The sequence below is a fragment of the Neolamprologus brichardi genome, chromosome 15 (assembly GCF_056152115.1).
Source record: "Neolamprologus brichardi isolate AB-2024 chromosome 15, ASM5615211v1, whole genome shotgun sequence".
Lineage (NCBI taxonomy): Eukaryota > Metazoa > Chordata > Actinopteri > Cichliformes > Cichlidae > Neolamprologus > Neolamprologus brichardi.
In genome coordinates, this window is record NC_142118.1 from 36065001 (window position 1) to 36209179 (window position 144179).

A 144179-nucleotide genomic window follows, 5' to 3' on the forward strand; every position below is an offset into this window, starting at 1 on the left:
TTCAAATGAACGGGAGATTCTCCTCATGAATTTACAGCAACTGTGTGATGCTATCATGTCAACATCGATCAAAACCTGAGAGGGATGTTTCCAGCACCTTGTCAAATCTCTGCCATGACGAATTACAGCAGCTCAGAAACAGAAGCAGGTCCAAACCAGGACTAGTGAGGGAACTATAAAGTGATTGAAGATGTCCTTAAAAGGTTTAAACAGACAAATGCAATAAATAACAACAATACTTCAAGCCCAAAGGATTTTTCTTCTTTCACAGGGACTCTTAAAGACACTCAGAGCACGACAGAGACGCTCCTCTCGGCTGCTGTACGCTCGTTATCGTGACACTGTCTTTGCTTTGGCCTATTATACTTTGCTTCCTGTAAAGAGGATAATCTGTGATTGAGACAGCTTGATTACAAGATAATGAAGGGGGTCTAGAACTGATTTTGGAGAGCTGAGGCCCTGATGCTTTGACTCGTTTGTCTTCTGATGTATAATTTCAGCTTATTTGCAGCTGCTTTTGTACTTCACACTGAATGCGGGTGCCAGTCAATGACAAAAATAACCACACATGCTAATTTTCTGATTTTCAAATGCTGGATTTCGGTTATTTTTTTTATTTATTTATTTTTTTACAAAAAACAAGTGTCAAAGAAACAAGAATTTCAAAAGACGACGAATATGTTGAAAACGACAAAAATCCTAAAAAAATTTCTCTGTTTATGACACAGCTTGTTAATAAACATCTGTCGATGTTGCTTTGATGGTGAGAGACGCAGCTATCGTGATTTCTCTTCTCTCTTCAGTCTCTTAACTGAAAAACCGAGTTGATTTGGTTTTCCCTGGAAAAATCAAAATAAAGGGTCTAATGTGTCTGTCCAGCAGAGGGAGGGCTGCTCTGGGTGTTTACTCCGAGGTTAAACACTTGACCTGAAAAAGCAGCTCAGATGGTCTTTGTGCAGGTCTGAGTTTCTTCGTTTATTAACTTTATTAATTTGCACCAGATTTGAAGGCTTTAATCCTCACACGAGTCTCAGTGTGTTTGGTTACTTTATCACCTAAATTCAGAGCGCATAAAGACTGTTCATGCTGTCAGTTGCCTCTTCAGTGAAGCCATGAATCCATCCGGGTGCCAATCTCAACACAAGTCCATTACCGTGCGCCTCGGTCTCGGTCCACCTTTAATAATTGCAGCACGTTTATTTCTGCAGCTGCTTTAAATGAAAGGCGTGCAGGCCAGTCATGCCCACCACTTCAGATGATTTATAGGCGTACCCATGTGTGTGTGTGAGATAGGCCAACCTATGTGTTTAGTCTGCTGCAAACTAATGTTCCTGCTTCTTCAGTAGTGTCTGCACCACCATCATTTAACTCCATTGTACCAGACACTCTTCGGTTAAACATCTCTGAGGAACAAAGTGCACGAGTCTCTTTCAATATTGCCGCTGACCCAGGATCACCTCGTTTCAGCTGTCCTGCCTCTTCTAAAGCATCGGCCTGCTGTGCAGAGAAACTCCTACACCTTTTATAACGCAGGGTGAAACGGTGGCCAATGATAGAAATATGCTGTTCGGCTGCGGAGTAGGAGGAGACTGCAGCAGACTTTATTTGTGAATCGTATTCCCAAAGTGGGCATTGTGAACCTTGCAGTTAATTTTCAGAAAGGAGTAGAAGCCTCACAAAACTCTTATTCCTACCTGGAAGTCATGCTAGACTAAGTGGATGTGGATAGTGGCTGTAACTCTGTGCTACAGGTGACATTTCTGTTGTTTCCAAGTTGTAAATTTTTTTTTATTTTTATGCAGCTTCTTCAGGATTAAAATCTTCCACTGCACAGCTGTAGCATAGGTGCACTCAGTAAAGACAAGTATTTACAGCAAAGATTCAGTAGGGTGCATTAACATGATGGCATCACACAGTGGCTGCAGATTTCTTGGCTCCACATCCATGATGTGAATCTGCCACATTTTAAAGGGGCTCTACTGGTCTGAGATCTGGTGACTGTGGAGGCCATTAGAGTACAAACTCACTGTGTTGTTCAAGAAAGCAGTTTGTGATTAATGAGATGACATGGCACGTTATCCTGCTGGAAGCAGCCATCAATAGATTTGATTCAATTACATTTGATTCAACTGATATAAAGCCAAATCACAACAACAGTCATCTCAGCTTTATATTGTAAAGTAGAGACCCTACAATAATACAGAGAAAACCCAACAATCAGACGAGCCCCTGGGAGAACACTCTTGGTGGCAGGGGAAAGGAAAAACTCCCTTTTAACAGGAAGAAACCTCTGGAAGAACCAGGCTCAGGGAGGGGCGGGGCCATCTGCTGTGATCGGTTTGGGATGAGGGCGGGAAGTTGGGACATAAAAGGATGGAGATGGTCAGCTTGTAGCCTGGTACCCCGTAATCACTGACCAGACCCTTTTGCATCTTACCTCTTATTAGCACCCCTCCCACTCATCTCCTGTATAGATAACATTCTTTTAGGTGGCTCTGAATTGGTTTACCTACCCACACCCACTCTCTGTCTTTGTAAACCCACTCCTGGTATAAACACACCACCACAGCAAACTAAAGGAAAATAGGACTTATTTGAGTCAGCTCAAAGCAGACCCTCCTTTGGCCTGTGGCGCCAGCGATGCATTTTCACCCAGAGAACTGCTGCTTGGTTAGATGATAAACCCCAGAGATGGTAGTGTGGGAAAATCCCAGTTGATAGCTTCCTGTATATTTATAAATCCCTGCTCCATGTCATTAAACTCTATCTTCTCTCTCATACTCTGGGTTTTGTCTCTATCTTATCTTTTTTCACCCTCTTCTCTTTCCCTTCAACCCCCAGCAGCTGCTCCTCCCTGAGCCTGGTTGTGCTGGAGGTTTTTTCCTCTGGAGAGGGAGTTTTTCTTTCCAGCTGAGAGTGCTCATAGGGCAGTGGTTCCCAAACCTATTATTCTTTGTTTTACAAGAAAAATACCCCCCCTTGCACACGCACGCACACATCCTCCAACCACACACACCCATATTTTGCTCCATTGCGGTTTATTTCACACCTCAAACATTTAGTAAACAATTAAGAAAATGCAAGTAATCTGCAATAAATTACAGGTTGTAAGAAAATAAACTACTAACTCTTTTACGCTACGTCCACACCTACACGGGTGATTTTGAAAATGCAGCTGTTTTGTCCACGTAAACGGCGTTTCGAATCACCGAAAACGGAGAATTTTAAAAACCCCTTTTATGGGTTTATGTGTGGACGAGGAATACAGAGTTCCTTTTTTCACGTCACGCTGTGCGCCACGTTATTGTTTACATGAGATGAATTGCAAATAGTCAGATTAAAAGTATTTTGTCTCTGTCTGCTGTGTTTACATGCTTACATTTACACACGCAGTTACTGTCCCTCTATTTACAAAGGCAGAGGCATCACATGTGATTATTTTACGTGTAGTTGTTTTGTTCCTGTGTAATAATATTCAACATTGCTATCAATACATTTTTCAAAAATGTCTCTCTGTGCAAAATGTGTTCAAAAACATAAACAGCTGTGGGATCCTGTTTGTCCGTGATTTGAACCGAGGGAACAAATCGTGGCAGGATCAGCCTGATGTTATCCCTCTGTAACTTTACTGTATAAAGAGCAAACATCTCCAAAATGTCAGGAGTAGTTTGTGATCTAAAAATCAAGAATGTGGGATCCTGTTTGTCCGTGATTTGAAGAGCCCAGCGCTGCTCCCTACACAGGGAAAACCAATCCTGCAGGGAGACCTACCTCAGCACTTGTGCAGGTGAAGCCAAAGGGAAGATTTGCTTCACCATATTTTCTAGTCTTTGGCTTAGAATGAAGTTGGTTTGGAAACATATTCAGCGATGCTTCATCTCCTGCTTTGCGTTTGTGTGGGAGCCCCGTGCTGGCTACTACTACTTTTTTCCCCCCTTTTCATGCCGCGCCCCCCTGCAATGGCTCTGCGCCCCCCTAGGGGGCGGGCCCCACACTTTGGGAAGGTCTGTCATAGGGGATCATAGGGCCTTACTTTTAATATACAAGCTCACAGCTATGTGGATGGTGATTTTAGCATTGTGTGTTTTCCCGTTAAGCCGTCAAGAGATGCTTAATCCATCTACTTGTTGCAGTTAACAAACATGACTTGATTTTAAAGGTCACCTAATGCCTGCCTATGTGCAAAGCTCACTGGCGCTTGATCTGCAAACGTGCCACTGAGCCTTTTCCAGGAAGTCTGCGGTCTGCTCGCCTGTGGGGAAATGAAGAGCCGCCGCTGGAGACGTTACCCTCTATAAAAACACCATGTGAACAAACGCTAAGAAGGCCAAGAGCCATCAACGCTGCCAGGGACTGAACCTGTGAAGATATTCATGTTAACAAGTCACCAGGTCCAGTGGTGACTGAAGACTTATTTTGTTCAAACAAGTGGAAAACGCCAGAAGAGTGAGTCATTCAGCTCCAATGCAAAAAAACCAAAGTGCTGAATTAAGCAATAGGCTGTGATTGCTTCTCTTCTGTCTGACACTTTAATGAAAATAACAACTGACTATTGAGGCTCCTTCTTTGAGCTGTTTTTCCTTTCCATCACATCACTTTTGAGCTTTTGCTGTGGAACAAGAGGACGATGAACAGGAAAGAAGCAGCAGCATCATCAGGGTGCTCAAATGGTAGCAACACGGTGCATTTAGGCATGGTTAAGATGAGCTCCTGAAGTTTAAACTGAGCATCCGAATGGGAATTGCTCGTCTGATGGGATTTTTTCACGCAACCATCTCCAGGGTTTACAGAGCACAGTCTGAAAAAGAGAAAACATCCTGTTCTCTGAGTGAGAATGCCTTGTTGATACCAGAGGTCTGAGAATGACCAGATTGCTTCAAGCTGACAGGAAAACAACTGTAACGTATCCACTCAAAACAGCTGAGGTCTGCAGAAGAGCATCTCCAAATGCACAGAAATGGTCTACAGCAGCAGAAGACCACGCCTGGTGGTACTCCTGTTAGCTAAGGATGGGAATCTGTGGCTAAAATTTACACAGACTAACCAAAGTAGAATGTTAGAAGATTTCTGCTGTGATATTTTGATGGTAGTTTCAGAACGTGGTGCAAACAACATTAAAGTACAGTGTGGATCTATCTTGCCTTGTATCAAAGGCTTCTGGTGCATGATCGGGAATCTGCAGCGACTGTGTGATGCTATGGAGCAAAATCTCTGAGAAATGTCTGCAGCACCTTGTTGAATCTATGCTACAAATACACAGCATCCAGGTGTACCTGATAAAGTATCCAATGTACAACAGACAGATCTGGGATCAAGTCTTCAGATGTTTAATGTCTTGTTGCGCTCTTAAATTATGTCCCAGTGGAAACAATGCACACAAAGAAATTGTTCTACTTAAGTTTTTCTAGTGACTTGATTTCAGTCTGCGGTGACTGTTGCTACACTTCGGCTCCACCTCTGGTTTATAAAATCTCTGGGAAGCAGACCAGAAAAATAAGAAGCATGAGGCTGAAAAAGTCACGTAGATCGCATTTATTCTTTTGTGTTTCCGAGCAGTGAAGCTGCCTGCAAGGATAAAATGTTTGAGAGATGCGTCTCGGCAGCCTCTGAGAAAAGAAAGCTTCTCAAACCGAAGTAGGCTGAAGAAAAGCCGTCGTTCCGCCAGAAATACTTCAGTGCTGCACAGAACAATTGTGGTCTCCAAATCCTCAGGCATGAGCACTAAATGTTTACTCCACCCGTGCTCACACTGAACAGACGGGGGGTTCAGGTTTCATATTTTGGAGCGGCCTTGTGCTGAGAATCCAAACAGTCCTGCCTGTATTCCCTAAATGCTGATGATGAATGGGCAGACGGCATGAATAGGCTCAGTGTTATAAGCACATGGTCATACCGCGAAATCCTCCACCGCCTCTGAATGACCAAAGGGGGGCAGGGGGTGGATGGGTGAGGTGTGAGACAATGTGCAGTGATGTGCTGTACCATGCACCACCCTCACCGGCCTGCAGGTCTGCGCTCCACTCTCCAGAGCTTGTGCTTGTTTAGGTTATGTCTCCACAGCCTGCGTTCCCAGAGCGAGCTGACCCGGCTGCCTCCGCTCGATTTTTTTCCTTCCTATTATGTTCAGTTCAGTTTTCTTTTTTATCCTGAGTGAAGCTTCCCCAGAGACGGCACAGTGAGCAGTCGGGCTTTCCAGCAGCTGGGGAATACGAGCCGCCAGCTGCTGCCAGCGCAGCACCACCATCACCATCAGGTCTGGTATACAGCTGTTCTGACACCCAGAGGACAGATGCAGGGAACTCGGTGCAAGAGTGCTCAGCCTGTGAGTGTTTAGGCAGTGGGAGGAAAGAGGCCAGATACTCAGTGAATTCCCAAAAGCAGCTGGGAGCAAAGTAACCAAGCTCTTCCCAGTAAACAGGTACTGGTGCGAATATTTAAACAAGATTCACTGCAAGAAAAATCCAAAATCAGGACCTCAATGAATCCATGCTTCTTGTACTGTCTTTGCAGTAAATCCTGAGCCATTGGAGAGCAACATCACAGTACATTTCTTGTTTAATCCATTAGATTAAAAACCAAACACATAAATCACACTGTGATGTGTCTCCTTCCCTGATGTCAGAGTATTTGTTGGGAGGAAAGCCCGTGTTACGAGTGGGGGGAACCCCACCTCAGCAGATCAGGATCCGGAGCTTCATGCAGTTCTCATCAGCTGTGGAAAGTGTGCTCGGAGAGGGTGATTAATCAGTGAAGTGTTGCTCAGGGACGAAATGCAGAGCCGAGATTTGCTACTTGTCCTGCCCAGCTGTTGCTGACGGTTTCCAGCCATGTTGGAGAGCATCGTAGAACTCTTGAAACTGTTTGGACATGAGTCACCTATTGGCAGTGTTGGGGAGTAACGGAATACATGTACCGCCGTTACGTATTTAAATAAAAAATATGAGTAACTGTATTCCGTTACAGTTACCGTTTAAAAAGGTGGTATTTAGAATACAGTTACTTTGTTGAAATAAATGGATTACACGGCGGTACTTCCCTGTTTCATATTGTGGCGGGTCAGGACTGTTTGGGTTTTGTTTGACAGCTACGTTCTGTTGTTCCAGGTGGCAGCGTTACGGTTGCCATGGTTACAGGGTGACGCTCTCTCTCTGCGTGTTTCCTGGGTGAGAGAGGCCTTTTTGTTGTTGTTGTGCTAAGCTAATAGGCAGAATGCTACAGGTATAGCTCTAAAGAATGTAGCATCATGGGCAGTGTAGTCCGTGCTGCAGGGAGAATGGACTGCCATACACGTTATGTGTCTGTGAGCGAGGGAGGGAGAAAAAGGAAAAGTACGAGCTGTCATCGAGCAAAAACGGGAGCTGGAAGCATGTAAATATAATAATAACCACTGCAGCCAAGAAGAGTGCCTGACGAGCCCAGTTGTAAGTAAGCTATTAAGACTCGACTGTACACCGTGTTCGTGTTTTCCTCCAAAAACAATAAGTTCCGTTGGAGCAGCCTTTCAACGCCTCTCTCTGTCTCTCGCTAGCAAAGTTGACCCAGACAACAAAGTAAAGCTAGTTTTCGGCTACGAGCCCGACACAGAACCCACCGTATTAGTCAGAGGTCCCTTTACTACGGTTCGGAGCCGCGGACCTTCAGTAACAGTAATAAATCACAGCAATAGCACATTCATGTAGTTGTAAACAGCATGATAATATATTAAGTAATCCAAAGTATTCAGAATACGTAACGGAATACGTTACAGAATACATTTTGGGGCATGTATTCTGTAATGGAATACATTTTAAAAGTAACCTTCCCAACACTGCCTATTGGGGTCCAGCAGGGCCAAACGAGTATCAACACGGTAAACTTTAGTGGATCGGGCATGGCACGTGACAACGAGACCCAGAACTTGCTGTACCCACACGGGTGCAGTAACCTGTTAATTTGCTCAGTCGGTGTGTCTGCGCTGAGACGTGCTTCATGCTGCACTTCTCACACAAGATTTCTTGTAAACTCCAGCACTCTAGCACTTAGGTGAGCTTTTATCAAGCACGGCCTGTTTCTGTAGCTGACACTGAAAAATGATGCAATTTTGTGAAATTGCTCAACTCCACATGTGGTGCTATGAAAGCCTTTCATAATTTCTTAGATTTTTTGCATATTTGTCACACATCCATGCTTCACATTATCAAACAGGGTTTAATATTACACAAAGATAATCTGATTAAATACAAATGTACTGAGTAAAAATGATGATGTCAGTTATTAAAGAGGAATGAACCATTCGGAGGGGGACTTGCGGGTGTGTTTTGGATCACAGTCCTGCTGCAGTGTGCTTGAGCTTCAGGGATCAAATTCATGGTTACCTCAGTTATGGCACGTCGTCCTAAAGCAGCAAAGCAGCACGACACCATCACGCTACTACATCCATGTGTCTTTTCTGAAATGCTGTGTTAGTTTTATGCTGGATATGATGGGACTCAGACCTTCCAAAACACCAACTTTTGTCTCATCAGTCCACAGAATATTTCTCCCAAAGTCTCGGGAGATCATCGAGGTATTTTTTTGGCAAATATGAAACGAACCTTTGTCCTTTTTTTTTGGTCAGCAGTGGTTTTCTCCTTGGATTTCCTCTGTGAAAAGTTTGGGTGTCATCCTCGACAGTGCTCTATCTTTCAATTCACACATTAATAATATTACTCGGTCTGCATATTTTCAATTACGCAACATTAATCGTCTCCGTCCTTTTCTCTCCCCACATGCCACTGCCATTCTTGTCCACAGCCTTGTTACTTCCCGGATTGATTATTGTAATTCACTTCTTTTTGGTCTTACTCAAAAATCCACCCACAAGCTCCAACGCGTCCAGAACTCTGCTGCCCGTATCATCACCAGGACCTCTTCTGTCCACCACATCACTCCTGTCCTGCAGCAGCTTCATTGGCTCCCGGTCAAATATCGCATCAATTTCAAAATACTCTTGTACACATTTAAGGCTATTCATCATCTCTCCTCCATATCTCTCTGACCTGGTTAAGATCACCGCCCCATCTCGTTGTCTCAGATCTTCTTCTTCCCTTTCACTCTCCGTCCCTTCCCTCCGTCTTGCAACCATGGGGAGCCGGGCTTTCAGCTGCTCTGCTCCACGACTCTGGAATTCCCGACCTCCTGATTTAAGAAACATCTCTTCCTTCTCTCTCTTTAAGTCCAAACTCAAAACCCACTTGTTCAAAATAGCTTATCCCACATAACCTTTCCACTCTCCTATTTTATTTGCTTATGTCTTACGCTTTTATGGTTCTTGCTTTTATGTTGCTTTTAAGTGTACAGTGACCTTGAGTGTTTTGAAAGGCGCTTTCAAATAAAATGTATTATTATTATTATTATTATTATTATTATTATTATTATTATTATTATTATTATTATTATTATTATTATTATTATTATTATTATTATTATTTCTCCCACGGACGCCATTTTTGCCCATTTTCTCTTTTGTAGTTGAATAATGAACTCTGACCTTAACAGAGGAGGGATGAAACAAAGTACAAATACTTTGTTACCGGTGAACATCCAGGGAGTGGACAGTGAGATAGTGGACTCTTATAGGTATCTGGGTGTTCACCTGAATAATAAACTGGACTGGAGCCACAACACTGATGCTCTTTACAGGAAGGGTCAGAGCAGACTCTACCTGCTGAGGCGACTGAGGTCATTTGGAGTCCAGGGAGCGTTTCTAAAGACCTTCTATGACTCTGTGGTGGCATCTGTCATTTTTTACAGTGTTGTATGTTGGAGCAGCGGTTTATTGGCAGCTGAGAGGAAGAGGTTGGATAAACTCATCAGGAAGGACAGCTCTGTTCTGGGATGCACCCTGGACCCAGTGCAGGTGGTGGGAGACAGAAGGACTCTGGACAAAATAACATCTCTGATGGACAGAGTCTCCTACTCCATGCATGTAGATGTTGCTGAACTGCAGAGCTCCTTCAGTGAGACTGCTGCATCCTCGATGCATGAAGGAGCGTTTCTGCAGGTCCTTCCTCCCTGCAGCTGTCAGACTGTACAATCAGAACTGCTCCCAACAAACATAGATGTTTACATCTGCGCTGCAACTTGCACTAATCAACCGAACAACTACTACTATTATAACTTGCACACTACTTTTCTCAGTTTATATATGCTAACCTATTAGAAGTTACACGTTTACTTTTTAATGCACAGGTACAAACACAATCTGTACTTTTCTGATTATTCTAAATGTTCTTAACTATTTAAACATTTTTCAGTGTCCTGCTCTGTTTGCACTCTACACCCTGGGTTTACCACTTATCTGTGCTTTCATTTTAATAACTGTACAGTACTCTGATTTGGTAACTAATGTCCATGATGTAAATATGTAAAAATTGTGTGTGTTTCTGTCCTGTTCTGTTTGTATATGTGTTTTTTGCTGCTGTTAGAACCAAATTTCCCCTAGATTATCCCTATAATAATCCCTATAGATTATTAGATTATTCTATTCTATTCTATTCTATTTGTTACTCTACTTAAGTACAATTTTCAGGTATCTGTACTTTACTTGAGTATTTATTTTTGTGACTCACTACATTTTTAAATAAATATCTGAACTTTCTAGTAGTTACATTTTCAGAAAACTGATACTTTTGCTTTAACACATTTTTCGGGCGCTCATCATTTGTTACTGCCGGCCTTACAAACGTCAAACCGATTTGAGCTCTAACAGTGACAAATGAAAGGCAGTCCTGTTCGTGTACATGTCCTATTTTTAAAAGTCAGATATTTGTCGGTTGTCATTTGCCCAGCTTTGTTACCTCAACTGCAACTCCCTTTACCCGGGCTTCCAATCTGCCCTTCATAAACCTTTTATCTGGTACTAGAAGGTTTGATTCCACTACCCCGATCCTTGCTGACTGGCTGCCCATCAAATATCGGATTGATTTTAAGATTTTATTGCTTACATTTAAAATCGTAAATAATGTTGCGCCGTGCTATTTAACTGAACTTCTCAGCCTGTAACTCCCAGGAGAGCACTTCGACCATCGAGTCAAATGCTCTTGGTCCCGGCTGAAAACCGGAGGTGGTCGTGCCTTTGCTGCACCGAACCTCTGGAACAGTCTTCCAGCTGATATTCGCTCATCAGAATCTATTCAGTCTTTTAAAACACGATTGAAAACGTATTTAATTGATCTTGCATTTTAGATTAGTTTGTGATTTATCGCATGTACACGTTGTACTTTTATTGCATTTGTATGTAATTTTAAAGCTACTGGGTTTTCCAGTTGATATTTCTGCGTTGATTTTACCTCACCTTTACACTAGGTGTGAAATATTTCTTTTAACACAGTACTCACGGGTTAATTAGTGCTTTGTTTCATCTGGAAATGTATTTGTACTCTGTGTATCTGCACCCATATTTAATTTTATTTCATATTTTATTATTGAGAAGCCCTTTGGAGTACCTCTGGTCTTTTAAATGTGCTATATAAATAAAGTATTGATTGATTGATATTATCTGCACATGATGTGAAGTCATTTTTTTTATTCATGTGCTGCAAAACAAACTGAGGTATGCTAACGTTGTGTTATTACTTAGAGTAGATTTCAGAACGTGTACTTTTTCACTTTTACTTGAGTAAAGAAGGGGAATCAGTACTTCACCTGTTACTGGAGTATTTTTAACACTAGTATCTGTACTTTTACTTTAGTACATAAGGTCTGTGCTTGAGATTAAGACCTGCAGTTCTTTAGGATTTGTTCTGGGTTATTTTGTGATGCACTCTTGGAGTAATTTAGGCTGGACACTCCCGGGAAGGTTCACCACTATTCCAAGTTTTTCCATTTGTAGATAATATCTGTCATTGTGGTTTGCTGGAGTCCTAAAGCATCAGAAATGGCTTTGTGGCTTTGTTTCTTTAGATTGTGGCATGATGTGTTACTTTTTCATGTGTTGTAGTTTTTTCCCCTTAATAAATAAAATGATCATTTAAATTTTTTAAAGATGTTTTATAAGTAAATATGATAAATACGGGAAAAAAATCAGGAAGGGGGCAAATACTGTATTTACTGTTCAAAAATGTATTTAATTTAAAGCCAAAAAATGTAATTAATGAATTAAATGTAATCATCAAAGTCAAACAAAAGTAGTAATCTGAAGAATGAATCATAAACAAAGTATTTGGTTGAAATAAGGAGGAACAAAGTAGAAATATTGCAATATTTAAAACCAGCCACAATCATTAACAGAGACACAAACAACACATCAATATGGACAACACGGCTGAACCGAACAACAACCAGGTGTTTTGTAAAAGGACATCAAACCTAAAGAAGAAAGAAAACCCTGATTTAATTTATCAGAAACGATAACGACCGAGGTGGAGAACGCTGCTCATGTCATTGCAATGCAGTTGTGTTTTTCCATTCATGTGCTGTCAGTTTAACACATACTGTTACTTTATACGGTTTATGTTTACAATTTTACAATTTGCAGATCAGTGCATGCTTCAGACGCAGTTATTTAATGTCCAAAGTTAAATCCTTTGCAAAAATATCCCGTTCACTGATGATTTTTGTTTTAAAAAAGAATTACACGATCAGTTACGTGACAGAATTTAATTTCCTCGTTGATTAATTGATGACTGGCTGCTTCTGGCTTCATTTTTAAACCCTAGCATTGATTTACGGTTTTCCCTTTTCTCTTCAAACCGACATTAGGCAATGGAATAAATAAGCAGGCACAACACAGTTACACTGTTTATGAAAGCCAGCTGCGATTATCATTGTTGGAGGTCTCTCGCTTGCACCATCAGAGATCGAAGGACATTTATGAGCTGCAGGCCGCTGAGGCCAAAATCCACAACATCCCAGGTTTGTCCAGTGTGAACATCCGGAACGCCATCATGGACCACCGGCACATCACTCGCTGGCCATTTAGTCCAGCCAAGAACTGTGTGGTACCTCGGTCCCGTCCGCTCACAGACCAGACCGACGAGCTCTCTCCGGTGGGTCTGCTTGTTTGCTTTAACAGCTTGCTAACCCTGCATCCTTTCATCAGCAGTCACCATCGCTGCATCCACAGACGGTGACTTCATGCTCCGTCTGCTCACTCTTCTCCTCTTCCTCAGCAGCTGGTTTACCAGTTCGCTGACAGACATTAACTTGGACTGCATGAATGGGGATCACTTTTTCCTTGTATGGTTCTTTGTAGTTGTACTAGAGTGTGGACTTTATTCCACACTTTCCCAAAGGTCAGAGGAAAATTGTGTTGTTGTTGTTGTTTTGTAAGCACAAAGCCAAAGGTTTGAGCCTCACAATGACTGGTTTTAGTTTCAAGTAAAAGAAATATAATGATAAGTACAGCCCAGATCAAAGGTATAGCAATAGGTAATAGCAAAACAACTCATATTTTGCATGGTTGGATCTTAACAAGGTTCCAAGTCGAGCTTCAACAAGAAATGGGAGTGAGACAAAACATTTTTTGAGCATGCAATTTATTGAAAATGTTCCCTTTTTAAATGTAGTTGTTGAACTGCACGCCATCGCTGCTGAGGTAGGATGCAGGAAGAGAGTCACTTGGAATTTCTTAAATGATCTTAAAGGGTTATGGAACAAAAGCGTCAAGACCCAAAAAAATTTCCCCAGCACTGAGCCGTCAAGACACTGGACGATCCTTGACCCAAATTAAGGCCGTTACTGGTGCTGACTGCAGCCCCGTAACCATCAGACGGCATCAGAGACTGAAGGGCTTCGAAAACAAAACACGTCTTCAAAGGCCTCGTCTCCTTGAACGCCACAGAACCGACCGTTTGGACAGCGCCAAACATGTGACATTGAAAGGTGGAAGAAAGTTTTATTCTCTGATGAGAAAAAATGTAACCTTGATGGTCCTGATGGTTTCCAACGTTACTGACAGGACAAGCAGATCCCACCTGAGATGTTTTCTATGCTCCACAGTGGAGGGGGCACCATGGTGGTCTGGGGTCCTTTTTCCTTCAGTGGAACAATGGAGCTTCAGGAGGTGCAGGGCCGTCAAACAGCTGCTGGCTGTGTCCAGATGTTGCAGAGAGCATCCTCGTGACTGAGGGCGCTCGTCTGTGTGGCAGTGACTGGGTTTTTCACCAGGACAGCACTACAGTACACAAAGCCTGCAGGACAAAGGAGAATAACATCACTCTTTTGGACCATCCCGCATGTTCCCCTGATCTAAATCTGATCTGATCTACAATAACGGAGGAGCTGTTCATTACTGAGTTCATGTTTGGAACTTTGATTTCTGTTTTGGGGGCTTTACAGGGTCTTTTTGGAGGTGTGGTCCTGAACTTTTGATCAGCTGTCAAACAGCTTGTTTCAGTTTAAGCTTGTTTTCAATAAATTGCATAATCAATTTTTTATGTCTCACTCCCATTTCTTCTTGTTGCATGTTGAAGCTCTACTTGGAATCTTGTTAAGATCCAAACATGCAAAATATGTTTGTTTTTTTGTGCCATTTTTCAAGTCGACCTAAACTTTTGATCAGGACTTAGAAGCATTTTACAATACAGCCTGCATTTGAGATTTTCCAACATTTATGCTGTTACTTTTCCAACTTTAGGTCTAATTTACCAGTTCTAAGTAATACCTGAACTACACATAGAAGAAATAAATCATACTGTATTCTTGAGTAATAAAAATTATTATATAGCATTTTAAAGGAAATCAGATATAAATTATGCTTTTAATATTTTTTATGTAACAACATGTAATGACTTGTAATCCACTTATTTAAGTGGAGAGAACAAACAATGTTCTCCTTCTCACGCTGTAGTTACACAGCAGTGTTAGAGGTGAAGGCTGTATTATAGAGTGTATAACGGGGTGATTGTGGCTCAAGAGTTGGGAGTTCGCCTTGTAATCGGAAGGTTACAAGGCGAACTCCCAATTGGACAGTCTCGGTCATTGTGTCCTTGGGCAAGACACTTCACCTACCGCCTACTGGTGTTGGGCCGATGGCGCGATATGGCAGCCTCGCTTCTGTCAGTCAGCCCCAGAGCATCTGTAGCTACAACTGTAGCTGCCTCCACCAGTGTGTGAATGTGAGAGTGAATGGGTGGATGACTGGGTATGTAAAGCACTTTGGGGTCCCTGGGCGGGACTAGTAAAAGCGCTGTACAAATACAGGCCATTTACCATTTTACCATAACCTCCCATTCTTAGCTTGCAGTTTTTGAATATCTTGTATATATTTTTTCAATTATTAAGTATTACACCTGTACACCTGCTAATATCTCATAAACATTCGAGTTAATAGTAAATGAATCTATCTCTATCTCTATTTCGACACTTGTTTTTATACGTCTGCTGCATGCTGCTATGACAAATCAATTTCCCCTCTGGGATTAATAACATTTCTCTGATCTGATGTGAATACAATGTAAGACGGGAGGTTTGAATACAGCCTGCACCTCCTAATCATAATGTGGGAAGAAGAAAATGATTTGCCTTTTTTCAAAATCCCTCAGAGGCCTTCATAAACTAAAACTAAAATCATGATATAATATTTCTAACTTTCCTTAAAACAGCCATTTGTTACATCCTTATTCTTCTGCACCCACTCTTAAGTAGATTCTGAACATTACTGAATTTGTGGGAAATGTTGGGAAACTATGGAATGATTGTGAAGTGTCACATAAACATCTTTGTTTTGCCTTCGTTTTTATTAAATAAATGATGGCATGTTTTGTAGTTCTTCTGAGGCTGCCCTTACCTTGTTTGAAGATCTGCTAATGTCCTGATGAGAGCTTTGTGTCCCCCACAGTGGGCACGTTTTCATGCTTTTTACTGACTTCCAGCACTTTGAAAACTCAGGAATATTTCCATCAGGAAGAGCTAACGATGACGGGAAGCTTCAGAGTATTCCCGTGTAGGTGAGAAAATGATTTGAATCAGCTGTTAGATTTTAAGGGAAAGAACTTGAGGAATGAGGAGGAAGTGCCTGCATCAAAGAAAAAGTATGAGAAGAATGAAGTGTGGCGTTGAAGAGGGGCACATGTTCCATGCACAAACTGACATAAATCTCATCCCACCTGTGCTTCACCAGGACATACGGGAAGTGAACGCAGCAGCAGACCTCATCTCGTCTTTGCTGGAAAAAAAAAAAGAGGTTGGGGCTGGAAAAGTGGGGGAAGGGTGTGCAGTGTGACTAATCGTTCTCTCCTTGTACCGCATCTTCAGGAACGCCATCCTCTAATAGAAAGCTGTGGATGTGATGGAGCAGGTCGAGCTCTGCTGAGCGACGGCGATGATGGATTTGGTGGTTAAGGTCAAAGTTAGACCTCAGTGCGAGGAAAGATTGGGAAACCGTGTGGAAACTTGTTAAACAGCCTCCTGTGACAAAGTATCTGGGAATGTGAGAGGAGGAACTGATTAGACTAAATGTCTCGCCAGAATGTACATAGGCTCTGATGGGAGTGGACAAGCAGCAAATCATATCTGGATATATTTTTTCCCTCCACCAGTCTTACACACTCCGAGTCAAAAGAGAGGATTTCCAAGAGACTCCATGCAGAAAACAACTGCCTGCGCTATCATTTCCCAGAGGATTCCCAAACCACTTTCCACACAAAGCTTCATTTACCAAACACAATCACACTGGTGAAACTGGACAGTTAAAGATCACAAACTTGATCTGTGTTAGAGAACAAAAGGAACCTTAAAATGAAATATAAACTCTTCAGATCCTGCCTCACAGACTCAACATGGAGCTGCACATCCCAAAGGTGCTCGATTGCATTGATATCTGGTGACTGTGGAGGCCATTAGTGTAAAAGATACACTGTGACAAAAAAGGGGTGGGCATTATCAGCCACAGGTCTCAGGTGGGTTGTGGCATTTAGTTGCTACCACTGGGCCAAAACGTGTCATCTGAATTTTGCAGTCCTCAGATCAGTTCCCGGTCTTCTGTTGTCCCATTTTGGTGAACCTGTGTGAACTGCAGCCTCAGTTTTCTGTTCTTAGCTGACAGGACAGTGGCACGTGGCATGGTCTTCTGCTGCTGTAGACTCAGAGATGCCCTTCTGCATATTTTGGTTGTAATGAGTCGTTATTTGAGTTACTCTTGCCTTCCCAGCTGATCTCTGGCATCAACAAGGCAGAGAACCACCGCTCACTGGATGTTTTCTCTTTTTCAGATGGTTCTCTGTAAACACTAGAGATGGCTGTGTGGGAAAATCCCAGTAGATTCAGACCAGCCATGTTTACAATCATTTAAATCACATTTCTTCCCCACTGTGATGCTCAGTTTGAGCTTCAGCAGGTCATCTTGACCATGTCTACATTCCTAAACTGCAGTACTGCCACATGATTGGCTGATTAGATATATGGATCAACAATCAGCTGCACATTTGTACCTAATAGTGTTTTCTCTAGTTTTGAGTCTGCCTTGGAAGACAGCTGCACAAATTGGAAGTTTTTTATTTGATGGTTTTTGGTGACGTATTCAATATGAAGAAAAATAAGTGTTTGATGAAAAAGGAATGAAATGCGATGACTTGTCACTGAGTGAGCGCTGCTGTCTGTTGTTTCCGGGGTTCCCAAAAAACAATAATAACTTGTGATGTTTAGTTAAGAGAAAATGGCTCGCTAAACTCTGACAGTTTAAAAAAAACTAAACAAAATATGTGGTCACCTCAGACACAAAGCTCCACCCACCTGCTGCTCAAACCTTCTGTTTGTGAGGGGCAGCCAATAAGAAAAATGTTTGCTTAAAGGGAGAGGAGCTAACACAGCTTGTTTCAGCGGCTGCACTGAGGCCGAGTATAAATAATGATTATTCTGAACTGTGAATCGTGTAAAGCTACTTTAGCAGAGTCCAAGAATAAACACGTGAGGCTGAAAATGTCTAACAGATGTTTGTTCTACATTTCTATTTCAGCCATCTGAATGAGATTTCCTGAGGGAATATAATTAAATGAGTCTGTACTTGATTGATGGTGCATGTTGTCTTTCTCTTTTCATTAACCTGAAAACATCACCGACTGTCTCCAAGTCTCTGGGCTGTGGAAAGGAACGGATTTTCAACACACGAATCTGATATCCTGCTGTTCCTGTGTCAACTGAGGTTAGCAGCTGATCCGCGGATCGGTGCGATTGTTACGGATGTTTAGGGACACACAAAATTTCAGGTTTGTCAAACAATCAAGCAGTTACACTGATTTAATTTAAAACAAACAAAAAAATAAACCCAACAAAAAAGTGTTATTAGGGGACATAAACCAGTGGGGCAACACTATATTACGGCGCATGACTAAGGGCATTACTAGCCAAGACTTCAATGTATTTTATTTGAAAGTACAATGTAGAAATATGTGAAAGTATTACATTAGAATACTATAAGTAATTCTAAGTACTGCGTGACATCCTGGTAATTTCTTACATTGTAAGTACGCTGTACTTCTTGGGTGTGGGCTATATTATGGAGTGTCCTAATCTTGCCTAATTTCCAGGTATTCTACAGGAAAGGTGACAAATTATAATTATAATTGTAAGTTACTGTAAGTATGTATGGCGTAACACATTTTAAGTAGTGCATAATTACCTGGTGATTTTGTGGAAGAACAATATTTCTCCATTCTACCTTGTAAGTATGCTGTATGTTTTGGGGCGGGGCTATATTATGAAGTGACTTGACCATGATTTTTTACATCGTTATTTAATAGTTGGTGATGTGCATGGTGGATTTGCTTTTATTCAGTTGTCCTTTCTTACTTACACTGTACTTAAATATTTCCCTGAAAATACCCAGAGGTTAGACAGGGTCCAGTCACTCCATAACAGCCCACACCTTAAAGGTACAGCACGCTAAAAAGATGAGATGAAGTATTGTTGGTTTTTCTGCTAAATTGCCAGGAAACTATGCAGTACTTAAATTTAATGACAATTTCCTGTAAGAACCTGACTTGTTACCTCCTTATTCTCATGTACAACCTTTAAATATTTGTATCTAAATAGAATTATCTCACAATTTCAAATAAAATAAATTGAAATTCAATATAATAACAGGGGAATTACACCCTTAGTCGCAGCCGTATTATAAAGTTTTACCCAAATATGTTTAATACATCAACAGATTGAGCTAAAATTCTCTTTTCAATGCCGCTGCAAAACTGATTGTTGCAGGTTTTGAAAGCTTTGTGGACTGAATGTCACTGACTCATAACTGGACTGCTGCATGTTTTGTACTCACATTAAGCACAGCAGTCCTACACACACACACACTTTTAAAAAGATCCAAATGAGGTTCATAAATTTATGCACTTAATTATGGACATTTTTTGAGGCAGCGGCGACCTCCTCTCACATCACGTGTCCTGCAGATTTATCAATTACTCATAGCGATTTTCACCGAGGCAATAAAGTTAAGGCCTGCGGCACAAATGCTCAACATGCTCAACAATGCATGAAGCCGTGTTTGTTTGAGTGTAGAGCGAGTCTGACGAGGTCACTGATCACTCAAACTTTTCTGTGCTTGTAACTGATCCTGTGACAAACAGTCTGACTTACAGTTTTGCCTTCCCTGCTAAACACTATCATACAAAATAAGGCAGCAGCTAATTTTTTCCTGAAAGCACACTTCCTCACCCTCAGCTCGCGTTTAACATTTGCACAGCAGACAGACTGTAGCAGCAGCTGCTGAGTGCACAAAATGTAAACCAGTTTTAATGTATGGGATTAGCAAGACCCAAGCCCCGAGTGAAATACAGGCTCAAATAAACACACGCGCTCCAGCATTTGATATATATGTTATTTTTATTGTAAGGACTGAAAATTATACAATACGAGAATGTAAAACATTCCTCGGGTGGCAAATGAGGAGCTAGAACAGGAAAGGAACGTGTCGAAGAAGCAGTCGAGCGGAGAGGTGGATGGATACATGGATGTGGAGGGGAGACGCTGAACCAACATGCTGGGATCTCTCTTCTTCTGATGCCTGAGGAGGAAGGAAAAAAAAGCCATTACCAATACGTCACAATAATGCCCCGCCCCCCGTCCTTTGATTAATAAAACAACGTTAGACAATCAAAGACAATTCAGGGCTTTATTAATTGAGCTGAAGTCATTTAATCCATAGAAGCAGTAAGAAATGACACCACTGCCCCGCGCTCTCCCCGTGGAGCTGCAATCATATCACACGCAGGCTGAAAAGATTCTCGTGTTTACAACATGTGAATGTTCACATCACTGAACAGCTCCGGTGCTTGTCGTGACGGATAAATACACAATAAGCAGCGTATCCTTTACATTTGGGTTCAGAACAACTGTATTCAGTGTGGAGAGTTGATGAGATTGATGATAAATAATATGTGGTGGGCTCAACACACTGTCAGCAACAATAGTATATGATATAAAACATCTGTGAGACAGATGTGTGTAGGACCGGACCCAATCGGATCGTGCCTATTCAAATGAGGAATTTCAGAATGACGACAAACACGTGGAAGCAAACGTTCCTGAAAGCTACACTTGAGATGGCCTTTAGGTGTACGACATTCGAGGACCTCCCTGTACTCTTAAAGACGAGTTTCGACGCCTCAGCTTTTATCCAAGATGTGGTTTGACCACCATTAGAACCGTTTCTGGGTTTTCCTGCAAACCTCTGATTCAAACTCAGTCATTTTGTTCTTTAAGCACGTCTGAAATATGACAGAAACCACTCAGTTTAGAATAGAGCTTCAAGGCTTACTCCTAGTAGGCTTTCAATTTATTTATATAACGCCAATTTATTTATATAACGCCAAATCACAACAGCAGCTGCCCCAAGATGCTTTATGTTGTAAAATAAAACCCCTACAATCAGATGCCCCGTATGAGCAAGCACTAGGCGACCGAGGGAAGGAAAAACCCCCTTTTAATAGGAGGAAACTGGACTTTAAGCAAGTCACCAAACAGGCACCTGTGTTTGCCTCGCCCTCACACGCTGGTGTCCATGGATGTAGCCCTTCGCTCCATACCAGAACTCCACCGTCAGGACCACATCACTGAGTCAACCAGCAACTTTGCCTTAGCTTTGATAGGTCATGTCATCGGCATTGGGAAGAAAGAAATGCTACACAGATTAGGCCAAGACCAATCTCCACATACTTCTGGAGAAGTATGCTAGTGACGTACCACACTGGTGAGCCAGTCGAACATCGATCACACAGTTCTGGGAGAAATGGTGACCAAAGCTCACTGCAGGCAGCAGGGGGAAAAAGCCCCAGTGCAGCACCAGCAACATCACAACACCTACTTCCAGTTAAAGTAGACATTGACTTTGCACGTATCAACGAGGACGGCCTGACAAGGATCTCTGCAGCGTTTAACCTTTCACAGCTCTCAGACCTCATACGGGACATGACATAATACGCACAGAGGCCCTAATTTGGTCAGTGACACCTCATCGGTCTCATCGCACTAAATGGCGCACACTCCTGCAGTCAATCCAACACTAACACAACAAGCAGCAAGTGATCATTAGGCGTCCAGGTTCACTGGGTAGTGCAGCGAGGGGGTTTGCCCTCTGAGGAAGGAGGCGGTGATGTTTACATTCCTCGGGCAGCGATGGGTGAAACTCTGTGATACTTTGACAGAAATGCAGACCTACGTTGTGTGTTATTATCACACGACGTTACTTCCTACGAAAACACTCAGACAGCTATGTGGGAGTGTGCCAAAGCCAGAAAGTTGTCTAGAGAGCAGTGACAAAATTAACTGTAGTTTTAACTTCATGCAGCTGCCTTTCAGTTCAGCGGTTTGATTTGCTAGCTGTTAAACTAATGCTGTTGTGATCTCTGCGTCTGCTTATGCCAAAAAGAAACATGACCCATTGGAGGGTTTGGGGCTGGTTTATGTCAGCTGTTAGCTCACTGCATGGACAGGCGTTGCCTCTTAAAATCATTTAAAACCACCTTTGTCAGTCATTCTTTAACACTCGAAAAGTTCCAAAGTTCAGAAATGATCAGCATACCGTCACTTCGGGAGCGTTTCTACTCGTCAATGTACTCGAAAGGCTCGGGCGGCTCAGGCTCCTGCTCTTCCTCTTCAATTTTTGGGCCGTGAGCTGAGACGGGCTCCACCAGCTCCTCCTCCTCCTCGCTGGTGTCCTTCATGATGATGATCCCGCCTGTATGGAGCTGGTGACACACGGAGGGAAATTAGCACAAGTGTGGAGTAACAGGTTTAAGGTTTGTATACACTTTATGGACAAAAACATCACAGCTCTTAATAAAGATTAAAAAATGGATCAAGCTCAGTGAATTCAAACTCAAATAGGTGGCTACCATGGCAACGAGCAGAGCCACCGAATACATGCAGAGCTCCAAATCTCAGCTAGCATTTGGAGTAAGGTTGGTGGTTTGATTCCCGGCCGCTCAAAAACTGTGTGCTGGGAGCTTCATGGCATCGGCTTCCAGGACCATACATGTGACCCAGTACTTTTGTCCATGTGGTGTATTATATGTACTTAATACACTTTTAAATATGTTTTTGTCTTTAAACTCAGGAGCCCAGTACATGACAGAGTCCCACAGTTATGTATGCAAGTCCATATTACAGATGTGCATCCAGTTTCAAACAGACGGTCAGACACAGAAATATATTTTAAATTCTCTTCAAGATACATTTAATAAAATATTTACTTTCAGTGTAACAGTACATCTATTAGGGCTGCCACAAACGATTATTTTGATAGTCGACTAGTCAGATCATCATCCATTGGACATAAAACTACAGCTTATTGCACCAGCATGCATCTGCTCTTATATACAGTGGGGCAAAAAAGTATTTAGTCAGCCACCGATTGTGCAAGTTCCCCCACTTAAAATGATGACAGAGGTCAGTAATTTGCACCAGAGGTAGACTTCAACTGTGAGAGACAGAATGTGAAAAAAAAATCCATGAATTCACATGGTAGGATTTGTAAAGAATTTATTCGTAAATCAGGGTGGAAAATAAGTATTTGGTCACCTCAAACAAGGAAAATCCCTGGCTCTCACAGACCTGTAACGTCTTCTGTAAGAAGCTTTTCTGTCCCCCACTCGTTACCTGTATGAATGGCACCTGTTTGACCTCATCATCTGTATAAAAGACACCTGTCCACAGCCTCAACCAGTCAGACTCCAAACTCCGCCATGGCCAAGACCAAAGAGCTTTCGAAGGACACCAGGAAAAGAATTGTAGACCTGCACCAGACTGGGAAGAGTGAATCTACAATAGGCAAGCAGCTTGGTGTGAAAAAATCAACTGTGGGAGCAATCATCAGAAAATGGAAGACATACAAGACCACTGATAATCTCCCTCGATCTGGGGCTCCACGCAAGATCTCATCCCGTGGGGTCAAAATGATCATGAGAACGGTGAGCAAAGATCCCAGAACCACACGGGGGGACCTGGTGAATGACCTGCAGAGAGCTGGGACCAAAGTAACAAAGGTCACCATCAGTAACACACTACAACGGCAGGGAATCAAATCCCGCAGTGCCAGACGTGTTCCGCTGCTGAAGCCAGTGCATGTCCAGGCCCGTCTGAAGTTTGCCAGAGAGCACATGGATGATACAGCAGAGGATTGGGAGAATGTCATGTGGTCAGATGAAACCAAAGTAGAACTTTTTGGTATAAACTCAACTCGTCGTGTTTGGAGGAAGAAGAATACTGAGTTGCATCCCAAGAACACCATACCTACTGTGAAGCATGGGGGTGGAAACATCATGCTATGGGGCTGTTTTTCTGCCAAGGGGACAGGACGACTGATCCGTGTTAAGGACAGAATGAATGGGGCCAAGTATCGTGAGATTTTGAGCCAAAACCTCCTTCCATCAGTGAGAACTTTGAAGATGAAACGAGGCTGGGTCTTCCAACATGACAATGATCCAAAACACACCGCCCGGGCAACAAAGGAGTGGCTCCGTAAGAAGCATTTGAAAGTCCTGGAGTGGCCTAGCCAGTCTCCAGACCTCAACCCCATAGAAAATCTGTGGCGGGAGTTGAAAGTCCGTGTTGCTCGGCGACAGCCCCAAAACATCACTGCTCTTGAGAAGATCTGCATGGAGGAATGGGCCAATACCAGCTACTGTGTGTGCAAACCTGGTAAAGACCTATAGTAAACGTTTGACCTCTGTTATTGCCAACAAAGGTTATGTTACAAAATATTGAGTTGTATTTTTGTTATTGACCAAATACTTCTTTTCCACCCTGATTTACGAATAAATTCTTTACAAATCCTACCATGTGAATTCATGGATTTTTTTTTCACATTCTGTCTCTCACAGTTGAAGTCTACCTCTGGTGCAAATTACTGACCTCTGTCATCATTTTAAGTGGGGGAACTTGCACAATCGGTGGCTGACTAAATACTTTTTTGCCCCACTGTAACTATCATTAGCTTACAGCTTTAAGTGTTTAAGGTATGTGCTAACTAAAAATAAAGACAAGATGATAGTTTATTAATTTTTAATGAAATCTCCAGGTTGTTTCAGTGGAGTTTAATAAACTCAGCTGTCTGCTCCTTGCTATCTAAAATATAACAGGACACCGGAGCATATTCTCAAGCATCTCACACTTCTGATAATCAGTTGTCTGCTTGACGTAAAAACTATAACTTTAATCTCAGCCAAACCGATTTACTCAGAAACAAATAAAATTTAAAAAAAAAAAAGCCAAACAATAACATTTTTAAGTTATCTAAGTGACTTATATTACATATTTAACCTGAGTAGCGAAAGACGGCGGTGGGTTTGAAAACGATTTGCCGGGAGTCCGGTGCTCTCACGGGCTCTAGTGAGCCTTGCCCCTGGCTAGCTATCGAGCTAGTGGGTAACAGACGTCTCCGAAAACGTCGGAGCGCTTTTGAAAATATGTGGTGTCTTGATAAACTGAGCAGATATTTGAGGTTTACACAGCTACATTCTCGCCTGAAAATATGTTAAACGTTTATTTTGTGACCCAGAAAGAATAATAAGAGTAATATTAAAACTAACTAGCTGCCGCTAGTTGACAACTACGCTAGGCCGCTATGAATTCTGGGACACAGCTTCTTCTTCTTCAGGGTTTAACAGCAGCTGGTATCCTTGTACATGCAGTGCTGCCATCTTCTGTTTCAGTCCGTTATTACACTCTTAAATCCATCCATCCATCTTCATCCGCTTTATCCGAGGCCGGGTCGCGGGGGCAGCAGCCTAAGCAAAGAGGCCCAGACCTCCCTCTCTCCAGCCACCTCCTCCAGCTTATCCGGGGGAACACCAAGGCGTTCCCAGGCCAGCCGAGAGATATAATCTCTCCAGCGTGTCCTGGGTCTGCCCCGGGGCCTCCTCCCGGTGGGACATGCCTGGAACACCTCACCCAGGAGGCGCCCAGGAGGCATCCTCGTCAGATGCCTGAACCACCTCAGCTGGCTCCTTTCGATGTGGAGCAGCAGCGGCTCTACTCTGAGCCCCTCCCGGATGGCCGAACTTCTCACCCTATCTCTAAGGGAGAGGCCAGCCACCCTTCGGAGGAAGCTCATTTCCGCCGCTTGTATCTGCGATCTCGTTCTTTCGGTCACTACCCACAGCTCGTGGCCATAGGTGAGGGTAGGGACGTAGATCGACCGGTAAATTGAGAGCTTCGCTTTTACACTCAGCTCCCTCTTCACCACGACGGACCGGTGCAGCGTCCGTGTCACTGCAGCTGCAGCATCAATCCATCTGTCGATCTCCGGCTCCCTTCTCCCATCACTCGCGAACAAGACCCCGAGATACTTGAACTCCTCCACTTGGGGCAGGAACTCATCCCCGACCCGGAGTGGGCACTCCACCCTTTTCCGGCTGAGAACCATGGCCTCAGATTTGGAGGTGCTGATCCTCATTCCCGCTGCTTCACACTCGGCTGCGAACCGCTCCAGTGCGAGCTGGAGGCCCTCACCCGATGAAGCCAACAGAACCACATCATCCGCAAAAATCAGAGATGAGATTCTGAGGCCACCAAAGCGAAAGCCCTCCGCCACTTGGCTGCGCCTAGAAATCCTGTCCATAAAAATTATGAACAGAACCGGTGACAAAGGGCAGCCCTGGCGGAGCCCATCACCCACCGGGAACGAGTCCGACTTATTGCCGGCAATGCGAACCAAGCTCTTGCAACGGTTGTATAGGGATCGAATGGCCCGTAGCAATGGGCCAGACACCCCATACTCCCGCAACACCTCCCACAGGACACCCCGAGGGACACGGTCGAATGCCTTCTCCAAGTCCACAAAACACATGTAGACTGGTTGGGCAAACTGCCATGCACCCTCAAGTATCCTCGAGAGGATGAAGAGCTGGTCCAGTGTTCCACGACCAGGACGAAAACCGCATTGTTCCTCCTGTATCTGAGGTTCGACTAGCGGACGAACTCTCCTTTCCAGCACCCTGGCATAGACTTTCCCGGGGAGGCTGAGGAGTGTGATCCCCCTGTAGTTGGAACACACCCTCCGGTCCCCCTTCTTAAAGATGGGGACCACCACCCCGGTCTGCCAGTCCACAGGTACTGCCCCTGATCTCCACGCAACATTGCAGAGGCGTGTCAACCAGGACAGCCCTACAACGTCCAGAGCCTTCAGGAACTCGGGGCGGACCTCATCAACACCAGGGGCTCTGCCACCAAGGAGTTGTTTAACTGCCTCAGTGACCTCGCCCCCAGAAATTGGCGGGTCATTCCCCTCATCCCCAGACTCTGCTTCCTCCTCGGAAGACGCGTCAGTGGGATTAAGGAGGTCCTCGAAGTATTCCTTCCACCGCCTGACAATTTTCTCAGTCGACGTCAGCAGCGCTCCGCCAGCACTGTACACAGTGCAGGTAGAGCACCGCTTTCCCCTCCTGAGACGCCTGACAGAATCTCTTCGAGGCAGTCCGAAAGTCTTTTTCCATGGCCTCTCCGAACTCCTCCCACACCCGAGTTTTTGCTTCAGCCACTGCCCGAGCCGCATTCCGCTTGGCCTGTCGATACCTGTCGGCTGCCTCCGGAGTCCCACAGGCTAACCAAGCCCGATAGGACTCCTTCTTCAGCCTGGTGGCTCCCTTCACCTCTGGTGTCCACCATTTGGTTCGGGGATTACCACCACGGCAGGCACCAACCACCTTGCGTCTTTTGTGATCTTACAAAGCTTCAAACGACGCGTCGACTATTAAATCAGTCATCGACGATTTTGATAGTTGATGTAATCGTGACTAGTGGACTAATCGTGGCAGCCCTAACATCTATAACAGAAGTGTAGGTATATTAGAAGTATTTCTAAATAAGCAATACTTTTGAGGATTTGCATAATTCAAATTAAAGGTTTACATATGCGCCCAAAAAAGTAAAAGATTACACACAAGCCAAACAGAGACCCAAAGACAGGAAGTCTTGTATTAATTTCCATATAATAGGCCTCTTAACACTGAGCAGATTTCAAGATAAGTCCTGTAAACCTCCCCTCACTTCCTAAACCTGCTTTTGGAACCTAAAACAAACCCTTAAAAGGAAAGCAGCATTACCAAAACCTTAAACAAGCAGGGACACATGTACAGTGTAGTACACTAAGCTTTGCTCGCTGGACAGAAAAATCAAACAGTACTTCCTCTTTACAGGACTGGGGTGAGTGCACGCTGTCCTGCCGTTTACTGTGGAAAACTGTCAGCGTTTACAGGAGAACCGCAGAGCTCGGGTTTATGGGCCTGGACGGGGGAGATTCTGCACTTTTTAATCGAACGAGGCCAAAATCAACCCGCGGCCTGGATCTTAATTTGAAAGATTTATATTAGAGGAAAATAATCAGAGATACTGTTACACTGTTAAATTCTGCTCTCTGATGCTTAGCACTCATTTAGAAATATCACGTGTAAACGCTGTAACTCAGAGGACATCTGAGACGTCACAGAAGCACCGATGCTATAAACAATAAAAAATAAGCAGAATGATTACATTCAACAATCTATTTGAGTGCTGTGTTGTGGTGGAGACCTCATGTTGTTATACTGGATTAAATTTTGGTGTAATCTGTACATGAAAATAATGACTTTGCTGACTTTCTCAGTAAAAGAAACTATGAGAAAATATAAAAATGTTCATATCTTCTGAGAGGGGCCTAAAACCAAATGACTCAGATATTAACAGGAGTGATGGACCGAAGGGGCTTTGACCTTAACTCGATTTGTTTTGTTTGTTTTCTGAAGCATGTCATGTAAAATCTGAACAATCAAGTTCATAAAAAACAGAAAATGTGGATCTCGTTGATTTTGAGTTACCGGTTTGAAGGGCTGGTAGCGGCAGGTCTCTGGCATCGTGAGGACTTTGAGCTGAGCTGGCATCACTCTGGCTGGGTTCTCCAGGAGCTGGAAATTTGGCTCCACCTCCTTTTTCTTCTCTTCATCCTTCTTCTCTTTCTCACCTTCTTGGACCTCCTGCGAAGGAAGAATGAGGATCAGGGCCACTAGAAGTACTTACAGTATATTGATTTACTGCTTTGTCTGAACAGATCTAGTCCCTGACTTGGAATAATTTGTTTCTACTGTGAATTGGACATTATTGAGGTGTCATGGGTAATAAATCCCCTTCCCATCTTTCCATTTCTGTGAATCAGCCTGCTCTTCTTGCTCTGGCACCGCTGATGGCAAATGAATTGTCGGGCTGCTCAGCAAATGCTGGAAAACTACGAATGAGGCACAACGAGTACTGATGGATTATGAATAAGCAAATGAACCATCTGACCCCAGTTTTAGTGGGTACCTTTCCTTCAATCGCCATCTTCGAGTTAAGCCAAATAAAATCAAAAGCCTGAGATGTGAGGGCGTAGGACGTTTCCAGGCTCGTCTCTCAGCACCAGAGCTGAGATGTAGCGTGGCAGAGAGGATCAAACACACGGCCTACACTCAGAGAAAATCCCAATGAAAGTTATACTGGCTCTTTACTGACAGGGGTGTCTGAACGCTGGCTGTGGATGAGTGAAAAGCTCGAGAGACTTTAAGAAAAGAAACAACTGGGTGTATGCTGCGCTACCCTATTCATTTTTCATACAGCTGTCATTTGATTTGACTAACAGGGAAGTTTTCATTTGTTTGATGACAACAAAAGCTACAGGAGAAAAAAAAGCACAAATACTCTAAGTGCGAAAAACACACTAGTAGAAAAGATGGACTGCTGCGTGGTGACTGAAGCCAAAGGCGAAAAGCAAAGACAGACACTATATTATACGCTCACTGGCCACTTTAGTAGGTACACCTGACAAGGACCAGGCTGTTCCTTCACAGCTGCCTAATTCTTGGTGGCAAAGATTCAACAAGGTGCTTGGTTTTTCATAGAGTTTTGTTCATGCTGACATCATAGCACCGCATAGATGCTGCAGTCCAGTTGTGTACAGTGGGCTCAGCGTTATGTCTAAGAAACCAGTTTGAGATGACTGGATCTTTCTGAGCATTATCCTGCTGGAACCAGATGGTCATAAAACAATAGACATGGTTAGCAAGAACATTCAGGTATGGTGTTTAAATGATGCTCAGTTGGTAGTAAGGGGCCTGAAGTGTGACATAAAATATCCCCTACACCCTTACATCACCAGCACCAACCTGAACTGTTGGCATAACTGAGTGCTCAAGTAGAACAGTGCTTCACACATGCCTCAATCACCCCGTCATTATAAGCACTTTTTCCTGCACCTAAATGCTTTCTAACAGTCGCACTCTGATGAAAATATTGGAGAGCAACTTAGAGTTCAGTATCTTGGCTATGCTTTCATGTTGTTTACAACTAATTCTGACCCTACCATTTGAATGTGGCAGCAGAAATTGAGACTCAGTCCAGGCCATATTTTTAAACTTTAAACTTGACCAGCCCCAGTAGCCTCAGTTTGCTGCTCCTAGCTGACAGGAGTGGGACCTGGTGCGGTCTTCTGCTGCAGCCTATCTGCTTCAAGGGTCAATGTGTGGTGTGTTGAGAGATGCTCTTCTGCATGCCTCAGCTGTAATGAGTTTATTGCCTTCCTGTCAGCTCCACTCTGGCCTTTCTCCTCCAACATAAACAAGGCATTTTCACCCATTTTCACTTTTTCCAGAATCATCTATAAAACCTAAAGATGGTTGAGTAGAAAAATCCAAGTAGATTCTGTAAATAAGCTTCAGACCAGCCTGCCTGGCACAACAACTACGCCACATTCAAAGTCACTTAAATCATTTTCTTCCTCATTCTGATGGTTGGTTTGAACTTCAGCATTTTAATCTTAACCATGTCTACAAGCCATCTGATTGGCTGATTAGCTTTTTAACAAGCAGCTAAACAGGTGGACAGCGGGTGCAGCGCATCTCGCTACAGCTGAAGGGTTTCACGATTATAAAATATAATAAATGCTTTAACTTCAACTGCAGAAATGAAGGACCTGAGTACCAACAACCATCCTTCTGTTTTCATTTAAGAAAAGCAACCTCAGCGTGGTTACGGTTCGATTTTGTTGGATTTTTCTGTTCCTGGAGGTAAAGCTGCTTTCTCCAAAAGGGCTGGGAAAATCATCAAAGACCCCAGTCACCCATCACATGGACTCTTCACCCTCCTGCCCTCTGGGAGGCGCTACAGGAGCCTCCGGACTAAGACCACCAGGTACCGGAACAGCTTCTTCCCCACAGCTGTCAGACTCCTGAACTCTGCCTCCTGACATCTGACCCACGTTAAACTCATGGACTGGACATACACACACCCACAACCACCTACACACACACACACAATGGACAACCGTACCCTCAAACACACAATAATAACATGGACTGAACCACCACTCACAACCACCAGCACTTTATAGCCTCTTAACTGCACTACCGTATAGTTCTGTGTAAATAATCATTCTGTACATACGATCATTTTTAATCCTACAACTGTTTATAACTTGCATAGTTCACATTTCTGTATAACTGTATATCTCAGATTTCTGTATAGTTTTTTATTTCATATTTATATCCTGTTCATAGCCTGTACATACTTATAGTTATAGAATATTCATAACATACTTCATACCGTGTACATTATAACATACCATAATAGACCTATTTCTGTAATATACTTACATATCTATATTATTGCTAATATATATTGTAATATATCTATATCATGGCTAAAGCACTTCTGGATGGATGCAAACTGCATTTCGTTGCCCTGTACCCGTGACATGTGCAATGACAATAAAGTTGAATTCTATTCTAATAATCAAAACAACTACAAAAAATAATAATATCTTTAAAAATTTATATTGAACAGAAAAAAACCCACAATATGATTATTAGCAATGAATCAGGAAAGTTGGGTTGTTTTCCCCACTCACCACTTCCATCTTCTCCTCCTCCTTCTCTTTCTTTTCCTTCTCCTTCTTCTTGGCTTTGGCTGTGATGGAGAGAACAGCGGTGGATACCTGGCATGAGAGAGAGGGAGAGAAAGAGAGAGAGAGAGAGAGAGAGAGAGAGAGAGAGAGAGAGAGAGAGAGAGAGAGAGAGAAAGAGTGAGAGAGAGAGAGAGAGAGAGAGAGAGAGAGAGAGAGAGCACAGACATTTCCACGACGTCAGACGTTACCACAGACATTAAGAGCTTCTACAAACATGGCTTAAAACGTACAAAACTAGTGAACCACAAAATAAATGTCTTTCATTACATTCTCAGGGCAGGATCGGATTGTGAAATGAGCAACTGAGAAAAAAAAAAAAGGCCAGAGATTCTACAATAATAAACACGACGGGCAGGAAAATGATGAGTCTTTACAGGGAGGGTTCGAAATTATTTGCAAATCAATACGGAGCGGGATCAGCTTTCCTGAACTAATAATTTCAGAAAAAGGGAAAGCAAAACAAGCTGATGTGCTGCGGCGCCTCAGTGCTCACCTTCTCCTTCTCCTTCTCTTTGGGAACCTCCAGAGCTGGTGGGTAGGCGAAGGTGGAGGGCTTACAGTTGGAGCGGTACTGCACCTTAGGCATCTGAAAAAGAGAGAGGAGAATAAAAACACTTTGTAAACATGTTGCATATGTTCACAGTGTAACTTAAAATGAGCTGACTGACGTTCTACAGTACAGAGCACCTGTTTGAAGCACCCTCTAAGAGACAGACACTTAGCGTCATCTACTACAGGCTGTATTTTATAATCCTTCCTGAATGATGTTCAAGGACTTGGCACTTCCTATTCCTTCAGTTATTTCAAAACAGACACCTTTAAACAAGGGAATCCTCTGTTACCTGAAAAAAAAATGCTTGCAGAGAGGTTGAAGCTGGAGAAAGCCTGGCTTATATTAGCTCGGTCTGAACCCATTTGAATACTTGACAAGTTACACAAGAGGGGGTTGCTTGTGACAATGCTTTCCTCCTAATAGCTGCAGACTGAAACTTAAGTGAAAATGAAGAACTGCTCTGTCAGATTTACCTAGACAAACATTAAAGAGGATCTCCAGCGACAGCACCACCAGGTCCCTTCTGTTCAATGTAAGCCTTCACATTATAACAGCTCGCTGAATCTAAATGATTTAAACTGTCTCGATGGTCCAACAGAGCACCCCTTCAGCCTTTAAAAAACACAGGGCAAGTGACAAAGATGTTCTTTTCACCGATGGTAAGGCTCAACGTCTGTGAAGGCCTGTGCTGTGCAGCAGAACTCGACCTGACAAACCTTTCCGGGGTGCGGCGAGTCTGTTAAACCCCGCTGTCCCCGGCCCTGGTTATCCAGGGATTTACACCGAGTATATTCTCTAGTGCTTTGTAACGTTGGGAATTCACAAAACCTCAAAAGGGTGTCAGTGTCCCAGGTGTCAGGTGCTGCTGATTCGGGTAGGACAGAAGAGCTTAAGCTCATCTAATACCAGTTTAACACCACAATATGTCACGCTGATCCTTTGGCACCAGAGTGCGAGTGGCAGGCGGCCAGAACAGGCAAAAAGTCAGGAGAGCCTTGTTAAGAGTCGGCTGCTGGTTACAGTTGTTCCCAAGACGAGAGGCTAAATATTTCCTGCACGACATGCAGCAATAAATACAAGCTCAGCAGCCATATTTTAGACCTCATGTTGCTGTTTCCTACATACAAAACAAGGCTCACCTATAAACACATAATAAACACATAGGCGGGACTAATCTACCAGACACCATAGCCCACTTTAAACATGTTGTTGTTGAGGTTTGTAAATAATAAAATGCTTCGGTACCTTGAGGTCTTTGTTGAGGCCGATTATAGCGGTTGGTGTGAAGGCCAAGGACAGGAAGTGGGAAAGAGGGAACCAGAACCAGAACTGAGTGAAGACCAGCAGGCCGACCACTGACGGCATGTGAGTGTGACCCGTCCTGGACTGCAGGAAGATGGACACGTTGCGTCCACCTGGACGACAGAAAGCACAAAGGTTAGAGCATTTCAGTAAAATGAGACAAGAAAGGCTTAAAGACCATGATGGCAGGTTCTCAAATTTTCTGTCACCTTTGACCCCCTAAGGAAGAACCCCTGATTATGTTAACACTGGTTTAGCTGGTTTGGACTCCGATGTTTCTTTATGTTAGAGTTAATACGTTTTTAAGCTGCTGGTTCCTTTTTGATCTTCAGACGGACCCACGTGTTTACAATCATCTCTAATGTTTCTTATGGGCCAAAGATAACATGGTCCGCAGCACTGGATATGATTTGCTACCATCATAGCCTAGTGCTAATTCCAAAATTATCAGTCGTACATTTCCAAAAAGACCCCGTTTGTCTGGACACACTCATTTATTATTGAACCTACTTCTGCTTTATGTGCTAACCACTGATGAGAGGGAGCTCTTGTCTAAATTACAGGCTCTTCCATAATATCTGAAGGTCTGAAAACAAGGAGAGCGCTGAAAAGCAGCAAACCTCAAGCGAGCCGCAACGATACAAATGAAATGCTGAGCGCCGCTGGCCGTCAACACCTAACATAAACAGACTGAAACCCAGGTCACAGGCTAAGTCGAGGGGAAAACGGAAAAGAAAAGGAAACTGTGCTTTGAACAATAACCAGAATGCTGATGGCGAAAACAGCTTTTTTCTTTCATGTGACACAGTTACAGTTGATAGTGAAACACATTATTTGAGACTTGGCAGAGTAATCAGATGATGAGGGAGTAAGAGGTTAACAGCGGTACAGACCAGGATGTTCACCACCCAAAGGAGCTTTGTCCTTCTGGCTTCATTCTGTGTGATCCGTTGATCTCAGGGCAGAATATAAAATATGAGGACGTGCATGGCAAGACAATTACATCCAGGAATGCATTGTCTAAAGCATCCTGCATGACAGGCCTCATTCATTATCATCAGATTTGAGCTGGACAGGGAATTAATAAGTGATCTACATCCAAAGAGGCGTGTCTGCCATGCTGAAAAGATCCCAAATGCCTTTTCCATCTACATCTGTGCAGTTACAGTTTATACACAGCTCAGTTTGATGTTCACCAAATAATAAAAGCAAAGAGTTAAGAGCCTTCCCCTGAGTAATTACTACAATGATTATTATCTCATGCAGCAAGTAGCTTCTCGTTTGTTAAACAGCCATGTTGGAAGACATCGCCCAAGGAGGTGGAAAAGATGCGATGTGTTCTAGCAGGGTCACGTAAAATGCAAAGACTAAACAGCAGCATTGTGTGGTGAAAAACAAGGTCACCTGACTGTTACACAACAATTACGGTGTTACGATGAAAGTGTCGTAGATACTAACAGTTGGTAAAGACGCAAAGGTCCTGGGAGACGCTGGGGTCCTTCTGATGTTGTTTTCCCCGGAGCCGACTTCAAAAGCAAAAATGTTCTTTGACCTGTGACCTTTGACCTGAGCTGAACCAGCTCCATCATGGACTCTGTTCATTAATTATGATGTTGTTCTCAGAATGTAGAACTGCATACCTAAAGTCAATGTCCAGCAAGATACTCTTTATTGGCTCAAGCTTTTGCTCCAGATTTTGCAGCTTGATCAGCTCCTGCAGTCTGGGTGTGCCCACACACAGTATTTTCCTGTATCCCAGACCTGCTAAAGTATCCAAGAGAAAGTATGCACTGCGGTCCGTGAAAAGGTACTGTGCGTTGGTCTTCTTGTTGTTCAGGGGTTGCCTTCGTTGTTACCTTCGTTGTTACCTTCGTTGTTACCTTCTTGGTTCTCGCAGCAGGTTTCTTCTTGGTAGACAGGGTCCGCTCTCGGATCAGGTCTTCTCTCCCGATGTCCACCATGTGGAGCCAAGGTGTGAAACTGGGTGTGGGTCCCAATCAGCCAGGGTTTCGGGTGAGCTCATTGTGAAACCTGGCCCCACCTTATCATGCAAATTCCTGAGGTCAGATGGCCCAGGATGTGAGTGGGCGTTAAGGCGTCTGGGGAGGGAACTCAAAACTGGATTATTAATTAATAATCCAGTTTTGAGTTGGGTCAGGCGATTAGAGGATCATCAGGGGGTCCTTTTGTCCCTCTTTGGGGGGATACTCCCACTAGGTTTAAATCTGGGACTCCCCACCACTTGACCTTAGAACGTTTCACCTTCTCGGATGAGAGGTGAAACGTCTTCAAGCAACTTAAAGAAGTCCAGACGCTTTTCTTAACCCCACGGAGAATCTTTTGCATTGTTCTGGAGGACATTTCAGAGGTGCTACTCTCCCATCAATAACACAAGAACTTGGCAACAAAAAATAAAGAAACACTGAAAAGAAATATTATATAATTTTTAAAAAAAAAATTTCTTTGTCCAGGCAGTGTATCTCAGCTTGAAGGTTCAAAAATATCAAGATGTTCTGCTGACTACAACAAAAAGACATCTATTTATATCGTATTTTATTTTTATCTATGAAGATGGCTAGAAGGGTGATTAACAGGGGTCAAGGGTGTAACTTGAAAGAGCAAAAGAACAACAGCCCACCCAAGCAATTCTTGGATAAACAGAAGGGAGGGATGGCAGAAGACAGAAAGAGGAGGAAGAGGAAGCGCAACCAGGATGAATTCATCATTTCTATAGAGATAAAGAGAAAACCACCTCTTTTTTTATTTAATGACAAGGTTACTAGGGAGTAGCCCTTCCAACTAAAAGTAATATCAGTCTAAACAATAGCACTTAAATCATCTGCTGCCTTCTTCTCCTGCAGCGACTCTAACCTGAGGTCACTCGGATGATTTAATTACGGGGCCTTATCTTCAAATCTGAGCCGGTGTACGAGACATTCCAGTCCCACGGGCTCAACGTTGGCCAGAATGAGTAACGAGGCTAGCTCAACGCACCACGAGCGTGTGCTTGAGAGTCTCTTAAATACTTAGAAGAGGTTGAGTGCACTTCAGTAACAGGTTCTCCCCCACCCGCTGTTTTTGCCAACTCTCACTTTGGTGGGCCAATTTTCATTCCAAGGAGTTGGTGAGGGAGGTGCGCAGATCCACTGCGATCCCTCAAAAAGGTGTAACGTGACTACATCAACAGCCAGCCTGCGTGGTTGGGTGTGAAGAAACAGCTCCATCGAATAAAAACAACAAGACGTGGCGCGATTTGGTTTTTCTTCTTGTTTTTTCTTTTTTTAAATAAAAATGCGAAAGCTAATTACACTTGATTCACAGACTGCATCAAATACTGGGAGAAAGTCTGAAAATACAGGCGGGAGGAAAAGACGTGGACGCAAAGTGAGAGAAGAAAAGCAGGAGACTGACGGCTTTCAGGGTAATGAGCACCAGTTATCATGAAACTGAGCTCTAATCGCTTCCGCCAGTCAAATTAAATACAATTACCTCTGCACCTCAAACACTCCCAAGGCCCTGGAAGGACGAGAATACTTAAACATTCGTACCGCGTGAGCCTGAGCATGTCTGACATTCAAACGGGAGTAGTGTATATTCTGCGCTGAAAACAGGGCTAAGCAGCTTGTGCAGGAAAGAGAGAGCGGGAAGAATCAGGGGTTTTGGTCTCACGCAGGGACATCCTGGCCTGAATTTATTGCGCCTGATTTGAAGCATGATGGAAATCCTGTCGGTCATCAACATGGATAATCTACCCAGAACAAAATGACCGTTAATCAGAGAGCAAGAGGGGCCGAGTTAACAGCGAGCCAATGATGTGCTTAATGAAGAAAAGAAAAGAAAAGTGTCATATGAAGGTGCTCGGGTTCACTTTGTGAAGAATGCAACACCTGAGAGTGCATTTCAGTGTGTTTCCCTGCTATTAAAACACACATGCTTGTATTTAGATGAAACCCTTACACTGGGGTTTTCTTTTTGCATACATATGAGTGTATGTATGGCTCTCCATGCTGCTTTGTAGGGCCTCACACACACACACACACAAGCTGCTTGCTTGTGTCCACAAACAGCCGCACAGACACACAAACACAGAGACTATCAGACAAACAATAATTACCGCAGGGAGACCGACGGGCCATATGGCTGCGAGCAGAGCGGAGCTGAGGTACGGGCTGCCAGGCGCTAATGCACCTTTAGCATGATCTGTTCCAGAAACGCAATGCACGGGTGGTCAGCCAAAGGAGGGGGATACTGTTTGCTCGAGTGCAAAGGAACTCCAATTAAGGCGCACACAAAACCACAAACCCACCTAACATTTAGAGCCGTTCACTTGTTTTACCGTGTAATTAAGAATTACACATCTTTTGGTACTCCACTAAGTGGTGAAGGCATGTAAGGCAGGCGGGACCGCATACCCATTCATTCTCTCACTCAGTGACTGACATGGATAAACCCACAGCAGCTCTGTTTGGAGACCGACCTGCATCGAGGATTCCCTGGGCCAGGATGGCGCCGAACTTGGCCATGACGTCATCGTGCTTGTCGTTGATCACCTTTGCGTAAAGTTGCCTGAACTGGTTCACCTGGAGTCAAGATGAAATTAGGAAAATTAATAAAAAAAAATACACTGCAATAAAGCAGGAGGTGCTCAACATATAAAGGAAAGAGCAAAGTCGTCGCAGGCTTTAACGCATTTATGAGATTCACTCAGTATCTGCAGAATATTTACAGCACGTCAGCTTCGTGACACCTGTGGTGATGATGATGATGTATCTGTCAGAGTTCCAACATCAACAACATAAAGTTTTGTTTTTGCAAATAAGCTAAGTCAATGCTCTGCTGGGTTGCTTTCAACATGTTTGGCCTAATTTTACCACCCGCAAACTATTGGCCTGTCTACAACTCTACAGCAGAACTGGAAACTACAATGGTAGGAGGTTGTGTTGGGGGGTGGGGTCATAGATATTCAGCTGCTAAAAAAAAATAAACAACTACCTCTTGCAAAATCCTGCATACTGCCTCGAGGCTTATAGACCTTTGCTGTGCAGATGAAGACTCTTTGAAAATGCATCTGGTATTTCTTAACTGTCTATGACAAAGTATGCGGTGATTCAAGGGTGAGTGCGTGCAGTTATGCTGGGACTAGTCACTCTTCCATGACACAGACCTTTTTCCTTCTGCGTTCACAATACTAATACTTTCTGTTTTCAGTCAAGTCTTCCCACCTTTCTTCCTTCTCACGGTTTATTCAACAAAACCTCTGTCTCATTGGTATCGTATTATGAATCAGCCAAGACCGACGTGCAATAACAGAGCAGCTTTGTTTTTCTACTCGTGTACATTTTACATCCAAAAGGAAGTTCCTCTGTTTTATAGTTATACTGAAGAGTGCAGACAGTCTCACTGAATGCTGGTCCTGCCTATTACGCCTGCTCACTTACCTTGGGACAGGTGACTTCAGTCTGTTGGATCATGATGAGGGCAGAGGCGATGAGGGCGCCTTGTCTCACGTAATTTACAGGGTCGTTGGTCATGGGCTCCAACAGATTGATGGCCTCCTGTCACAAGAAACACAGAAGAGTAGGAAACATTGGTTTAAATATACAACATTTTCACTTTTTTCAAACTGCAGGCCTGGAAATTATTCCTTCATATTTAACTCAAATTCATGATTTAAATGATAAAATGTTCTTAGAGGAGCTTTAAGCATTTCTCAAAGATTGGTACTGAAGATTAGACTGTTAAGACAGATGTGACGGTTTTGCTTCTATAAAATAATAAGGCAATTTTCAAAAATCAATGGACCGAGCCTTCATAATCTTGAAGGTCTTTTATGATTCAGTCTCTTGCACAGAATGATCTGTAGAACCTCACAGTAAGTTTTAGGTCATCAGGCTGAAAATGCCTCATTTATCTGTTAAAGCCCAAACAATCAGCATATTTTTATGCCGTAAGCTTGAAGTACATCATTTTTCACAAAGAGGAGTAAATACAGTGATTTTGTTAACAAGCTAGTAGATGACATCAAATATTTACAAGGAAAAAAATGAGCCATGTTTCCTAAAACAATTTAGAGAACTTCTGTGACATTATTTATGCAGTATGTCTTTCTTTTCCAGAAAAAAACCCAACAACAATAAAATCACCTCTCGGATTTCTTTTGGAAAAAAATGCACGCAACTTTTTATTTTAAACTTTAAATGTATTTTATTATGAACAAGGGAAAAAATCCCAACAGGAAAGATCAGTGCAACAGGGATATTTCTGTTTGGCAATTATCAACAGAGGCAACCAGACCTCACAAATTAATGACATTAGTGTCATTCATATCTGGTTGTCCTTGACAACTGTCCAACAATCAGTCTCCTCCCATGATTACTGTGAATGAATGAGTGAGGCAGGACTACCTCGCTGCCTCCTCCTTTCTGCTCTCCCCTGTGTTTTTCAGACAGTCTATCATTTTTACTTTTATTTCTCCTGAACAGAAATGACTGTAACCTACACCAGCAGGCTCAGAAGGAGGCGTCAGCTCCACCGAGGAAAGAGAAACAAACTAGGATGATGACAGTGGAGGTAAAATAAACCATGTTTCATGAATGTCTTCAGCTCAGCTGGGTGAGACACTCGTGCACCAGGATGATATGTTAAGAGTGGAAAGCCAACACTAGTCCACCACATCCTGCCCGTGATATGTTCTTGGAAGGACGTAGTGGTGCGGTGGAGGCGGGGTAATTAAAAGTATTTACTGTCAGATCCAATCAAGTGCAGCGGACTGGTTACTTAAGATCACGTTAATCCATATCCAGGGTTTTCTTCATGTTTGAGCTCCAGTGTGGCTCAGTCTTTAAATTAGATTCATTTGAGCTCTGCTAATAACTGTCTGCAGGCTCGTGCAAATAAATAGAGCAACGCAGCGCACGGTCTAACGCCACGTAACTTCTAGTTTATTACACACTTATAAAACAGTATCACATGACAGGTCTCGTTAGTCTGCTTGGTGTTAAGATTACATTTCCACACTTTTTTTTGGTGAACGGTGTTTCCATCAGGTCCACCAAACAACGTGAACTTTATTTTATTTTATTTTTTTTAAGAAAATCACAAACAGCCTCGGTTAAAACATTCCTCAACTTTCCAGTTCACATCTCCCCCTTCAAGTATATAAACAGATCAGGAGCAGCAGCCCAGTAAATATGATCAAACCCCAAGCTGTAAATGACAGCAAAGAAATGTGCGTCCTCTAAATAGGTGACCCAGTTCTTTGGTGACCCAGAGCCGATCACGCCTGCAGCACGCCTCTGGGCTGACTTGGTCCAAAATATTTTCCTTAACGCTCGAGTCTCAGTGAGGAAGAGGGTGCAAAGAGGATGCTATCATCCTGCTGTGGCTGCGTCACCCAAGACTGAGCAGCCAACATCTCAGGGAGCGACAGCACTCCTGCCGTCTGTCCTCTTCCCTCCCTCGTTTTGGAGAAGCCAAACAAAATGCATGCTAACTCATCTGCAATTAACCCTTTTCCCTCTGTGCTGAATAGGAGTATCTACAAAGCAGTGTAAGGAAATTGTGGCAGGACATTACTGCACTCTTGAAACAGACGAAGTTCAAATGCAGCCTTCTCCCATGATCTTGGTGTAATTCGTTTTTTGACAATGCCATAAATTTAAGCATTTCTTCTTATGCCATCATTCTGTGTGACATAAGAAAGCAGACAACCTCTCGTAGATGCTCCTGCAGAGGTTACAGACGTCAGTCTGTACTCGCTCACCCCAGCCCCACAGGGAAGCTATCAATTTAAAGAGAAACTGTTAATTCAGCATAGATAATCTTTGCATCGCTGATGCACATTACGCCAAGAGGAGAAAGAAGCCGCATGGGACAAATGAAGTCAGCAGGTGTAATGCTGCGTTTGTGGTAAAGGAAATGTTATGTAAGCTTTTCTTTCACACATAGTTTTAAAAAAAATATTAATTCTAGCTATGATTACCAACTCCAGGAGGAGTAAGTGCTTTGTAAAGACATATTTAAAAGAGAAAAAGTTCAGGTCTAGTTCTATGCTTAAATCAATATAGTTCACAAGACACAGCTGGAAGATTGGACAATTTTTAGAAGGTTGAAGCCCTCTATTAACCTCAAGTAAAGAGAAAACCAGCGACACCATTGTATGATATTTTCCTCTTTTTTAAAAAAAAAAAACCAAAAACATGTTGTTGATAACATATTAGTCTATATTCTAGTGCAAGTCCGGCTAGCACAATCCAATGTTTCCTGCCAGTTTTTTATTTTGAAGTATTGCAGTACGTGTTGATAGCAGCTGCTCAGAAACAAGACAGAAAAGATTTTTGGAGCAGAAGAAGGAAAAGACACTGACCTTGTTGCCTGTCCCTGCACAGCAGATGCCCAGAGCCATGGCAGCCCCACAGCGTACATGAGGGTTGTAACTTTCTGACAAGAGAGAAACCACACTGGGACACTGCTCTGGGGTCCTGGAGACACAAAGGGGTAGAAAGAAGAGGCACTTGAAGTTAATCACAGACAAATGTCATTAATCAGTTCAGATTGCTGTTGGACTAATCACAGCTTTCTGGATGCTGTGATTTAACAAAGAAAAATTCAACAATCAGAAACTCTCACAAACTTCCCCAAATCTTTACATTTGGTTCTCACTTGGATTAAAAAACATTTATGTATATTAACCACATGGTAAAAACATTACAAATTCCTACAAATGTGAAGGAATGTGCTAAATAAACACATTTTTACCAGCACCGCTTTAGTCATATAGGCACAACCTGCACGATCATATCAAAAATTTAGCTCAGCAGGTGACAGTCGTTATTGTTTTCTGAGTAAAAATTATCTTAGTTAAAAAAAAAAAACTAAACAAAAACCACTTTGAAGCAAAATATGCACGGGCACAAAAGAGGAGGGAAAAAACAAAAACATGATGTTGAACATTATCTGATAATTCACTTGTGATAACAACGGCTCTGCCCGGGCTTGAATTGGTAGGCTGATTGGTGAGATTACGCAGAATTTTGCATGAAGAGTTGGTCTGCTTTAAACTGCAAACAGATGCCAATCAGTGACACAAGGATCACAGAAAACGGCTGCGTTTAACTAACTGACCCAGCAATGCTATAGTGGAAATAAAGAGGCTGTCCCTGTTTCTAACATAACACTAAAAGCTCAATGATCCACAGAAGAAATAGACGAGCAGGAGAATGATGAAACAGTGGTGCTTATTGGATTCTAGTTGGTTAAAAAAAAAGGCTTTAAACTGTGTTTGTGTATATGCCGAATTATTCTACAAATGTGTTCACAAATTATATGAAAATTATGTTCAGTAAAAACAGTCTTGGAAGCTTTAAAGCTTCACAAAGACGACTTACTTCACTACTGGCTGGATGAACTACACTGGGTCCAATAACTGAAGCTATAATCACATCGTTATGAGCCTTACAACTATAAAGCGTAGAAAGAAATGTTTGAATCAGTCTTTTTACTCATCATTAAAAACAGTCGCGTTAATGGACAGAATATATAACCTATTCAACAAAAGTAGAAAACACTATAGACTGGAAAAACTGCATCTTGGAATTAATAAGTTGCCCCTTCAGAAAAATATGTCATAATAAGATTAACACACACACACACACACACACACAAAAAGCCACAAACTCTTAAACTGTCCATCAATATGGAGGCATGTCCGCAGTGAGTAATCTGCACTGGTCTGTCTGGAATTAAAAGCTCAGCTTGACCATTATATTAGGATTTAGCGAGATCACAAGTGGCAATCACTGAGAGCTTTGGATCAGATTTCAGTGTCACCTCCAGAGGTTTTTTTCTATTCTGGTAGACTGACGGATGGTGCCCTTCAATCTACATTTGGGTGAGAGCCAAACTGTAAAGGGCTCACACAGAATGAGCATTTAGGTTAAATAAAAATATTCATGATGCTTTTTTTGAAACTGACTGCAGAATAGCTTGAAGCACACCTTGAGAAACCTTTGGCGATTGGTTATCTGAATAGCTCAATCTGAAGCCTTTTCAGCTTTTTTCAGTAAAAGATTACCTTTAACCACCATCAAAATAGAAGAAGTGAGGTGGAGAGAAGAAATCAATATTCAGCATTTGTTTCACATGAAAGCCTGTGAAGCTGTGACGTCTGGAATTCGACTTAAAGTTCAATATCCTGGTAATGCGTGATGGACTTAAAAGCCTCAGAATTAACTCAAAGGAAAGAGACAAAAAACGGAGCACCAAGTTCATGACTCCACTCAAAGTCAGTGTTGCAGGTGTAGAGCAAAGAAAAAAAATCTTAAAACATGTAATTTTTCCGCATGAAATGTGACTGGCAGTCAATGATGTGGTCTTGCTGTATGACTGCAGATCACATTCGGTTGCTTCCCGTCTGTTACAGCAGTTGTAAAACACATCATGAAAAACACCTGGACAATGTTAATTTTAGACAAGAGGTCATGTGGCTTTTATAGTTTACGCTAAAAGGTAATCAAAATTCATCCAAAGAGTAAACAAAACAAACACGTGTGAGTATACTGCTATAATAATAAGTGATAAGCAGCTGCCAAAGGGTAGACTGTTAACTTGTTAAACTGCTTAAACTGGGAGAAAAAAAAGTGTCACGTCTAATGGTACATAACGTTTTTATTTCCTTTTATGTTGCAGCAGTTTAAAAGTTGGCAAACATGCAGATCCCAAGAAATAAGATTAGTTATCACACTGAAAACATGTTCGGGTAAAAGCAGCTGTTGGAGAGATAGATGCTGCCTCTAATCACAGCGCTACACCTGATGTGATGATTTAAGCATTTAAAAAATGTTAAACTTCTGGGACTGAAGAGATTAAACTTCATTAAAGGATAAGCAAAGTAAAAGAGAGCAGATTATCTTATGCATGTACTGCCACCTTGACAGAAACAAGGGGCATGTATCATCTAAAATATCCAAGGGTGCACTCTGAACTTCTCACTTAAAAAATAAATAAATAAATCTGCTTTTAAAAGAAAAAAGCAAGGCAACATCATGACTAGAAGCAAAAAAAATCTATAGAGAAAACAAAAATATACATAAATAGGGGATAATATCTTAAAATCTATATCATCTATTAAAAAAAACAAGTTTCCTGAGATTTTCTCAATGTGAGCTCACTGAGGACAAAAGGCTTTAACAGCTATGTAGTATAAGTACATTTTCAAGCATGTACCTCTACACAAAAGGTTCCCCCCATACAGTGCTCCTACCTCCCCTCTTCTTCGAGCAGAGGAGTGAACAGAAAGTGACAAATATAAACAGTAGGACGGCGGTGTTGAAGGAAATGACCTCCCAGAACAACTGGCATGTTGCCATCGTGAAGACATTCATCTGTTTTGTATAGAGTCTGAGTCACTTGCAAGCAGAAGGGGGAGGGAGGGGACGAGAGAGAGAGCGTGAGCTGATCGCGGGCTGCAGACGAGAGGCAACGAGTGAGAACGGGAGAGCGGCAGAGGAGCAACAACATCTGAAAGTTTTAAACCTGTGATCGCGGTAGGTGACGCGCGGCGAGACTGGAAGTTCCTCCAACATGTGGAAGCGAATAAATTCCACATCACGGACCGCTTCAGACTAAGACAGATTTAGGATTCGCTGCTGAGGGAGGGCGTTCTCTGTCACATTCTTCTATGGGAAGGGAAGAAATTTAAAGATGAGATAGGAGACATTAAAAGAGACCAAGCTGTCCCACCTTACAAGGTGTGCAAAGAATGAAATGCACGGGGGGTCAAGCGGCTTTCTTTTCCCAGCTCAGAATACTGTTTTAGTGTTCAACAGCGCTAAGACGTAAAGGTTTGGGAAAAGACTTAAAGAGCTGAAAACACAAAAGGAGAAGGACAGCTAACATTACCTTGGGAAACAGGTAAGAAACTTTCGCAAAACTATCACAATACTAGTTTCTTTTTTTATTTGAAAATGGGTTTCGACATCATTTAAACAACTGCTTTGGAAGGTATATAAATTCAAAATCCTACACATTCATCTACCAATTTTAATCAACAAATATCAGCTGAAACACTGTGTACAAACAACTTGCATTTTTTATTAACCTTTAACTGTATAACAGAAGAAATCTGAAAAGCTTTTAAGCCATCACTCTGTTTTCCCAGCTTGGCATTCACATAACTCATGATCTGACTGTCTTTGCTCTATTTATTACCTACCATTGCTGTATTTCGTCATTATTCGGGTAAAGAAAATGACTAATCACTACCCCTTTAACAGACCTATTTCTTCTTTGAAGTGGATGTCAAGAGTGTCAGCTGCCTGGGAAAGTGAGGACCCCTGCTCACTTGCGGAACATCGCACTGTGGAGCTACTAATCGTGTTGGGATTATTGCCAGCTTTGGATTTTATAAGAACAAAGAGCATCTTCGTTTGGCTTTTACGGGATGCAGGATCTTGTGTGCTGCCCCTGAACTGTCTCACCCTACCCTGTGCCCTTGCCTGTGGGACCCAGTGACCATGCTGACCGAGTCTCCCAGACCAGAAAGATTAGAGCCCCGACCTACACTCAAGCCCGCTGTATGCTCAGCAGCACCCTGTCTCAGCCAGCCATGGCACAGCTCGAGGCTAACAGCTCACACGCAGGCAAAGTGTCTGAGATTCAGCTGAAATGGGCTGCCTTGCTCATTGTCATGGTCATCATCCCCACGATCGGAGGAAACATCCTGGTCATTCTCGCTGTGTCGCTGGAGAAAAAGCTGCAGAATGCTACCAACTACTTTCTAATGTCACTTGCTGTAGCCGATCTGCTGGTGGGACTCCTAGTGATGCCCATTGCATTGGTCACTGTTCTCTACAGTAAGTTTAGAATGGAGCTTTGGCTTTGACAGCTTCATTGCACATATACTGCATATGCTTTTTTACATTATATGGGTAGTATTAAAGCTGCACAGGTAAAAATCCTACAAACCCAAGCATAACATTTCTTATTTTTTCCCTTTTAAAAGGTCGTTTACGTTTATTTAAAAAAAATAAAAAAAATAAATCACAATATATTTTATTATGCTTACAAAATAAACCGTATTTAAACCCCAGACGCTCCCCCAGCTCAACCAGCAAACAACTGCCAACATTACCTCACCCATGTCTAAGGTGTGACTCTGAACAAAGCACCCTTGGAATGATTATATTTCTTTCTGTAATATAGTAAATGGCCTGTATTTGTATAGCGCTTTACACATCCAGTCATCCACCCATTCACACACACGGACACTGGCGCCACCGGGCCCTCTGACCACCACCAGTAGGCAACGGGTGAAGTGTCTTGCCCAAGGACACAACGACCGAGACTGTCCAAGCCGGGGCTCGCACCGATTACAAGGCGAACTCCCACGATCGCCCCAACAGATCATAATCTGTCATAATATCCAGAAGAATACTGAAAATTGATGTCCAAACCACCAACAAATTTTGAAAACAATTTTTTAAAGTGAGTTCAGGAGTGACCGAAGTGATTTAATGAATCTAATTCACAGCAAACTTGTATTAAACCTTCATTAGGCGTTAATATCTGCATAACGACCAGAAGACTTGGGGATAACAGAAGAGGAGAAAAACAATTTGAGACGCAGTATTAGATCCAATCAAGACTCTAAACTCTATCTCTAAACAAATTATTCTAGATGAAATATAACAAGAGATAGTGGACGGTGAACAGTCTACTTTCTCTGGCAAAGGTTTGGTGCCAGGTCCACAGCTTGGACTGAACGACTTGCCTCTGGGACTATTACCAGTGGAAAGCCATTTTTCCATTAATTCCATTAATACTGTTGTGCAAATACAGCTGCACAGGAACTGATTTAGACTTGTATCATCCCTTTTTTCTCTTCATACCACAACAAAATACAGAGCTATGGCTACGCATTATTCTCCATTAGTTCAATTGAAAGATAATGAGCTGGATTATAATTATGCCTAACACACAAGAGCGCAGATGTGGATGTGTCACACTGAAAGCTGCACAAGTAAGATTGCTCAGAGATGCTACTTAAGCGCTTACCTTAATGCAGAATCTAATTAAAGAAGGGCTTTACAATTAATCTGCCATTGCATCTATTTCTGTAACAAATCTGTCTGGAAACATGCTATTTAAATTGTGCCTGGATCGCTGGATTGAAAAGGATACCAGCTATAAGGGTTTTACATCACTCTCCACATTAGAAACATATAAAGCCTGTTCATCGGTCTACCAGGAAGCTTAATCCCCTTTCACATTGCTATAATTGAGCACACTGAGCCCAAAATTCACCCAGTAAACCCTCCAAAGAAGTTTTAGTCACAGCCAAAGGGGAAATCATCAGTAAAATTAGTATTTTAAACCAGACTTATTTTGGGTTCATTTACCCAAGCATAATAAACAGTTTAATTTATCAAACAGCCAGATATAACAACAAAACTCACAGATTTCTGTTCAACAAGCCTGTGCAGATTTTGTCCTTTCATATCATTCATCTTTGTATGCGTGCTTCAGTAGACACCGAAAGGCCCATTCTGATCCATGACAAACCTGGTATTGAGCTAAAAGCTGCTGGCTTTGAAACATAAAAGAAACTGAAAGGGTATTGATTTCTTTTTTCTTTGTTCAAACCATCACTTCAATATGGGAACCTCTAAAGCAATTTATCTAGGCCGAAAATATTTAGTCCTAAGAACTAGTCCAGTCACATAACTGAGAAAAAAAACACCAACCGTGATTAAAATGTATTTCTTTAATTTTTCCAGCAGTATTTCTATCTGCTAAAAGGTTACAAAGGTCTACAAAAACAACTCCTAAAACATGCTCTGCTTTTGTGAAATATATTTAAAGACCCAGGCAGCTGTCATCCTCTCCTATTTAGAGAGAGCTGAAGCGCTGAGGTGAACTGGAAGAGGTCATGAGGACACAGACAGAAACAGTGTGTTAGTGTGAAGGATAGCTAACGACGGTGCGGACCGTCATACTGTGCCAACAACCTTTAGCGAAATAAACAAAGTCGCATAGACAAGGTTATAGTACATTGGTACACTAATACCACAAATGTCAACACAACTAAACTAAATATTTCAGTGAAATCAGTGATACAACTGTAAGGTGGGGCCGATGAGCTGTGCTGGGCTTGAAATAATCAGAAACAATAAAAACACACGTAAGCTGACAGACTAATAAAGCCGTGCGTGTGTTGTGTAAATTAAGACTGTTATCATTGTTAATTAAGGCTAGAGATGTGCTGGTTCGGTGTCCAGAGGTGTTTGCTTTGTAGCCGTGTGCAAATAATGAATGTGGTTGAAGTCCAATTTATCTTTTTAACCTTTAACCCTCTTCTTATAATCTAATAACAGGTGAGGAAGGTGCAGAGAGGCTAACAGCTAGTCCTTTGAAGTTTGTTAGTTAGTTACATTTCTTTTTCTTTTCAGCTCTATACAATGTCACTATAATTATTAGGCCTTTACCTTTAGCGATCCAATCACATATAAAAGAAATTGATTTCTCTATTAACCAAAGTGTCTCCAGTTGAACAGCTATAACCTCCCTTTATCTTAGATCATCCGTTCAGACTTGCTCGTGGAGTAAAGTAGTAGGGCAGGTAGAGCTGGCTGCAGCTGGCAGAGAAACTACTTTACTTTGAATTAAAATATATAGCTTTCAAAGAAAAGACGATGCAACACACCCTGCCAGAAAATGTTTCTAGTATTCAGCCACTCTTCCACATCTGCTGAGCAGAAGTATACAGACACCTGGAAAATGTAAGAGGTCCTCTTGTTTAAAATATGAGCTATGTGAACAGAAACTCTTGTAAACTTAAAATAAACCAACGTGTAGCCAAAAAAAGAAAAAAGAAAAGCCTAAGTGAGAAGCCAGCTCTCTACTAACCAATAATGTGGTAATTTAATACATTAGATTATCTGAACTCCTCTATTCTATATGTTTTTTTCTTATTTAAAGAGCTGTGGACATTGTAGCTGTTTGTACTGTGCAATGTGCTATAAACACATTCTTTCTTATACTTGCCAGAAATTATTCTTATTCTTTTTTAAGTAATAACACTTCATCCCTATATTATTTTAATATAAGTCCTGCACTGTTGACTCTTAGACACCCACATCTGTTCAAATAGCAGTTTTGTAAACCTTATAAACAAAAAAAAAAAGAAAAAACATTGAAAATGGCTTTGAGGTGCTGACACCAGCCTTGTATAACTAGGAACTACAGGAGAGCTCTGCTTTATGCTCCAAGCTTTTAACGGGCTGCCACGTGGTGGAACTAGGATGTTTTCAAAGGCAACCATAAAACAAAAAACTATAAAAAAAAAATAAGCTTACAAGGGCAGGATTGCTTTAGTAACATTGTAAAACTAATATAACAAATAAACACTTTCGAAAAGCGGGAATCATTTGTCATTTGGGGGGAGAAAAGCTTCCACGTCAAACTTAATCAAAACAGTACGAGAAAGCAGCGCAGTAAGGAGGCGGAGGAGACGGGCATAACACAGGAAAATTCCAACAACTGTCTTTTACTATGTTAATGGATGACGAGACAAAAGCCAGAACAACTACTTGCCAGTTTTATACCCAGAACTCAAAATAAACACTACTGTTGAGCGCAGTCTTTGCCACATCTACATAAAGAGCTCCGAGCTCCATAAACACTCGGCGAACCCTCCTTTTTCCAGTAAAGTGATTCCTCGCAGATAAACAAACAGCAATCATTTGCACGAGTGCTACTTCAAACCCGTTGCCATTGTCTGATATCTACCCTAACGGGCAGAGAGTATGACCACATTCTTTTTGGCAAGAAAACGAGTTACACCACAAGTATATTAAACTATCTGCCAACTCTAATTTCCATCTCATCTTCTCTTTAGACTCTGGATGGCCTCTTCCTGAGTTTCTCTGCCCCATCTGGCTCTTCCTTGATGTGCTTTTTTCTACTGCATCCATCATGCACCTTTGTGCCATTTCACTGGATCGCTACATTGCCATCAAGAAGCCGATTCAACACAGCCAGTACAAATCCAGAGCCAAAGCGCTGGTCAAGATCGCACTGGTGTGGCTCATATCCATTTGTAAGTTTGTCTGTTCAGCCTTCAGCTCTACAGCAGTCTTTAAAGTCAAAACTCAAAACATAAAAGCTCCAACAAGACCTGGTTTACACTCAGAAATGCATGCCGCATGACATAAAACAGCAACATATATATATATATGAACAGCACTGATGTGATTTAAAGTCCACTGTGATGGTGGAAACATAAATGTGAAAACTAAAAAGGGCCAAAATTTCAAGTTCTAAAATAAAAGGTAAAATCAGCTGCATCTCAAAAACTTACGTTAAATACATGAAAACACCTTTACAGCACAGTACAGCTCAGTACTCACACCACTAAGGGAACATTCACTTTGGCTGTCAGGTGTGGCTTTATTTAAACTTTTAAAGCTTACTGTACACCATGGCTTATTTTGAGGGGGGTGACGACATGCCAGGAATGATTCGTTTACTAGATTTTGTAAACACAAAGATGCTGCAATCAGTCTTGCCTTGTTATTGGAGACACGTTTCAGTAAAAGCAGCTCTTTCTCTCAAATGAAAAATTACTGCATTTGCAGAAAAAAACAAAACAAATGCAAGCCAGTAAGCTGTTCATCAAATGAGTGTGGTAACAACCAGTGTTTAATGTTGTTGTCGTTTTTCTAGGTATTGCAATTCCAATTCCTATTAGGGGCCTTAAGAACTACCACCTTCCCAACAACATCACCTTCAACAGCAACCACACGTGCCTGCTGAAACCAACCACCTTCTGGGATTTTATCATATTTGGCTCTTTGTCAGCATTCTTCATCCCTTTGACTATCATGATGGTCATCTATCTACTCACTGTCCATGTGTTGCGCAAAAAGGTTTATTTGCTCAGGTCAAAGGTCACTCAGCGTTTTAGCTCTCCGGCGGTGTCCACGGTTTTTCAACGGGAGCAGTCTATGGCTTCAACTGAAGCCGAGCAAATGAATGTGCTGGACAGCAGACTTCCCCGGATGCAGGAAAAGCCAAATGCAGGCACCACGGTCGCTCACGCGCCGTACGAACAGTCCTTTCGCAGGATGTCAACAATGGGCAAGAAGTCCATGCAGACTCTGAGCAACGAGCAGCGTGCATCCAAGGTACTGGGCATCGTCTTCCTCCTGTTCGTAGTCATGTGGTGCCCTTTCTTTATTACAAATATCACCTCAGTGCTATGCAAAGGGTGCGATCCCAACGTCATTGCCCGGCTCATGGAGATCTTTGTTTGGGTGGGTTACGTGTCATCAGGTATTAACCCGCTGGTCTACACCCTATTCAACAAAACTTTCAGACAGGCGTTCACACGTTACATCACCTGTAATTACAGGAGCTGTGCCAGTAACCTGTCAGGAGGACATCTGAGGCCATCAACTGCAGAGTGGACTCTAACAAGGATTTCAATCAAATCTTCCATGGCAGAGAACTCTAAGCTATTCATGAAACGGGGAATGAAGAACGGCATTGGAGCTGTGGCCTACCAAAGCCCGCTGAGGTGTCGGCAGCCACCTGTACAGTCATCTAGTGGTGTTGTGCTAGACACAATACTTCTGACTGAAAATGAAGATGATAAGCAGGAGGAACATGTTAGCTGTGTATAGACTATGGACACGCAAAGCAAATTAATAGAAATCGGGGGTGGGGGAGGGGTACTTAAAGTGGATAAAATTTATGTTGCAAATTTTAGTTCTTTCAAGACAAAGGCTTGTCACAAACAAATGTTTCTGTCAATTGGATACATTTAATGGCAAGACAACAAACCCCAAACTGTTCATAATCTTTTGTAGGGCACACCTAGAGGGCAAAACACCAAAATGCTGGCTAACTCAGAGCATCAGAGCACCAGAGAACTCATTTTTAATATGTTACAAGCTGCAAATGTTCAGATCAACTTTCAAAAACACTGATATTTAAAATACTGCATGTTTTTCCCATACTTGTAAAGTGTACATTGCACAAGCTGCAGTCCATTTGGCAATATTTGCAATATGTAACAATATCCCCCCAGTGCACTTACACTGCCACCAGCACATACACAAAAACAAAACAAAACAAAAACAATAGTAGGTGCAGGTCTATCTATTTTTGATTTTTGATTGAGATGCGTCACTAATGCCACGTTTGGAAGGTGAAACTCATCTGTTAAGCTTATAATAATGTAATATAATTTAGCCATTGGTGTGATTTGGCAGCTGTATTTGTACGGCAGCCTCAGGAGGTGTGTGTTAGCATTTAGTGCCATTATCTTTACTTGCCCAGCAGCTGTAAACAACTGAGCGGCTTGTGAACATTAGCTGGCATTTTGGTTTGATAACTCTGGTGAAAGTAAAGCACATGAAGTCCAAGGAAGGCTTGTTTTGCCCTCCAGGGTTCAAGGTGGTGACCTCACTTAGAAACTAGTAAGTGATCGCTAATGTTTGTTTACATCAGTTACACAAGGATCTATTTTCAACTATGAACACTACATCTACAAAGTTCAGGATATCATTGTGACCTGGAAACTCCCTGAATGCAGTATACAGTACATTTCCTATTCTGATGCTTTCAACTTTTGCTGTCTAAATATGCTGTAAACCATCTACATGCTTATATTTTGTCAAGACAACACAGACAGACATAAACGCCTCGCACTCTTGAAACGAAACTTAATGTATTTGCTGGACCTTTGAAAAGCACTCTTGTACGTGTATCGCAGCCTGCTGTTTTGACATGTTAAAAAGATGTCCACTTAAAAAGACTGTACATAGAAACTGTTCACTTTAAATGGAAATCTACATGTGTTTAATAAAATATTTCTTGTGTTCTTGATAAAAAGGCCAAATTCTAACCATCTGTGTGTTGTGCTGTTGATCTCCACATTCATATGTTACTGTAATGTGATCAGAAAAAATGGCCTCTATCATAAATAAGGGCTGGGCAAAACAAAACACAGCATAACAGCCACAGTAAGACAAACAAAACAAAAAAGGCTATTCACTTTTCCCTAAATCATAAACACCAAAGCAGATAACAGAGTTTGGCAATAAAAACACTGCTATTTACACTGAAAAAGAAAAATACGAATACTGTAACGACAGCATATTTAAGGAGCAATTCCTGATTTCTCTGTTTAAAAATATCCAGGAAAACAGCATAAATTCAACTAAACTAAAACTAAACTAATATTCCTGTATAGAGTGTGTCACTGCTAAACAAAAGACAAACAAACAAACTGGAACTCTGCTGATTTAGTATGAAAAAGCTGAAACGTAAGGCACTCAAACTTGGCTCTTCTTGTGAGGCGGAGTGCATGCAGTTATTCTTAAGGCATTAGGGTGGAAAATCAGAGAAGAGCAGGCAAACTAAATAGCTCTGGTTCACAAGTCTTTCTAAACACAGAGAAAATTTACACAAGGTTTATGTAGCGGCCGATTGATCACATGATATCACATGGCCTTTTTGGGCTTAAAAATGCACACCCTGATGTTTGTGAAGTGGCCAGGCGGTCTGCTTAGCACGAGCCCTGCTCTATGGTGGGCAAACACTGATGTTAGTGGGATAAATGCCTGTAAATAACTGGAGAAGACAGTTAAAGTGATAAGGGCCTCAGTGGTGTCATTGTCTGACAGAGGAACATCATGAAGACCAGTAACTACTACTAAACTAAATTTTGACAACTCATTACCACAAAATATAAAAAACACAAGGTCAGCCAGGAAAACTGAAGCAAAAAAGAAATAAAATCAAACTGTTTCTGTGTCAGTAGTGACGTAGCGAATAACAAGAACCAGACTGGTCAAAGCCAACTAAGCACCAGGACATCTGCTTGGAAATGACATTCACTGGTTTCATTCATTTGCCAGCTGCTACATTAACTCGTTTGTGTTAGCCAATCAACCAACAACACTTGACTTCACAAGTTAAAATCCCAAGCAAGCTAACTGTAGTAAAGCTAAACAAAACTCCCACAAGTAACCAAGAGATCAGCTGCTTGTAATGATGGAAAAACTGGTAAACTCCCTGTTCTCCTTCTAGTTTGTGGGGGACACCAGAGTATCCACAGGCACTCTGTGGATTTATAAAGTTACTGTGGCAGCTAATGCTATAAACCTTAATACGGATGGCTGTAGTTGTGCCATTTTCTTTTGCCGTAAGCATTCTGCAAGTCTTTTTTTAAGGTAATGATTTTTATTTATTAATTTACATATAACAAGCATCTAAAATCATACTGAGTTTCTACTATAATGCACGTGCCTCTCTGTGGAGGTTGTTGTTCGTGTGCCAGCTGCGTTTAAGATAGACAGCCAGTTAGCGGCAGATGTGACACACACAGAAATCTACAAGCATAAACCATCTAGCTTTAATTCTACCTCCCCTCAGCAAACAAAGAGAACTGTGCAACTGTTTAAAATAAACGGACGGACAGCAAACTGAGCACTGGTTGGTTGTCATTATATAACTTTTTTAAACTCTTCAAAAGATTAACACAAAGAAGCAGCATTTGTAATAACAATGATATTTAGAAAACCTTCCTTTTACCAGATGCATGATTTGATCTGCTCAAATAAGTATGTCTTTGTTCAAAGGTTGTGTTTTGCATAAAGCTGGAATTTTGGCACAAGCATTGAGGTTTTAAAGAGAAAGGCCTTTGGTGCATGTGGAAAAAACCAAAACAGAGTGTTCATAGTTTAAAGAATGGGGTCTGGCTTACCTGAACAAGATGAAGCCAATGGACTCGACAGCAGCCCGTCTGACATCATCATTCACATCACTCACCTTAATAGACAAAAGAAAGGCAGTCAATTAAACGGGACTTGATTTAATCTTAAAAATGCACACCCCCTACTACTCAGAGTAAAAGAAATATGCTCTACTATTAAGCTGTCTAATAAATTCAGTTAGCACCCAGTGCCACCTGCAGGACAAAAGTGGTTCACACCTCTGCAGAGATTTCTGTTAGCAAAGAGTTTTGCAAGATCGTCCCTGAAAGAATACAGTGCTTTAAATAACTGCCACTAGTTTAATAACAGCAGCTACTAAAGCTTTGAAAACAAAAAGACAGATTAAGGGAGAAAATAAACAATCATACTTTTGACAATATTATGACTAGCAGCTATTATGAGGCCGGCCATTAGTGGATCTTCCATCCGCTTCAGTGCCATCATTATAAACCTGCACTCCCTTCAGTGACAGTGTTGTAAAGAAGGAAAAAAGGAAGCACTCACAGCGACATGTAGCAGGCGTCGGATGGCCTTGTTGTTCCCAGAGCCGCAGTATGCCATTGCCACAGTGTACATACCAGAGCGCCGCAGGATGGGGTCCTACCGTAGACAGTGAAAGAAAGCAGAGCTTTAAGACTGTGTCTGGATACACAACTAAGATCAACACAATTTGAGTAATTTCCCACATCTAGATCTTGGCACAAAGTACAGAGGAAGAGTCCCACATGTGATGGGAAATACACACAACCCGAGGTTCAGTAAGTGCAGACGGGATTTGATACATCAAATATCGGCACAGTGAATTGTGAGCTTTACGGAGAGTCGTGACCTTTATGAACCAGACTGAGATTCTTTCCATTGAAGAATCAAACTTCTATTATTTTCTAGATATTGGTAAGCTGACTCTATGGCAAAGACAACTGTCACTTTTTTTTGACAGAAGTTTCAACCTGATGGTGTACATAATTTGATTTTTGAGTGTTTTTTAGTCACACCTTGTCTCTACAGAGGCTTTCAATGAGGGCATCAGCCTCCTCCATACGTCCATACATGACCATGGCAATTCCTACTGCCAGACCGCGCAAGATCTTCTCGTGCTGCGTCTCCTGAGCGTAGCCCACCATGTCCTCGATCGCCTGAGCCGACTTGGAGCCCAGCATGACGAGACCAAGAGCCAACCCTGCAGCTTCACCTGGGAGGTCGCAGAAGCAGAAAAAATAAACAATAAACATGTGGAAGACCATTCAGCTCTAACTTTATTGCACACACACAGCTAGGCCTCTAAGAAAGGGGGTGACAACAAGTGGGGGAAATTCCACAGGTGTGAAGCTTTTTGCTCTGTGTTTTTGAGGATGGGGGAAGAGACAAGGGGCAATCACGGTAAGAAGATCTCCCACATTCTGGAGAGGGTTAACAGCTGGGAAAGTACTTTTGTCTGACTGTATTTAAACCAGGGCTGTGCTGATCATCGGTAGAGAGACTGCTGTCAGTGCCCCTTGATGGCGGCTCTCTCCAAGCATGCTTGTGTTTATTATTAAAAGTTGTTGGCCTACTGCTCACTGTGTCTGCAGGCTTTGTTAATTAAAATCCCATAACACATCACACAGGATTAAAAACAAACAAAAAACCCTGCCTTTTTTTGGTCCACATACAATTAAAAAACATAACAAAACACATATTTAAAAGGTCTGAAAGTTCTACTCTAATAAGGGACGTAGCAGAGATGCTCAAAACAAACAAAAATAAAAAAACAAATCATTCTTTGTCATATTTGTAGAAACATTATTATTAGTAAGCAGAACAGTAAAAAGCAAACTGGAAAGCCCCCCATTCAAATTCAAAAAGCCCCTTCACTGACAGGGCCTACGTACCAGTGACAGCATCATCCTGGTAGAGGTTCGATTTGAGCAGATCGTAGACATCCTGCCTAGCCGTGCCCAATGCAGCCAAGCCCAGGCCAAGAGCACCGCCGTGACGGACAATCTGTGACCGTGGAACAGAAAGCACACCATGAGTGAGAGCATAAAACTGACATAGAGACTTAAACTAGCTCCTGCTCTCTAAAAAGCTTTAGCTGGGGCACAAGTGTAACATTTACAGGGCATCTGACAACCAAGCATGAAACCAAACCTAAAAACTCACATCATTGCTGGCGTTCTTGAGTTGACTGAGCAGGTAGTCAATGATGTCCCCGCCATGGTTGGCATGAATGAGGCCCAGGGCATACAGCCCGCCTCCTTCCTGGTAGGCAGAGCCAGGGGAGGTATCTTTGGGCAAGTAGGTGGCCATCAACTGGAGCGCCTCTTTTTCATGACCCTGAAAGAAAGCATTTTCAACATTTTGAACATTAGAAACACTTTAATCTTTGTCTAAAACATTCTGAGCAGGCAGTAAGACTAGAAAAGCATAACATTAGAACTGGTTTTCTTAGTATTACCATCATTGTGCCAGAACTCTACCTTGTGGATGACACCCAGACTTGCTGTCGCTGTGAATTTTGCCCAGTTTGTTGCTCTTGCCAGCCATTCTAAGTTTTCTCTACAAGAACAAAAAACACTCGGGTTATAGTCACTCGAAAACGACACGTTTATCAATATCCCTCTGTAATCTTCTCAGTGTTTTATCATCCTCCCAGCACAGTTACCTGAGGAACTGGTCACTTGTGGTTCCTGTGTGCATGAAGGAGTTGGCTATAACCGTAGCTGTGTGGCACACTGAATTTCGAACCGCGTCCTGGAGTAAAAGGAGGCACAAAAATCAGGGAATTTCAGGAAGTGGTCGCTACGGCACTTTAAGTGACCTCAAGCAAAATGCAGTTCATCTGGTTGTAAACAATCTTCTTCAAAACGACACATTACACTGGCAGCGAACGTTACCTTTGTGTTTTTCAGAATCATTAGATCTGTATTGTTATTTCGGATTAAGAATTGTAGGTGAAGCTCAATGGCCATCTCCCCACTCAGGATCTTGATCATCTTTGCATTCTGGTCTTTGGACTCATCTTTCTGTAAAAAGACAGAAGGACAATGTGACAGGATATATTAACCCTTTAAGACCTACCATAGAACCAATTCCGCCAGAGCTTATATTATATGTTTACATGCTGTGGAGCCATTTTTGGGAGCATTTCAAGTTGCTATACATCAATACAACCATTATAGCCCAAATTTTAATAATATGTATGCATTAAGTGCATAGTAATTACATAAATTGCAATAAACTACAAAAAAATTGAAAACTGAAAATTCTTTTAACATATATTTCTAGTTAGAGAAATTTAAGAGGCTTATCCCTCAAAACTGTAAATACAAAAAAGTTGCACAAAATAGTTTCCCACCACAGGAAATTTATTGTGAGTGTCTTCATAGTTTTATTTTTGAAATACACCAATTTTTATACACTGCAGGAAAAACGAAAATTATAGTGCAAATTTGCAAAAAAAGCAGCATATGCATCAAAATAAACTATTTCCAGCAGTGCAATATGAGTCCTAAGCATCCCAGAAACGACACAGAAAGTCATAAAGTCAAAGATAACTTTTAAAAACACCAGTATAAGCTCATGAGGCCCTGATAGTAATAAACTACATTTTCGCGAAAATGACGTCACTTCCGGTTTTTTGGACAGGTCATGGTGGACATGCGAAAGTTCGATCTGACGTCTATTCCACCATAGGAAGTGTTATGAACAGCTGATCGGATCGGCAAAGCGTTTTTCTGGAATATTATGTTTTTGTTGCTGCAAGCGCTTTTTATGCAGTTTTTGCAAAGCTATATGTGGAAGGAAACTGTGACCGAGGACAAGCTGATGGCATAAGATGTAAGTACAACTCCTCCGGTTTCATATGCAAAAAAAATTATTGCGCTAGCTCACGTGGTTACAGTGCTACTGCGATTTAAAAATAGTTATGCAAAACAGAGCGTGCCCGCTCCGACTGGCTTTAAAGGGTTAAAGGCAACAAATCAGAGTGTATTTATTTACCCCCCCAAAAAATAAAATACAAAAAAACTACTGTCCAATTGATTTTCTTCTTTCTACTTTCAACTTTAACCTAAAGTTTTACATTCATTCCTCCCTCCCAGCATTCAATAACACTATCAAGACTGCAGCTAAAGGCCACACTGAGTTAGTATTAATATTTAGTAAGGTAGTACTAATGATGAACTTTTCTTTGAACTTTTCTTCTTGACTTTGAATGCTTAACTAGACTACACTGCTATATATATACTTGGCAAACACGATTCTGAGTCTAATAAACTCCTTTTAACTCGCAGTATATTTTAGAATTCCTCATCATGTTTCAGGATTACTTTTTATTATTCCTGTGAGAACCGTGTGGCTCTAGACCTTTCCAGCTGATGCCAACGCAACCAGTTTTATGTGCATGTATACAAACTGTGCAGGCTCCAGTTATTAAAGATAAACTGCAGTTAAAACCCCCAAAAATCCAAACTGCTAACCGTTTCTGCAGGCTTTCCAGCAGGGGAGCTGCCAGCTTTGTCATCGGTCTCCATTGCATCACTATAAAACATACAAGAGACAACAAGTTTCAGTCTGTAAGGTGTGTGTGTGTTAGACTCAATTCAAACTCAATCTTTTGTATTTCTTTACTTTAGTTTGGTTCATTTCAGAAGGTTTAAGATGCCCACCAGAAACTTAGTGGGCTTTATTCTCACTGACAAAGGGTCAAAAGGTTTTTCCCACCACACAGCATTTTAAAAGAACTCTTCAGCAGAGAAATGCCTTAAATCAGAGCCACTATCTCTGAAAAGACCTATAAACATGAACCAAGACAAAGTGCTTCAGAATTAGTCACTCTGTGTCCCTGCCTACCTCTCTTTGTCTGGCGTGGGCACAGTGCCTGTATTTGTGGAACCAGGGACTGCAGGAATAGGTGTCCCAACGGTACGCAAGTTCTGAATGACAGAGGACAGAAACTGCTGGCTGGCACTCTCATAGAGGTCGAAACAGATCTGGTAGGCCATTAGCAGGTTGTCCTCCTTCACCAGCTTCTCCAGGATATCACTCACAGCCTGCGGGTCATCCAGGAATATCAGGCACTGGAGTGGGGGGAGAGAGAGATAAGTGGAGAGGGACGTTAGTTTGAAATAGTTTGGGAAAATCTATTAAATTAAAGCTGTACATGTGATCAACATATAGCAGTACTATCAACTATTTTAAAAATCACACAAATAACTCTCAGCATGACTCAGGGCAGATGTTGGTTTGGTTGACTGATCGTTAGAGATTCTTATCTAACAAAAAATACCTGCTATAATGCGTGCCTGAAAGTGAACTCTTTGGAATTGGTGATTACATATAAATTTTGATCTTATCATTTGGAGTTTTTCATTTTTCATAACGTCATTTTAGTGGCTTTCAGCAGCCTTCTCCAGAGACATTAAACCTAACCATAACTTGGCAATCTTTGGATGCTCCGTAGAAACCCTTGGGTTTTCACCTGGCATCCAGATTCATCTGTACCAGGGAATTGTGCTTTCCAAGAAACATATAAATTGGAAGTCTACCTCTTCTACGAAACTAGATTAAGGATGTTATCTTTTCTACAACTGGAAGAATCATGCATGTGTAAACCAGATATTCAGGGGAGATTTAATAGGAGATGAGGGCCTTTTCTTCAATAATACCATATTATCTCTTACAAGCTGTGATCTTTACTTTTTTCTCGGCCCCATAAGATGCGAAAATGTTTTTTATATATTTTTGTTATATTCTTGACAGGTTTTCTTCGTGTTTGAGAACTTCGGGAGTCGCACTGTCTTAAATTCCCTCCAAATGTTTTCGTGCCTGAAAGCCTTTTATTTCTTTTCTGTGTTTGTGTATGCTGTCACAAACAACAAATCAATGTATAAAACATTGGAGGGGGGAAAAAAAAAAGAAGTGAAAGCACGATCACCCGCGCCGGTTTCTTTGGCTCAGGTGTTTGAACGATCCATTTGTTACCTGACAGACATTGATGAAATCGGGTTTTTCCAGGTTCATGTAGAGTTTGACCAGCACCCTCAGCACGTCGTTACGGAACTTCTTGTTCTGCATCAGGGACATGCACACCTTCAAGCTGTAGGCAAGGAGGCCACTCACATCATTCTGGAAGGGAAGTGAAAAGAAAGAAATTCTTAAGATGAAACGTTAATAACCTTGAACAATCAACAGCAGCAACCAAAGTGTAAATCTGATTAAAACTTGATATAAAGATCCAAAATAATCTCAAGTTAGCAGAAAACTGCACTGACTGATTCTAAGATGGTTTTCTCAAACATGTCCAGACGTCTTGTTTCCAGGGCGATGCCAATGGCCTGTTTATACTTGTGATCGTCAAGGCAACGCAGGAACATCTTGTTGACAATGCCCTCGAGACGGGGGTCTATGGTTTTCTTCTCTTCGCCCTCTGGCAGCTCGGTATTCTCCACCCGCAGCTTGGTGTAATGGTCGATGCATTTGGCTGCATCCACAAAAATAACAAGTTATGTAGGTAAATATATTTATTTCATACATACTTTTCATTAGAAAGCAACGGAGGGTAAACCTTAAGTCCAACATTACATCTTTATTTTACTTTGCACTGGTAAGAAGAGAAGAAGAAGTTTTTTCCCCCCCACTCACCAATGATGGTCTCCACATATTCTGAGTCATCTGTGACACTGAAAAGATCTCCCGCACCAAGAGCATAATTTAGAGACTCTTCAAAGGCTCCGAGATGGTAGAAAACCTTGGAGGCCACCAAGGCTGCAAATTCTCTACTCCGGAAAGACTCATCCTCATATAGGACTTCACTGTGAGGAGACAACAACTAGTTACATAAAACAAAACTGGCAGGAGCCATTTTTCTAATCACCATTGAGTAAATTGTAGATCAGATCAGAGATGATCAAAATCCTTCAGTTCTGCATTTGTTACTGAACTATGAGGGAGCTTTGAGGGAGAGTAAATACTGTTGTCAGTGTATCAACATTTACAGGGAAAGACAGTTAAATTTTTAACCCTACAACAGACATAGAAATAAACAATGAGCTTAAGTTCCTGCTGACTTATGTTACAGTACTGTAATAACTATAATATAAGCTCTTCGCTACTTACATCTTATCCACGGATCCTGAAATCTCAGCCCAAAAGTCATTCACAATGGCATCTAGTTTGTGCAGAGCAAACTCCTGGAAGAAAAACAGACGTGTTGTTTAAATATTCATCTTTGTATTCACTTTTATGTAATACTGCATACACCAAATGAGTTCACATTTATGTCACATAGAAAAATAAAACACTGACCAAAGCTTGATGGGCCACACTGACAATTCACAAAGGTCAAGAGACGTATCTATCAAGTATCTCTTGTGGTGAGATAACAAGACATAAAAATCTCTCGTTACCCGAATATTCAATTGACTACCCTACAACCAACTCTTACCTTAAGCTGGGGCTCATCCTCATCAAGGAGAGAAATTATTCCAGCTAGAAAACAAAAGAAATTATTAAATGGATGTTTACTTCATAAAATCCAAATACTTTTCTTTTGATCCAACGGTCATTTCAAATACTAAATACATTTGCAAATCAAAGACAATACATTCTAAGAATACATTACATTACAATACGGTCTGAGGAGATACAGAAGCTTATTGAGGATCAAATATAATGTTAGCCCAAAATCTGGCAATTTGAAGATTGTTTATAGCAATACTAAGATGACAGCAGCATTTAGGATGTATTCAAACACATAACGTCATCGGAAATTACGTCTCAGATGAAAGCAAAAATGAACATGTTTATCTATAAAGATCCATGCTGTTGCCATTACTGTAATTTATTTCCGCTTCCTCCATTTAAACAGCCTTGCAGTGATTAAAACCATTTCTGAAGCACGGGAAATCCACAATGAAATGTGTTTCTTCTTACTATAACTACTTTAGTAATTTTATATGTGATCAACGGTCTATGGTGGGCTGCCAAGTATTAGCCGTGTGACTCAGCTAAATCAATGGCAACGGCTAACAAAATAAAGCTACCTTTAACTACTTACCGGCAGATGTTATCATGATTGGCTCTTCGGTCCCTCCTCGGCCCCGCGTATCCTAGTTTGACGGCGAAATTTCGTGTGATTTGGGGGAAGTTAAAGAAAAGATTTGCAATATTTGGATATGTTTAACCACCGAACTGAACGCAACCGCTGCTAACTTCTTTTTGTTCAACACCGCAAGTCCCTGTCTGAAGGACCCTCATGTTGGCCAGCTATTACTATGCCTGATTAAAAACGTAAAGAAATGTATACAATTCACGCTGGATTCATCAGTTGGACCAACATATTCCAGTTTTATAACTAATTATCATAAATATAACGTAAATAATATTTGAAAAAATGTGGTGATTTGTAAATGTAGTTGAATGTATCCGATTTTTACACTGGCACCTCAAATGGCGACCTGCCAGCCCAGCAGCTCTTCTACTAGTGATGGGATTTCCGACTCTTTTTAGAGAACCGGCTCTTTCGGCTCAACTCACTAAAAAGATCCGATTCTTTCGGCTCCCAACCGACTCTTCAGGTTGTTTTGTTGCTTTAATTAATTTATTATTAACCATAATATAAAATTATGCACAAAAGGAATTACTAATGTTGAAAAAGTGGTTTTATTTATATATGTTTATATATAAATATATGCGGTGATCCCTAGAGACAAACTCCAAAAAGCACGTACAAACTCCAAAAAGTGTGTACAAATTCCAAAGCACGTACAAACTCTAAAGCACGTACAAACTACAAAACACATTTCTAGCATTAACTGAACTTCCAAAACAGAGCTACCTAGATCACTTAAATTACACAATTAAAAGCATGTGTATTGTTTGTGTATTTATACACAAGTACTCATATATATTCAAATAATAAAAAAAATGTTCATTTACCTGTTACTACCACACACCAAATCCAGTCGTTGGTACTTCCTGGCTTGTGTAGCCACTAGGTAACAAAAGCTCAACACTGCGCCCTAGCATCCTGGAGCATTTCTGTTGTCTTTTGTACATGCTTCTGAGTTTTTATGTGTTTTGGAGTTTGTACGTGTTTGGGAGTTTGTACGTGCTTTGTCTCTAGGGGCCACCGTAAATATACTTTTATTTATTCACGCCACATAAAATGTAATAAATAAATCATATAATACAAAAACCAACTATTCACATTTCAACTTTTAACTATTTAAATTTTCAGCTTTTTCCTTTTAAACAATTTTAAAGTGAAACAACACAAAACACTGCAAACCACAACACAATTAAATATAAATTAAAATATGAAAACAAAAAGAAGATGCATATTCTCTGTCTTATGGGCCTGCATGAATAAACTTTCTGAATCCTTTATCATCTGCAACTGAAAATAGTTGTGGATGATTACTATAACTTTCTAATGTAACGTTGTTGTCCCTGGCTCTCTTTCTTTCTCTCTCCCTCCTGCTCTGTTCCTGTGCTACTGAGAGTGTAACTACCGCCCCTCATCCACAAAGCACAAAGCTCGCGTGCGGAGTGAAGCGGAAAAAAAGTGTGAGAGAGAGGGTGAGAGAAAGAAAAAAAAAAAAAACCCCACGGCTCCCAATAAGGAGTTGGCTTGCGTCGTTCACGTCAAAGAGTCGGCTCTAAGAGCCGTTTCGTTCGCGACCGACACATCACTATCTTCTACCTTTCTGTCAAGACAAGGCAGGTCGCTTACAAACAGCAAATTAGCACATCTGGCAATTAAATGAAGATCGTGGAAGCCAAGGGGCTGCGTGTTTTTCATGCAAAGTTGTAGGACAATACAGTTTTCGATGACTACTCGTTGTCATCCAGGCAGTTTTTACTTTATTGAAAGAATAGGCAAGGAGTATGTGTTTTAAAACAAAGCTGAACACTCAGGCAAGTCCAATGATGTTTATTTAAAGGGATGAATAAGTCAGTAGGCTACATAAATACAAGTGACATAAATCCTGTTACAAATACTGGTGGTCCTAAAAGTTGTCTCTAAGACACAAAATCCTAATGAAAATGAAAAATAAATTCTTAAGTAAAGCACCCAGGGTCCCTGTGATCCAATTAATACGGTTTTCCGGAAAATTAGTGCAGTACTTCCAGGTGAGAATGTGACCTGGATTCAGGTAAACTGTGTGAGATTTCACATTTTAAGGCTTTTACTATGTCAGTTGATTTTGTTCTTTAATTCCCTGTATTTGACATACACAAGTCCCCCGATAAACAGTGAGCCAGGAATCAAGTCCTGTATCATTTTATAAGAGTACTTATGCTGTAAGCCATCTAATGCTGTCTCAACACGTAACAAACTAATGCATGTTTCAAACCTGACAGTGTTTAGGTGGCTTTGACATGACAAGACGTTTGCTGGCTCATAGAAGTGGGTCCCTGAGCATCACAAAGAAAAATTGTAACACTGTAGCAAAGCACTGAGGCCAGCTTCTCTTTTCACAGTCTAAAAAGCACACAGGTTACATTAGCCGTCCCCTCCAGATGGTTCTCCATTCAGAGTTGGTCCAGTAGACAAGGCACAGGTTCTCAGAGGGATGCCCTCTTCTGCACTTTCAGCGTCACCTGAAAAAAGACAACTTGTGAACTTGCAGTGAAAATAAGTGACTGCAGGACTGTGGTGCAGTTCAGGCATTTCTCTGCTGAAGTTACTTTGCAGCTACCTCTTTGCTCGCTGCTTGAACCTCGGTCTTCTCTTCTCCAGTGGCTGAACCAACGTTGCAATGGCCAGAAAACTGGGTTCCCTTCATTCCTAGTATCATCTGAAAGACGATAATAAGCGTTTAACAATGTGGCAGCTTTTCAAAGGGAGCGACCGTTTTGTGAATGCTCCCATTGTTTCCTGGCCTTTGCAGCCATGCCTGGGAAGAAAAATGTGAGCAGTGCGGTCTTGTGAGTGTCATGAAGTGGCCTACACAATAGTGAGCTCTCTCATTAAAGTACATTAAAGTATGTCCTGTATGGACTTGAATTGAAGTAGTGCTCATTGGTGAGCATACAACGATCATATTACGAGTAGTGGAGGCTTCAGTATAATAGTTAACATATTATATATTGGACAAATTATGCTGTTTGCCTCTTGGTGATCTACTATGCTGTACATTGTACAATATTCCCATGCTGGCCTGGTTAAATGTGCCAGGGTTCAAACTCCATGTTTACAAGCATGTGTCCTGCTGCTGACATGGGTGTGTGCTGTTGTTGCAGATGGTCACACTAAAACATGTTTGTGTTTTTTACACACTGCATAAAATAAATAAGCTTTTCTGAGGTTTTGCTGGAATGTGTGTACACCTGCTGCTTGAGATGAATGTATAACTCTGCAGACGTTTTTCTTGATGCTGAGCATTAGGGTGTCTGTCTTCGGGATGAAGCAGCCGACCCATATCGCCTCTGATGCATGGTTGTGGAACACGGAGCGGATCAGACGCTCCAGAAGCTGGGCGCACCGGCGCGTCTCGGCGCTCTCGTCGGTTGTGCGGATTAATCCAATCAGAGCTGGCCGAGCGATTGTAGCGCGTTTCGTGCGTGCCTTTACGTCCTTGAGGATCTCTTTTAAGCACACCTCGTTTGGAGCTCCGCCGATGAAAGTCTGTCTGAAGATGAATATGATGACAGGGGAGTCTATCGCTCGCTTCAGGCTGTGAATGTTCGCCCTCCTCGTCGCTGTCCTCTGAGCATTGCTACTACCCGCTGGTCGTCTCCTTTTCTCTCGGTCCTCTCCCAATTCCAAGTCCTTAGGCCTCGCTGTTAGAGAATTTTCATTGCCCTTTGCAGTCTCCGCCTCGCTGGAAACGTGGATTGTACTTGCTTTACCGCCATGATCGCTCGTCGGACTTGACTGGGGGCCACCATGACCGTTTGCCACCAGACTGCCGTTGTGAAACATGTCGCGTACGAACTCCTCCAATATTTCGGCGTCATCTCCGTCCAAATCTTTACTTCTGCAGACATCACTCACCAAATAAATCCTCTCGCTACCTCCAATTTTCGCTATAGCCTTCTGAAACTCCCTCTCCTCGTCCGGTAGCGTGTCCTTCAGTGACTCCTCGTCCGCCATCCTTGCGCAATTTAAGCTGCGTCGATCGGTTTTATTTAGATGAATCGTCAATCCATCGCCGGAGGGTGAACCGGTGAAACTTGTTCACGGTCATCAGCGGGAAGAGGGTGTGTGTGTGTGAGGGATCTACTCGCATTTGTATTGGCTGATCCTTTTAGTGGGCGTGGCTAACCGTCAATAACCAAACAACAGTGGCTTGATAACGAAGTTAATCTTTAATGGATAACCAGACAGAAATACATATTGGAAATACATTACTACCAATTATCCGAGAATATCATTTAACAGCAGTCAGAGGGGACGAAAGGGGAAAAATAGTACCGTTTTTTTTTATTTTCTAAGAATTCCTTATAAGTATTTAAAGGTTGTGGGGTAAATGGTGGATATTTAAACCTCAGGGTGTCGACTTCACTTTCTTTATTCCCACTATTCACATGGAAAACAGTCCCGATTTCTCTCCAGAGTCATAAATTCTTATCTAAGAGGAAAAAAGAAATGACAGAGAGCACAAAAGTTTATTTGTCTGACCCACTTTTGTTAAAACAGCCCATTTCTGGAAATATTTGACTTCATTATGAGATCAAAAAATGACTTTCACACTCAAACTCCTCTCTACTTCAACAAGCTCATGAGTACTTCAGACTAATCCTTTAATCCACCCGCGCTTGTTCCTCAGATTAAAAGGTGCCGTCATCCTAAAATGCCATTGAGTTCATTAACTGAAATCCAAATGGAATAACTTCAGCTGCTGAGTTTGTGTGAGGTTGTTTACTGATGGATAATAAACTATAAAGTTGGACCAAAATCAATGCAGAGGTTTCAGCCTTTGACCTTTAGACTAGCTGAACACTGATTAGGTGGGTGGTGCACTTGCTTCGTCATGTCTTTGCAGTGTAACTGAACAGTGTTTTTTAAGTGTTTTTTAGTTAAAACCTGTTATGTAAAAAATACACACAATACTGTTACTTTTTATGCTTATAGCACAACCACCAACATTTCTCTCCCAGCAAATTCAAGGCGTACATTTCAACACTTTGGACAGTTCCCACACTACGTTTGTTGTGTATGCTGGAGTCAGTCTACTGACCTTTTCAAGGCAAGGCAAGTTTATTTATACAGCACACTTCAACAACAAGGTGATTCAAAGTGCTTTACAGAGACATTAAAAAACAAAAACAATAAAAAGCATGATTTAAAATTGATTTAAAAAACAGTCGATAAAATCAGAACAGTCGATAAAATCAGTAGTTAAAATGTACGTTTTGAAATTTAAGCTTAAAAGTGTGGATTTTGTGCTTTATTCAAATGCAGCTGAGAACAGGTGAGTTTTCAACCTGGATTTAAATAAACTGAGTGTTTCAGCTGATCTGAGGCTTTCTGGGAGTTTGTTCCAGATATGAGGAGCATAAAAGCTGAATGCAGCTTCTCCGTGTCTGGTTCTGACTCTGGGAACTGATAAAAGACCAGATCCAGATGACCTGAGGGATCTGGAAGGTTCATACTGGGTCAGGAGGTCACTGATGTATTTTGGTCCTAAACCATTCAGAGCTTTATAGACCAGCATCAGAACTTTAAAGTCTATCCTCTGACGGACAGGCAGCCAGTTAAAGACCTCAGAGCTGGACTGATGTGGTCCACCTTTTTGGTCTTAGTGAGGACTCGAGCAGCAGAGCTCTGAATGAGCTGTAGTTGTCTGACTGATTTTTAGGTAGACCTGTAAAGATGCTGTTACAGTAATCAAGCCTACTAAAAATGAATGCATGGACTAGTTTTTCCAGGTCCTGTTGAGACATCAGATCATTTATCCTTGATATATTCTTAAGGTGATAGTAAGCTGATTTTGTTATTGTCTTAATGCGTTTTTCTAAGTTTAGGTCTGCATCCATCACTACACCCAAATTTCTCACCTGGTTTGTGGTTTTTAGGTGTATAGATTGAAGTTCTCTGGTGACCTGTAATCGTTTTTCTTTGGCTCCAAAGAAAAACGATTCAGTTTTGTTTTTGTTTAGCTGGAGAAAACTGTGGCACAACCAGTCATTAATTTCCTCAATGCATTTACCAAGAGCCTGTACAGGGCCTCGGTCTCCTGGTGACATTGTGATATATATGTGTGTGTCATCTGCATAGCTGTGATAGTTTATTTTCAAACCATAAAAGGAGAGACTCGGGGTCAGGAAGCCCACTTTGACCAGAGAGAGAGACACGGAGACACAGGTGAACTGCAATAACATGAAGTCCAAAGCAAAATTCAAAACAAGAAATTGTACTGTTTTCACCCTTGAAAAGTTGCATCGATTTTTCTACACTTTTTACATATTGTTGAAAGAAGCCTCATTTCCAGATAAAGTTGTGTGCAGAAGTCTCGAGCCATCCCTCATCAGCCTTTCTAAATTTCTAAAATGGCAGTGATAACACAATTTGATTAGTCTGAGGAAACTGGAAAGGCGAAGGACCGAAGAAGACGCTGAACATCTAAAAATATCTACAACAGATTAAAGCATTTGAAAGTCGTGCTAATGAGAAATAAGAAAATAACAAATGCCAAATTGCACAAGAACTGCACTGAAAATCAGTGGCAACATGCTTTACGGATGATGAAGCCATATTTGAGAGGTTTTTGTTTTTTTTGTCAAATCATCATCAGTATGCATGGAGGAGGTCAGAGGACCAAGGGCACCAGTAAAATACAGTAGAGGCTCTGTCATGGGGATCTTGTCAAAATAATGGAATTATTAAAAAAGAAAAGTACTATCAGATTTTGATCCACAATTCAATACAATTTAGAAAACATCTGATTTGCAACAGCTTCATGTTTCAGCAGGAAAATGATGCCAAACACACTGAAAATGCAGTAAAAGCACCTGGATAGACAAATGAGTGCATCTGGTTATCAGATATTAAAAATAAGCTTGTTTATTTACTCTTCTTTTTACATGCCTCACTGTAACTCTTCAACACATTTTCTTAAAAATGAAAGAAATCAACAGCTTTTCATTCCAGCTTACTGACTCAAGTCAGGTCACTCATTTCACGAGAACGTGATGCTTTTTCTAGTAATAATAAACTAGTGATAAACAACGAGACTTCACTCTTTCTGCACTCTGAACACAGCTGCTCTTTAAAAGTATTTTTCCTCTGAAAGAACACAGTTATCCTGCAACATTTCTTCTTGTGATTTCTTTTTAATTTTTTAAATCATGTAATAAGAAACTTTGGAATTTTTTTTTTTTCTCTTCTTCCAAACACAAAACACAAAATTGATTTTTTTTATGGGGGTTGGAGTGGATTTATTCAATAGAGACAGAGGACATGAGTTGAATGTGAGCAGGCCAATGACTTGCAGTAAAGGGGACACGCTGCTTAGTCTTTTTTTTGCCGCCATCTTGTGGATAAATGTTTTACCTGGGTGCAAAGTTTGTGCTCATGAGGTTTTTTTTTGGCTGTATGAATTTTATCTTAAAATAATACTAACAGGAATTTGAGAACAAACATAATCAGTGTATATTTTTTCTCAATTTTTTTTTTCTTAAAAAAACAATGTCAAAGTAAGCAGAGAGAAATGTCACAGGTGAATTTGCTCAAAATGATTTTAAACTATTCATTGAACTGAAGAAATTCATTGTAAGTTTCTCAAGTATGGCATGAATGAGAACTTACTGATCCACCTTACAAAGATTTGAAGTGAGGATAATGTGATGTCGTTCACGTAAGTTAGGTGTGGCTGAATGGTTCCAAAGAGAGGGGAGGTGATCCGGACTGAAGCGGTTGATAGGAGCCAGAATATACAGGGCAACTACAAGTAACTGAGTATCCCACAAGCCAATGGGAACCATGATAAAGACGCACAAAGGCGAGTCACAACCAGGTATTAGGATCTATAAGCAATGGAAAGAGGGAGTCTGTGAATACATCAAGACGCCTGCCCAAGATGAGCTGCTCAAGAAAGCCTCAGGCAGCTGAACAGGAAGAGGAACTATCATGGACGAGAAGACAGATGAGAGCCGTTCAGGATGTTTGGAGGCAAAACTGAGTCATCAGCAGGTGTAGAGCTTCGTCTTGCTCTGTGGACGTCATTCTCTGTCACATTGGTCTCATATTGACTCTGCAATGGTGCCAGCAATACTGTGGACACATTTCACAGAAGACAAAACATTTCATTGCGGTTTTAACACTTTTAGAAAACAAACTCTTACTTTAAACTGTAAAGATTTGCTAATACTAACTAATATGGACCTATGTTTTCCTTGAGGTAAGTAAGGACAGACCTGTTGAAAAAGAATTGTGCAGGAGTGGTGAGTCACCCAGTGATGTGGACGCAGTTCCTGATTTCCACACATGACACAATTTGTTTTAATGCACTTTAAATCAGCAGAATATCACTTAGAAACTTCTCTGATCCTGTTACTCCACAAATGTTTAATTTTAGCCACAAACTAGGTATATTATAATTAACACAGTATGGATTTTAACATTCCAGATTATAATGGGAGAAAAAAAACAAAGAAAAGAAGAATAGCATGACAATGACACATTTTGTTTTAGGAGACAGTTACTGAATAATTGCAGAAATTTAAATTCTATAAAACTGCATCATTTCCTTCCTTTTTTCCAGCTTTTCTCATTTTAAGTAAGATACTTACAGTTTATTTTGTGGTTTAGGATACATCGATTATCAAACAGCTCACCTTGTTTGACCCTTCAGCTGTAAATACAGTCATGTAAAAACTAAGTACACCCTTAATGTTTCCATAGGAAATAAGGCAAAGAGTGAAGTTAAGTGCTGCTAATTAAATGTACCTGATTAACTGATCATCAGCAAATTCATCTCAAGGTCAGAACATGCAAACCTCAGAGAAAGTGCAAAATACCCAAGAGCTACATCTAATATTCCTCAAGTTTCAGTTAACATGTTAAATGTTAAAGTGCACGACAGTTAGAAAAAGACTAATCACGTATGATCTGTTCGGAGGGGTTGCCAGAAGAAAGCCTCTCCTCTCTGAAAAGAACATGGCAGCACAGCTTAGGTTAGGAAAATTACACCTGAACAAACCACAAGACCTCTGGAACAATGTCCTTTAGACAGACGAGACCAAAGTTGAGATATATAAAATGGCCTGTATTTGCATAGCGCTTTTCTAGTCCCCAAGGACCCCAACACTGACAGAGGTGAGGCTGCCGGACACTGGCGCCACCGGGCCCTCTGACCACCACCAGTAGGCAACGGGTGAAGTGTCTTGCCCAAGGACACAACGACCGAGACTGTCCAAGCCGCGGCTCGAACCGGCAACCTTCCGATTACAAGATGAACTCCCAACTCTTGAGCCACGATCGCCCGTTATATGTGCATAGCATAATTATATAATGCACAGTGACATCTTCGGCGAAAACCAAACACAGCCTATCAGCACAAATGCCTCATATTAACTGTCAAGTACGGTGGAGGGGTGATGATTTGGGCTTGTTTTGCAGCTACCATGATGAACTCCAGTCCGACAGATAAAGCTTGGCTGAAACGGTATCTTGCAACACAACAATGATTCCAAGCACAGCAGAAAATCTACAACAGAATGGCTGAAAAATAAAAAAGAATCAGGGTGTTGCAATGGCCCTGACAAAATCCAAACCTCAACTGGACTGAAATCTGGTTCTAGGACCCTATGAAAGCATCTGCAAGCCTCAGTGAACCAAAGTAACAATATAAGGAAGAATGGATCAAAATGACTCCAAAAGGATGAGAGAAACTGATAAAGTCACACAGAAAACAATTAGATAATAACTATAAAAGTATTTCACATCACAAAATATGCTATGGTGCACAGTACCTCCTCAAAAGAGGGTTAGAATTGTATATTATTATTTATTTAAATGTGTAAGTTGCTCACCAAAGAGTATGGCTCCCAACAGCAGCAACTGACCCAAATAAAAAATGGTCCAGGCTCGGCAGTGCAGAGCTTTAAAACAGACTTTGCTCTTTGTCATAGCTTTCTGAAAAACAAAAGCAGAACTGGAGAGACGGTTCAGGGAAGTAACATTATATCGCCCCAGTTTAAACAGTGCAGAATAGACCAGATCTGGTATGATGGGTATTAGATGTCAAGGAGGATTTGATCAGTGTTTTTAACAAAGCCAGCGAGGTGAGGGAGTGGTGATCCCATGCTGAGGAAAAAAGAATTCTATTGATATTATTAGCCTAAATATAAAGTAACAATGTACTAAACATGTGAGTGTGTATCTGGTTTCATTGGATAGGCAAGTGCAGAACTAAATGAAGCTGAACTGTGGTAGGTTCTCTCTGTGCACCACCACAGTGGATTTTAAACAGTCAATATGTGATTGAAGTGAAGACTTCCACTTTAATTCAAAGAGTTTTGCAAAATTATTGGATCAACTGTTTAGGATTAACAACCATTCGTTTTAGACAGTTCCCCATTTTTAGAGGCTGTTTTTCAGGGTACAAGGTTACTGACAAGCAGCGCAATGGGCAGGTGAGTTATTTGGTATCTTTTCACCAAAACGTTCAATATGAGGTGCAAATAGACGTTAATGCAAGCGAAGGAGACCATAATTAGGCTAAAAAAAAACAAAAGAAAAGAAAAAACCTATCAGAAACATGGCAGTAAGTCTGGTGTGTGAAGAAAAATTGTGCACTGACTCAGTAACAGCAAAAATCCCGAAGGACCACAGATGGATGATGACAGAATTATTTCCATGATTAAGATAAAAAACCTTAGAACATTTAACAAATCAAAAACACTCTTGAGGAGGCAGGAGTATCACTGTGAAAGCCTGAAATCATAAAAAGTAAAGAAGGCGAAGAAGAAAAGTCCTACTCTTATGTCACAGTGCCTCTGCCATCAAAAAAAGCAATAAATTTACAACACGTGGACGTTTGAGTTGACACATTGTGGCTAGTGAATAAAATCTATGAAAGTTAAATCTGTAAAACTGCAAATTTATAATGAACTCTTAAACAGCCTTTTAATGAATTATTCATACTAGTAACTAGTAGTAATGTGCTCAAAAATGACACATTTAATATATACATATACACATGTGTTTCTCACACCACTCTATGTGGTTAACACCTACTCAACTGTCACTTCCAGTGGATACAGTTTTACTTGGACACTGGGCTTCACTGCCCCCTGGTGGATTTCATGTTTCATGTTGGTCCCCAAGCCGACAGGCCAAACACAAAGGCAGGCAGATCCGCTTTCTTTCTGCTTCAGCAACTGGTTTATCTACCTGCAGAAACCCCAAAATGTAGGCCAAAGGACAGTGTAAGACACTCTGACATTATTGTTATTATGCTGCTGGCAGACTGATGGTGTGTTCCTTAAGTGACTTTGAACATGGAATTGCAGGATTGATAAAGAAAAGAAAAAGAAGAATTTGACCAGTGAGCATGAGAGACAAAGATGCAGGAAACCTATAAGCCTTTGTATCAGGTGAACATCTAAGTTGGATATGCTCACATTTACAAAGACAAAATCAAAAGCCAGAAAGAAAATCTGTCACTTGTTATGTGTGTCCCATATAATACAGTGGTTCTCAAAACTTTCAGGCTTCCTTCATTCCCAGCACATCACATAACCATAGGGCAAGAATCCAAACTGAATATAGCCATTATACTTTTTTGCTGCATAAATCATCTCCTTTCAGCTTTGGTCGGTGCTCACTGATGTCCAACTCAACCCTTCTCCCTCCAACTGGTATAATTTTATCAATTTTATATCCATAGCTGATAATTTTTAATTAAAGAATTTATCACACCAGAATTGGACACTAGAAGTGTGGAAAATGCTGCCTAGTCTGACAAGTCTTGATTTCAGCAGGACATCAGAATTTAATGTGAACAACATAAATGCATGGATTAATCCTGCCTGTTGGTATAGTGGTGTAATATGTGGGGGGTATTTTCTTGGCACACTTTGGGCCCATTATTACCAAGTGAGCATCATTTATTCTCAACTGGTTTCTTGAACGTAAACACTGTGATCTTCTGTGGCCTTCATAACCACCATAGAATGGACAATTTACATCATGGATGTGCAGCTAAATTGGCAACAACTGTGTGGTGCTATCATGACGTTATGGACAAGAATTTCTGAGGAATGTTTGCAGCACCTTGTTGAATCTGTGCCATGAAAAGTAATGGGCAGCTCTGTAGGCAAAATGTGCATTCCTAAATTTAGACCTTAAAAATAAGCATGACTTTTATGCATTTCTATCCAGAATTGAGGCGGAAACATTTGCATATTTTTACTGCAACAGTGAGTAAGTTTCAGTTTTAGCGTTACAGTGATGAATTGCAGAAGTCAATAAAATAAAATAAAAGCCTTTGGATGGAATTTTCTTCCGCATTAAACATTTGTGCAGACTTATGTCCACTAGATGGCAGTATTTTACAACTAAGGGTGATATTTTTATACACAGCCTGGCCAAGTCTCTACCACCCAAGAAGCATCATGTACTGCATTTCATTAAATACATCACCAGCACCATTGCGCGCTGTTTTGCTCAATGAATGTCAGAGCGGAACAAAATATTCAGTCACTCAAAACAAGCTGCGTGGAGTAGAGGAATAATGAATACAACGAATGAGTAAATGGGATACACATTCAGCGTCTGAGCCATCTCGTCTTATTTGCGGTGTCATTACTACAGGATGACACATCACTCTTTGAGAACACCCTGGCTGTGTGTGTGTGTGGACACTGGCGCACCATCTGTTAGGGCTTTGGTACTCGGTTTAGCTGGTTAAGCTGTTGATTTGTACACTGATCGTCAGATATGATTCAAACCACGCAGACGTCACTGATTTCCCTGCAAACGTTGTTTGTCAATTTCATGGTCTACCTCAAGTGTCATTCAGATGTCAGCGGGCTGACAGTAAATGCTGTGGCTGTTTGGGGGGAACTTCAGGCATGCGTATGACTGAAAAAATGAAAGACTGGCGGATGTGCACTTGCACGTTTTCTGCGAGTTGTGCTCAGAAGTTGCATTGTCGAAGGTAATCATACATCACCTCTGCGCTCATATAGCTGGTTTGGTCCATAGGAAAAAACAAAAACACGTAAACAACTAGAGGCTGCACTCCGACACCAAACACCCCGGTGCTTGGTGCAGGGGTAAAGTGCAATATTTTAGTACTCCATGAAGTATTTGTGCTATTTGGTATTATTCTCACAGCTGTACCGGCTAATTTGCAGATTAAGATTTTACGTAGCAAACATTTGATCTGTGTCTCTTATATCACAATATTTTAGTGATTAAACCTTCCAACAAGACATGAAGAAGTAAGTAAGTAAAAATTTTTATATAGCACATTTCACAGATAAAAATCACAAAGTGCTTCACAATAAGATCAGACATACAAGTTAAAATTAATTAAAAGCCCGTTTGTATAAAAATGTCTTCAGCTGCTTTTTAAAGGAGTCAGTAGAGTCTAGACAGAGAGTTCCACAGCCTCGGTGCTTGAAAAGCCCGATCCCCACATGTTTTAAACCTAGTACGTGGGACCACCAGTAACCTCTGACCTGAAGACCTAAGTGCAGAGGTTTCAACAGGTCAGAGATATACTGGGTAGTTTCACCGTGCAGAGCTCTAAAAGTTACAAGTACAATTTTAAAATGAACCCTAAAATTTACAGGCAACCAATGAAGAGAAGCCAAAACTGGAGTAATGTGTGACCTCTTGTTTGTACCAGTTAAAAGTCTTGCCGCTGCATTCTGTACAGACTGAAGGCAAACCAGAAGAAGTAAGTAGTTACTCCTCAGCCAAATACAACATAAATATATAGCTTACACATTAATGCACTGGTCATCATAATGACATGTTATTGCTTAAAAAGTGCGTTTTCCGTTTTGATAACTTGCGTGTAAATTATGCCATTAACTTTTACTTTACTTGCTAAAAGGCCCTGAATACTTATTCTACTACAACACAAAGCTGAGCACTGACAGATGAAGTGAATATTTATCATTTCATTACCTTGCGTTGCTCTGCTCCAAAACTTTGGGTACTAGCATTTATGTGGATATTACTTTCATTTGTACACACCTCGGTAACAGTGCTCCCCAACGGCAGCTGCCAGCAGGACATTGTGCCACGCTGCATGGCAAAAACTGCTCAGTGAGAGAGTCAAAGGTGTTCCAATGGCCCCCAGAGTATCCGCAATCTTATCTAGCGTCCACGAGATGAACCAGAGCAAGTTTGATCCCAAGAGGACCAATAAATCAGAGCTCTTTGGTGAGATGAGGAGCATTTTCGCAGCATTGGGCAAGTGGTTTTAATGTTGTGGCTGCCTGGTGTATTTTGGATGGTTTATTGCGCAGACACGTGTCATTATCATTGTGAATGTGTTGTAACCTCTTGAAATGTCTTGGTTACAAGATGTTGCTATCACATTGTGTTCTTTAAACGATTCCCATACGCCACCATGAAAATACATTTAAATGTCAATCAAATTACAAAAGTGAGTTAAGGAAATGATGACTGCACTTTCAAAAATCTGTCCCAGCATTTCCATATTAAGCCCGTCTGCTGCCGTTGGTATTGCCCCTCGTCTTGGCCACCTTGCTTGGAGTGTTATGAAGGCTGGTATGGCAGCATGTTGGTAACAACAACTGAGATCTCTAGTTTGGATTAAATTACACAGTTTGGACCATGAGAACTGATAATGCAGTCAGTTCTTAACTGTAACTGTGGCCACAAAAAGTCAATAAAAAAGTAAATAAATAGAAATACACAATTTTAAGATTTGGAAATGCCCGCAGGCGGGTTGGAGCCCATTTGCTGGTTGGACCCTTTGTTGGGTCTGTTTTGACCTGTGAACTATATGTTGACACTTGAGATCTGAATATCTGTTGCAGTAAAAAAAACAAAATAAAGAGTTAGCGCTGCACAAAACCAATCAAACAATCAGAAACACACAAAGAGGTCAAAGGTCAATGTGTTACAAGTTAAATCGTAGGTGCCCTCTGGAGCTCGGTTAACCAAGGAAAAAAAAAAAAAAAAAGAGAAAACGCAAGTGTCCTCCAGGAGCCCTGCTATTCCTCCGTCCAACCTTTCTCCTGGGCTTAGCCAAACAAACAGTCCACTGTAAGCAACTTTTCCAGTCCAGTGGGCCTGGACACAGAGGACTTGTCCACACAGAAACCAGAGGTTGGGGGTGGGAGCACAGATGGCTACACCTTGAATACGTCAGACTAAACCCACGGTGCGTGACAGGTCAGGGGGTCAGCAAAGTTGACTTGCCACACAAACCTGATTGGATGAGAAGAGAAAGAGTCTGCATGATCTTCCTGAGCCCAACCTCTGAGATGCTGCTCCTGTAACTGGAAAACACTGGAAAAACCTTACAGAAGCTGCTGGACGAGAACAGGAAATAAAAACACACGTTTCACTACGTAACTGCACACGATCACCTTTGCAGTGAGCGATTAGATAGGCTTGTTTTGTATTCAGTTAGACTCAGTGTAACAGTGCAAGAACCAGGTTCAGATTGGCTTTAATTTCAGCGCTGAACATGAATTTTTATCAGCTGTTTAAATGTGAAACATTCATTTTTCTCACTTTCTTACCTGTCGGCTGTGATTTCAGCAAGCTTAACGCAAAGGTGACACACGTGCACACCTTTTCAATCCCATCAGACTCTGACATTGTACAGTTATGAAGAATTTACATAATAAAACAAAGAGGACATGTCATTTTTGAGGTAAAGGCCTTGTCTGAAAAGAACATATATATTTTATTTTGCAGATTTAAAAGCATAAAAAATGTCACAGGACCTTCAGCTGCGCCACAGAGTTTTATGATGCAAATCTCTCCGATGAAAAGGTTTTGAAATGCAGGCCTTGGCCGCGTTAATTGAATTATCTCTACTGAGCTGGCGGCACAGAGTCACATAAAGAAAGGCGTCAGAGAGGAATAAGAAAAGGCAGTGACCATGGCCAACCTTCCCCTTCAGTAACTAAATATCACTTTGTATTTCCAGAAGGCCCACGGTTGGGAGAAATGACGCACAGCACAATGAATTAAAAAGAGTGACGCAAAAAATATTCCATGTAAAAGTGCCTGTTGCACAAGTATTCAGCTGCTTGACTTCTAGAAAGCGAGGACTACATGTAGCAACATAGCTAATTCTCCAATTACTACCTCCTAATTGCTGCCTTGTGAATAGAGGTTAAAGAGATGACGCAGTGCCTCCCTGGGTGCTGCTGACTGGCTCTCTGCCAAAATGTCATCAATCCTGGAGCCTAATCGAGTTATCATATCAACAAATCTCCCATCAGGGGCCCGTGGTTGACACTCCCAAAGAGACGCTCAGAGGGGGACGACAAATTTCTAGCAGCGGGGCACCGGGAGAAACAGCCCGCCTGCCCGGGGGACCATGAAAGCTACCTGCAGCTGCTGGTCAACCTCCACTCTGGGATGACACTTAAATGGGACACTAAAGCACCGATCCTGCAGCCTTGAGCATCTAGAGAAAGCCAATGTGTTTGTGCTTAGAATGCACAATACGTGGCATCTTTCAGAGTTTAGAGGGGAGAGTGGTGACTGTGGGACCCCTGCAGTAGTTTGAAGGGACTGGGGTCAGATTTTTAAGAGATGTACTGGCCTCACCTAGGGAGAGGGTTAATGTACTGTTAATATGGGGTCAGAGATGCCCCTTCACAGTCATATATCACTGCTGACAGCACCAAGTCATCCATTGGTGCTATACAGCTGAATTACCGTCTCTGTTCAGAAGAAAAACCTCCGTAAACAAACAAAAAAACCCAATCTCTATTCAGCGGCTTCCCTGAATGACTCAAGGGTGTTAAGTGATAACAGCTGAGCATTTCAGGTGCCTTTGATCTGCTGTGATTAGGTTTATTAATGATAATTATCTGAATGTCTTCTCTTTGTCTTGATTTGAATTCTCACTCTGTGTTTTGCACATAACTGGCTAAGTTTGGGTAAATTAGCAGAAAGATACTCAAGTAATTAATAATTTTATTCAATAACGCTGAACACGTGAGTCAGACCCACGAATCAAAAACAAGATGAGCTCGTCAGAAACTCGAATTTCACATCTCATGATTAGTTTGAGGTGCTGACAGAGCAGAGGCCTGAAAGCAAACATTCCCTGGATGCACAGGGGTGTCAAAATAAGGTGATAGGGGTGATATCTGGCTCAGCACAGATCCAAATGTTTGCCTCCAAAGGCATGCTTACTTACGTATCCGCGCATATGCACGCACCTTCTTATGACTCACACCCCCATCAACAATGCTGAAAGCTGAGATGTCATCAAAGGGCTTTTGTTGTGAGCCCGCGATAAGATTTTTATCCTGCCGAGGTGCTGAGATGTGGCCTTGTAAATCACAGAGCGGAGCCTCTGACCCGCTTTGCTCGTTATTCCCTCTCACGAGCCCGTTAATCGAATTACCTATTCATCGAAAAGTGGAGAGTGGACTGAATTAGTCTCTCCGCTCTGTTACCTCTCAATCTTAAGAGTCTCCTTAGTAGCGTGCTGACTAGTTTCCATTGTATGTGGCTGTGTCTCTAGAGGCCTGTGAGAGTGGAGGGGTTGGGGGGGACAGGGCAGGTATGGAGCAGCCCACAGGGGGGCTAACCTTTGACCCTGATCTGGAGAGGGACTTGGGTCTATCGAGCAACACAATACTTCCAGCATACAGCCCGCGGTGGCTGCCTGCTGCTACCCACAAAGAAGCCCTTTGGTGGGGTCTCTCTGGGCAGAAAGGCCCCCTGGAGCGCTGACTGCCCTCTGGAGGTTTTTCACGGCTTTACCCCCCATCTATGTCCGGCCTTCGCCTGGAAAGAGTGGAAAAACTCAATAACAGAGAAGATACAAGAGACACAATAGTCTTTAGAGAGTATCTTAACCCGCAACAAACAGTGTCAACATCTGTGAGGAGGCGACGGATAGACAGACACAGTGTCGGCCACAGACAGAAAGGGTCCTTTCCTTGTGGGCAGTCACACTGAAAAGGCTACAGTGTTGTTTTGTTGTGCATGAGAGGGATTTGGTCCCCGTCTCTTTTCAGCTGCAGTTGAACCACACTGTGGTCCCGGTGAAACGATTTTGTCTCGCTGGAGAGCCGGGGCAAAAGATGAAGCAAAGCTTCGAGGGAAGGGCCTTTCTTCACATGGCCCGCTCCTTTGGAGGGGTGAAAAAGATTATTGTCGTACACATCGAGCAAAAAAATGCATCAAAGTCGGCGGAGAGTGTGGCCCGGATTGAAAAAGCGAAGGGTTGATGTTACGAGGAGGGGATGAACATGCACCCATGTAGCGTGTGTGTGTGTGTGTGTTTGCGGAGGCCACACACAAGCCCAGACGCGTGGGAGTGTATTGGATCCTCGTGGGTTGTCTGGGAAAGACACTGTCCTTCTCTCTCTTTTTCTGTCTCATTCTCTCCGAAGCGTGTGGTCTCCTCTCATGTGAACACACTGCCAGCATAAAGGATCTCTTCATCTTTCTTTTTGGGCTCTCTTTTGCATCCCGATGTAAAAAGGGTTTATTCACCGAGGCCCCTGCGTCTAACTCCCGCTCATCTCAATTTATCTGTTATTGCCAATTGGACCTAACTAGGAGCTTGTGGTAATCCAGGTGCTTATCATTAATGCTGCCTCTTTGTGGTCTGTGAGAATACGAGAGAGCAACTATGTCATGTTCCTGCACGTCTGCAAGGGCTTCGCCAAACCATGCGTCTCCTTTATACACACACGCCCACACAAGCGCATGTGCATATATATATATACATGTGTATATATATATATCTATATGTGTGTGTGTGTGGTGCATACTCTTTTGCAGACTCTTCGTCAAATCACAACGTACAGTAACCCATAAATAGCTCTCGAGTGCTTATATTACACCGCCACTGCATACAGACCTGCCAGACTTCTGTTTCTTCACCGACACATGGTTTTGGTCATCTTACACTAATATTGTGATTTCATCAACGGCTTTCAACTTCAGCAGGATGAGCGTATAGTTTCACGTCTGAATGCGAAGACACATTTGCAAACCATCAAAGGAGACGGGGCTACCGACAAACAAAGACAGACTGTGGCTAACTGTATCATCTGAGATCTGAATCCCCCAGAAAACCCACATCCTGAAAACTCACTCATATGTATAACCCTGGTTAGACTTCCTGTCATAAGTTTTAGAAGCGACACAAACAGACGCAGTCATGCCGAGATCAAAGCCAAAGTTCTGAAACTGTGCGAGCAGACAGAGCGCTCGTGGTTCACACTCAGCATTTTTTTTTTCACTCAGGGAATAAATTAGACATAAAAAAAAATAATCAGTTAAGATGCTCAAAATTGTTGGGAGCACACAACTCCAAATGTCTTCATTTCACATCGCCTTGCTCTTCAGATGGTGTTATATTATTGTGTTATTCTTTCATTGACTTTAAACTGGACGAGCTTCTTGTTCTATTCCTTGTGTAAAGAATTTTGCATCATAAGAAGAAGCGAGTTCCATAAATAAGGATTATTATAATTATTTCTATTAAGATCTATTCGTTTACTCAATGCAAAGGTCTACACATATGTGCATGCACGTTTTATTCCATGTGTGTAATCATTCCCGTTGCCTATTCTGTCACCTTCCTACTGAAAGACACTTGAGTGGATAACAGAAGACCAGCTGCCGTGAATGAGAGACCATAACATGGTTTCCAAGCAGATACAACATGCATAGCTGTCCGGCTTGCCAACACATAATTGAAGTCAAAATTGAAAAAATGCTGCTTCATTCACATTGAAAAAACACCAGATCAGTGGCATATGGGATGAAAAAAGGGAATGCGCGCTTGAATGAGGCATCCCATTTCCTGTGGCCTGGCCAACAACAGGATGGACACTCCAAAAAGTGAAAGGATTTCAGAAAGAAAACACTTTCTCTGAGGTTTGCCACCCTGTTTGGAGACCGCAGGGGGTGAGAGCGTGAATCCCGGCGGATAGCGTCTTTAGCTTCTCAGTGAACCGGTCTGTAATGTTCATTAGTACACCTGGAGAGAGAGCGTGAGACATGAATGGGAAGTGCAGCTTTGTTCTGTAAATCTGTGCCAGTAAAGGTCCGGTAACATTACATATGGCTGACCTGAGGTGAATGTTGGCTTTGGTGAGTGGAGGCGGACGTCATAGTGGGGGGGTGAAGAGAGTAGGACAGAATGTGCCCTGCAGACCAATAATCTCTTGTATTTCTTCCCCCTCGGTGCTCCTTATTTCCAGCACGCCGCCCCCTTTCCTTACCCTCGTTGGTTAAGCTACTTATAGCCAAATTACAATTATTGCATGTGGAGATCTCCCCCCAGTGTTGCTACCATCTTAGGGTCCAGTCAGTAAAAAGCTCGCCTGTAATACACATCTACTCAGTGCTTCTTTGAACTGCACCAATTACACTGACTCACCAGGATTTCTTTCACTTCGTAGGAGATTATTTAAAGAGAATTTTTTGTTTTGTTTGGCACAGCGACAGTCGAGTCCAACTTTTATTGAGTGCGAACTTCCAGTTGTGACGTGTAAATGGTGTAAAAATCATAAGTAGTAACTGTGGGAGCTGCATCCCCTTTTTTCTTTGCACACACTGCAATAACTGGAGTCAAGTGCTGTTCTTCAAACTCAGTTTATAAGCTCTTATTATGGAGTAAGGTCCTTCTCAGGATAAAGGGAACTTTGGTTAAGTGAGGTTATTGCAGTCTTGTAGGTGTGCTGTGATTGGTCCAGATGTAAGCGCATATTTATTTACTCAAATCACAAAAAGTGTAAACAACATAGCATAACCCCTGAAGTCCAGGTTTTATAGAGCCTCTTTGTGGGCACTTACCCCGAAACTGTTCCCAGTACTGTTTGATCAAATACTCCTGCTCATGCATTACATCCAATTTTCGAACAAAGGTAGAGGAAAATTGGAGCCAATACAGTTAAAGGTCACTTTCACAAGGAGCACAAATGTGTTGTTTGTGATGACTGTAAACACTGGGCTGTAAAGCTCTGCCTAATGCTGGGAAGAGAAACTACAAACGTAGCAGTTGTTTCTGGGGCTATTTTATATGCCACAACAAATGGCAATTTAAATGCCTGAACATGACAACCAACCCAATCAGCGCTTCCTTTCCTCTCTTTCTTCCCTTCCAGGCAAGCAGCTAGTGGTTTAAAGCATGTTCACATGGGCTGGAAATACACAGTGCGTCAGACTCGGTCCTAAACCGCAGAGCCCTCCTGTTAGGACAGACCTTAATGAGGCAGGAGGTGTGTATGTGCACATGTATGCATGTGCGCTCAGGCAGAGGATAACACCTGGACCAGCTGCTAGCTATAAAGCACTAACGCTGTTAGGGACTATTAAAGCACCTTGCGGGCAGCCATCGTTCTTCCTTCCCCTTAATCTCCAGTGAAGCCTCCAAAATCACTTAACAGCATCCTCCATTAATAGGCCTCCAACAGGCTGAAAGCAGGGGCACGCATTTAACGTACACATGCACACTCAGAGCTGCAGAATGCTCTCACACTCACATAATTAAGCTGCAAACATGCAAACACCCTCAGGTGAGTGAAATCTCCTTTTTCCCCCCCTCATACTTCTCACAGCAGAAGCAGGCAGCGGGTGGCAGAACGATGTGTGCAGACACAGTGTGAGGAAGTGTAGAGCAGGCTTATCTGGCTCAGCATCAGCACTGGGATGATTTGCACACAGTCAGCGTTGTGCTGGTGCAGAGAGAGAGCCTTTGTCCTCCTGGCAGAGGGCAGGCCGGGATCCTGTCTCAACAGCCACCAGCTCCAAGAGTCAAAATCATTTAATTACCATGTAAAATTTAAAGGAATCCATCTCGATTGTGTTAGTGCAGACATAAACAGACGACGGATGGCGCGCACTGTTCTTTTCAGGCCCGGTTACATCATTCGTAAAGTCTTATGAACACAGAGTAGATGCACTGCTATCCTCTTACTGGAAAATGTGGGAGGCAAAATGTTTTCTTCATGAGATGGCATGCCATCAGGTATTTGTACGAATATATATCAGTGCTGGCCACAGACGGAGTAAATATACATGCGTGATGACGAAGATGCAAAAAAGCTGAAGTGGTGATTCTTAAGTAAACGTCACAAAATAAAGATGATCATTATAACAGGAGATGCGTGCTGGACTTGCACAGAAACAAAGCGAACTAGAGATTTCCAGAGAACACAGGATACGACTTCAAAAAATACGTTTAAATACTTTACTGCTCGTGTCTGACATTTGACCTTATGTGAAATGTGGTAAAGCCCTGCACCTGGCACTCCATTAGGGAAAAACAAACAGTGAGAATTATTTGCAAATGTTATTTGACTCTGATCTGCTCAGCAACCCAGCTGGGTGTACGCCATCCGCAAGAACATGTCAGCGTGAGGAAGATTTACTGCCTCTGAGCCAGGGGCCCGTTTAGCTAAAGAGTGAGATGCTGATTGACTGAGTACGTGCTGGAATTGTGTGAACGTGAGCATTTGTGCATGTGAGTTGTTCTGTGACAGCGAGTGGTGGCGGAGGGGGTGATGATGCGACTACTTTCTTTCTCGGCAAACATATGAATTCCACTTTGTGTGAAGGTGTGAGACTGTATATATATTTGTGTAGCGTTGGAAGCCAGGAGGCAGGGTTACTGCCGCGCTTTGGGCTGGAGCTGAGTTAACAGCTCATTAACACCAATTCATTACGGGCCACTTCTACTTCCCTCGTGGTGCTCTGCAACACGGCACAGCCAGCCGCCCCTCTTTCACACACGGTGTAAATCACTGACACCAAAGTCTCCAAGACAGAAGGGGAGCTGGGCCAGATACGCAGCCTCCCGGTGAGAAATCCTACCTGTGTGTTTGTGTTTTTCTGAGTGTGTGTTCATGCACATGTGTAGAGGCACTGCTACAAATTCCAGCCTCCTGACAGCAGGACCCTTAGGACACTTGAGGCTTATTGGCTAAAGAGCTATCATTGGCTCAACAAACCAGAAGAATTGGCTGTATGTGTGGATGTGAGAATGTGTGCTTGTCTGTCTCTCTGTGTTAGTCCTATGATAGACCGCTGATCTGTGCAGGGTGTACTCCGCTTCTGGAGAGGTTCCAAGCTTAAGCTTTAGCTATTATGCTTACTCTTTTTTAAAGTCATATTTACCCTTACAAAGGTGTACACATTCATATTCATGCTCAGAATAATGACTAAAGTTTCAAATGACGAGGTCAGCGCATGTACAGGAGACCCTGGGGGACCTGAAGCTCGGGATTCAGACTGAAACAGTTTTTTTCTACTCTTGATCTGTGTGCCATTATAGAGGAAGGGCATCTTTGACCTCCTCAGACCCTGGCTCCTCATATGGGGACATTACATTTTGGCTTTTCTGCACCGTATACTTCATTCAGCTTCTTTGACTTTATTCTGATTCCGTAAAATAAACACAGTCTTTATATTCCTTTCTGTTCAAAAGTGATGCTTTTTATGCTTATCAGCAGAGATGGGCAGTAACGCGTTACTGTAATCCGATTACTTTTTTCAAGTAACGAGTAAAGTAAGGGATTACTATTGCAAAAACGGTAATTAGATTACCGTTACTTTCCCGTAGGAACGCTGCGTTACTGCGTTACTAAAACCGTGATTTTTTTGCGAGAATGTCTCATGACAGTGACGTAAGCGAGTGCGACGTTCGTGACAACAGCTGTGTGCAGATCAACAATGGATCATATATCGAGTGCAGAGAGAGTATGAGCGTGCAGCGTTTAAAGCGTGGAAGTACTGACCTTACTTTGAGTTTGATTCCATAAAAAGTGACAAAAACATTAGTGTCCGTTGTGCGTGGGAAGAAAACTTCTTTTTACAGCGAAAAAAACCCCTAAACTTCCGAGCAAACACCGAGTAGCTACGACGTAATGGGAAACTCACAGAGAAACTCGCGGATTCTTCCACTGACCGCTGCACACCTGCACCAGGTTAAACCTCCGCCTGCCACACTCCTGCTTTACAGGTGAAAATAGAGCAACAGGACCGCTAGTCTTTGACTTTATTTATTTTCTGCTGTGTTTTACTTGCATCTATTTGAAAGACTGAGTGTAAACACACACAAAAAAAATTCTTCCAGTCAGAGAATGTTGCAGATAATTAAATTGTTGCTTGATGCATAAAGTTAAAAGATTAAAACTAATAAAACAAGTTTTAAAAAGAGACTTTTCCATTTGATTACATTTTGTATGATGGATTATGCAGAAAAAGTAGAATTGGGCTGAAAGATCTATCGCTTTATCACCTATTCAGGTTGTAAATCATGTTTTTAAAAAGTAACTAAGTAACTAAGTAACTAAGTAATTAATTACTTTTGAAAATAAGTAATCAGTAAAGTAACGGGATTACTTTTTTGGGGAAGTAATCAGTAATTAGTTACTGATTACTTTTTTCAAGTAACTTGACCAACACTGCTTATCAGGTCCATCTAATCAAGTAGCAAAACAAAATGAAGAATCCCTCCCGGGAGCTTGGGTCTCAGGATGCTATCATGGTCATCTTGAGGCCACTGTTTAGCAGTGAGAATATGCAAAGTTGGAACATAAAAAGAGCTGAAGGGAAACTGAATATTGAAAACAAAAGTGTTGTTTTTTTTCTGTTTTTTTTGGTAATTCACACTTTGTGGTGACCTATACTGCGGTCCACATTTCTTTTCAGCATTCGACCTTTGCTTATGGTGCATTCCACAGAGTTCCTGGTTGAAATTTTCATCTGGAACACCCCATCAACTCAGATTTCCCCCCTCTAATCAATGCCAAAGGCTTCAGCGAATAAATATGTTTTAAGAAGACTTTTAAATTCAGAAAGAGAAGAGGCCTGCCTAACATGCAAGGGTAGATCATTCCACAACTTTGGAGCAACTACAGCAAAAGCACGATCACCTTTAAATTTATACTTAGTTTTCGGTACCTTAAGGAGCTGCTGATTGGCGGACCTAAGGGAACGGGCAGGTGGATATGGTTGTAGTAGTTCCGAGAGGTAGGGGGGGGGGCAGGCCATTAAGAGATTTAAAAGCTATTGATACAAATGCTGGAGTGGTGTGAAAAACAAGATTATTATTCTGTATTTCTAATGACACAAGTAATAATTTTCTTCCAAAATTTAGTTTTTACAACATCCGACTTCCGAGACCGAATCATCCACCATCATCCACGAGCTAATGGTTTTTCAGAGGACTGCACGCCAGCAGGTCTGTGCATGTTACTCACCCAGAATCGTAGCTAAACACCAAACCGAATCTGGCACAAGACACTGTATCAGACAAATATGGGTTATTTTGAACACTAAGTCATGCTAAGCTAGTCTAATGAAATAAACGTGTCAAGCTTTTGATGATTAACAAAAATTTGGGGTTCCTATAAGAAAAATTGAAGAAAAAGTTTAAACTGTGCTGCCTCTCAAATCTTGTCCGAGATCACTTTTCGCTGTGAAATGTGAGACTGGCCAAATAAAAAGACACATCAACACACATCATATAATGATGTCAACAGGACAATGAATGAGGTAAAAAAAAACAACCAGTTCCAACAAGCCTTTGGGTGTAATTGCCAAAAAAGAAAGAAAGAAAATCACAGAAAAGTGATTTATATTTGTATGAATGAATAAACATAGCACAGACAGTCCACCGCTGACAAATGATGATGTTAGGGGGGTTTTGTGACACAGCTGTGCAGAGAGGCTCTTGGATGATGATTGAAAACCCTGACGCACAGCGGATGGACCTGTGGAGAATCACCGAAGGACTATATGTATTTGTATGTCAGCGGACTGGCCCTTGATACGATGACCCTCTCAGCACCTCCATTTGTAACACAAGACAGGAGGGGCTGCTGCTGGAGATCAGAGAAGTTACAGAGATCATGCTCAAAGATACGCATGTTAGAAGACCGTGACTCGAGCCCTTATTTTTACACAATAAATAAAAAGATCAACTCTGTAACACGCGTTCTGAAAGTTGGTTTATTTCATTCTCATTCAAAAAATATTCTTATTGTTTTAAAGAAACACAGAAGTGGCGAGTTCAAAGATCGGGCTTCATTGCACCCAGGGAGAACATTTGCACAATAACCACATGTGCACGTTTGGTTTTTGTTTTTACCCACAGGGCACACGGGGCTTTGTATTTCTGTCATCAGTCATACATTTTTGGGTATCTCTCAGTTACCACAAGGGCAGCCAACGGCACTCCCTAGATGGCTCCGGCTATCATCTGTCCCTGCTTCAAAAGCTGCTCTTTGTGGAGCGAGCGGAGAAGAAAGGAACACAATCCTCTTATTATCACACAAATAAATAGCAGCATAAGGACTTGCCACTCACAATCCTTTCCTAGCTGCTTTATATTGAGCTTTGGCCATCAATTCATTGCAAAATGTGTTTAGACTTCAGCAGAGGGCTTGATGAGGTGAGGGATAGTTACCACCTCAGGATTTTTCTTTTGAAGCTCCCATTTCTCTGACCTTTGAAAATGGAGAGAAGAAAAGCCATAAAACCTATTTTCCATCACGTCTCTTTAAAGTGGTGCCCGTGAGTGAAGGGATGGAGGACGGCGCATGAGAGAGAGAAAAGAAATTTGGCTTCTGGATACTGTTTACATCACTCAAATGTCAATGCAAATAAGGTGATCTGGCCGCTTAGCACTTCGTTTGCCCCCCAAACACGGCGCAACAACAAGGTCCTTTGTATCTCAGATGGTGCGATGAATGTGTTTGTGCCCATATATCTCCTCTCCTTCTTAATTACAATAAGTTGGTGCCATAATAGGATTGTCAACTACCAAGGAGTGACAGCTTAAAAGAAATGCTTTCCAGTTGAAATGTGCCTTTGAGGGCCGATTTTCCAGAGCTTTCTTGCTTCACTTTAAAGCTCCATCCAGTTCAGCGGTCCTTTCAGTGTAGCTGGGATACAAATCCATGCCGCCGCAGCTATCACAGGCCCAGAATGAGCATAAAAAAGCTGCATTACATCTTGCTTCGTTTTAAAGGTTCCCTTTGGCTTCTCATGTGCAGGAGCCCTCTATAGCGCAAAGCGTCCCACTTTGGTCTGCCAAGTGTCTGTGTTACTGGGATTCGTCATAGGGAAGTCAAAGAATTGCTATGCAGACAATGCTAGTGGCCATCATTTCATCGTAGTGCTGGCTCTCTATCTTATTTTGGAAACGCCACGGTCATGCTGCGGCGAGCTACCAATCACGTGCCTGCAGGGGGGATTCTTTTTATTTTTTAAAATTTTTTTAGGGGCCATTGTGCTTTCAAGGTGCTGTACTAAAATGTAATTTCATCAGCATATCAAGGGCCAGACTGCTCGTTTCAGCAGTGCTCTTTCTTAAGCCTTTGTATCTTGGAGGCAGTGATAGCTGTTCACAGCCAAGGGCTACTGAAACTCTGTGTGGGTGATTTCAAGTTACGCTCTGGCCATCACGCAACATTAGCCCTCCAAGTCCCTCTCCCCAAAACCTTGCTATAATTTTGTTTAGAAAAACTGGTCAGTGTTTTGTTGACAACGTGGAAGAATAGAAAGATGCAGGGAAGGAGAGAAAACGAGGCCCAGTAGCAACCACCAAGTAAAAAACCTTGAGGATACCTTCAGCCAGAAGAGGGTACATTTTAAAATCTATATCTGGAATCTGTAAAGTAAGAACAAAATGACTTTGCTTTATTTCTTTTCACCCATCCATCCATCTGAAGCTTGTGGCATCACAGTGGCAGCATACTAAGCAGGCGTTACAAATATCCTTCTCTCCAGTTCCTGCTTGAGGATCCCAAGGAGCTCTTAGGCAAGATGAGATATATAATCTCACCAGTGAATACTTGGACTCCCCCTTGGTGGATGTGCCTCCAGAAGCAACAGTCTGTACCACCTCAACTGACTCTTCACCCACTGGAGGAAACATATATTATATATATTCGCCACCTCACTCTCTCAGCTATTACCCAGCTCTCATGACCACATGTGTGGGTTAGAAAGTAGAGCGACTGGCAAATCAGACCCTTCACCTTCCAGCTCTGCTCCGTCTTGACCACGTCAGCTTACATTACCGATGATGCCGCAGCAGCCTGCCCACCCGCTGCTTGTTTCACTCTTTACACACAATATGATAACCCTCACAGAAACACAGCACTCAAAATCAGTCACCAAATATAAAACAGCGGATATCTATGAGTCAGAGTTTACTGTACTATTGAACAGGAGGAGGTGGAAACGCAGTGAAGGAGCTGCAAATGTAAAACGCTGTTTTCCAGCTCGGCAAATATCAAATTCAGGAAGGAAACCTGATATCTATAAGACACACACTAAACCAGAGCCCATATGACATATGCTTCAGATTATGTTTTTTTTTTACCTAGAGCCTAAATACCAAAAGGATTTGGGAGAGAAAGTTCCCAGCACCTCATTTACTTCTCACTCCCCTCCTTCTTCCCCGTCCACAGCTCTGATAAAGCAGGGAGGCCCAGTGGCTGCACTGCTTTCTCCCCACTGAACCAGACCTGGGAATGAGAGAGGAACTCGTAAAACATAATCACGCTTTATGAGGGCCCCTCAAGTGGTCTGCTTAGGGAAAGGTCATTTCTGTCTTGCAGCTATTCTCTGGTGTAATTTGGAGCAGGAGACTGGAGTGCTCGGGCTACCAAAGATCACAGCATTGCTGCACACAAGCCACCAGGGACAACGTCTTTCATATAAACATCTTGGATATTTATTTATTTCAGCCGTGCAGCAGCCCATAAGGTGTTTTAAACAATCCACATAACGCTGCGATAAAAGGATTATGGATGAATAAAGTATTTTGTATCATATCATACGAGACGCAAAGGAACAAGATGGCAAATTAAGAGATTTAAATTTGCAGCTTTTATATTGTTTTCCCCAGAAAATACTGATAGATGCTGAGTAAAGTTTTTACAGATGACATTAATTCCTACACTTAAAACCCCCCAAATCATTTCTCCTGGCTTCTGTTGGGTTGTTGAGCTCTTAATAAGCAGGTTTCTTGGAATCAAGATAAAAAACTAGGTAGTCATGCCTCTGGTTTATTTCATGTTTATACAAAAATAAGGTTAATCAGGCAAAATCAGAAGTACAAATAAACAGAAATTAAACCTAGAAATCCTCATAGCGACTATAAAGCAGTGCATAATATGATATAGGTTTCCGTTTCTTCCTAATCACCTAAATCTCATTTTTATTGGAGTTTGTGTATTTCAGTAAGGAAAAACTTCACAGACACTCAGCAGCAAGACAGAATATGATTTAAAACAGAAAAAAACAACAACGCTCCTTTGAACAAATTGCTACTGGCAGCACAAAACTTGTATCAATCCAAGCGGCACTATTTGCATTTGAAATGGACCTCATACATGCCCAATCAAGGACAGGATAAAAAGAGACAAAAGATAAAAGAGGCAGGAGGGCAAAAATGAAAGGCATAACGCTGAAAGAAAAGACGAGCAAACGGAGAGGGGAGAAGTACGTGAGAGAGCAGTAAACAAAGAGAGCGGCCCGAAAAAGAGAAAGGGAAAAGAAAAAATTGACTGTGTGAGTGAGTTGGTGGTGCTGAAGAGGAGCCAAACCCTGCGGCCCTCACCTCAGCCACATCTTCATAAGCTGCAGCGCCTCCCTCTCCCCAGTCCAGCCTCTGGCCCTGCAATAAATACATTTTCAATTACAAGCAGTGGGGAACAAAAAAAAGGAAGAGTAGGAGGAGGAGAGGAAGGAGGAGGCCCCTCGGGGAAGTTTCGGTGAATCCCCTAGATGACACCTCTGGCCACGAGGCTCAGATGTGCTTCAGAAAAGGCCCCGCCATCATGCCCTGGCACACGCGTGCAGTTTAATCACTGGCTGGCTCTTTGTAGCCAGTCAGGCATTTAAAGGAGCCAGGGTCTGAGTCCAGAAGTGCACCAGCCAGCACTTTGAAGGAACACCTGCAGTGAAATGGGATCTTTACTGGACAGACTGCAACCTGAACCTCACACAGATGGTCCCGCCGCGGAGTCGGAGGCAAGACTGTCGGTTGGACGCCAGACATACCAGCACCACTGGCTTTGAAGATTATTACAGGTGGCTGTTGTCAAGACTAATATAAGGTTAACGTCAGTGCCACTGGATGTAGGGGTGATATCACTGACACAGCGCACGGCCCTCCTGTGTACCGCAGCCTTGATCTGGGTTTAGATCTACCCTGCATTTTATCTGCCTCTCCGTCTAGAGTCTGATCAAAGTGTCTGTGAGAGTGAGCGCCGTGGTAATCCATGGCCGGTTCGATAAAAAACACAATATTAATCAATTTTCTCTTTCTGTTGTAGCGTCCAAGCTCCAAATTCAGACTGCATTCACCTTGGAGTCAATGAAGTCTGCTCCATTTTATATAACCTTTATTAAAACTGGTTTCAGCGGGCAAAAAAGCAAGACATCAGCTGTCTGTAAAAAGTACAAACAAATAACAGACTTGTCTTATTTAGAACTTGATGAGCCAGCAAAGATGCGAGAGATACATCTAACTACTATGGGGGTTTATAGCTGGAGGAAAAAGCAAACAGAACTGTTCAACCACACACGGTACAGCAGCACTGTGTAGGAATAATACAACTGACTGAATAGACAAACTGTTTCTGAGGGACTCACAAGCAGTGTTGGTCAAGTTACTTGAAAAAAGTAATCAGTAACTAATTACTGATTACTTCCCCAAAAAGGTAATCCCGTTACTTTACTGATTACTTATTTTCAAAAGTAATTAATTACTTAGTTACTTTTTTAAGAACACGATTTACAACCTGAATAGGTGATAAAGTGATAGATCTTTCAGCCCAATTCTACTTTTTCTGCATAATCATCATACAAAATGTAATCAAATGGAAAAGTCTCTTTTTAAAACTTGTTTTATTAGTTTTAATTTTTTAACTTTATGCATCAAGCAAAAATTTAATTATATGCAACATTCTCTGACTGGAAGAAATTAGTTTAATATTTAAACCTATTTTCTGCACATTCTAGCCCATAAAATAAAATATTTTTTTTGTGTTTACACTCAGTCTTTCAAATAGATGCAAGTAAAACACAGCAGAAAATAAATAAAGTCAAAGACTAGCGGTCCTTTGGCTCTATTTTCACCTGTAAAGCAGGAGTGGGGCAGGCGGAGGTTTACCCTGGTGCAGGTGTGCCGCAGCGGTCAGTGGAAGAATCCGCGAGTTTCTCTGTGAGTTTCCCATTACGTCGTAGCTACTCGGTGCTTGCTTGGAAGTTTAGGGGTTTTTTTGCTGTGAAAAGAAGTTTTCTTCCCACGCACAACGGACACTAATGTTTTTGTCACTTTTTATGGAATCAAACTCAAAGTAAGGTCAGTACTTCCACGCTTTAAACGCTGCACGCTCATACTCTCTCCCGCACTCGATATATTATCCATTGTTGATCTGCACACAGCTGTTGTCACGAATGTCGCACTCGCTTACGTCACTGTCATGAGACGTTCTCGCAAAAAAATCACGGTTTTAGTAACGCAGTAACGCAGCGTTCCTACGGGAAAGTAACGGTAATCTAATTACCGTTTTTGCAATAGTAATCCTTTACTTTACTCGTTACTTGAAAAAAGTAATCAGATTACAAGTAACGCGTTACTGCCCATCTCTGCTCACAAGACAGTATTTGCTAGCATGTGAGTATTAAGTCATTTTCAGAGATTTTGACAGAAAGTTGTGGAAAGAAAATTTTGGTATTGCAATGCACAGTGCTTTTATTTTGAAATTACCTCATATTTTTTTGCTCTTCACAAAGAAAATAATGATATATCGGCCTATATTTTTATAAATATGTGGTTTTCCAAGTTTGACGTCATTGCTGCTGTCCTCACAGCTTTGTGAATCACGCACAACACGTTTCACTGTGTCAGACACCGTGTGACAAACATCAGAACCACCCAAGGATTAAATGTTCCAAACTTCCCGTCATCGAAATATACACCAAGCAGAAGACAGTGAATAAAAAGCTGGCCAAAATATTTCACATTTAACACAATGCACATCCACCCAGCATTCCATGGGAATGTTAGGTATTCCCGATGCGACATAATACACCAGTCGGCAGGCATTATACCCACAAGATAGGGGCTGCCGCAGAGAAGTCAGTGATGAATTTGTCGGCAGGTCTGGTTTCGGCAGCACAAAGCGGAGCGCCGCCTCGGCTACACAGCCTGTCACTTTGCACCGCCCAGGGTCACGGTCTCTGTTCTGAGCACCGTGACCGCTGCGGTAATTATCTAAATTGGTGAAAAAAAAAGGCTCTAGCATTCCGGGAGTGTCACAAGGGGTGAGTTTGTGTGGGCAGAATATGAGTTGGATTCTCTGAATTCAGGGTGGATGTGAAGGGATTTAAGCACTCAGGAATTTTCCCCTTTCCTTATGCTCCCCTGTCACCATCCCACCCATCACCCCACCCACCCCTTGATCTGCCTCTGCTTCCCAACAGGGGATGAGAAAAAGGGTAGGAGCAGAGGGACCCGCTGGAGGTCAAGTGATTTATGCTTCGCTGGTCAGAGCAGGTCAGTGGGTTGGGTAACCTTGTAGTTAGGCCATGTCGTCATACTTGCTGATACTGTAACAATATGGAATCAGATCAACTTATCAGCTTGTTCTGAAATAATGAGGTCACGGTGATGTAATAGGTTAAGCATACCGTGTTTGTTTCAGTCCTTGGCCTCAGACCTGTTTATATTTCACTGTTACTTTCCCAGCCTCCTGGCAGTAGCAGCAGCAGCCAAGCGTGCTCCCCGGGGACAGCAGAGCTAGCTAGCGTCATCGGGGCTAACAAGCACCACACTTTTGCTATTTCCACCAGGCCTGCCAACAGTTTCCAGACAGGGCCCCATTTCACGGCTGCCTGAACAAGGTGTGGGACCAAGTGGAGGCCCCGTGCTTGGTTGGGGGTATGCAAGAGGAATAATGTGTGCTCACCAGAAGATCTTGATGGATATATGGGTCATTGCTGGCTGACATTAGCCTATCACAGAACTATTAGCACTGAACTATGTGCCAGTATTAATACTTTTTTTAAAGGTATCAATGAAGAAAAATGATGCACAGGAGATTTTAGCAACGATTCTATTTGTTGCATTACTCACTGTCTGCAGCACAGGGTGGTGCACGGTCAAGTGGTGTTTTTACAGTAGACTGCTAACCAGTTTGTGTAGTACACTGCTATCAAAGTTCCCAACAATTCTAACAATTAATCTTTCTTTTTCAAGTACTGCCCTCTTGCTCATTTGAAAGATGAGCACAAATATATCTGTAAATATCTATTTCTGCCCCCAAAATCCTGCATCACTTGGTTTCTATACTTTAGCTGCAGTTTTTGGGTAAGTAGTGGCTGAGTGTTTCATAGTGGGACATCCATGTCATTTTTACATGTCTAGGCTGGAGGAGGGTGCCCTCCCTCCAGCCTAGACATGCAGGGGGTTATGGGAAACACGGTCTGACTGCAGGAGCTGATGTGATTTAGGCCTCGCTTCTAGAGAACACACAACTATTTTGACAGACGCTGGCCTCCTTTTAAGACTGACGTCTGCAATTACACAGGATATAAACGTGGTGCGCTGCGGCCGGCCTGGAGCAGGACAGGCTGGAGCTCAGAGGGCCCCTGGGAACGGCTCTGTGGAGGCCGCAGAGGCCTTGGCAGGCACGGCCATTGCGTGACTGTGGGAGAGGGATGACTTGTGCGTAACACAGCAGAGCTCTGCTGTGAGAGATCGGCTGTCTGGGATACACAAACAGTTTCGATGTCTTGTGCAATAATGTGGGATGTAAATAGAAATGAGCAGGTATGTGACTACAGCATGAACATGCATTCTGGATAAATTTCAATATTTAGGAAACATCGGTGGTTAGCACTGTTGCCGCACAGCAAGAAGGTCCTGAGTTCAATTCCACCATCAGGCCGGGGTCTTTCTGTGTGGAGTTTGCATGTTCTCCCCGTGTTTGCGTGGGTTCCCTCCGGGTACTCCGGCTTCCTCCCACCGTCCAAAGACATGCAGCTTGTGGGGATAGGTTAATTGGATAATCCAAATTGTCACTAGGTGTGAATGTGCGAGTAAATGTGAGTGTGAATGGTTGTCTGTCCCTGTGTGTTAGCCCTGCGACAGACTGGCGACCTGTCCAGGGTGTACCCCGCCTCTCGCCCTATGACAGCTGGGATAGGCTCCAGCGCCCCCCGCGACCCTGAAAAGGATAAGCGGAAGCGAATGGATGGATGGATGGAAACATCTAGCCCCACAGACTTTCTTATCAAACCACTTAACCTCCTGTTAGCCGACACAACTCACTTTCTCTCTTAACTTTCTCCTCATAAAACAGCGTAAAACAGGGGTGTCAAACATAAGCCCAGAGGCTGAAAATCGACCTGGCAAAAACTCCAATCAGGCCCTCTGGATGACTTTGAAAAATGTTAAGGAGAACAGAAATTTTGGACTTTTAATTGCACTTTTATACTGTTTAAAGCTTTCCTTTCCTATAAAGACCTCCCTCATTCGACATCAAAGTAATTATGTAACAGATTTCTGTAATTTTACACATTTACTTCTTAGAATTTTATTCCAAAGGATCATGTTGACACGACAAGTTCCCCCCGCCCCCAATGCTCACTCCCCAAGACTCCCCAATGCTCACCAGGGCCCGTGTTCGGTTTCCTACCCAGTGAGGAAGCTCCACTGGGCTTAAAACAATCACCCATTTAAGTGGGCTAAATCAACTTGCATTGTGGAAACAATACGACGGCTGCCACTGTTATTTACTGTAATGAACCGAGCCCCATTGTGAGCGTGGCGCTCTTTGGGGACCTCTCATTGAGCCGTGCTGAATGCAACAAGCCTTGAATGGATGTCAGGCTACATAAAAGTTTTTGAGCAACAGTGAGAGTGTTGCCTTGTGGATAAAAAGAGCAGCGGTGAGATCATATTTACCCACCATTCAACCTGCTTTATATACGCCCATCGACCACATCCTATTCGGATAAATCAGGGACAGAAGGAGCGGCCAGCAGACTAGAGTGGATTCTCCACAGTCAATTCAGAGTGGGACCTGACACAAGCATGGGAAAGCAAATAACCAGGATTAGGCTTCTTCAAAGCCCTGGCCCTGTGAAAAATGGGAGTAGGAGGAGCAGACAAAGGTGGGAGTTAGTGGTATAAATGCACACACACTTACTGTTATGACAGTAAGGCACACACACACACGCAGAAAGTTGAGATTGCGTCTGAAAACAAATCCAACAGAGGTGAGGGTTTGTTTGACTGTTCTAGAGTTTTCTAAGATGGTGGATCAGGGACATTAAGAAGAAGAAGACGGCTGGGTGTGTGTAAGAAAAAAAACAAGGTACTGGAGGGTATGATGGGGGCAGAGGGAGGAATGCATGTTGAGGCATCTACAGCAGGATCAAGCTTCACTTCACCTGCTTGGTGTGTGAGTCTTTCTCTCAGCAGAGCCAAGCCAGGCTTGCCAGACTACCACTGCCAGGGTGTTTGTACATGTGCATTTGTGTGTGGAAACTTATTATCCCGTCTTTGAGTGCAACCAAAGTTCAACAAAGGATGTCTGTGTTCCATTAAAACCATCAGCTGCAGACAAACACGGACAATTATGAAGCCAGTTTCCCCGAAAACGTGAGGGAATCTGACTGCTGCAGCTTCTCGCTGAGATTCTCCGCAGCGATTTATAACGTACACACATTTAAGGAGCACACGCCGTGCGTTACTTCAAACCACAACAATATTAATGGTGCAGCAGGCTAATTCCTCTATGACGGGGCGGTTGGGAAAGTCAGTGCTCCTTTGACATGAAATCATGTTACACACATGTGCTACATACTCCTGCGCACGGTCTTTAGTGCTGACATGACTCGCACTCAAAGACAACCCTATTCAGCATCAGGAATGTTCACAGCTGTGTGTGTGTGTTTGCAATAGGGGTTATTTCCTTCTCTCTCCATGCTTCAGTGCATTCTCCCCCTCTTTTCTCCCTATCTTTTCATATCAAAATGCTTACCCTCTTTTCCCAAGACTCATGGTAGCCTCCCAAATGTACACTTGCACACATTCAGATACTGGGAGGCATGCAGAGGACATAATGCACCCACACACACACATGCAGGCACGCTGCACTCCCTCAGGCGGTCTGGCTGTAAGATGATACTTCGTCTCTGAGCATTTCGCACATGCCTTCCCGGACAGTTCCCACACTCTCGGCTGCCTCAGCCTGTCTGACCTTTGCCAAGCCCGCCACCCTCCCCACTGCCCCCCTGTGCCTCCTTCCTCTTTCCCCAGTCCTCCCTCCTCCTCCTCCTCCCTGTCTTCTCCCAGGGCCTGCGGTTTGGACAGCTGCGGCCAAGCTGGCTGCTCGGCTTGTGGAAAACATCCGCTACACATGGAGGACCGCACTGATCCTTCTTGGCCTTTGCTGGCTGCCTGGGTGAGTGGTTGCCTGTTTCCCAATCCCATGAACGCATTATTTGACTCATTCACCACTACTTACGTCCCTACACTCATCCAACTCGGAGATCTCGCACACTGGAAATAAGGGATCGTTTTGGGGGCATTTTATAGCCACAAGGTGAAATAAAATGGAGAAAATCTGGAGAGAGAGAGAAAAAACAAAAAAACGTCAGGGAACATAAATTTTTTTTGCACGAGCTGTACATTTTGCCAACAACCTGAACCTGATACATCAGATGGTTTGTTACACAAACCATCTGTGCAGTTGTCCTTGTACTCTTTGGAAAAAGGCAAGCATTTAAAAAAAAAAAAAATACTTGGCAGGTGAATGAATAAATCATTCGTCTACTATGGGCTAAATTTAACCAATTAGATCCACAAACCTGCGGATGAAGAGAGAGAATATTAAAGGGGAACGTTGCAGTCTGAGGAGCAACAAAAATTGCACCATAAGTACGCGTGTAGTTATTGTGTAGTAAAACTTTTCAAAAAGGAAAATTTGGCCATAAAAATCTTTGGAGGCACAAAAAACATTTCCACATCTAAAGCACCCTTAGCTGTAACCTTATTGGCCAGCATTTCCTCACAGGACACTGATTGGTCCTAACCAGCTTTGTTTGTCTGGACTCAAGGCTTCCAAGATGAATCCTTTTTCCAATATCGAGTTACCTCGTAAGATGATACTAAACCACTAACATGACCGTGTATTCATACAGAAATAAGCGCTCATGGTTAAAAATCTCAATATTCAACCCAAAAGAACTTTCCAGAAGAATTCACGCAGAAACACTTTCTTGGCCACGAGACAAGAGGTTCCTTAAAAAAAACACTTTTATTTCAGAGTTGCTTTCTAATCAAATTTATATTCTTTTAATCCATTAAAGTCCCTTGAACTGTTGATCATTTTCTTCCAAACCTCATTACACCAGCACCTACTTCACACTTATTTCAAAGGAGTTTTATTCATGTTTTTTATTGGTTCTGCAGACCGGATACACGACTCAAAGTCTTGTAGAGATGAATATTCTTTTGCAGTGAAGGCCTAATCCCCTGCAGCATGGCTCCAATTTAATGCCTCGCCATTGACACAGTGTAGTACATAAACAGCCTCCCACCACCCAAGCACACACACGCATAGTCGCACACTCGCACACGCAGTATGCAGACCTTCTATCACCACCACCACCTCATCCAGCCTCCACATATGAGACTGATTTTGTTTTGGATCTGTACTCTGGCCACTGCTTGGAGCTTTTTTCCTTTTTATGCGTGCGCAAAAGAGGAACACACATGCTGCCACACACACACACACACACGCACACACACACACACACACACACACACACACATTTATTGTAGTATAATGTATGAATAAGGGTGGTGGAATACAACTCATATGAGAAAGTCACTGTGTATTAGGAGTAGAATAAAAGAATAAAATGATTTGAAAATAATGTAACAATGTTATTTAATGGAAAAAAGAGTAACAATAAAATATCAAATCTAACCAAAAATAATAATAATAATAAAAAAAAACCCTAATTTTAAATAAGATGCCAGAAACATGTTTCAAAAATGTTGGGCAGAGAGCATGTCCTCCACTGTGTTGCACCAACTCTCCTCTTTATAACACTCTGTATGCATCGGCGAACTGAGGATACCAACTGCAGTTAGTTTTGAAAATAAAACGTCTTCCCGTTCTTGCTTGATGTTGGATTTGGACTTTTCAACAGTCTGGGGCTTCCTTTGTTGTTTTGTAGTCAGCATATGTTGCCATGCACTGTCTACTAATGCACTGTCATTCCATCATGAACTCTGGCTTTTGAACTGTGGATTGAAACCATTGCAGATGGCGCCGTTCCCCTTTAGGCCAAAAGATGATGCGTCCCCGATTTCCAGAAAAACTTCCAGAGAAAGTTGTTCACAATGCCTCAGCCCATCTTAAAAGAGCTCAGACCGGGAGAAGGTGTGTATGGCTCTTTGCATGCTTGCATTTATTGATGCAGCAACAAACTGCGTTTATTGACAATGGTTTGCGGGGTTTTTCGAGCCCCTGCTGTTTGATGATCCAAAGATCTGCACCGATCAATATTAGCTTTTGTTTTGTTTTGTTTTTTTATGCGCCGTTTCCTTCCCTTTATTTCTCTTATCTTTAAAGAGCTCCGCCTCTCTGGGATCGCTCATTTTTATACGCAGTCATACTATTGCTGTGTGGCTGATTCAAATGAGCATCTTTGTGTAAATATACACTCACAGCCTGATGGATACAGGCTGTGCATCTACATCTGCGCTGGCAGACACGTGCGCACACTGGTTTTTCTTCTTCTTTTCCCTTCTCTCTCTTTTAGTCCCACCTCTGATTATGTTTCTGGCGACACCGGCTTTGTTGCACACACAAACACATCCAAGTCTTTCCTCCAGTTTCCTCACCTTCCCTTTTTTCACACAGGGATGAAAAATGAAGTGTGATGAATAGAAGGAATGGTGTAAGATGGAGGATTACACCCCTGGATGGAATTTTTGAAGGGAGTAGCAATACAGTAAAGAGAGAAAAATACAATCTTGATGGTGTTGCCGACACCTTGCATCACATTCTCCCTCTGTTTGAGACAGGATTATGGTAGGGAACCAGAGGCTTTGCAGGGCGCTCGCAGCCTGACCTGAGAATCAGGGGATTCCTCTGTGTTTGTGGTTGATTTCAAACACATGCTCCCAAGTAAACAGACAGCTGTGTATCTGCTGAACCTAGGGACACTCAGTATCTCAAAGGATGACCGTCAGCTTGATTTTAGTCCTTTATTTGTTTGTTTATTTGCTTTTTTTCCAGTTTTAGTTTAGTTTTTCTGAACAGAATATTCTGATTACTTGTTTTTACCTTGTATTGACTACAGCAGAGCTTTGTGGTGCTGCAGACTGAGATGTCCTTTCCTCCTGTAAAACCTTAAAAATGGTGACTGACTGTTTTCATCATTTAGTGGTATGCGGCTGAATAAACGAAAACATTCTTTGGGAGGAAGAATGGAAAACCTTTTGGTAGATTACTGATAAACTCTGCTGAAAAGATTGGTTATGTTGGGTTGAATATACCATCCTCTTTCAAATGAATCGAAAATATGTTTTCCCCAATTCTGTGTCATTGTAATATTACATAAACGAGATACCATGAATAGGATGATATGGCATTAGAATTTCACCAGAAATTAATTATGTTTTTATTTAATTTTTGAAAGCCTTTAAAAGTCACGGTGTTCAAACGCTGACGGGGCTGCGGTTAGGGGGCACGTTAGAGTGGCAACACGAAAAACTGCACGCCCACGGTCAGACCGCATCCCCACAATTCACACATACACACACACACACCCACGTAAACATTCAGTTCTCTGCCCATCCTTTTGCCCTCCTCCTCTTCACTACTTCATCCATCCACCCGTCTCCCACGAGGAGCACTTGCTCCAAGGCTGCGGTGCAAGCGCTCATAAAAAAAAAAGAAAAAAAAATTGCTTGCCCTGATGATGGAAAAACCGACACCGAAAAAAGCAAGAGAGAAGAAATGTAGTAGGAAAAAAGTGTTAAGTTGAAAAGCGAGCATTTTTCTCTCGCTCTGAGCTCTTGGTCCAGGCACAGAACATCCCTGGATGCCAGAGTCTTTCATCATTTGGCAGCTTGGCTCTGCAGTTCAGTTTTACCTCCTGGCTGGAGGCAAACGAAGCACCGCTCGCTCTCCACACAGCCAGCGAGAAATAAAGACAGGGAGAGATGGAGACAAAGAAAGAGAGAGTGAAAAAAAAAGCGGTCTTTCATGCAAAAAAACAACCACCAGAGTCATCCACGGCCACGCATGGGGCCTTTTTTATTCCGCTTCTCCATCCATCTCCTCCGTTTGCTTCGTTTTCAGATGTACTTTAGCTCCAGAAGTAAAATACTTGTCATTATATAATCTGCAACAGTGGATAGCTCCCAGTGATGGAGACGTTAAAAGCAAAGTGGGGGAGGGAGCTGTGTGCTAGCGAGGCAGAACAGAGTGACCTCTGATGTGCTACTCTCATTTTTGGAAGGAAGCGGAGTCTCGCTGGTACCATCACTAAAATACCAAAAACAGCCATGTTCTAAGGCTTGAAGACTGCGACGCCTTCGTAGGCGATTTCAAAGTATGCCTGCCACCCTGTTTTGCCCGTTTTCTACACGAGGCTTTCTGAAACCAAAACTCAGCACCAGCACTTCAGGCTGTTTCATCCCTCCTTACCTTCGTGCTTCGGTATTTTTGGTTATGTTACAAAACCTCAAACTCTGTTCTCCTTAAACCATCAAAGATGCGATAAGTGACTAGTCTGGCATTCAAATTCAATTTACTCAAATCGTTGAGAGGTAAATAAGGCAAGCACTTTATTTGTTTGATTTAATATGGATTTAATTACCCAAGTGCATGCACAGGAGGGAAAACAATTACAGAGAAGTAGGACCACAGCCTCCCACTAAGTGAGCACACTGCACCAACTGCGCTGAGCAGACTTTAAATGCTCTTCACTGCTGAGAGTGAACACAGGTTCCCACAGGGCTTCATAAAGCACCCCTACCATATGCATTCTTTCGCCATGGATATGCCACCATGAACAAGACACTCGGGCATGTCAAACAGGGCTGAGAGGAAGACTGATGTGTCTCATCAGTAGGGCGGATAGCTTTCCCCTGCGGCGAGATGTATGTTCCTACTGTGAAGGCCCAGCGGGACTTCGCTGGCACCCCGCTAAGTTCTGGGAGTGAAGGCATCTGGTGCAAAACTTCTCCCTCCAGCTCAGAGCTCGAGTGGCCAAATAAAGAAGTGCACAGATACCCAAACAAACACTTAATCATAAGTTTGTGTGCAGATGTGTATATTTTAGATCGCATGCACACACATGTAGAAAGGGACACAAAGCCTGGCGCAAATCGGGTGCACTGTGGTGAGCTCTCCTGCCGCTCATGGCCCCTGCTGAGTTTGCCCAGTGGGAGTTCGAGCACTGGCTGCTGGCAGCTCAGTGGGGTGTCTGGGAGATGAAGCCCTGGAGACTATAAGGCTAGGAGTGGTGTGGTGACCATGAAGGCCTTGTCCCTCAAGCGGGCTGCAAAGACTGAACGTTTGTCAGGCGCAGATATATGCTCTTAGACATGGATGATTGCGTTGATCTCTTTGCAGTCGCTGTTCCCATGGCCTTAACCTGAAGGGTCCTGAGAAATTATTTCAGGCCGTTTAATCATCGTTTTCATCGTTAAAGGCCCATGAAAAATAGACACACTGAATGGACTTTATGTGTGTCTAGGAGTGAGCGTTAGATAGTGGTGTCATCTCTGCTGAGTCTGGATAACATCCTTTGATGCACAATGACAGAGGCTCCAAAGAGCTGTTTGGTCCAAGAGTCTACCTCATTTCACATTTTGACATTAATAATATCATTATCATCACAAATACTGAGAACTGCCCATGAAAAATCACAAATGGACAGAACCCAAGCTCTGAATATATATATATATATATATATATATATATATATATATACAGTGTTGGGAAGGTTACTTTTAAAATGTATTCCATTACAGAATACAGATTACATGTCCCAAAATGTATTCTGTAACGTATTCCGTTACGTTACTCAATGAGAGTAACGTATTCTGAATACTTTGGATTACTTAATATATTATCATGCTGTTTACAACTACATGAATGTACTATTGCTGTGATTTATTACTGTTACTGAAGGTCCGCGGCTCCGAACCGTAGTAAAGGGACCTCTGGCTAATACGGTGGGTTCTGTGTCGGCTCGTAGCCGAAAACTAGCTTTACTTTGTTGTCTGGGTCAACTTTGCTAGCGAGAGACAGAGAGAGGCGTTGAAAGGCTGCTCCAACAGAACTTATTGTTTTTGGAGGAAAACACGAACACGGTGTACAGTCGAGTCTTAATAGCTTACTTACAGCTGGGCTCGTCAGGCTCTCTTCTTGGCTGCAGTGGTTATTATTATATTTACATGCTTCCAGCTCCCGTTTTTGCTCGATGACAGCTCGTACTTTTCCTTTTTCTCCTCCCTCGCTCACAGACACATAACGTGTATGGCAGTCCATTCTCCCTGCAGCACGGACTACACTGCCTATGATGCTACATTCTTTAGAGCTATACCTGTAGCATTCTGCCTGTTAGCTTAGCACAACAACAACAACAACAGGCGCTCTCTCACCCAGGAAACACGCAGAGAGAGAGCGTCACCCTGTAACCATGGCAACCGTAACGCTGCCGCCTGGAACAACAGAACGTAGCTGTCAAACAAAACCCAAACAGTCTTGACCCGCCACAATATGAAACAGGGAAGTACCGCCGTGTAATCCATTTATTTCAACAAAGTAACTGTATTCTAAATACCACCTTTTTAAACGGTAACTGTAACGGAATACAGTTACTCATATTTTGTATTTTAAATACGTAACGGCGGTACATGTATTCCGTTACTCCCCAACACTGTATATATATATATATATATATATATATATGTATAGGGAGAGAGAGAGAAGTAGAATTAGACTGTTTGCTTTCCCAAACAGCTTCAACTCTGACCGCTGAAAACAAAAATCTGTAGAAGTAGCCTGGCAGCAGTTTAAGATGAAGAACAGTAACTAAAAGGTCAGATTGTAGGTCCAGACTTCTCTTTTTTAAGATGATTATAGAAAGCTCCAATCTTCTCATAAACCATGGGACCATGGGATTTTTGCTCCACTTACTGCTGGTTGGCTACTGAATTATAAAATATAGATTTGGTGTACTGAAAGACACCCACGTGCAAATTTGTCTCGCTTCACTTTTATGTATCTAATTCTTATAAAACTACTAAATAAAAAAAATAACTTATGGAATATTTTTGTGCACTCTCTGATAAATGTTTTCTATTTATGCAACACGATGAAATCACTTAATTGTAAGTTCTGTGAGATCTTTAGAAGGCAAAGCAAAGCTTTGTGGTTGTTATCACTTTATAGCATAGCCACGTTCTCTCTGCAAATCAGGGTATAAATTGAGTTTCAGGTAAAGTCTACCTCATTAAACATTTTTCATGGTGCTAACAATGTAATCACACGGTCAGTCTCCAAAATAGTTCATGAAAATTTCAGTCTAGTATTTGATGTGTTATGAGTTTGTTTAGCAGACTCTGAAACAGATACTTGATTAATCCCCAAGAAAATCATGTTTTAGGAAATTATGTTTAGTTAAGCACTGACTTATTTGTGTTTCAACATGTGAATGAATATTTCATGCATAAATGATGAAGGCCTGGCTGTCATATTAGAATATTTAAACACACAGCTTTAAACTAAGCGGCACCAAAAATCACAGTTTTATTTCATCTACTATATATATATATATATATGTATGTATTAGGGGTGCAACGATACTCGTATCGATATTGAATCGTTCGATACAGTGCTTTCGGTTCGGTACGCATATGTATTGAACAATACAAAATTTTTAATTCATTTTATCAACTTTCCTTCTGACGGTGCTGTCTGTGTTGAGCGCTCAGTGGATCTGCGCTCGACAGTGCAGCCTAGGCGGAGTAGTCGAACGCAGATTCACTGAGCACAGGGCAAGCTAGCGAGACAGAAGTTAAGCTCTCGTTGCAACATGGCAAATTGAACCTCCCCCACCCTCATTCAGATCTGGCCTTTGGAACTATTTTGGTTTTCATGTGACGTATGACCCTGAAGGTAAGCGCGTCATGGACAAAAGTAAAACAGTATGTCGGATGTGCCACGCAATGCTCAATTACATTGGTGGGAACTAGTGCGTTAGCGCAGTTAGCTCGTTAACGTGTTGGCCATCCAGCCCCACGCACGGAGCGATCCGCGGTAGCTCGTTAACGGAGATTTGCGGTGTTGTGGCGTTAACGTCATTTTAACGAGATTAACGCTGACAGCACTAGTGGGAACACAACGTATATGACTGCACATTTACTCCGACATCATCCTAGTGCAAAGACAAGTGGAAGCAGACAAAAACAACAAGCACGCATGCTACAAACTTTACCCGAGTCATTTACACAGCCGTTAGCACATGATTCTCCTTATGGGGACCTGATATGTTTAATATGCTGCTGAGAATATAGCCCAGAAGAAGCGTATAGTATAGCTTTTATTTTGGAAAGAGACATTTCTCTGTAATAAACTCTCTTTTCCAAAGATGAGTGATTTCTCGATCAGATAGATTTATTTATTTTTTTATTACTTTGTTGTTTCAGCAACATTAAATTTAAAAACTGTACTTTTGAGTTAAAATATATATTTATAATTTTAATAAATGACAAATTAAAAAGGCATGAACATTTTTTTTGTATCAAAAAAATATCGAACCATGACACCAAACTATCGAACCGAACCAAACCATGAATTTTGTGTATCGTTGCACCCCTAATATATATATATATATATATGACTCACCAACGCATGCACAGCGGTAAGAAAATTTTCATTCTGTTATCAAAGACCCAGGGATTATGTTAAGTAACCCAACGTTTTCATAGGTAGTCCTGTGTACACCCTTGCTGAGTCCATAGGAATTAAGAGGATAAGTAGCAGCCAGGTGCTGCTAATTAAATGTACTTTATTAACTGCTCATCTGCAAGTGTGAACACGTCTATAAAAGCAGGGTTTTGGCAGTTTGCTTTTATTATGCGTTCAGATGTTTGTTAAAACACTTTTTACAGGACTGGATGCCTCAACAAATTCTCCGCAAGATCAGACCATGCAAAGAAACTGCAAAAAACCTATGAACTCCATTTCAGCTACATGTTAAATGTTAAAGTTTATGACAGTGCAATTAGAAATAACCTGAAGAAGTATGGTTTGTTTGGAAGGGCTGCCTGTCTCTCCATCTACTTTGGGATACAAAGGACACCAGCAGCTTATGAAAGTTTGGCCACATCTACCATCTCTTACTGATGTCTCTAATCTCTGGCATCCTTGGTGCCAGTGTCACATCACTAGAAAGGATTGGCTGGTGATTGATGAGCCATTTCATCATGGCCACAGTTACCTGCCACGGCTCAGAGTGGACAAAACCTTTGGGTAGGGCCAGAACTAACTTAATTCTTGTCATCCGCCCCTTTGCAAGGTATGGGAAAAATGGCATGAAGAGCTTGAAAGATGAGAGAAGTGGGGCTTGAATGGAGCAAAAAGGAGTAAAAGACTGAAAGGAAAAGGAACTCTGTCAATGGAAAGGGGGCAGCAGAGGCTGAATGCACCGTTCCGTGGTCTACAGTGTTGATATTTCCCTCAATAGTCTTTTCTAAAGTGAGTGTTTTAAACTACCTCGACACACTAAATTTGCCCTTTGTGCATGGGGAGGCCCCTAGCTGTCGTGATGCAAGGTGAGGAGACACTGGGGGCAGATGGAACCTGCTTGTCACCTCAATGGTCTCCATTCTCCCCCCGTATGCCCTCGCTGGCCCGCCCCGCCCATCAGGACCATTCACCCAGCGCTCCAGTGGGAACGTCCAGGGACCCTGCGTTTTGGGATGGCCCCATATAATGAGCCCCTCTGGATGGCTTGAATGTGATGCCATTGTTCTACCAGGGGCCATTAAACCACCTCCTGGGCAAACAAGAGCGTCCCTCTTCCTTTATGGGGCCCAAGAAGGCAACAAAGAGAGGAGTCATTGAGACACAGAGGGGCCGCTTTTTGTTTGGTGTCCTTTTTGCTGCTCCTCAATGCCTGGGCTGGGAAGGGGAGGCTCCTGTTGGTCTTTAGCGCTTCTCATTTTGCCACAATCCCTTGTTTGGCCAAAGTGGAGATGTGAACTTAATTGACTTGAGTGGCCCCAGTGCACCATATAGCGAATAAGCTGGAGGAGATACAGAGAAGGTACTGGACATCTGTTAGTGTCTTTGGCTGCTCAGACAGCAGTGAAAAGCTGAGAAGAAAGTTTTACGCCTCAGAGGATTTCATACCACCTGACTTGGCTGATACTGAACTCTGACTGAATTCCGCTTGTTCAATTGTTCTTGTACAATTGAGAAAAAGTGCAATATCAATAGCCCTCAAGGAATAATCCATTACTTTAGGTGGAAGGGGATGAAACCACGTGTGAAACTTTGGGTGTTTATCATAGTTCACGCAGCCCATCAGAGAGTACAAGATGCAACTTGTTTCATGTTTTGTCTGCTGAACGCTTTCTCAGAATCTGCTTTGAGTAGCTGTCAGAGAGGCGTCATTTCATTAAAATACACAGTCGAAAAAAATGCAAACATTGCAGCTGCTTGCATGTCACCGCTTAAAACCCCCCCAATATTTCAAACTGTTTGGTGTAATGATCATATGTAGAAGCCTCTAGTGATCGATTTGATGAGTCCAGCATCTACCAGCAGGAGCAGCTTCAGAAAGCCCAACTTGGATGCTATATATGAAGACGCCTGTCTCATTAAAACAGAAAATAAGATATCTGGATTTCTCCAGTTTATTTTTAAACGCATGAAGCCCATTATGGTTATGACTAAATAACTTCACTGGTTTATACAGTTCTTTGGGCAGCTGCACACTGGTCATCTCTCAGGATCATTAAATACGTTGCTAATAATCGAGTGTTACATTTATGCATAATTCAGTCAGGCTAACAAGACCAGGAGGTACAGTAATTCCAAAATTTGTAATTGTCAGCACAGTGAGACATAGCTTCCCTGCATAACACTCCTGAGAGTGAAAATCCTTTGAACATCCTGAGCCTAAGAGGATGCAGGCTGGGTTGAACCATCCCTCATATATAAACAGGCCCTGACCTCAACCTTTCCTCCAGCCACCATCCTGGGCAGTGAGGCTGATTAGCCAAGGGCAGGTGCTGAGCGTCGAGCTCCTGAAGAGAGGTTAAAGAGAGGAGTCACCACCTCCCTGTGTGCGGCTGACTGGCTTGCTGCCACCATGTCATCCATCCTGTAGTCTAATCGAGTTATCATATCAACAAATCTCCCATCGGGGGCCCCCGCAGATGACACTCCCAGAAAGAAATCCAGAGGGGGGCTGACAAATTTCTAGCAGCAGGACTCTGTGGAAGAGAGCTGGCCTGCCAGGAAGCAATGAAAGGTACCTGCAGCCTCCGGTCAAGCTCCCCTCTGAGGACGACACTCATGCTGGGCGCCACGCTGAGGCAGTTATTCGATTAGGCTGTGTGATATGTGGGCAACTCCATTCTGCAGCCTGCGGCTGAGTGAACCACCCACTGGGAAAACTGCTCGAGTTACCATGGGGAAAGAAAGAAAACAATGTGGGGAAAAAGCATCAAATCGGTCAGAAAACCTATAATGTGAAAGATAAGCTTAAAGAAAATTAGGGGAACAATTACATCCCATATTAGATCTTGATCTTGATGGATTCAAGTTGAAAATCTTACTCGCATACACATATATATACAAACATACTACAGTTCAAGCCTTTGAGATCTCAATAAAACTTTCTCAAGTGTTTTTTTTGACTTTTAGTATTCTTATATACTTGTTATATACCTATATCTACAAATCCTACACATGATATCGCTCCTATTGCACATTCCACACCCCTGAACAATATTACACTTTCACTCTTGCACAAAAAAAGCACTCAGCAGGGGTTAGCGGGAGTAGGGGGTAGATGTGCTGGCCCAACAGTTGACCTGCCACTCCACTGCTACCTGCTGCTAAGGCACAAAGGAACCCCTGGGCGAGCTGCGCCAGGAAGAAAGGCGAGGCAAAGAATGAGTCAACTCAAACTGCACAGAGAAGAAGAACCGCATCTATCCTCCATGACCACTCTGTCACCCATGAATACTATTTACGCCACAGGAAGTCTTTTCTCTAACACACCCCCCCTCGTACCCTCCTCTTTGCCTCACGCTCTCCCCACAATCACAGGAACCCTTCTTGTCTTCTGTGTTCTGCCTCATCTTTTTTCCCCTCTTTTTTTTAATAGGCTAAAGCAAGAGAGATGCTCCCCAAGCATTGCAAATTGATTATGGTGGTGAACATTTATTACATGACAGCTGGGGGTCTATACGGTAGAGATGTGAGACAGAGGGAGCGTGCTGGGGAGAGGAATGCGGGGCTCATCCTCAGGGTCATCATTATGATCACACATTGAGTGTCACAAGGGATGACTGCTGTGCACGAGCTTCACAGAGAAGCTGCTAGAAAACTAGGACAAACTAAAAACATAACTGACTTACGTCTCATAAGGTAATTTCTGTGAGTTTGATGTCATTGCACAAATTTAATGACATTTAGCTTCGGCTAAAAGATTTCTTAGCTTTGTGTGAGTGAAATACATGAGAAGTACACAGGGACACCTTTGTATGAGCTAAAAGAGCTTAAAATAATAAGTAATACTGCTTTTTTTAACTAAAGGTGATGCAAAAAAATGCCAATCTTTCAGATTTTTTTTACTTTTTTGGACTTTAATGCGATTCTGTTGTAATTGATTTCTTTTACTTCCCTTTGATGTATGAAAAATAATAAAAACAATGGCAATTATATCTTCAAAATGAGTATAAATACCAAAACATGTCCAGTAACATGTGTTTATGGACATGCTTTCCCAAGTCACATGTTGTATGTTCTACAGCAGACCTTTCTCTTGTTATCTCTCCAGCGAGAGGTTAGACTCCTGCAAATGCAATAATGTCATCATGGGCTGTTTCACCTGATACTTTTTATGACACCTCTGAGAGTCTTTGCAGAGCGACTAGAGACAGCGTAGGTGGAGAACACTGGCATTGTACAGTGATTTCACTTAGAAGTCTGATCCTGCTGCACAGAAAACGGTAAGTAATATTTAAAGAAATGAGATGCAAGATTCTGTTCAGAAAAAATATAACTTTTAGAAATAATCTGTGATATCATCAAAGTGATACACCAAAAATCTCTTGAGGTCATTACAGCACAACTTTAATTATAAAGCACAGCTGTGTTGGTTGTAGTAGCTTGTGGATCTATTTCCATTATACTAAAGTCACGATCAAGATGGGGATAAAATGACAATAGAAGAAATCTGCTATCCCTGACAGACATGATTTGTCTACGTACAGAGAAGTTTACATTAAACAGAAATTGACATTAACTACATCCAGAACCTCCAGAGAAATTAAGACATTCCTCCATAAATAGTGGCATAGTTGCTGCGGGTACTCCCAAACTTGCTTTTAGGAGTAGGAATAGGAATACATGCAGTTTACAACCAGCTGATTCGAATGCTCTGTTGCAACAAGATGCACTCATCACTGCAGACTGACTCGGATTCACTGCAATCTGTTAGCAGTGTGTCTGCATTTATAAATTAGAACTAACCATGAGAGTGACAGCAGGCACTCTGAGTCAGGCTGCAACTGATTGGAGATTGGTTGCCTCCCACTTTGCAATTAAAAAAATCACCCAAGAGGTTGAGAGTATTTTTTTGACTGAACCTCAAGTGTAGTTACTAGAAATCGGTCTTCAAACGCAACAATAAAGAAATACTAAAATGCAATCATCAAAAAAATAAATAAATTAAATAAATAAATAAATAAATATATATATATATATATATAAAATATATATATATATATTTTTTTTTTTTTTTTAAAGTGGGTTGTAGTTAGTCCAAAATTATGAAATACAAATGAACAAAGAGCCAAAAGGTCTGGGCCAATAACAGATGTTTAGTGAACAGAATTAATCTCAAGCCAGTTGCATAAGATAACAAATTAATATAAAAAAAACTAAATGTTCAAAGAGAAAGAAATCAAGCTGACAAAAAGTGAGGTAACAGGCAAGAAACAACAAAATAAACACGTTAACACTGTGCTGCTGCCATCACACATGTTCAAAGATTCTTGGCACGTTACAGGTGTAGATTAGTGTCCATCATCTGGTACTGTCAGGTGTCTAAACAGCCCCAAATTCATCAAACCTCGTCATCCACTGTAAGATCACGTTTCTAGTACATTAGAGAGGAGACAGTGTGTACTCAGGTCCACTTTGTTATGCACAGTGCGAGCTCAGATCAGCAGGGGAGTGTGGAAGAGGAGCAATCGTGCTCGAACATGCCACAAAGCAACAGTTCCTACTGTGAGTTATGATCCTGGTGTTACCACGTTTTCCTTATTCCTTTTGTTTCCTGTTGCTTATTTTCAGCATCTCGTACCAATCAGTCACCACAGCTTGTTCAGTCCTTCAGCCTGGTTCTAACATTGATGCTTAAGATCTAGTTAAAGTCTTGTTACAGTTTTCCTCTTATTACTTCCTGATCTTCTAGTAATCCCATGTTTCCATGCCTCAGGGTCCACATCACCACTTGTCCGTGTGCCATTTGTCTTTCTCCACTTTCCATGATCAAATCTCCCTAAATGAAGCCTGCCTGTCCTGCTCTCCACTCAACACTCACTAGCAAGCCTTGCTCTCATGTCTCCACAGCCCTGCTACCTACCAGCTTCCACTGCCCCGTGGCTCAAACCCAAATCACCACAAAACTACCATAAAATTCAGGTAAACCTCATTTTACTGCCATCGTTTGTGCTTCCTTGTTCTGGTCTTGGTTCCATATTTATAAAAATTTCCTTAAATCCATTTTTTCCCATTTTTTTTTGTTGGTGGCACATGTCAGCTGCTGTCACTGAGTAACTCTGTATCGTGTTAGGTTTTACTTGGCCGAGTCTTAGTCTTTGTCAGAGAAAAGCAAAGACTGACCTAATAGTAAAGAGCTGTCTAACACTTCTTTGAGATCTGGCTCTTGGGAAGCCTCACATCTGTACATGAGGGTGTGCGTTCATTTACGCTCACATAGATGAGCACAGACCCATTCATATTACCAAAACACCTAATATACAAGTGTCCATGTGGACAAGAACAAACACAACTGCACAGCCATGATCTCCTAATAGCCTATAATTGTTGTGTAACCTGGTTTCTAATTAAAACCAGTTGAATTCGATGTTAATCCTTTCTGGAACAGGATTATTTAATCACTTACCTTCTCTAAATTGAGAAGATATTAAAATGTTTGTTTTACATGTAATGTTTTCAAACACGTAAATAACCCTACCCAGAGTGGTACCAATCATTTTGTTTCTACAGACACAAATCCAGGGAGTGAAAGGGACAGATTTTTGGGGGGTCACCCCTATTGTAGATGGCTATAATCCGGCCAGCGGCACCTTCGAACGGGACAAAGGGATAGCGAGCGGCAGGATGCCAGTCCTCAGTTCCCCCAGTGCTGCATACAAAGCTACTGCCATATGAGTAGAACGTCAGTGTGGCTAGTAGAGCTCTTGCTGGGAAAGATGCAAGCTTAAACCCACGCCAAGCCAGGGCTCCAACAGCACTCTGAAGAATAGCAAGTGGGTGAAAGCACGGATCACAATGAATACCTAAACCCCCCATTCAGGCGGACCTTGAGAAGCACAGGTTGCCTCTGTGGTCGGTCCGCCTCTGTTCTTTCGCTCCTTTCTTCACCTTGGGCTGAGAGTTTGCTGAGGTCGGCAGCTACCTTGGAGAAGTGTAAAGAAGGACGACAAGACAGCAGGCAGACTTTGTCACAACTGGCGTGACCCAGACCCGGCCCATGATGCTGTTAATAGCCTGCATCAGCGAAAAGACAAAAGAACTTTGGTGACTGTTAGATTTAAGGGCGAGCTTCAGTGAATAGGACAGTCCAAATGAAGTCATTGTACACTGATGGAGGAGCTGGGGGTTAGTTGAGGTTCATCACCGGACCAATACCCAGGCCTGGAATAATTAACCAGAGACAGCTATTAATCTTAACCAATGACAGTGTGTGAAACAATGGAGAGTGACCAATCACTGAGCCCATGTCCACCCTAGGGACCTGAACTCACATGAGGGACCATCCATGGCAGTGGGGGACTGAGGTAGTTTAACCATGTTAATGCATCAACTCCACTGAGCTGAAAGTACAGTGATTGATGAATTGGACTTCTTTGAGGAAAGAGACTGAAAGACAAATCTCACAAAGCCAGCAGGAGAGACCAAACTTAAATGTTCTGCTGACAGTGCAGTTTCCCTGTTGTTGTAAACATGACAAAGGCAGTCCAGATAATTTTACAAAGTTTACAAAGCTAAAAGTTTTCTGAGTTTTAGTATTGTATGTCCATAGTAGGAAAACTTATATATAAAAACAAACCATACAGAATACACTCAGAGTCTGAAAAGGTTCACTACATATTAATAAATAAAAGTAAGCTCAAAATGAAGAGTGACGACACAGTTGTCTAGTCTGAGTGTTGAGACATTTATGAAGACATACGTATGAAAATATCCACAGCCTACAGCAAATACAGAAATTTAAAGACACGGCAGATAACTGGTTAACTACAGTGATGGAAAACAGATTTCTATTGCAAAAGCAGAAAATTTCCAAATGAGATAACTCTAAAAGGAAAAAAACTGCATGTGACATTGTTTAAGTGTTATCTGTTATATGGGAGACGAGTGGGCAGAAGGAGGACAAGGAGGGGAAATGGAGGTATCTCGAGAGACAAGAGGCCATGGAAGGAGGTTTTGGGGAGGTGGTACAGTATGTGGCAGACCCCTGGCACACACGCCAGCTCCACTTTCCACGGTGCTCACTCTCTTGATGCAGGGCTCCCCCAGTGCCCCTGCCCTCCTCCTAGCTCAGCTTTGTGTGCCCGCATAATCTCCCAGCAAAGGAGGCGATGCAGGTGGTCCCATCCCAGGGAAGGCTCACACATCCCCCTCCACCCTCCGTCCTCTATCGTGGTTTTTCTCTCACTCTGCCTGTCCTTGTCTTTCCACCCGGGCTGCCTGCATCCTCTCTTTCTTCAGCCCCCAGCGTGGCAACACAAAGAGACACCTCTCTGGCAGAGATAAACCTATTTCAGAGATGCAGAGGGCGGGAGGGGAGGGGGGGAGACGTGTGACGCTGCCCACCTCCTCTTCCCTCGTCTTCCCCGTCTTGCTCTCGCTCCCGAGGAGAGCTGAACTGTGTTGGGCTTCAAGCACCATTTGCGCCTCAGTGGCTTGTGTTTATGTCTGCCTTTTTCTGTGTGTATTCAGACGGTTCAAAGGGTTCTGCCTCTATAGTTCACCAGTCAACCTGATCCATGGTGAAATGAGGAAGCAGGGGGAGTGACAGCAAGGGACAGTTTCAGGGTTTAAGTGGAGGTTACAGAGGGTAGTGAAGATTAGGGAATGAGAATCACAGAGTAGCTAATGAATGCTATCACGATACAACGATTATAACCAGTGATTCTCCAATACTCGTCTTTGGTCAACATGTCAATGTCACTGAAAGATTTTTAAAAATACACCTAATAATTAAAAAATATATACACTAAGCTCTTCACATCCCTTTACCCTCACCAGGAGGAGTAACATGTATTTTTTATTAAAATATATATATATATTTTTTTAACCCTTTAAGACCTACCATAGAACCACGTCCGCCAGAGCTTATATTATATTTTTACATGCTGTAGTGCCATTTTTGGGAGCATTTCAAGTTGATATACATCAATACAACCATTACAGCCCAAATTTTAATAATATGTATACATTAAGTGCATAGTAATTACATAAATTGCAAAAAAGTGCAATAAACTACAAAAGAATTGAAAATCGTTTTTGCTTTTTTAACATATATTTCTAGTTAGAGAAATTTAAGAGGCTTATCCCTCAAAACTGTAAATACAAAAAAGTTGCACAAAATAGTTTCCCACCACAGGAAATTTATTTTGAGTGTCTTCATAGTTTTATTTTTGAAATACACCAATTTTTATATACTGCAGGAAAAACGAAAATAAATATTATAGTGCAAATTTGCAAAAAAAAAAGCAGCATATGCATCAAAATAAACTATTTCCAGCAGTGCAATATGAGTCCTAAGCATCCCAGAAACGACACAGAAAGTCATAAAGTCAAACATAACTTTTAAAAACACCAGTATAGGCTCATAAGGCCCTGATGGTAAAAAACGACATTTCCGCAAAATGACGTCACTTCCGGTTTCGGGCAGGTCATGGCGGACATGCGATAGTTCGCGCTGATGGACGTAGGAAGTGTTACGAACAGCTGATCGGATTGGCAAAGTGTGTTTTTGGAATATTATGTTTTTGTTGCTGCAAATGCTTTTTATGCAGTTTTTGCAAAGCTATATGTGGAAGCAAACCGTGACCGAGGACAAGCTGATGGCATAAGATGTAAGTACAACTCCTCCGGTTTCATATGCAAAAGAAATTATTGCGCTAGCTCACGTGGTTGCAGAGCTACCGGGATTTAAAAATAGTTACGCAAAACAGAGCGTGCCCGCTCCGACCGGCTTTAAAAGGTTAAATAAAAATATCAATATTTGTTTCCATAATTTCATCGATATGTTGATGTACTGCTGCTTTGTGACTCTTCTAGTGTTATCTCCAAGTTTGTTTGTTTAACAAAGAGCTTCTAAAAAAAGGGGAGAAATTGAAACTAACATAACTGAAAATCACACCAAAGCAGCATTTCCAGTCTCAGAGTTTCTTCAAACTTACATGGAAGACGGAGGGAAGCGAACCCGCCATCGCTGCATCAGAGGCAATTACCTACTTCCAGGATACACGGACAAAGTCCATATCACTCAGTGGAAAAACCACTAACATGGTTTCTGTCCTGCCCTGACATCATTGTTATCACATTCACCCCTCCCTTCTTCACACAAATCAGACATGGAAAATTGCCTGGTATTCCCCCCTGGGCGCTCCCAATCATGGCATCAAAGGCATGATGCAAGGCCAGGACAAAATGGAAGCCATTATAGCTAATTAGCTGCTGCCCTTTAAAGCAAAGGGACCTGCTTGCTGTCGGAGCCCTGAGTGTGTGTCAGAGCAAATGCCACTGACAGCTCCCACGCCACAAAGCAGAGGGAAGGAGAGAGGGAGGCAGGGAGGGAGAGACGGCTGGAGGTGAGGGAAAAAAAGAAAAGCTGGATGAGGGGGATTGTGAATAAGCTGAAAGGCATGCATATGATTTCTTTAAAAAAAAGAAAAAGGCTTCCTGATTTTATGATGGAGGAATAGCAGAGGAGAAGTGGGGGGGTGGGGGATGTTGAGGGTCACTGGAAGATGAAGCAGTGAAACCTGGGGTGGGGCTTGAGGCGCTGAGATGCACGTGATGAAAGGAGCTCCTTCTTTTCTCTGCCAGGATCCACATGGGCATTCTTCAAGCTCACCCAAGCAGAACTCCTTCACTCTCTCTCAAACACACACACACACACACACACACACGCACACACACCACCCACTTCCATAAAATTCAAATGTGCCTCGCTGCATCCTGAACTTTATCACACACCTGAAGGTCTGCCTGCTGGATGCCCTTCCCTCTGCTCGTCTGTCATCACGCTCCTATGGTTACAACAACCCTAAACCACACACACACCTACACACACACACCTACACACACAGAGACTCAGAGATGGGGATAGATAAAGAGAGGACACACATGGTTACACACGCAAACACACACACACACAGTTAGTTAAACACTGCATGCCACCCCACCCCCCGGCGGCTCGTCTCAGCCTGTGTATGCAGGTATTACAGTCTAATCGCTATTTCATTCATTCTCTTCATCCGTTTCACTGTTATTCTTCTTTCTTTTTTTTTTGCTCACTGTGGAGCACCAACATTACCACTCCTGTAGGGCAGAAGTGCTTTTAAACCTATTTTAATTATCTGGAAACTGTGTGTACATAAAGTAGAACTTGTTCAGCTACATTTGATCTATAATATAAACGTGTACTACGGTAATATATGAATTCCAAGTTCAGAGTGCAGGAATTTTGAAATCCTAGCTAATTGTGAGATCAGGTTGAGGTCCACACGTTGCCTGGGTCATTGCAGCACCTTTATTCTTTTCTTTTTCACTTTTTAAATTTGCTGCTGTGCTTGGCGCGTCGTGTTGCATCACCCAGTTTCAACCAAGCTTTAGATGTCAGGCAGAAGGCCTCACATTGGGTATACATAGTTAGATATATGTGTGTATATGTATTTATAACCAGTGTTGGGAAGGTTACTTTTAAAATGTATTCCATTACAGAATACAGAATACATGCCCCAAAATGTATTCTGTAACGTATTCCGTTACGTTACTCGATGAGAGTAACGTATTCTGAATACTTTGGATTACTTAATATATTATCATGCTGTTTACAACTACATGAATGTACTATTGCTGAGATTTATTACTGTTACTGAAGGTCCGCGGCTCCGAACCGTAGTAAAGGGACCTCTGGCTAATACGGTGGGTTCTGTGTCGGGCTCGTAGCTGAAAACTAGCTTTACTTTGTTGTCTGGGTCAACTTTGCTAGCGGGAGACAGAGAGAGGCGTTGAAAGGCTGCTCCAACAGAACTTATTGTTTCGGAGGAAAACACGAACACGGTGTACAGTCGAGTCTTAATAGCTTACTTACAACTGGGCTCGTCAGGCTCTCTTCTTGGCTGCAGTGGTTATTATTATATTTACATGCTTCCAGCTCCCGTTTTTGCTCGATGACAGCTCGTACTTTTCCCTTTTCTCCCTCCCTCGCTCACAGACACATAACGGGTATGGCAGTCCATTCTCCCTGCAGCACGGACTACACTGCCTATGATGCTACATTCTTTAGAGCTATACCTGTAGCATTCTGCCTATTAGCTTAGCACAACAACAACAACAGGCGCTCTCTCACCCAGGAAACACAGAAAGAGAGAGAGCGTCACCCTGTAACCATGGCAACCGTAACGCTGCCGCCTGGAACAACAGAACGTAGCTGTCAAACAAAACCCAAACAGTCCTGACCCGCCACAATATGAAACAGGGAAGTACCGCCGCTGATCCATTTATTTCAACAAAGTAACTGTATTCTAAATACCACCTTTTTAAACTGTAACGGAATACAGTTACTCATATTTTGTATTTTAAATACGTAACGGCGGTACATGTATTCCGTTACTCCCCAACACTGTTTATAACATCCAACCGAGGGCTGTAGAGTATGAGATGTAGCTCTAATCTCAGGGTGGATGTTCTGGAACGTCCAGTTCTGAGAAGATTGTGGCATTGTGTTAAAAAAGCACACCTGAAGGCTCCAGACCAGCAACATGCTAAAAGAGGTGGTCACGCTTTCTGATCAACATTTATCCTCTTTATTCCTATGAAAGCAGTAAAGGTGTGTTTAGTTTTTCACAGGCCCACAAAATCCTCAACATCAACCGGAAAAAAATATTCACATTTAAAGAATGTACGCCTTCACAACATATATATGGTCAATAAACAAAAAAGTAGGACATGTTTAGTCCGACAGTCTGCACTTGCAGCTATCTCACTGCCTGGTCACAGAATGAATCTTTCAAGCTGATGATTAAGATAAAATTTCATTTCATCTTTTCTTGTGCTGCATGCCTCCCATTCAACTACACAACACCGGGTTTGATTGTTTATTCATTTCCTCCCAAGCACAGCCTTCAGATCTCCAGAAGCACTACAGATACTAACAAGAACAGAAGTCAAGGTCTCGTCCACCCACGTATCCAATCTGTCCTTTCCAAATGAGCGCCGACGGATGATTTCCTGCTCACTGGAATTGTTAACCTCTTATTCCCTGCCAAAGGCTTGTGGGAGACTCTGAAAAAGGGGTTAGAGGTCTGGCATCTTTTCACACATCTTTGCAGACATAAAGAGCAAACAAACCTTGGGGTCTTTATCACTGAAATCTAAACCCCTTGGGTGATTTCATGTCTGCAAACTGAGGCTGTGGGACACAGCGATGACCACCTGTTCTCCGTTTCTCCTCATAGCCGCTTTTGTCATGGGCTTTGCATTCTTTCAAACCATTACGGTCCCAGGGCGAAACTTAAGCTTTTGCCAATTTCTCAATGACCGCCTCGTATATGAGAAGCTATGCAGCGCCCTTTCATATGCTTCTTGTGTGTCTGTCTTCATTTGAGGGAAATTAAAAGCAGGAAAAAAGGCTATCTTGTAGGTTTCTATAGGTCTCACAGTTTCAGCACGAGCATCACACGAGTCGCTGCTGCTGAATGATATTGGAGAGGTTTTTTTTGTTGTGTTTTTTTTAACAAAAGCACTGATTTACAGGAGGCTGTCTACTGAAATAAACTGAGACGTGGAAGTATTTATTGAAAACCTTTGAAGGGGGGGTTAACAGGAGACAGTGAATAGGGCTTCTCATACAGATAGATTCCATCAAACTGCTATAAAAACTGAAGGGAGCGAGTCTCATTTATGGGGTAACATGGCTACATTTTACTGCTCTGTGTCATTGAGGCAGAGGAGGCAGAGAGGACGCCTCTTTTGTTTGCTACACGGCTGCGGCAGACAATGATCGAGGCGTGTGGAGCGTAGGAATGTCCTTACTGTAGACACTCTCGGAAGTCGGGTTCGAGTGTGCGTCTGTCGCTTTGTCCTTGTGTCAGTGTGTGTCCATTTTCATGACAGATAGGACTGTGGGAAAAGTGCCCTTACAAACAGCGTCTATTGTCTGCCCTCCATTTATTAGCAGAACGGTTCATTCCGCTGATAAGTGATGGAGAGAACCGTAGATGAAACAAATTCAATCCACTGCAGCATTGTGACTCGCTTGCATGAATCACTTCTGATTAGCCTCAAGCTGGCGTGGTCTGGCGGTCAGCGAAGCTGCGAAACCACACGGAGGCCTCACAAAAATCAGGACTCACTGCCGAAAACCAGTCACTTCTCTTTCTATTTTGATCTCACTACAGAGGCGCTCATAACCCACTGTCAGGTTTCAGTGTCACTGTCGTCACATAGTCAGCCATAATGGGCTCTGACTATTATTAATACAGGGCCTGAAGCGCTCCCAGCTACATCCAAGGGCTCACCATAAAATATGTTAATCAAATCGGGCCCCTGGGGCCCCTCAAAGGGAGCTTTAGCTGAAATTGAATATCACTAATGGTTCCGTAGGAGGGGTCGTTCTCAAAGGGGGGAGGCCCTAACCCTGTTAGTCACACAGGTCGGGGCTCAATGATGCTGCATATTTCCAGTCACTGTCAATTACACTGATATCGTCTGTGGAGGGTCGCGCGCACACGGCCAGCACTTCAGGAGAGTGTTCAGCAACTGGTGGCTGGATCTGTGGAGCATGTGGGAAAATCAGAGTGTGTGTGTGTGTGAGAGAGTCTTCTGCATAAATCCTCAGCTCAGGATGCCACTTGCTAATAACGCTAATGTCTTCTGGCTGAGTTAAGGGGGAAACGATCCTGCCAGCTTTAGATTCGCTGATCCTCAGATGATCTGATTATGCAATCTAGGACAGTACTACCACTTTTCTTGGAGACAGGGTAATAACTGTGGCTGTGAAGGTGTCAACCTGGGCCTATGACAATACATGTAAGAAAGCAAACAAATCCATTTACATAAGCATAATAAGATAGAAAGCAGAAACCATAAAGGACAAAATAAGCACAAATTAAACTGAGAGCGATGTAATATCTATTTTCAAAAGAAGCTAAAGTCATAAAGAAGTGGGAAGTTGTAGTTTTCCTTAATTATAGCATTTTAGTTTGTTATTTTGAGGTGCACAGTAAAACCAATTTGTAGGCTGCAATATGCTGTTAGAAAACTATACCAGCACAATGCCAAACCAACACGTGAGTCTGTTTTAACTTGTGGTTTGGATACCACATCTGCAGAAAGTGATTTTAATTGTGGAAAGAGTGAAAAAAAGCTTCTTATCTAATAAAAGCCCATAAAGAGTGGGCTGCACGCGTCTGTTAGAAACTCTGGCTTCACCATCAGTGTCATCTGAGTGTCAACACAGTCAGAATTCAGAGTTTTATTTGTATCCAGCGCGTGACAACACAGATTTAACCAAAAGCAGTCGTTTTGTGTTTTACTGCAATAGTGTTTTTGCTGTTCGCCTGTTATATTCAGTCCCATGTGTTTGTGGGTAAAGATAGCCAGAAAAGCATATTCCAGTAATCCAGTACCTTTATTTCAGTTTCTCCTTTCTCTCTATAATATCTGCACATAACAACTAAAGAGGTAACAACCTATATGACAATTCACTTATGATGTGTTTCAGACTGGGTAAAAGGATGGAGCTCTCTTTACAGTTAAACACAGACAGCATTAGCAGTTGTGATTGGACACCAGTGACTGGCACACTACATCATTGGTGCTGAACTCGCTGTCCTGATGCCGAACACATCTTTTCCCATTCACTGACTTATCTTGGATTTCAGAGTTGACACACTGCAGCTTCCCTTGCAGGAAAACAAACAAAAAAAGAACATTTTTTATGTGTTTGTCTACATAATACAATAAAATCAGAAACATGCCACTTCTTCTTAGGTCTCTGCCCACACTAGGTTGCAGCTTCTTGGGATAATCAAATCAAATTTCTCAAAGAACCCAGTTTTTACAAGTCCAGACACCATGACAAGCCGGCCAGTACCCCAACTCAACACTATACACACACAAACACACACACGCGTGCATTTGTGTCATTCATGATGCAAACCAAAGCTGAGATAACAGAGTCTAGTGGGAGTGTTGAAGAGCACGCTTCACAAAGGTGAAGCTACACAGACAGAGGAGGTGGGAAGCATGGAGCACACACACACAGAAAAACACCCTCCGTTTAGTTTAAACCCACACTCTGGCTTTGTCGGCCAATTTGGAAAGCAGATTGACAAGCAAAGACACCCAAGCACGGTCAACATCATGCACTCACAGTCTCTAAATGACATGGACAAACTCTTTATTTTGCAAACACTTGTACACACAGCTAGCTTTGTGTCTACAGCGTCTTGTGGTGGTATCTCTGTGGCCAGCTCCTCTGCAGTTCCCGCCACTGGCTCCAAAAAGGGAAAGAGGATTAACTGCTGGTCCACGTCACAGTTTAGACTGCTTTTGCATGGATGGAGTAGAGGGAGGTGGGATAATGCCATTTCATGTCTCTGAATACCGACATGATGCAATGTATCTCAATGGTGAAAGTCCAAAAAAGGAACATGCAGAAACAAAACTTAAGTAAACCGAGAGAAACAAAGGAGAAACCCGAGTGACTGCTTGAGTAGAACCAAGCAGCAGTCAATAAAAAGATAAATGTTAAATTTTGAGCTACGTCGCACTACGAGTCCCAATAAATGTATGCATAAAGCTTTTGGATATGACACTTTTTTTTTCTAAATTTGTCCTAGTAAACCATCACAGCGGACTTTCAGCTTTAATTCTCAGCATTTTAACAAAATCAAAATGAACTTACTGACAATTTACCGACAAACAGTTTCATGGCAAGATGAGGCTTGTTCCCTCATTATACTATGTTAAATTGAGCAGATAAAAGATCCAACGAGAGTGTTGAATTAATGTAGCTGTTTGATTTAACAATACTGAAAATCAATCAGAGACATAGAAACATTTTTAGATGTGGCTAAATCAACATCCCGGTTCAGTCTTAAAAAGGATGCATGCACTGACAAGCTCAACAACACCGAAAGGCCCGAAAGACCACAGAAGACAACTAAAGTGCATGATGACAGAATTATTTCTATGATTGAGAAAATTAACTTCACAAAACCTAACCAAGTCAAGAACACTCCCACGAATGGAAATACAGAGGGTTTACAACAAGGTGCAAATCTCTGATTAAACTCAAGAACAAGAAGTCCAGTCTGTCAGAAAACACCTGTAAGAGCGTGCACAGTTTCTTTGCACAAAGATTCATTTGCACCACAATGGTGAGAAGAGTAAAGTATGGAGAAGGAGAGAAAAATCTCCTGATCCAAAAACATATCACATTTGCTGTTATGTCATGACATGTATGATTGCCAGTGGAACCAGGCCACTAGTGTTTATTGATGATGTGACTGCTGATAGAAGTAACGGGATGAACTGTGAAGTGTAGAGGGCTACACTCTCTGCTCAGAGTCAGGCAAATGCTGCAAAACTGATCACACAACACTTCATAGTATAAATGAATAATGACCCAAAACACACAGCAAAAGGAATCAGAGTTTCCCGAGGCAAAGAAATAGGATAGTCATCAGTGACTGAGTCAGCCATCTGTTCTCAAACCAATAGAGCACGCTTTTCAGTTACTGAAGACAAAAATGAAGACAGAAAGACCCACAGACAAGCAGCAACTGAATAACGTTTGTCCAATTAGTTAACATCTTTACTCACATCATTATTCTTGCATTTAAAATCCACTGTGGAGAATTGCAGAGGTAAAATTACAATTACTGGAACCAAAACAAAAACAAGGAGCAGAAAAGATCCGTTGAGCATGGGTGATATGTTAGGAGGTTGGCTGGGCTAATGGCCAATGGTGGCATTAAAACCCCACTAGAAGTAAAGCAAGGTGGACGAACCTTTTCAGATGTCAATCAACATTGGGGGGACCTCTCTGGTGGAGAGGAGGTGGAACCACAAGGCAGGATGGTGACGAAGACGGGACCACTCTGGTGGCTGGGTGGGATGGTTGAGGGTGGTGGCCTGGACAAAGATTGATGGCAGGTGAGGAGCGGAGCACCTGCAGCAGTGAAAATGAGCCGGGCTTCTGCAGCAACAGACGGTCCTGAAAAGGCAAAGGAGGTGTTGTTGAGCACCGCGCTTCTTCTTTGAAGGACTGGAGGAAGTGAGCTCTGGTAGGCAGGTGACAGCCTCTGTAGCAGGTCTGCTTCTAGCTGGTTGCAGGCTCAGCCAGCCCACACTGGCCACAGGTGAAGGAGGGACCTGAGGACCTGGCACCCAGGAGGCACAGCATCCCCCAGGACAACACTTTCTAGTCGGGTCCTCATGACCAGACGAGTTTTAATGGAGAGTGGTTCATACTCAGGGGTAAGCCATGGCTTAAGTTTAGCAGTCCTCTTTAGAAAGGAGACAACCAACTGGCACCATTTAAAATGTTCATTGTCTGCTTGGATCATTGCAGTTGCTTCATCCTGTTCTAAGATGTGTGGAAGTGGAGAACCTCAGATTTCTGAGACAAACAGCAGAGCAAAAGACAGGCGTTTATTAAAACTGATTAAATCCAAAACATCAATAATAAAAACAGGCAAAACAAATTCTGAAATCCAAAGCAAACTCCTAACACTGGAATTTCCAGAGATTAGCCAAGGTCAACATGCAGAGAACATTAGATACAATAGGGAAGTATGATGTACCAGAGGACACAAGGAGACTGAGGCTACACGAGGGCTGTATCCCAATTCAGGGTCTGCAGCCTTAAAGGCCGCATTTTAAGGCCAATTACGTCACAGCGACGCGACAAAGGCTGTCCCAATTCGAAGGCTGCTCGAAATGCGGCCCTCAAATGCGTCCTTCATTTCCCTGAATTTTAAGGACGTGGCGGTGTAGACTTCGTGGCCCAACATATCCCAGAATGCATAGCGGGTGTGGATAATTTTGCCGAAAAAAAAACGGTGGATGAGGGGCGCCCGAAGAGTAAACTTTAAGTAAGTACTGAATATTATGTCACTTATTTATGTGCAAATGTTTAATAACGAAGAACATTAAAACATTACTGTTGGCCACATGTCGGCAAAGTTATGTGACATTAGTGACGTTTGTACTAACTTGGTTTTAAAGCCTTTACTTTAAAATATACGCCGTTCAATAGCTGACCTTAATCAGAGAATGATCAAAGCTCATGTAGAAACAAACAAACAAATGAACAAAAGATTTTCTCCTTCATTTCTGTTAAACAAAGCTTTATGAAACATTTCTAGCTGTTAGTATCATGGTTGCTAGGTAACCTGGGCAGCGCGACGGAGGCTAGACCGTCCCATTTCACAAGCCTCGCACTTCCGGCCTTAGCGGTCTTTAAGTACGCGGCCCTTGAGGATCGTTGAGACTGCGGCCTTTAAGGCTGCAGACCCTGAATTGGGATACAGCCGAGGTGACAAAATAAGTGGAAACTGGAGGGCACTGAGATACAGCTGAATCTAATCAAGGTAATGACACACAAGAAGTCAAACTGCATGCAAGGCACAGGAGATAAATGACTACCAAAGTAAAACCAGAAACGAGAAACAATAACTGGAATCAACAGAATAAATAACACAATGACAATGAAATGAAGGGAGACACACAAAATAAACTTTCATACAAACAGCTGTACACAGTCCCTCATTTTCAGGGGCTCAAAAGTCTGAAAATCTGATGCTATTAAATGTTATACATATCCTTCTGAGATGCTACGAAAACTAATTGTACTGTGACAACTGGACAGTCTAATCACAAATAATGTTCTTGGTGTGCGCGTTCAGTCAAATAAAAAATGACAGCGAGCTGAAAGCAGACAAAAACAAAGACAATGGAAGTGATGACTACAATGTCAAACAGCATGTCTGGAAAAACAGTGGACTGCACTTCAAACACTGCACAGAGCTGCACACGCCCAACAGTCAAACACATTAGAGCAAGTTGCTCTGCTGGATTCTTCATTAGTGGAGAAGTTTCCTCTTTCAGAACACATTACCATCATTTCCCATGCTGACGTGTGAGCCATTAAATCAAAGAATACAAACAAACCTGTGTTCACAAGTGAGACTTAATCCATCAGTTTCAGTGCTGACACCTCCCCCGTATCCCATGCTCCTGTGTGTGAGTGTGTGTGTGTGTGGCCTTGAAGTTGCCATTACATCATTAACACCATCATCATGGCTTTCTAACAACAACAACATCAGTATGTTGATTTACTGACATCACAAACGTGCTGGCTCCATCCCAGCTCCATCAGAGAGCTGGGGGGGGGGAGAGCTGGACATCCGGAGCCGTTTGATGTATTCAAGGGTCAGAAAATCTGGTTTCTCTTTCCCTTCATCTCAGAGGGGCCCAAGAGTCTGCGAAAGGAGCTGTTAAAAGCAGGAAAATAAAACCAGCCACGCGAGGGCAGAGCTTGTAGATCATGCCGTCTAACTGCGTGTAAGTTGAGTGTGCTGGGGCTGCGCTTCTCTCCTCTGCTGCACTTCACAAGTCTCCCTGGGCCACGTTAATTGATCTCAGCCTCGCTCGCATGTGCAAAGAGACACAAACCCCAACACAATAACAGCGGTGTAGTGTGCTGATAAGCAGTCATGCTCTCAAACACCTGAACTCACACTTCTGTAGATGAACAGCTACCTACTGTTAGCCCTTATAGACCGAGGAAGCAACACAAAAGATGACCTGAGTAAATCACTTAATGATATTGCCATATGAAGATACAGACGTACAGGGAAACCTAACCAAATTGATGCTGAATTGTGTTATGCACTGTATTCAATTCAATTCAATTTTATTTATATAGCGCCAAATCACAACAAATGTCGCCTCAAGGCGCTTCATAGATACAGAGAAAAGCCCAACAATCATATGACCCCCTATGAGCAAGCACTTTGGCGCATTTATGTGTATGCACATAAATGTAAACAGACTGACACTAAAACGTGTAGTTAACCCTGACCTCTGATTTTCTTTAAAAAGCAGGTAAGAGAAAATTATTATGGAATTATGGTGTCCGGGAAAAAGCGCGAATCCTCGGTACCTTTTCTTTAGCTAAACTGACAGTTTACAAAGCTATTGGAATACTTTATTTAATTGTTTTTACAAAATTGACTCATTTAGGTGTCAAATTACTACATTAAAATTTAAATCTGGGAAAAAACGATTTAACATATAGTATTAATGTCAGTGTTTAAAGGGACATATTGTGAGGGACCAAGCAGCCAAAGCAAAGAAGACACAGGCAAAACATATCTTCAAAAAGGGTTTTCTTTATTTTAACCCTCAAAAAGTTCAAAATTAACAAAATTCAAAAACATACTTAGCAGGCCCATAAAAGAGGTCAACTAAATATAACTCCATGAAAAGTAATTTCCAGAAACTTAAACAAAACAAAGTGAGACACAACTTAACTCACAAATTGACCTAATTACAAAGACATGAGGGTAGCTTTTATAATGATTTGGCCAAACCATTTGAACACAATAGGGGGGAAAACAAAAACACACTAATATTAACTAAGCACAGAATAACCTAACTAAACCTAAAACAGCCCTGCTCCTGGTAGGCCCATGGTTGGTCCTGCTGAGCAGGCATTTTGTTCACAGAGTCCTCAGCCACGCCTTTTGCCCAGACAGGAAACAGCCAGCGCCCAAACCAGGTAACTCAAAGAAAGAGAAACATAATTAATATAACAAAACATTTTAGAAAAACCACACAATGTTATTATGTGCGCGCCTCATAATATCAGTGTTAGGTTTAACCAAATGATTAATGAAGAAAACTGCAAAGCAAACTAATAAAGTGAAAAATGGACTAATTTACCCCTGTGTGGCTGATGCCATCACACATATACATTCAGCAAGAATAAAAAATCTATTTCCTGTACACGTGTCTGAGCAGCCAAACAATCAGAAACAAATGTTACAAGAACAAAGCAAACATAGTTTAATTAGTTGCTCTTGTGCAGCTTTTTTGAAACACCCTGAGCACATGCTATATCACTTCCCAGAAAAGCAGCTAACAGCTTATGCGCTTATGTATTACACATTGTGCGTCTTTATTGTGTTATATTTTTTATTATAATTATTTCCTTTTCATTAGAATGTCCTGTTTTTCTCTGGGAACACATCTTTGAGGTCTGACCCCAAGGTCTGGAAACTTGGCTTTGAAGGATGAAAGAGCGAGGCTCACAAGTGCTTCATGAAGAACCTCTTTGTGCAATATCAAAACCAACCAAACTGTCAATGTTGGCAGTTGTTTGGACGCTACTGTGGTGGGAACTTGTTTGCCTGGTCTATTTGTTTGTTGTGATGGTCTCTGAGGGGGTGAAACCCTCCCACCCAATTGGCCTTGGGTTCCAGAGTAGCTGGAGGACAGGTCACACAAAGGCGCAGTGTGATGGGGTCATCACTGTCACAGCCCGCAGTTCGAGGATGTGCCAACTCCGTAACTGACAGCTGCGTATGGTTGCCATGTCCTGCTCTCCTTTAGTCGCTGTGCCCTGAAACCATCCACTATAAACGATCAACAACATGTTTACGAAACAAAGCTTGGAGGATGGGCTACAGGGCTAAAAAAAAGGAATAAGACAACTTCCAAAGGCTGTAGACTATAAAAGAAACAATCATCCAGCATCACAGGGCCACCTTTGCTGGAGTTCTTGTTTGTGAGTGCGTGTGAGAGGCTGGGCTGGTGAGAAACATCATGGATTTACATAGCAGTCTGCGACTTCAAATGAGGTGGCTGACGTTTGAATGGGCTGGTGGTGGGAGCCTCTGGTGGGGTTTTTGTTGCCATGCAGGGTGAGCCAAGGATAGTGGGCACACACACACACACTACTGAGATTTGTGTGTAGACAGCTTGTCCTGTTTATTGGGCCTACAGGTTACCATAGGAGCCCAGCACAAACTGACTGTGTAAGAGACAAAGAAGGAGTATAAGAGAGTGATAGGGAGACTGGGAAAGGGGTGCACTATTTGAATTAGAGACACTCTGTGGGCTGCTAAGAAAGAACAGAACTCTGATGAGTAATACACTAATAATAGGGGAGTGAAGATCATATACCATGACATGCGGATAGCCCTGTGTGAGCTGCTACACATCATTTAAAGCTTTCTGAATCTGTCAGTGACAACAATAGCTTTTATGGATGAGTGACAAATGTGAGCCCAGTAGTCCATGCAGTTTATTAGCCTTACGTGAATGCACAAGTTAAATCTGACTGCAATCTTCCAGCTGCAACGTTACATACTAAGGCAGCCAGAAATAAACTGCGTGGTTTCCTGATTCTCCCGGTTTTTACAACTCACCTGATCCAAATATGTGGTCTTGCATTATCAACAAATGCCCCTGCGTCCTTGTGCTCAACCTTGAGGTTATTTTACCTTCCTAACATCATTTTTTCAGGCTTTCCCACAACTTCCTTTATCCTCTTAGATTATTTCAACTCCAGTGAAGCAGTCTGGGAAGGAAAAACATTTCTTTTCTGAACATGGGCCAATACCGGTGATGAGGCATCACATGTTCACATCTCTTTGTTTAAGTCACAAGCCAAAAACACTGGCAGCCATTACTCTACATAAGCCGTTATACTCCTGATTCAATAAACGTGATGCTGTACATTTTGTTGCACTTGGCAAATAAAACGGCTGACCTTCTCTCAGTAATTCTGAACGTGTCACACTGACATAGAACAATGATTAAAAAACGTCCTAAAATACGCCTGGACAGCTGTGGTTAAACTTCTGACCACATCCAAACATAACAGTGTGAACCTCAGGAGGAATAAATGTTAGTTCAGCACACAGAGAACCAAAGGGAAAACCCTTTGCTCTTGACAAGGAACACCTGTCTGAGTGAGTGTATGCTCTGGAATGAGTGTAAGCCTCTGGGACAGAGGGAGGAGAGCATGTGAGCGAGTGTGTGCATGTGTGTCTATCTGTGTACAGAATCTGTGCAAATACCCAGTGGGGGTCATAAACGAGTCTACAGTAAACTTAAATTACAGATCTAACTTTCCATTGTAAGGAATTGCTTGGGTCGGGATTCAGACGGCATACACACACTGATCCACTTCCGCCCACACAAATCCAACACTTCTCTCTCCCCTCCCACAGCTTTCCCTTTCCCTGCCCGCCCTGCCGGCTGGCTGACGAGCCGTGCTGCCTGGCTCTGTGGCGGTTGCCCTGTCTATCAGTCTATTTCCAGGCTCAGAGCCCAGCGTTGAGGCAGGCAGTCAGTCAGTCAGGCGGTGTGGTGGAGGGCAGAGGGGTTGATGCGTGTGTCAGAGAGGCGCTCTCCCACATTCCCCCGGCGGCTGGCAGCAAGCCGGGCCTGCGGAGGGGGGTTCGCCTCTTTCTCACGACCTCTCAGGTTCCTGCGCTCATCTGGGAGCTATTCATTTCCTGCCAGAAAACAGCCTTCCCCTGCAACTGCAGGAGGAAGGGGTGTGGGGGGGTGCAATGGTATGGGGGGAGTCGAGGGGAAGGAGAGGAGTTTGGCTTCAAAATGAGTCCAGGGCTTGGTACAGCAAGCCCTGGGCTTAAATCATAAAGCTCTCACTTGTCTGGGCCGCAATCAAAGACAGCCCCAGTGATGGGCCAGGAGAGCGAGGGCGAGCGAGACAGAAGAACTATGGGAGAGAGAGAGGGAGAGCGGACCATATGGTAGCACTTAGGGAGCCAAAGAGGAAGCATGGGAGCTTTTTTCCTCCCCTCTTTTCACTCCCTGCATGCACGCGGAATGTGGGAAAAGTTAATGGACACGCATGGCAGCTAACCCCCCGGTCGTGTTGTGACATGTGTGCGGTCACTCCGGCAGCTTGGCCACTGCACTGGGTAATTGGAGAGGCTCATAAAGTTGTTCTCCAGAGGGGAAGAGACCGCTGAAGATGCTGGTGGGTGGGGGCGGCAAGGGAGGAAACGGAGCAAAGGCGGCGAGGCAGGGTGGGAGGGCTCAGCAGCTGGGTGTTGTCCGGGTCACACCACGTGCCTCCCAGACGTCCCGTGTCCAGCTGTGGCCCCAGGGCTCGGGGCAGGAAGCTTGACATTGGTGCAAGCACAGCTGGAATGTTGTGGGAACATTGTGTGTGCGTGTATGACTGTGTGTGTCTCTGAGTGTGAGTGCCTTTGTGGAAAATCTCTGCCTCACAGGAGGCCGACTATTATCCCATGCGGCAGCCCTTTCCTTGAACACCCCCCCCCTACCCATTTAACAACCCACTACCTCACCCACTCTGCCCTTTGGCCAGGCATGTCCTCACCGAGCAACCTCCATAAACGCACACGCAAAACATATGCACGCACAGGCACGAGCACACACATGGATCCAATCAAACACGAGATGCATGGCTCCCTGTAAAAAGGTGTGATGGAAATTCAAAATGATGGCACTTATCCACACTTTGTGCCTCTTAGCACACTGATAATTGCAAACACCTGCACCCCCTCCCTACACACACCCCCTTCAAAGAAGGGCCACACTCGAATAGCTGGAGGGGGCACACACACCTGGGCAGAGCAGAGCAGAGCACTACCACATGGCTCGGTGACGATGTATTTAACGTGGTCTTCTGCTTTTAAACCCCCGCCATCGAGGAGCTCAGCCAACACAACCCGGTGCTCCTCTCTATACCTACTGTCAGGAGATTAATGCTGGTGCTGATGTGAAAATTATTTCAAGAGATGAAATTTGCATCATCATTTGGGGCTTAATCGCATCAAACTGTTTACTGGTTGTCAGGAACGGGGACGACCTCTAGTTTGGAAACGTTCATGTGGGAAGAGCCACGGATTATTTGCAGCACTTCAGTATATCACAATACATATGTAAGAGATCCAAACTAAGAATATCCAGAACAGTTTTGATGCAGTTATGCGGTGACTGCTCTTACAAGTTTACTCAAAGACACATCTCAAAGGAATCACATGAGTTCTAATGAAGCGATAACTTTACTGTTACATCAACCAGATCTTAAATTAGACAAAATAAATAAAAGACAGCAGTTTGATTAAGAGACAACACACACTGCAGCCATCTAAGGACTTACTGATCCAAAACACTGCAATGCACTCTCCCGCTGCTAGATGGCGTAAGTGACCTCTGTAAAGCTCGTTAAGTTTACAGAAGGAAACGCCAAACAGCTGGACTTCAAGTGAGAAACACCAATTTCTGACTGTCTGTCTGATCACAGCACCGACTGTCTCCCGCCTCATTCACTCAAACAGATAATGGAGTTACAATTAGTCCAGTTTACTGACGACCAGCTCAGCCTACACGTGTCAGTTGGTTAGTGCGCATGTTGTGCGTCCTAATAAAACATAAATAAGCTGAAACATACAAATCCCTGCTCTGACGATTATTACTCATTTTCCCATTTTTAGAAAAAAAAATCTAGATAATTTGCGAGTTTAAACACTTTTTCACAGTCTGACCAAACTATAGTTTTAAAACAGAGCGTGCTGGTTTTATGTATAGAAAGTAACTTTTCACGCAATAAACACAGGAAAAATAAACTGAAGCTCATATGAGCCACAGCTAAGGCACTAACTAATAGGATTTACTAATATATTATTGTCATTAGCATTTATATGGAGATTCTTATTTTCGTTTTCAAGCAGAAGAAGAAGAAAAAGAAGGAGGAGAAGCGCCTGTTTTCATATCTTTACAAATTTATTCGTCTTCCAAAACGAAGAACAGCATAAGAGCATTAAACATATCTTTGGCGTCACACGGTAAAAAAAAGACAACTCATATATATATGTATATATATATATGTAATGCAGTGAACGGACTTCCACAATACAAATCCCATTTCAATATGAACTTTACTCCCTTGTTAGCTGTACAAATATAGTGCATACTCTTTCCATTTTACAAGAACTAACAGGATTCAAAACAACTTCCTAACATTGAACAAAGAAAGAGCTAGTAAGTGTCATTTCAAGTCTCTACGGCCCGCTTTTTCACCAAGGTCGCCACACTGAATCCGTGTTGCCAGACGGGGCTCCGGGAGACACCGCGGCCGGAACGGGCACGGGCGTGCTGACGTTGTTGGCGTACACGGGAATAACGGGGCCGTTTGGCGCAAATGCCGCGTTGGGTATGAGGAACGCAAACTGTCCGTCTGTGGCAGGCACGATCTGGAAACCGCCGTACACTTTGGTGGCGTCTGAGGGTAAATTGGCCGGTGAGGAGCCACCTTTACAGGATACCGGGTTCATGGGCAGGACCTGTGGGGACGAGTTGGGGATTTGCACCATAGACTGGCCGAAGGAGGGGTGTGTTGGCCCGGCGGTGGAAGGGAGCTGATGTTGGTGCTGATGCTGGCTGGGATAATTCATGGCATTGATCTGGGTCATGCAGTTGGCCAAGTGGCCGAGGAGTCGCGTCCTGACTTCGGTGTTGACACCTTCGCAGGTGGACAGGAACCGGGTCACTTCATTCATGCACTCACTGAATCCGGCACGATATTTTCCCAAGACAGTGGGGTCGGTGTTCAGGGCAGCTGCAAAGAAAACAAAAAATGATGTATTTAAATCGAGCACGTTCACCTCTGGCTGTAAGAAAATTAGATTTTTGGGGTTTTTGAAGCCGACTTGCTAAACTAGCGTCGATGATCTAAGAGACACAGAAACCGATTTGTCCGAAAAATGCCACTTACCGGTCATTTGAGCCCTCTGGAGGTTCCGGAGATGCTTCACAGTCATCTCCAGGATGTCCGCCTTCTCCAGTTTGGAGTGTCTGGAGCTCTGAGGAAGCGGGACGGAAAACAGACCCGATGAGCATCACGCACCCACTTTCTTACTGTTTGACAGATGAAGTCTGGAAATCTATTAATAACGAGAATGACGAGCGAGCACTTACATCTTTTTTGAGAGCATCCAGGATGAGAGTTTTCAGCTGCCCCAAGCTCTCGTTGATTCTGGCTCTTCTTCTCTTTTCCATAATTGGCTTTGACGACTAAAAGAACACAAAATGATAAAAGCTGTTAAAAACCATTTGTCTTGTTTGGTGCGTAAAAAGCCAAAAAAAAATCCTCCCTTTGGACTAGAAGCGTGTAAGAAATTGTGTCCGAAATGAAATGTTGAAGGTTTTTGTTTCGTTTTAAATGACAGTAACGGGTAAATATTGTCAATACCAACCTTTCTGTGCTCAGAGGCTGTCTTGGGTTTATCGGGAGTTGTGTTCATGCTTGCCGGGGTTGCAGCAACCGGAGAGGAGGAGGTTTTTTCCATCATATCGGCAGGCATCTTTTTATTGAGAAATATCCCACAAAACCACAGGAAATTACGATCCAATTGTGCCGAAAAGCAGGAGAGGTGAGAGTTTTCAGATTGAGATATTTAAAAGTCTCTTCTCCCTTGAAAAAAAAGAAAAAATCCTGAGATGTGTATCGAGTTAGAATCCGTAAGAGCGACGTGCAGCAGTAGCGACTACCAGGAGCGGATGCAGTCTCTCTGTTGGGCTCTCCGCGTGTGGCTTGTATTTATATCTCTCACTGCACGCGAACGGCTCGTGTGAAACTTCCCAAACTTTCTTTCCCACAGTAACTTTCCACCAATCAGGGCGAGGGACACGCGGCCCGAAGGAGGACGGCTCGTGGTCGGCGCCCTCCCATTGGTTGTTTGGCCGCTGGAGCTGGCGGCCAATGGCGCGCGGCCCGGGTTCAGGGCACAGCCGGGGAAACTGCCGTCAGTCTTCAATCATCGCAGCGTTTACATATTAACAGTGGAGCCGCTGACTGGGCAGAGGAACTTTTTTATTTACCGGACAACACATGACCACAGAGAACAATTATATTCATGATGAAATTGTATAAATTAATGGCAAAAAACAGCAAAAACACTGCAAATATGCTTTCCACGTTCTGTCTCCATAAGCTTTCCAACTTTGCTAGGCTGTTGAAAATTTATTGGCAGCTGCTTATAGTGGCTTTAAAAGAAAATAGAGCTATTTTCTACTGTTCAAAACACACACACACACACACACACACACACCACTGGGAAGTGGTAGGCAATCCTGCAATCAAAGTTTCAGACATGTGCCATGGAAGAGGCGCAGGCAGGGGAGCGGTTTTGTTTTCCTTTCAGCCAAACTTGGGTAGTTACTGTTACAAATGAAATCTGTTAAAGAAACAACCTGGGATGACAACTCATGACAACTAACAAAACCGCACGGGGAGACCACATGAGAAGGCGAAGAGAAATCCCGAAACACCGCGCTGAGCACCGTCATTACATTCCCCGAGCAAGGTTAATTTGGTTGGCCCTGGGTGGAGGTGAAGGAGGTGGGGGTGAACGCGCACTCTCGGTTTCCACGTTACTGTAGTTTTGAACTCTGTGGTACAAATTTTGGCACTTAATCATCTGTCGGTGTTGTGAATGTGGAGCACGTGCCAGGATGTTTTATGAGTGCGGTGGTTGGAGGTTTGGCCGCCGGGCTGCCGGGGGGCCGCCGGGCCAGGGGAGGAGGGTGAGCCCAGAGAGGGGGGGAGGAGAGAGGAGGGGAGGGTATGTGGCGGCGGCGGCGGTGGTTTACGTTAGAGGGGAAGGTAAATAGCAGCTGCTGTTTTAAAAGCCTGGGAAAACCACGCCTACAGAGAGAGCTGGATCGGGCTCCCTTATCGGAATGTGAGCCAGAGCAGAGATATTTCTGAGCCCGGAGAGCTCACACGATCACACCGATGCCTCCCTCCCCTCCTTCCTTCTTCTCCTTTGCCTCCTCCTTCCCGCCTATGGCCACCCCACAGCGTTCAAGGCGTTTTTAGATTTCGGGTCATAATTTATTCCTTATCTTTATTGCAGTTAGAAAGAGCAGACGGCGGACTTAAAGACCGCGGTACATAAAGGGAGAGAAATAGTGCCAGCAGTTGTGTGTTGCAGGTTTATTGACGGGCATCAGCCCGGCGTGTTCAGGTTGTGCGACTGTGGACACAAACAGGGGGAAGTAACCCTGCGCTCCAGGGTTATAGATGTGACCTTAAAGTGTATTTAAACACCGAAGAATCCTCGCGGTGATAATCAAGCTTTTCCGCATTTAAATGAATGTTTGTATTTACATTATTCATAGTTTGAAGAACATCATTGTTCATGACAAACAAAGTTTGGCTTCGTCTGCACCACCTAAATATTAATTTCCATCCATTTTTATTAATAAAACAGAGAAACATTGGTCATGCATGCTAAAGTGAAATGAATAGAGCTGAACGACATCTGATTGTTTGAAGTGTGATAGGCAAAAAAAGAAAAAGAAACTCCTGTTTTCTGCTTTTGAGCACACACAGCTCAGTGCACGGCGCTCCGCTGTGCTCACACACCTCCAGCTGCTGCAGAGACCGCGACACGTGGCGCGCAGGCGACCAGGGGAAGGCGCTCCTCTCGCCGGCTTGCCGCCTGGATCTGCGGGGCGTCGCCAGCGGCTGGCCGCAAGATCGTGAATTTGATAGGCAACTCGGAGCTGCACCCGAGCTCCCCACTTCCTCGGCTCAACACGACAGAGATGCAGACCTTTTTCTTTCTTTTATTAGGTTTTCGCAAGGATTGCGCTCGAGCATCCAGCGGTACATTTCAACAAACGCCAGCAGCTCGCAGATAAAATAATGAGAAAACTTTAACTCTCCCTATGCTGCACGTCATTCGGGGTATTCGTCTCATTTGGCCAGATCAATGAGTGATTTTGAAATTCAGATTTCAAGATGAAATGAAAATGTCGGAATGAGTAGCAGTAACTGGCACGCGGAGACGTCAATGAAACCGCACGCGCGTCTTGTGTGTAACTGCAAAACTTTGGTGCTTTTGCCACAAGGAAGTCTGGTGTGTATGCGCCTAAGCCCTGCTGCAACAACCCTAAGTATTCTGCACGCACAACAATGCTGCCTCTGTCAAACACATCACTAACAGGTTCCCATTGTTGCCACTGCACACCTGCTTCTTTCTTTTCTTTTTTTGTGCACAATGGCACTGACAGAGTTCCAAAACAAACCTACCGACGGTCTAAAGTCAGAGTGTAGGTTTTGAAACACTCCCCGCCTGAATGATTTTCTCACGCTCATGTTGCATGAGGTCTCCGCCGGTGAACTGAGTCACGGAGCTTTGGTTCTGTCGCTCTCTCCCTTTTCTCTCCAGCTGAACATCTTATCAGCCGCACCTGGCTGCCGTCGGTCCCCGGAGTGTTACCTGTTGCTATGTGTCAACCCCATATCACACAGAATCTGTGGGAAACAGGCTCAGACTCACAGCCAACACGTCCCTGTTTCTAAGAAGCTTTTGATCACATTATGTGCAGAGATACACCAAAACCAAAAGATGATGATTATCTGGCCAGTAGGCAGAAAAAAATACACTTAAACACTTTTTAAATGTATTTTTATTTGGAGCACACAGGTGTCACTTTCCAAATTCTTGCATTCTTTTATTTTTTTTATTTTTTACCTGTGACCTCCTTGCCCCATATGCCAACACTCATCGCTCTTGACCTTATCCTGTCTCTGCTTTTATCTCTTTTTTATCACCCCTCCTTACAGCTCAGTTTTATCTCCCTCTTCCTCTTTTTTCATTCCTCCACTCCTAGTCTTTTTCCCAGGGCTCATATCTTTATTGAGCCCTCTCGACCATGGACCTCCGCACACTGCAATAATGCAATTAGACAGGGAGATTGTGTGGCTTTTAAAGTGTGTGTGTGTGTGAGAAAGTGTGAAACATTGTGTTCACAAAACAGACAGTCTGGCCCACTGTCATACACCGCCCATGCCTTAATGTGTAAGCCATTGGTGACAGTGCTGCTGCCAGAGGGCACTCCTGGTGCAACAAGGGTGACATGGTTGTGTGTGTGTGTGTGTTCAGTGGGGTGGGAAGGTGGGGTTCAAGCTTAAATGCCTATCCTGGCATCACTAGCTGGCAAGAAGAGTGGGAAGTAAGCAGCCAGACAGGCTGTATCAAGGCCAGCCTCGAGGCGTCATGTGGCTGCCTCTGCCAAACTGAGGGTGGCACTGTGTTGATACAGCCTGCTCTCCCAAGAGGCCGCGACACAGTGGTGACTGCCTTGACTTATCCAACAGTCCACACTGTGATTAGCATGGTCAACAAGTCCGCAGAAATCCTTTCATTTCCTGCAGAAGTGAGTGGCAAATGTGTGGACTGTCACTGCTTGTCAACAGCCAATGAACTTTGCAGCTCTTTAAAGCTGCAAAGAGGAAAAGAAGCTTGTTACAAACAATCCGAGGCTCCTGGTTCTCTACAGCTTTTATCTGAGTGCTTGCAGAAGCTCAGACGTGGCTGAATGACTGCTCATGCTATTTCAGTTTATGTAAAGTAATGCGTGAAAGTTTAAAGTTGACGTAAACAATTGCATCTAAGGACTTTGACACTACAATTTTTTTTGTTTGCACAAAAATGAGAAGGAAAAGAAAGGAAAAAAGGTGCTAAGTGAACCTTAAGTTCAATTTTCTGTCAAACCAGTACACACAGAATTACTCTACACTGAGTAGCATAAATCTACTCAGTATACTACCACACTATTATTACATATGGGTGTATCTGTAGTATTATATACTATCTTATCAGTATGCACACAAGGATGTACTTACAACCAAACCCACACAGGTGTGATGTGATACTTCTGTGGACTATAAGGGCAGGATGTTTGCCTATTCACAGTGGGTGTCTACAGCCACCTGTAACACACAGAGGCTCTGTTGTGGTCGTGGAGCTGTATTTTAGCCGGTGATGTTGGAGATCTTGTCAAAATTCATGGAATTGTGAACACAGAAAACCACCGTGCATCAACCACGCGATGCATACCATTAGAGGTGGGAATCACCATACATCCCACGATACGATATTATCACAATACTTAACGCACGATACGATATTATTGCAATTTTTAAAAATATAATAAAGATATTCAGATTCTGTACATAAAGGTAAACTTTATCAATATTCATTTTATCTAATATCAAAGTCTCACACTCAGTCTTTCTCTCATTTCAGTTTTATTGTTGACAAACTGAACGGTTTGTATTACAGTCTAGTCCAACTTAACTGAATCAACCATCTGGTACAATTATAGCTATTCTGAACTATGCAGTTTATGAAAACTATGCAGCCCCTTCAGCAACTGAAGAATTTGAAAGTAAATTAAAACAAAATATAATTTTACATTAAATAAAAAAGTTTTAAACTTAATTAAAATAAGTAAACTGTCATGTTTATTGCTGCCAAAAAAAAAGTTAAACACATTTGGACAGTGAAGGAATGTCAGGATTCTTGCTCAGAAAAAGGATCAACATGCTCTGAAGTCAGAGCACAAAAACCTTTTTTGTAACAAAATATCGATTTCTGCTGTCCCTGTATCGATACATTATTAGCAAACAAAATATCACAATACTACACAGTATCGATTTTTTTCCCCCACCCCTACATACCATCTGGAAAGTGTCTGATTGGCAATGTCTTCATTTTTCAGCATGGCGATGATCCCACACACACAATACCAACACAGTAAAAGAATACCTGGATTTAAAAAAAGACACAGTGGAACGGATGATCTGATATCGTCGTGTTGGTGTTGTTCCCAGATCATCATGAAAATGTTGTTCCAGGTTCAACATTGCAAGTGACCAATCACATTATTGTGACGTTATTCTTTTGCGCACCAACCCATTCGTGCATTTATGAAATTCCAATGTTGCAAGGACAATATAAATCCTGCTTAGCGTTTATTAAAGGGTTAGGGTTAGGGTCAGGGTTAGGGTCCGTTGATCGGCGGACAAAGGCGGTTTCTTGCAGCTTAAGTACAGTTTTTTGTTTTACGCCGGTTTTTCCCGAAGTCGCAAAAGTATGACATCACAACATTCTGATTGGTCACTTGCAATGTTGATCCTGGAACAACCTTTAGTATGATGATCTGGGAACAACACCAACACGAGGATATCAGATCGTGCCAGTGGAACACAATCAGTCATCAGCTGGCCTGACCATGAACAGGAGGCAGCTGACATCCACAGAAGGGCTTTGAATGTCCTTCGAATAGCCCGAAGAATTGAAGACAACTCAAAGAAATGACAAGAAATCAGTGTTCAGCCTGTGTCGAAGAATTGATATTCAAGCTTTTAGAAATGTACAAACTCTGTTTATTTAGCTTATGTGCTGTATTTACATGTATCTTTCCACATGTTTCAGTGAATCACTGCACCTATTTCAAATTTTATAATTAGAAACAGCTGGAATAAGAAATATGTGTATGCGTTTGTGTTTTTTCTCTAGCTTGTTATCCTATTTGTTCATGTAAACCGTTCTGGTGTGAGCCTCTCAGCTTCAGAGTTACTCTTCTTTCTCTTGAACATAATTCAACAAAACGTCTCAAGCCTCGTTGGGGATAAAAGCACCAACAGTACAACTGAAAAACTCCAAAGCAATATAGCTTTCCATAAATCATGACCCATTTACTAAAACAAACCAGAAAGAAAGAAAAACATCACAAAACCACAACACACTTTGTTGGAATCCCTTTCATGTGGGAACTATTGAACCAAACCTGCCAACTGTATTACTCTGCAGACTGAAGCATGCATGATGACAAACTCCTGACAATGTGATAGAATATAGATATGAGCATCAATGGCCTGCCCCTTGGCAGAGGTGTAATGTTAGCACGCGTCCATTAGATGTTGGGTGAAGAAGCATGTATATTTGATATCTGGGTAAATAACCACCCTTTTCCGGCTGAGAACCAGCCGACCTCCAGGTCGGGGATGAGTTCCTGCCCCAAGTGGAGGAGTTCAAGTATCTCAGGGTCTTGTTCGCGAGTGATGGGAGAAGGGAGCCGGAGATCGACAGACGGATCAGGGCTGCAGCTGCAGTAATGCAGACGCTGCACCGGTCCGTCGTGGTGAAGAGGGAGCTGAGTGTAAAAGCGAAGCTCTCAATTTACCGGTCGATCTACGTCCCTACCCTCACCTATGGCCACGAGCTGTGGGTAGTGACCGAAAGAACGAGATTGCGGATACAAGCGGCGGAAATGAGCTTCCTCCAAAGGGTGGCTGGCCTCTCCCTTAGAGATAGGGTGAGAAGTTCGGCCATCCGGGAGGGGCTCAGAGTAGAGCCGCTGCTGCTCCACATCGAAAGGAGCCAGCTGAGGTGGTTCGGGCATCTGACAAGGATGCCCCCTGGGCGCCTCCTGGGTGAGGTGTTCCAGGCATGTCCCACCGGGAGGAGGCCCCGGGGCAGACCCAGGACACGCTGGAGAGATTATATCTCTCGGCTGGCCTGGGAACGCCTTGGTGTTCCCCCGGATAAGCTGGAGGAGGTGGCTGGGGAGAGGGAGGTCTGGGCCTCTTTGCTTAGGCTGCTGCCCCCGCGACCCGGCCTCGGATAAAGCGGATGAAGATGGATGGATGGATGGTAAATAACCATTTTTAAGTAACCCTGTGACATACATATAGAGTCTTTTGATGAAAGACAGTGAATTTAATCAGTGTAATCCTTCCCCTCAATCATTTGCCTCTTAAAAAACAACACAAAACAAAAATCAACATAATGTATACACAGGAGACACTACATAGCTGGGTTTAGGAGTACCCACAGTCAGTGTTGGTGCAGACAGAGACTTGTGTGTAAGGGATCAGCTCTGAATACTTACAGAGAGCATCGGATGATAGTTGAATCTGTTTTTACTGATTTTACAGTGTGTTAGCAAAAAGAGGGGGAGGAAGTGGAGCAGCAAGTGAGTGTGTTTGTGGGGGGCGGCGGTGGTGGGGAGGTGTCTGTCGAAGCACATCATCCCAGTGTGGCATGAATGTGTGTTATTAGTGGGAGTGGAGTAGGACCTGTGCTCAGCTGCTGTTAGTGAGGCCAGCCAAGGCTTGGAGAGCAGGATCAAAGCAGGGACAAAGAGAGAGAAGGAGAACTGACAGATCCTCCAAGCAGAGAGAACAGAAGGAGGAGAGAGGAGAGGAGATGGGAGGGTGGGAGGAGGGGGTGCTTGGAGGCTCTCCAGATACAGCCGCACACATCGCTTACCTCCCCTCGCACACACAAACCGAGGTGCCTGGAGCAGCCTGGGAGCAAGGAAAACAATAAGTACAGTGAATGTACCCACACTT

General features: G+C 42.6%; 4 protein-coding genes across 4 annotated transcripts; 1 reads left to right on the plus strand and 3 right to left on the minus strand.

Annotated features, from left to right (window-relative positions):
• Nucleotides 1–19769: 19769 nt before the first annotated feature.
• On the minus strand, nt 19770–63234 carry psmd1 (proteasome 26S subunit, non-ATPase 1). Its single transcript, XM_006791965.2, has 25 exons — nt 63042–63234; nt 62430–62473; nt 62102–62175; nt 61628–61797; nt 61258–61466; nt 60968–61111; nt 59837–60063; nt 59464–59524; nt 57880–58008; nt 57648–57736; nt 57463–57541; nt 57146–57319; nt 56875–56986; nt 55999–56195; nt 55508–55603; nt 54994–55058; nt 41590–41704; nt 38663–38779; nt 37702–37804; nt 33168–33337; nt 31863–31955; nt 31313–31399; nt 28257–28412; nt 21986–22151; nt 19770–19969 (listed from the first exon to the last, which is right to left on the minus strand). Exons 1-24 carry the CDS (start codon nt 63055–63057, stop codon nt 22005–22007), a joined length of 2874 nt encoding a protein of 957 aa, XP_006792028.1. The 5' UTR covers nt 63058–63234; the 3' UTR covers nt 19770–19969; nt 21986–22004.
• htr2b (5-hydroxytryptamine (serotonin) receptor 2B, G protein-coupled) lies at nt 45605–51920 on the plus strand. The gene is made up of 3 exons (XM_006791964.3): nt 45605–46075; nt 50119–50319; nt 50946–51920. The coding sequence occupies exons 1-3, from the start codon at nt 45799–45801 to the stop codon at nt 51902–51904; spliced, it is 1437 nt and encodes a 478-aa protein (XP_006792027.2). The 5' UTR covers nt 45605–45798; the 3' UTR covers nt 51905–51920.
• A 1670-nt stretch (nt 63235–64904) lies between the features above and the next one.
• Nucleotides 64905–67186, minus strand: LOC102786765 (uncharacterized). The gene is made up of 3 exons (XM_006791963.3): nt 66320–67186; nt 65689–65787; nt 64905–65590 (listed from the first exon to the last, which is right to left on the minus strand). Exons 1-3 carry the CDS (start codon nt 67083–67085, stop codon nt 65493–65495), a joined length of 963 nt encoding a protein of 320 aa, XP_006792026.2. The 5' UTR covers nt 67086–67186; the 3' UTR covers nt 64905–65492.
• Nucleotides 67187–134730: 67544 nt separating this feature from the next.
• Nucleotides 134731–136551, minus strand: hes1 (hes family bHLH transcription factor 1). Its single transcript, XM_006791962.3, has 4 exons — nt 136222–136551; nt 135944–136039; nt 135741–135828; nt 134731–135584 (listed from the first exon to the last, which is right to left on the minus strand). The coding sequence occupies exons 1-4, from the start codon at nt 136327–136329 to the stop codon at nt 135043–135045; spliced, it is 834 nt and encodes a 277-aa protein (XP_006792025.1). The 5' UTR covers nt 136330–136551; the 3' UTR covers nt 134731–135042.
• Between the last annotated feature and the right edge of the window lie 7628 nt (nt 136552–144179).

Bases quoted from the DNA above. Each gene is read 5' to 3' on its own strand.
- hes1 (XM_006791962.3), bottom strand. From the start codon at position 136,329: ATGCCTGCCGATATGATGGAAAAAACCTCCTCCTCTCCGGTTGCTGCA. The intron at 135,829-135,943 runs GTAAGTGCTCGC...CCGCTTCCTCAG, and splicing joins TGGATGCTCTCAAAAAAGAT to AGCTCCAGACACTCCAAACT. The intron at 135,585-135,740 runs GTAAGTGGCATT...TTTTCTTTGCAG, and splicing joins CCAGAGGGCTCAAATGACCG to CTGCCCTGAACACCGACCCC.
- LOC102786765 (XM_006791963.3), bottom strand. From the start codon at position 67,085: ATGGCGGACGAGGAGTCACTGAAGGACACGCTACCGGACGAGGAGAGG. The intron at 65,788-66,319 runs GTGTACACACAT...ATCGTCTTTCAG, and splicing joins ACATTCATCTCAAGCAGCAG to ATGATACTAGGAATGAAGGG. The intron at 65,591-65,688 runs GTAGCTGCAAAG...GTCTTTTTTCAG, and splicing joins TTCAAGCAGCGAGCAAAGAG to GTGACGCTGAAAGTGCAGAA.
- psmd1 (XM_006791965.2), bottom strand. The intron at 61,798-62,101 runs GTAAGTAGCGAA...GTCTCCTCACAG, and splicing joins TCAGGATCCGTGGATAAGAT to TGAAGTCCTATATGAGGATG. The intron at 33,338-37,701 runs GTCGGTCTCCAA...TCTGTCGTCCAG, and splicing joins CCAGGGAATCCTCGATGCAG to GTGGACGCAACGTGTCCATC.
- htr2b (XM_006791964.3), top strand. From the start codon at position 45,799: ATGCTCAGCAGCACCCTGTCTCAGCCAGCCATGGCACAGCTCGAGGCT. The intron at 46,076-50,118 runs GTAAGTTTAGAA...TCTTCTCTTTAG, and splicing joins ATTGGTCACTGTTCTCTACA to ACTCTGGATGGCCTCTTCCT. The intron at 50,320-50,945 runs GTAAGTTTGTCT...TCGTTTTTCTAG, and splicing joins GGTGTGGCTCATATCCATTT to GTATTGCAATTCCAATTCCT.